Source organism: Passer domesticus, chromosome 3, assembly GCF_036417665.1.
Source record: "Passer domesticus isolate bPasDom1 chromosome 3, bPasDom1.hap1, whole genome shotgun sequence".
NCBI classification, from domain to species: Eukaryota; Metazoa; Chordata; class Aves; order Passeriformes; family Passeridae; genus Passer; species Passer domesticus.
Genome location: NC_087476.1, coordinates 43,607,712 through 43,738,599, shown reverse-complemented (window position 1 = coordinate 43,738,599; position 130,888 = coordinate 43,607,712). Strand labels below are relative to the sequence as shown.

Sequence of the window (130,888 nt, the reverse complement as noted above, 5' to 3'; positions counted from 1 at the left end):
TGATTTCAATTTCAGTTTTTCTTGGACAAAGATTTAAACTTAATGCTACCTTTTCAACCTTAACTTTTTCTTCTTTAGGCAACTGTATTATACTGAGCTTCACAATTTTCATTAGCCTAATCCATGGACTGACTGAACTGTTCTGAATTAACCTTCCCCCAAAGAGGCACAGAAATGAAACTTGGTATAGGAAATTCTGTTTAAACCCCAAAACTGGGTAGCTGCAAGTTTAGTAAAGCCCAGTCTCATAAATGGAGGCATTGGGAAGCTTTTATAGGAGGTGCTTGTAGCAGTCCTGCCTGTGATATGTGGAGATGTGGAAATGGTAGCTGTACTACTTAGCTTTGACACCTCTTGAAAATCATGAAGCAAATAGTATATTTTAACTAAATATAACAAAAAATAGCTTCTACTCCTTTTATTGAATTGCACAAAACTGATACATAGAATAATAGATGCTTGTTGTCAACTCTCTAGCAATTAGAAGTGTCATAGTCTGGGGTTTTTTTGTTTGTATAATTCCATATTATTTCTAAAATTTATCCTGAAAGAGCTTCTTTGAATAAGCCTGCATTCAAGTTCTACAGCCCACTTCTTCCCTCCTTAAAATCTCATGCAATATCAAGATACATGTTAAGGGATTGGAAGTTTGACCTGTGTTGTCAGCATTCCTGCTTCTGGGAATTTAAATCTAGTGTGTAAGATTACATCATTGTGTCTCATGCTTCTGACAGTTTTGCATTATTATAAATGACACACAGAGCTGAGACATACACAAATAGATGCAAAATATCTTCAGACCACACACATGCAAAAGGCAGCACAGTGACTCCTGGAGGAGAGCATCGTTAGGTCAATGTCTCAGGGACAGTGGCCATCACTCCAAGGTTGCCCCTTGGCTACTGGGAGAGTAAGAGAGGAACTGGGAACTGTTTTACTTTTGACATTACACATTACAAAGTGTAACGTCCTTGCCCTCATGTCATTTCCCAAACTTCTGCTAGAGTTCCAACTCTTTTAAAGAGGAAAACTAAGCTGGTGGAGTAGAACTCATGCAGTTTAGCAATAGCAAGAAGATGCAGAGGGTGTAAAGTAAAAATAGCAGCTCCTACATCTCCTTCTCCACCTGAACAATTTCTTGTGTTTAGTTACCAAATCAATCAATATGGAGTGCCTGGAGAGACTGCACCTCCTGAATTATCATAGAATTTGTCTTAATAATCAGGGAGCTGAGCTGCTGTGCACCCTGGCTCAGGTCTGTTAACCCTTGTCTGGTGCCTGGGAGCATGAACCAAGTTAACACCAAAGCTAAGGATGCTACAGCAGTAACACTGCAAATAATGATAAATAACTATGTCAGTTTACCAAAAGTGGTGCCTTTTATTACCTGAAAATTCTTACCTGAAAATGTTTAAATTCCTGATAAATGGGTAAAATTAATAGGAAATAAGATTACTTGATAAATACAACTTGTAGAGGGTGTTTGCTTCTGTCCGTCTGTTTCAAATAGAGTTGTTCTCAGACAACAGAAGTTAGGACAGACCGTAAACTGATTTTCCATATTGAATGAGGTACCTCCTTTGCTGTTGCAGAAGGTAGGGAAAAGCATCATGTAATCATTCAGAGTTAAAGGAGGGCTTGTGTAGAGGAGTAGATGTGCTGTAAACACGTGTCACTCATTTCAAGGCAAAACTAATTTCAATTAGTAAATCAAACATAAAACAACATATATTTTAAAATCAGAACACCATGTTCTGTTGGTCATAACTGTAACTAAGTACAGTGAACTATATGTGAACTATAGTAGGAGATTGTTGGCTTTGCTAACCAGAATGCCTGTGGGGAACAAATGAAATGTACTTCACCAATTTTTTGCTTCATTTTTTTTAAATTTTTTTTGAGAATTCTGTGATTTCAATGAATTTGTATATATCAAAATGCATCTTGAGTACTGCATGTGTCAGGGAAACTGAACTATAAGATATCAATTAGCTCTATCAAGGATTGTCTTAGTTAAGGCTCTGTTCCATTCTCATAGCAAAGCACCGTTTGTCTCAATCTTCAAGTTTGTGGAATGAACTTCATGTGGAGCTGACTGAGCTATAGCTCTCATGCTCTCAGGTAGGAGCCCGTGTGCTCCTACCCCAGGAGGTAAATCTGTTTTGAAGGAACTGGCCAAAGCTGGAAAAAATTAATTTGAGCTTTTAGAGAGGATTCAGAAAATCAGCTGTAGCTTAGCATTTGGGAAGTGGTACAGCTGGCAAACCACTACACCTTAATGTAAAGAAACATGGTAGCCATGATCCACATGATGTTTCTACAGCTAAAAAACTGCTCTCTAGTTCTAGTGCATGGTGGACATTTCAGTAAATGGCAAGTTTAGAAAAGGTTAGGTCAACAACCAAAACTCTTTCAATAATATGAATGTGTTTTAGATAACCCTTGTTTTGAATCAGTCATTTTATAAACAAGTCAAATGTATTTAAAAATTTTTAAAAATCATGTGTTGAACTGGTACGCAAATACTAATTGTCTTCTTTTTTTCCTATATATTTCCCTTTAAGAAATTAGGACAACAGAATTATAATCTCCTAATGGAAAATAGGCTACTTTACTTGATACCTGCATTAGTAAGCAAAATAAAGATCTATCAAAAGAAGTGATTTGGTTTTAAAAAACAATTAAAAGGCAAGGGCTTTGTTCTTCAGCAAATTTTTGGCACCTAGGTAGAGCCTAATTGCAAAAGTACAGACTTGGAAAGTAGCTCTGCAGATGGAAGGCAGCAATTTTTAAAGCAACATTGTGCATGACAAGCTATTACATACACATTCACAAATCATTTGGATGGAGTTTTGGGAAGTCAAATTGTAAAGACCTTTAATTCTAACCTTATTACTGGAATTACGACAACAGTTACTTTAATTAGTTTCTCAGAAATGTTGTAGTAAGTGCTTCTGAGTAAAATGCTGGCTTTGCATCTCTGATGCCATGTTGGTCACAGCTGCTCCTGCTCAAAGGGGAATGGGTTTTCAGTACTTAGGGGATTAATAAGGGAAGACAAACCATCCTAGTTAATTAGCCCTGACATGTAAACTTCCTGAGAGTATGCTGATGATAATATGAAAGTCATTAGAGGGTGCAGAGATGCAATGCAAAGCAAAAGTTGTGGGATCACTCGGTATTGATTGCAATATGGTCTCTGTACTGTTTTTTTCAGTAAGGAGAGCAACATGGAGGGGCACAGCAACACTGCAAAAGTTGATTTTTGGGCCACTTAACAGAACAAAATACTTTCAGTTGATAAAGTTATTATGACTACAGGTAGAACAAAGCATTTTCAGTGAGCTTAAATATTAGCTGGATTTTAGTTCACAAGAATATTTACTTAGCATTTCATGCACATAAGTTTCAAACCTAAGTTACAGTGGTGCCATGTCATGCCTGTATTTGCTAAATACCTCTACAAGCCTTGAGAGCCTTTTTTTTTTCTCAGAGAACTCTTTAAGACCCCTAAGTCAGAGATAAAATAGATATTAGTACCCCTTTGCACAGGGGTGAGTGCAAGTATTACTAAAACCTCCAGTATTACACCTACTGTAGCTGAATACTGTTCAGTCACTGCAATTTACCGTGCTTGAATTACTCCTTAGCTTTTTCCTGGGGGATTAATATCTGTTACAGCCACATCCTGATTTCCTGTGCAAAGTGCTTTTGGGATAACAACTCCCTGTCATCCTTCATAGCAAAGAACAGATCAAAGGCAGTGCCTCTTGACATGCATCCACTTGTATGCTATTCCATCAACACTCTTGTGTTCGCTGTCACTCAGTGCTCCATCCTGTTCCAGAAGCTAAGGAACTTAATAATAGTATAGACATTGTCTGCCAAAATACTGTGAAGAAATATGAATTTTCTAAGCTTTTAAATGCCTGTTCTTCTGCAGTTTTTTTCAAAATAATTCCCCTGATCACACCATGCTCTGCAGTTTTACTTGATAATTTTTTTTTTATTTTTCAGTGTCCTTGGGCTTCTCTCCAAATCTTTATTAAAAGCTTTCTCTATAAAAACTTTTTGTGGCCAAAAATTTCCAGGGTTTCATGACTCATGTCTACATGCACTAAACAAGTGCTTTGTTAGGCTTTCAGGGACACTTTAGGAGGACTACAACTTACTTAGAAAACCAAACAGAATGTTTTTCTCTGCATTTCCTCATTGTTTAATTTTTCAAAAGCTGCCATAGGTCCACAAAGAGACAAGAGAGGAAGGAATCCTTTTCAAAAGGGTGCAAATTTCACCTTCCAGTCAAGTCCACAACCTGGTTCATTAGGCTACTTCTCTATGCAGATGTGCTCAGGAAAGCTGGCAGTGACACTGTTCTGTGGCTGGGTTGCTGGCTTAAGTCTTAGAAAGGGCAGGTGACATACCTGCTGCTGGCTAAACTGGACTTGTCCTGACCTCTAAGGGCTTTGGGATGAGTGTGGGGCATGAGGCATACAGTCACTTTCAGGGGAGAGAGAAAGAAACCTTACCAGAGGCAGGACTTCAGAGGCATCTTTTTAAATATAAATAAATGTTAAGATTTACACTATTTGTGGACATCACACCTCCAGTATTTCCCTTTCCTGGAGCACATTGTTGGCCTGTGCCAAAGCACAGTGAGGACTGAGCTCTGAGGTGGACTGGGGAAACAGGCTTGTATCTCAGCATTGGGATTGTACGAGGACCAGTGGCAACTGGGAAATCAGGTGGAGATGGCTCGCTCATTTGGCTGGGTGTGCGAAAAGAGGAGTGAGAGTCAGCAGGATAAAATCAGCATACAGGTGTGTAAGAGGCAATTTCTGCTTTCTTGGAGCTGAGTGAGATCGTTCTCTGGGGTCGGGAAAATCCACTGAGATGCATTTCTGGGATGTGCTTAAGCAGCTGCAGTGGTGCATGTGGTTGTCATCTGCCAGCTGAGGAGAGCTAAGAGGTCTTGAGTGCAGGACAAAGAGTCTGCAGGCTCCCTGCACCTTATACCTCCACAGGGATTTGTTGTTGTGAGAATTAGGGCAGGTTTAGTCTCATGTTCCAGCTGGTATTTCATCTTTGTAAGCATATGGAGGAATGACACAATTTTGTCCAAAATACAAAGGTGCTTGTGGTGAGGATGCAAAATTGGAATTGCTTTTCTGGAAATCCCATAGAGAAATGAAGAACATACAAGCATTGTGGGGATTACGTGACTCCCTGTGTCTTTCCTGCTGCCTTCCTTATTTCTTTCTTTGAACACATCTGGCAATAGAGACAGTTATCAAAGGAAATGTCATTATGTTCATTTGTAGCTTTTATGCGTTCACCATTAAACTATACAATTAGCAATGGGGAAAAAAAGACTTGTACTGACATAAATTATCATTCTATTTGGAGGACTAAGTGCCTAACAGATTACTGCTTCTTTGACTTAGAGTGCATTGAATAGAAAATGGTTTTTTATGTGCATGGGGTATGTTGTAAAACGTTCTACAAATTGTGAAAGTTTAAATACAAATCCTTACTTGAATGTCAAAGGAGAAATCATAGTACTTATATGGAAAACAAAAGTAGAGTTTGTTAAAAAGTTGTGAGTTTATTCTGGGAGAAAAAATTCTCCTCCCCTGGTATGTCTTGGACATCCTTTAATTGCTTAAACCTACTACTGTGAGCTGTAACACTCTTTGAAGAGGGTGGGACAAGTAAAAGGCCAAGAAAATACACTTCTAACATGTGATTCCTAGAGAAATTTGGATTCTTAACACTGCAGCAAATGTTTGCTCCCTCTGATGCCTTTTCCTAGAAAAGGTGATCTGAAATTTTGCAGGTGAACAAACAACAAACAAATAAAAGCCCCTAAAATAACCTTTGCTAGCAAATCAGTAACAAAATGAGTGGGGTTTGTTTTCATGTTTTGTTTTAGTGGGCTGGGAACTGTAGTTTTCTTTGTACAACAATCAGCATTTTGGGTTCAGCGTATTTAGTTTGTACCCTAAATGACACATGAACACACAGGTAGTATCTCTCTGTGAGTTATTACCGCAGAATTTTTCTGTGACATTCATCCATCAGGCAGTTGGAGCTAATCCAACTGCGTTGGAGTGGAGTTTGTCCACAAGTTGTTTTCACTGCATTCAGCTCCAACCAGCTTCTTTTTACATTGACTATCTTAATGGATGGAGCCTGCTTTTAAATCATATCTCCATTAATCACAAACCTCTCAGAAAACTAATTGCTTTCTGAATGTTGCCTTAAAAATGGAAGGAGCAAAGAGAACTGGATTGCTGCCTTTTCTCTGCTGCAGCTACCCCGTCAGGGTCAGGGAAGGTGAAGGTGGGAGGCTGTATTGTGGCCAAGCCTGTCCCTGAACTGCTTCTGGAGTGCACTCAGTCAGCACAAGTGCTTCTTCCAGCACTGCCCGATGGCACGAATGCAGATGAGCTCTGATTGACTGTCAGTCGGGGTAGCAGAAATGAGCTGTGTGCTAGAGCACCCTGGAATTGGTGCTGTTTTGCTTATCAGAGGAGAAATCTTAAAAATCGCTCATGTTGGAAGACAAGAATGCAGACAAACAGCAGCCTCTGCTGGGGAGAAACTTCCTGTGCTTTTTGAAAGTGCTGTCAATATCAGTGGGGAAGGCAAAATGGAAAAAAACCCACCCAAAACAAAACAAAAACCCACTTAATTGAAAAGACATGGATTTGGCAGAGGCTATGGTAGTGTATGCAAGCATCAGGCTTGGGGATGAGCCAGCTGAGCTTAGAGTATGTCTTCTGGTGCCAAAGTAAGCAATGGAGGCAACATTGCTCTAGGCTGGGGTGCTTAATTATAGTTGTGATCACAGACTCTTGGGGGAAACTATTAAGGTGAGTACAATTGTGCTGATACGTGGCAGATCTGCACAGCTTTCCCAGACAGATGGTCCTATTCTGATTCTTGTCTTCCTCTTGGAGATGCTTTCTCTGCCTCTCTGAGATAGGTGCAGTAGAACCTACTGAGGAAAGAAAAGGAGAAAAAAATCAATTGTGCACTAGCATAATCATGTCATGGAGAGAATGATCACTCTGCTGTTTGTGTCTTGAAGCAGCTGATCTGAGTTCTGCTCTTGTCCAGCCCTATATTTATCATGCTATACAGTGCATTTATAAGCACTAAAAAGTGCTGACTGCTGAAATTAATGGAAATCCCCAATAGAGCCAATCTGAATGAAAGGGAGATGCTGTATATAAATATTATGGGAAATATTTTAATGGCTCCTGCAGTGAGGAAGAAATTATTCTTCTTCTCCACAGGAGAAATGTTTTGGGAGGATTTCCACAGTCATTTGGCACTTCCAAGGACTTCAGTTTGGAAAATCAAAGCCTCTTATATGCTTTCTTAGCCTACTTCTGTTCTGCTTACCAGCTCTGTTGGCTGAATGATATGTACATCAGCTGTAATGCATAATATCCAAGCCCAGCTCTGGGCTTTACTATGAAAAGAAAATGATAACACCTACTGAGCTGTTATTACAGAAAATTTTGGCATCTGCAGTATGGCTCTTGCAGAGTGAGATCTTACCTGTACATTTCATATTACAGCTAGTACTTGACATGTGCAGAGCTAAGAGCCCCTCAACAAACAGCAAAATTACATACTAAATTAAAAATAAAGATACAAGCAAGGCAGCTGAGCAGATCTGAAACTTCACAAGGCAAGTATCTTGCTATGTAATCTGGAGAAATAAAACAGTGCACTATAAAGAGACTTGGGGTGTATTAATGTTGTCCTGAGACCCTGAGCAAACCAAGTGATGACCAGAGAATGAAGTGCAGGAGCAGGGATTTCCAGACCCATGGTCTCCTCACCATGTCACTGCAGGTGTGGTTCACCAAGCCCACTTTTTCAGAAGGGATTGGCACATTCTGGAAGCTGCTGAAGCTGTACTTAAAACATTTCAATCCTTTTCAGGGAAGCAGAGGCTTGTCCTCCGTGCTGACCTGTGACCTGGCTGCCAAGGCCTTGCTGAGAGCCAGTGAATAGCAGACAGGGATGAGATGGAGTAATTACAGTGGGTGAATGGGGAAAATAAAGATGGACCCCTTTCTTCTTTTATCTCAAACAGAGGAGCTAATTTAGGGAACCTTTCCAACAAAAGCTCACAGTGCCCCAAATCCTTCCCCCTTTGACTCAGTGGGGACAAAGCCAGGCTCAGAAGCAATAGGTTAGATGGACACTTAAGAGGCAGCGGGTGAGGAGTGCGGCTGGACCCTGGCAGCGCCGGCACGGGCCTGGGAAGCTCAGCTGGGGGCTCCGGGTGACCCCAGGAGCCCCTGTGGCTCTTGGGACCTGCCAGAGTCTCTCTGCAGCGAGAGGAAACCAATTGAAAGAGACTCTTGACCTTCTTTATTCTTCTACCAGCCCTTTCTTCTTGTATCCTGTCACTTCACTTAGGCTTTGTGCTGGTAGTGTTCCAGGAAATGGATGATTTTGTTTTGATTTTGAGTGAGTATAGCATGTCCCTGTGTGACTCATGAGGGTGACAAGGTTCTTCTGGTAACTGCTTGTAGCTCTTAGCTGCAAGCTAATAAATACCTTGTGCTGCCAAGGGGCTCAAGATCTCTGCTGATTGGTGTATTTTCTTCCATTACCTTCCCTGCTCCTGTGGTGTTTATGTCTTGCTGCAGTGCTTCAAATCCATGTAAAAAGAGGCACGTGGGCTGTTTTCACTGAAAAAATTCACCTGAAAATCAGTCCTAATCCCTGCAGTGGAAAACACTGTCAGTGCTGTTGATTTGAAAAATTTCTTGTTTGTAGAGAAAAATACCTGTTTTAAGCCTCAGAAATAGATCAGCACATTGTCATTCGCAGTCCCAAAAACCTACCAGTTGCCAGAGTGCTCAGAAAATGTTCATCTTGCAGAAAAATTGTGAAGAACCCTAGGCCTACCTTTGCCACTTTGTAAAGGTGAAGAGCAGGAAATCTTGAGCCACAAGGAGGCTCATGTAAAACCACAAGGGAGGTTTTACACCACTACCTGTAGAGATGATGCTGTCTGGTCAAACAGCTGGAACTTCAGCTCCTTCCTTGCAGTTTCTGGGAAGCTATGTGAGGTTTCTAGGAATGAGCTTTTACCTTCCTTTTTGTGGTTCGTGGCCTTCACCCAGCAGGACTGTGGTGACTCTTCAGCACAGTGCAGCACCCAGAGGATGTTCTGCAGAGGTGGCTGTTTCTCACTAGTACTGGCTCAAGGTGAAATACTCCCAGCTTCTCTTGACTTTGGGCAGTGTGGTGTGTTGACCCAGCTAGATATCAGATGCCCCAAAGCTGCTCTATTACTCCCTCTTCAGCTGGACAGGGGAGGGAAAATGTAATGAAAGATTAATTCAGGTCGAGATAAGGACAGGGAGAGATTAATCTCCAGTTGCTGTCATGGGCAAAAGAGACTTGACTTGGGTAAATTAGCATAATTTATTACACCAATCAAATCAGAATAGGGTAATGAGAAATAAAATCTAAAAACAACTTCCCCACTTCATCTCCCCCATCCCTTCTTTGTGGGATTAGTTTTATTCCCAAAATCTTTCTCTTTCCTGCCAGCAGTTCAGGGGAATGGACATTGTGGGTTGTGGTAGGCTCATCACAGGTTGTCTCTGCTCCTCTTTCTTCTCAGGGAAAAGACTCCTCATACTCTTCCCTTGCTCCAGAGTGGTGTGCCTCTGTGGAAGACAGTCCTTCATAAATTTCTCCAGTGAAGTGAGTCTTTCCCATGGGCTGCAGTTGTTCATGAACTGCTCCAGTGCAGGTCCTTTCCATGGGGGGCAGACCTTCAGGAACAGAGTGGTCCAGTGTGGGTCCTTCATGGGGCCCTGCCAGAAGCCTGCTCCAGTGTGGGCTTCTCATGGGGTCACAGCATCCTCTGGGCATCCCCCTGCTCCCCCATGGACTTCCATGGGCTGGAGGGGCACAGCTGCTTCACCATGGTCTTCACCAAGGGCTGCAGGAGAATCTCTGGAGAACCTGGAGAACCTCCCCGTCCTTGTACATTGACCCTGGTGTCTGCAGAGCTCCTTCTCTCACATGTTCTCACTCCTTTCTCCAGCTGCAGGTGTGAAAAGTATTTTTCCCATTCTCAGATCTGTTACACCAGCACTGCTCAGCCTTGGCCAGCAGCAGGTCTGCCTTGGAGCCGGCTGGCATTGGCTCTGTCAGACGAGGGGGAAGGTTACAGCAGCCCCTCACAGAAGACACCCCTGTAACCCCCGTGCCCCCACACCCCCAAACCTTGCCAGCAAACCCAAGATGGGCAGGGGAACAAGGCTGTAGCTTTTAGTATTCAGGTCAGTTCAGGGCCACCACTTCATGAGCCATCAGGAGAAACAACCCCAATCCCTGATCTGAAAATGGAGCATTACTGAAACAGATGGAAGGGCACCTGAGCCTCTTGCTGCTCTTTGAAGCCCCCTGATTCGCTGTCCCCAAACTCCAGGAGCTGCCACTAATCCTATTTTTTCCAGATTCTTCGGTCAGAGCGGCTAGCAAACCTTGTCCTCTTTTTTCCCTTTCTTTTCTTTTTTTTCTTTTTTTTCTTTTTTTTTTAATCACCTGGTGCTGAAACCATATGTCTGTTCCTGCAGTTCTTTTGCTTTAATTCCCCTTGGCTTTTGCTGACAGACAAACAGATCTTAGGGCTCAGAGACTGCTGGCATGGTGCTTGTGCCTGTCCCCTTCACCCTCCCACACTGCAGCAGCCGACCAGAGGGTCTCTGTGGGGGCAGCCTCTGCTCCTCTCTGTGCAGCTTTGTGCAAGACAGCTGCTTTTCAGAAACTCTCAGGCTTGAAACTCCAGAGAAGTTACGGTTCAGCAGGCTTGACTGTGACTTTTTGTCACAGCTGTCAGTGTAGGTCAAGGAGAGATGAAAGAAATGGTGCCTGAATGGGAGAGAAACTTGCTGCGCCTCAAGCCCCCACCCTTGCTGAGCTGCCTTGGGGGAGAAATGGCATTGCTGCTTTCTTTCATAGGCAACTCCCAAAATACTTCCAAATTTAACTTATACTTTAACTTATTCTAGTAACTGTCAGCCAGTATTTCCCAAAACGTCTGATTAGTGTTATTGCCTCAAAAATTTTGGATGTGCCAGCTGAAGTGGGTTTGGTTGTTCATTGCTCTTTTTTAAATTATTATTTTGTTTGATTTGGTTTTGGTGGGGCAGTTTTACCTAATTGCTTTAAAGAACCCAGTGCATGATAATCCAGCGCATTTCTAAAAGAGAAAGAAGACAAAAGAACCAGTTTTCTAGGACACTGAAGACCAACACTGGCAGTTCAATAAGGCTGATTTTAAAGCCAGAGCTGATACGCTAATCCAGCATAGAAATTAAAGAATTATGAATGAGGCAAGTAGCAGGTTTCTCAAAATCACAATAAAGGAGGAGGCAATTCTACATTAAAAAAAAAAAAAAATATATATATATATATATACCGGGTCTTGTCTATCATTTAAAAGCTAAAGAAAGAGGGTTGAACTTCCTTATTGGTGCACATAGGACTTTTCACTACACTGGACAAAGAGCTGGAAGTTGAAGCCAGTGAAACTGGAAATGAGGCACTACTTGTTAGCAGCAGGTGATTAAAACAAGCTGTCATGGAGCACAGCATCTCTTTTTTTTTCTCAAAAGCATTCAGGACTGATCTGAAGTCCTATCAGAAAATATGCTTAAAGCACCCAAGCAAACATGGCTCCAGTTAAAGCTGAGTGCTAAAATTCAATGCCCTAGTAACTGCCTTAAATTTAATAGCCTGGGAGGTCCAGCAGGTCAAACTACATAAACAACTGGTACTTCCTGGCCTGGAATCCTGGATTATTTGGAAGTAAATGGGTTGTAAGCATCTAAACCTGGATGGATACCTAAGCTCAGGTCTTGTCATTCTTTCTGCCTAGTTTGCCTTCTCCTGGCTGGCCCAACATTAGAAACACCACCAGACCATCTTTGTTGGTTTATGAACTGTTTGGCTGCTCCAGCCCTGAATATCTAGGCTAAGAGCTGTGCAGCAAGTAATGCCCGGGGCCAAATATTGAACAGCCAGCAAACAAAAATCGACCAGCTGCACGTTAACTGAGCATCAGCAGCCTGAAAACGTGCCTGGGGCTTGATGGCAGCTACTCAGCAATCATGCAGTGGCCAATGACTGCAAAAAATAATAACTGGTGCAGAGTAACATGCTCTTGAGGGGACTGCTCATCCTAGAGGTCAACAACATTGCAGGCAGCAGACAACACTGGAAACAGCAGAGCACTTTGCCAAAATTGTGTTTACATTAATTAATCGGGACATCACCTGAATTATACTAGTATCAGGAGAATTCATGTCACATGTTCATCTACAGAATGAATTCCCTTCTGTCCACCAAAGAGTGTCTTCCTGTGCAAGTATACAGGAAGTGTGAGGGCTAATTATGTAAACAACTTGAAAGTATGTGAAATTATTTGCATCTGGGGTATTTTTGTTGTTGGGAAAGAGTCAACTGGTGTTGAGGGAAGGCGATAGGTATGCTGAGTCTATCATAAATTAGGAGTAGTTTTGAAATGAATGGCTTGTGTAAATGTAATAGCTTGTGGGAACTTTTGCTCCGAACGGATTGCAGGAAAAACGCAATTCTTTCAAAAATGGCTACGTTTGTTTTGGCACTTAGGGTTACAGAAAGGCTGGAGATGGCTAGGAAGCATGTATCCCAGGACCCACAGAACAGGGAAAAAAAAACATGCTACTTTTATTGTTATTTCAAAGGGCCTCTGTGATTTTGATGTTACTCTATTAACTAAATTAGAAGTTTCAACACAAAGATTTCTTCTTGTTGGCACAGAGCAATGTTGTCAATGCTGTGTGGCAGTGACCACTTCTCTGCAAGGTTAGGAAGGGGAACCTTGGCTGCCAGCAGTGGATTTAGGTACTGCTGATGATCTGCCTTTGCCTAATGCACAAGACAAGGCTGCCTGTCTATAACATGAAAAGAATAGCTATACACTGTCCTGGGGCAGCTGCTGAAAGGATAAAGATGCTGACTTGTAGTGGCTCTGGGAAGGAAGGCTGCTCATTTGGGAGATGAGGTGGGAAAAATTAGGTGCTGCTATTCTTCCAGGTGCTGTGGTCTCAGTCAACATTAGACACTGCTGGAGAGGAGGTTTTTCTTCATTTCACTTGTTCCAAGGGTTTCCCACATCTGTGCATGGCCAGAGCTGCTCAGTGCTCCCTGAGGTGTCTTCCTCCTGCTTATGTCACCTTGCAGGGTATTCCAGGAGTTATGTGGTGCCATACCCAAGGTGTCCACTCCCATTCCCTGAAACACTGGGGTAAGGCTGGCCAGGAGCTCATGTAAGCACATGGTGTGAGCCATGCTCTTCACAGAACACTCATCAGACAGATGTTTAAGAGAAAGCCTCACTTGTAACTGACACCAGCAGTGGGACACGTGCAGGATCTCAGCCAAGGGGATTTTTTGTCACCTCTTCCACATTTCAGGAAAGTAATGAAGCCATGTGGCTACAGATGACTGGATGTGACTGGACATGTGATTGGGACACATTTTCATAGCTCACTGTTTTTTGAGGACATGTATTAGAGGGGTGAGGTAAGGGAAAATAAATGGAAGTTTTCTGTGACGAGATAGTCACCCTTTCATGCAGGTGTTTGTACAATTTTAAAAAAAGTTTTCTGCCTTGTATTAGCAGAGGTTGTTAAATTTTGCTATTAATCACTGCATACAGAGTCCTATGTTAAAACAGAGCCACTGGAGCTGGCATATACACGTCCTCAAATATTTTAGTACAGAATGATAAGCTAATGTTATCCAAGTCACTAATAACACTTTATGTAATTTAGAAAAGGAATTTCTAGGTAATGAAAAATGACAGCACTTTCCTTTCTAAAAAGAAACCCCTCTTCAATTCAGTTTAAATTACCATGAAATAGATATATACAAGCCTACAGATTATGGAAGTAGTAAAAAAGATGGGATGAGGCTTAAATACCAAAAGCTTTTCAGGCGAGATAATAACCTAAATGTCTAAATGTCTGATAGCTTTAATGTCCAGTGTATTCTCACAGAGAATAAGTACCAAAAGCTATAATCCTGCAGTTTAATTTCAATAGCTGAATAGGTTTTGGGGTACAATTTCTGTAGCACTGAAAGTATGATTCACGTATGAATTAATAATTTATTTCTTCCTCCCCCCCCCCCAATGACTAACATAACTAAAATTATTTTTTTCTGAAGGTAATATCCCAAAACTGAGCATAGGTGCAAAAGAAAACTCCCCAATGACATGCAGTGTGTTTTTACCATGCAAATAAAGCAAATCTCAAAGGCTCACTGTAAATGCCAATGTTATATGTTTTATTTTTAATCAAGTAATTCTTTTAAACCTCACAATATCCATGACTGACAGGAAAAAAAACCACATTAGGCATGAAATGAGGGTATAAAATACATGATATGTAGAAAGGCAATCAGTGCTTTAGTCCCTCAAGACAGTAAACAGGTGAAATGACCTTCAAAACTTCAACTCAAGGCTTTTTTCTTACAACATAAAATTCAAGTGATTTTTCTTTTATTTCACCTTGTAAACAACATACAAGTCAAAATGGACAATGAGGTAATCTATACTACAGAAGATAATTTAAAAACACTAGATAAGACACAGTATTAAAGACATATAGAAATCAGTGTTCACTTTGGTCTCTAGTATGGTTATTGTTATTATTATCACAAGCAACACATACTAGTTAAAGCCAGTCTGGTGATGTTTGCCAGACAGTTGTTGCTTAACTTAGTAATCCAAGAGGTAGTCAAAACCATTGCCATTTGTAAAGATATTCATACATTTGGTTCAACAACAATGGTAGCAAATACCTTGCTTTCAACATTCTCAGAAAAATACTGCCACAGCTGCTGATACACAGCTCTGGTTTATACAAAAAAGAAAGAAGTGTGTGTTCATAGATCAACCTCTTGTTATCAGTCAACAGTTGTAACAGGGGTAACACAACCACTGGATCTTAAAGAGGCTGTTGATAAAACTAAGCAAAATAAGATCGATGCATTTAACAAGGCTCTTCTTGTTTCTAAAACAATACTCAAATCTCATTAAGACTTCTAGGAAATTAAAATCAGTGCATCTGCACATGTACACATCTTCCCAATTACTTTTATATCTAGCACAGGGGAATACATATATATTTTAATGATAAACATTTCTTACAGATAAATTAATTAAATTAAATTTAAGACTCCATGCGATTTCCCATGTTCTTTTATAATTCTTCTTACAAAGAATGGTACAAGATCTATAAGCACTTTTTTTAAATGGGGTTCTATTAACAAAACTAAGTTAGCAGGAACTCCAGGATAACACTGGTGCAGAATAAAATGGCTGAAAAAGGTGGCCTGCAACAGGAAGAGGTAGGATCCAAATGTGGTGTTTGGCACTCCCTGAAAGCTGGCTAAAGGCAAAATACTGCAAATGGTATTACAATGCCAGATTCACCATTAACTGCAGCAAAACGTTATTTGGCTCTTCCTCCAAATACAAGTCTTCCTCATGGCCTATCTTTTGTAGCGTGTAATTAAATATCGTGACCTCTCCTTGGGGAAGAGTAAAAAATATCTCACAATGTCCCTTACAATTAAATCATATTGAGCATTTTGGGGCAGAGGAAGGGGAGGGAGGGAGATTCTTGCTTCAGGTTTAACCTTATCTCTACTATTGTTAGGAGAAAAATACATCTGTCTGAGCAGATATTTGAACTCTTTCTACTCAAACGAGTTTTATTGTGGAGCGCTCTGGCAAGGACAGGCTGGTGAATAGGGGGAAATCTAGCCTGAGCGAATGCTGCCGAATATTAATTTTGTCCTTAGGCATAAAGGAAGAATCCCAAACTCAGTCTGTGCCTCCTCCTTTAAAAGGTTCTTTGCTTATTTGGAGCAGCCAACTGAAGGAGTATAACTAGATTTTTTTCCTACTTCAGCCCAGTGCTAAGTAGTTACCTGCTGCAGCTTATGCTGCTATATGTTTAACTTAGGCGTGTAAGGTTTTGTCTCTTCTGGAGCTGTATTTATTCCCGTGAACAATGCCCATAATCCTTTGGACAGAAAAATAAAAACTTTCAAAGAAATGTTTGGAAAGGTCTCATAATTTCAAATGGATGCTTCATCTTAAACAAGTATTTACCATAATATCTGCAGTGGTGAACTAACAGTCACATATTTAGTACAGATAAAAAGTATGTACCATAGATCAACAGCCACCTTTAAGGCCACAGCAGCACAAAGGTGTGTTCATGCAGTAGATATGAGGTAGCCTTTTGCTGTAAACAGAATAATAATTTTATTGTCACCTATGTAAACAAAGTGGGCTTGATGCTTTTGTGTTTTTATTCTTCCCCCTCAACCCCCATCCCCCATCCCTCCCCTCCTAGAAAAGCCAAGCACCACTAACTCCGACTGGAAGTCAGTGGGAGCTGTGGTTGCCCAGCATCTCTGAAAACTCAGACCCTGTGAATGTAAAGACACAAATGCTCACATAAGCAACCAGTACATAATACCACTTCATCATTTCACAGGAACTTATAATACAAAACGCTGAGATCTGATTATCAGAAACGTAGGTCTATGTCAACTCAGAGGTAGTTACTAATATCAGTACATAATACTTATACAGAGACAAAAAGGTCTAAGACTATTTGGTTTGTTCTGAGTAAGCAGGTCTGTAGACTATTCTGTAAAGAAAAAACATTACATGGTATATTCCCTGAGCAAAGTTCTTTGTCCTGAGTATGTTATGTAACAGTGATAACATTCTAATATATAAAAATAAAACCTTAAGCTTTCAACAATAAGATAGGGTTTGGTATGTGCTCTTAGCAGTTCAGTCTGACTTTGGTGCGCGCAGTGATTTCAAACAGCACCAATACAAATCCACGTGTTGAAAACATTTCCTTATCTCAGCTCTGAACTTCTTACATATAAACAGGGAATGACCAGTTTTCAAATCCACAGTTGCCTATTTCTATAAGGAACTTTGGTTTAAATTTTCAAAGTGACCTAAGTTTTGCATCTTTGCTGTTTAACCTGGTTTTTACACCGGCTAGAAGGTTAAGCATGCCACTTTGATTTGTCTACATAATTTAAATAAGTTTACTATCCTTACGTAAGGCAAGGACGTTCTCTATAGATATATCACATTCAATATCGTCAAAGGTAAGCTTTGCATTAGCATTACTGAGAACTTCAGTACAAACCTTGAGATTCTTGCAAACACTGGCAAGGAATTCACACAAAATAATTCTCTCGAAATTGTGCCCTTCACTGAGGGGTTTGATGACTACCTGTTCACTGAAGCAGCAGCAGCACCAGTAAAAGTCTCATCTGGCAGGACGAGTGGGAAGGGGAAAGGCCACGCACTGAGCCAGCTGCATACCTGTTGTAACCATCAGCTGCAGAGGAGTTACCACGGTAAGGCTTTGGCTCGCTGTAGCCTTTCATGCAGGCTGTTTCTTTAGTTTGATTATCCGAGCTTAAACCTACCCGACACTTTCAAGCTTTAACAGCCTGTGTTTATTGCCAATGTTAAGGATTATACAGGTTTCTCTAATTAACTTACATCCACAATGGGATTTGTCAGAGTACGTTATCTTACGTATGACTTGGTAATTCAAAAGTTACAAATGGAAAGCGACTTGAAGTTTTGATAGGCTCCGACTCCATTAACCCCGAGCAAGGCCTGCAGCCCAGGGAGTCTCACTCTGAGGCCACCAATCTTCCTCCTCTTCCACACTGAAGTGTGTGGTCCTAGGGCACTTCTGGACCAAGGCTGGTCAGCTGCAGCCCCCAGTTCACAAGAAGCAGACGATGCCCAGGGCTTCTGGCAAATCTGCAGGTCCCTTCACTCAGGCTGGTCTGCACCCACGCTGTATCATCGTCTAGGGAGGCCAGCTGAGCAACCCCAAGTGCCCATCAACCTTCAGTCTCAGGAAACTATTCAGCCCAGGATCTCGTTAGCTTTGCATTTTGTTTTCTTTAAAACCCAAACAGACAACAACAACAAAAATCCCTAGGGAGTTCTCTCAACAGGAAATTTCAACAGGAAATAAGGAGGAAGACCCTTCAAATTGAGGGATACTACTTGGGACCAAGAGAAATTGCTGCTGCTGCGGCTACTACTGCCACCAAGGTACCCTAAATGTTCACAGTATACAAATGGCTGTCAGGATGGCATCCTGACACCACTCAAAAGGGTCTGTTTGGTTACAACTTACATACACATTCTCCCCTACACAACAGACATCTACATTACAGTTACAATCATATTAATTTAACAAAACGTTTTGAGAAACCATCACAGAAACTACACATTCATTGTCTTTTCTGGAGCTTTAAACTCCTCACCAACAAAGGGTGGTGGCAATGAGAGTCGTCTAGAGTCATGAAACTGCCCTGCACTGGCATGGGGAGGGGTTTTGATACTTTGTGGAGATGAAAAAGGAACTAATTCAAATGGATGGTACGGGGGATGTCTTAGTATCTTTAGTACCATATGGCAGCTTTAAAATATGAAAGTATCCTTTGGTTCACAAGAGACGTAACAGTCTTGATCTCAGTTCTTTGTGTGGTTTATCAGGTTTGGTTTGTTTCTGAGTGAAATTGCAGAAAATTGGGTTTTCTTGTTTGCTTTCTGAACACGTTTGGAAACAGGTTCTAGGAATGAGTTCAGGAACATTGGGTACTGTGACTTTTGCTCCACAGTAATGTCTGGTGGGATCTGGAGAATGGTCTGATGGAAAAATATATATTTATAGATATGTACACATACACACACACGCATGCACACTCACACATACACACAGAAAGTAAAACATAATGCACCCTGCTCAAATGTATTTTGTTTGGAGTGATTTGTCTATCAAAGAAAAAAAAAAAACAAACAAAAAAAAACCCCACAAAACAACAAAACATTCACAGTTCCTCAACAGTAGTTAAAATTCCAGGTCAGCTACTGATAATGAATTATTTCCCCTGTACTTGCATGAGGTAGACATCCCAAGAGGGTAAAGAAAACGGAACGTTATGAAAAATGCATTAAGTTTTTTTCCTTTTCTGAACGGAAGGCCCCTTTCTGTTTGGTTCTTCAGGCGACACAGACAACTTACTCGACGACACTTCCTGCGGTGACCTGCCCGAGCGCTCCGACATCTCCGACCTGCCTTCCTGAGAGTACGACGGAGACGAGAAGCCGTGCGTTCCTCCCCCTTCTCTCAGGAAGGCAGAAGTGGAAGGCTGCGGTTCGGCTTCGTGTCTTCCCTGAGAACTAGTGGGCTGCTGCGAGACAGTTTTATGGGGGCAGTTTGCCACCATGTGCATGATGCTCTGACAGTAATGGCACTTCTTTGGCTGCGGAGGTAGACTACATTCTTTAGCGTGGTGGTCGAGGCCGCCACAGTTGTAGCATCTGAAACCAAACAGAGACAGAGATGGAGTTATGCAAGGCAGCGTCCAGCGGGAAGGTTTCTCGCGGGCCCGGGCCCGGCCCCACTAGAGGGCACCCGATCTCCAGCCATCGCCTTCCCGGTGTCCCTGCGAGCCCCGGCACCCGCGTCCCGCTGTCCCGAGCGGGGATGCTCCGGCTCGGCCTCTCCCGGAACCAGGGCCCGAGGGACGCGGTGCTCGCAGCCAGGGAAACGCAAGCCCGAGGAGGGGCGCGGTGCCCGCCACCAGCCAGGACCGGCTCCATCCCAGGGCCCGGCTCTGAACAGGGCGCGGCTCTGTCCAGGGCCCGGCTGTGCCCTGGATACGGCTCTGTCCAGGGCCCGGCTCTGTCCCAGGGCCCGGCTCTGCCCAGGGCCCGGCTCTGCCCTGGATACGGCTCTGTCCCAGGGTCCGGCTCTGTCCCAGGGCCCGGCTCTGCCCTGGATACGGCTCTGTCCCAGGGTCCGGCTCTGTCCAGGGCCCGGCTGTGCCCTGGATACGGCTCTGTCCAGGGCCCGGCTCTGTCCAGGGCCCGGCTCTGCCCAGGGCCCGGCTCTGCCCTGGATACGGCTCTGTCCCAGGGTCCGGCTCTGTCCAGGGCCCGGCTGTGCCCTGGATACGGCTCTGTCCAGGGCCCGGCTCTGTCCCAGGCTCTGGCACTGCCCAGGCCCCGGCACCTTCGCTCCTGTGGCTCAGCCCAGGCACGGCGGGCCAAGGCTCCAGGCCAGTGGGGACAGAGGGTCTGTAATGGCACTTAAGAGGTTGATTCAAAATAAACTCTGCAAAGGCCCGGCAAGAGTCGTGAATCTGTGTTTGTGCGTTTCCTCTCCAAACTCCCAGCCCTGCACGTGGCTGTGGCGGCGGGGCGGGAGCCGAGGGGTGCAGAGAGGCCCCTCCAGCCGCACGGACACGGCTTCTCCCACATTCTCAGAAATGGCTGCAGCCCACAAAACCTCTTCTATTTAACCTTGTTAGCCAGGGGAGTCCTGAAGAACTCTCCAGCAATTCCTTACTGAATCCTTTGTAACACATACCAGGAACACCAGTTATTGGATTACATTATTCTAGCATACGATACAAAGAAATAATTACACGCCTTTGGCATGGTGACCTTATGTGCACCACGGAGTTTTCAACTTCGGCTTCTTTTGTATGGTTTCTGTTTCTTTGTTTTATAAAACTTGTGATGAATGCATAGACATTTCATTTCTAATAATCAAACATTACTGGAAAGAACTAAACCTCTATATTTTGTTTTGTTGTGTTTCCCTTAGCCACCAACTAATTAAAAGCAATTATTTCACAAATACTTAGTCTGTGGAGTCAACTTAAGGATTAAAAAAAAGACTATAACTATAACTATGAACAAAATGCTGCAATGTGCTCTGGATCAAGCCCACATAAAGATATGTTACATTTTCAGATTCCTGAAAAGTAACAAAGCATCGTTTGACTATTTCACCTAGTAATTAGTAGTCCCTACTAGTTTATACAGTATCAAGAAGTTTAATCCAAGCACATACAGCCAGAGTCTCACCAAATGAATTTGCTTTGCCTTGCAAAGAAATGCTATTGATAAAACCTGTGGAATTTAAAAAAAACCTGCAAATATCAACATTCGTAATTCCACTCCAAGAAACAATCCCTGGCACCTCCCACTACTCATCTCTTCATCACTAGTAGCAAGATACCAACCATATCTTCATTTCCACAGACAAATGAAGAAACAGCACAAGTTGTTCATGGCATGCTGCATGCCATCATGTACTACAAGACTGACCAATAACTTAAAGAAGTTAAATAATGAACAGAACTTCATTGTCCTTTCAGAAATTATTGTGATTTATTGTTGTATCTTCCCTAAAAATGAGTAAGAAGAAGCCAAGCCCAGTACAATGAACTCTGCACTTCTACAACAACTGCAATAACATATTTTAGGTTCCATTTTGATCTCACCAGTGCACTGATGTTTGATGTGATTTTTCAGTGGAATTTGAAGACTATGCTTACACTACTCTGTCTGCATATACTACAGACTAACTAATGAAGACAAACACAGTCTAACAAAGCTTCCCTTGAATCACAAAGAAAATAACATGTACCAGCCCCATTATCACTTAGTATTGATTTCCCTAGCACAGGAAGGGAAATGACATACTAAGTACTTTGCAAAATCCAAACATCCTGATCTAAGACCAAAGCATCAAGTTTTTTCTCCTATGGTTAAAAAAAATAATTTTCAAGTTATTAAACATTATCCCTCTGACTACTTTTTGCCAAATCATTGTAGGTATTTTCAAATTAGTGACTCTCACTTGGCAGTGTGTTCAGCATTCAGTCTTCTTAACTGAATAGCTGTGTTTCCACCACAAGCTTTCTAAACACCTTCTGAAAAAAGTAGTAAGGAAATAAGCTTTGCAATTAGAGAAATGAAATGACAGCAGCAAGCAAAAATCTTTTAGTGTTTTACTTTCTCTCCTTCCAATAAATACATCTAAGGACTCACAGATATGGTACTGATTGTAATTTAGGTTATATTAGAGAATGATTTTTATTATTACCTTTTCCATCAGTTTCTAGCAGTGTACTTGTTCCTGGGATAAATGCATTGTAACATAGTATAGGATAGGAGTGTGCAGACATTCTGGAAATGGTGTTTTTTATCTCAATTCAGAATGGAATTTTAAGGCTGTGAATGCATCAGCACATTTATTTTCTCCCTTAATATCACACCTGTTTAGAACAGTCCAAGAAAAAGAAAAAAAGTTTGAAAGTAGGCTAAAGGGCCGCAGTAGCCATGGACAAATCAATTTAATCAGTCACTGTGGTATGCTCTGTGTTATCCAATTCAGTGGACCATTTCACCTCACCAGTCGGCCAAGAACCTGCTGTCAGGGCCACTGCTTCCACTCAAGCAGCCTCTCTCACCCTTTGCACATATACTCAATCAATACATCCTATTTGCAAAATGTTGTAATTCCTTGCATCTATTTAAATTTTCACTGAAATGTCACTGTAAAAGAAAAACTCTATCAGAAGCAGTTATGATTAAACTCTGATTTGGTTTTTTTGGGGATGTTTTTTGTTACCAATCAATTCAAGCATTTAGATAAAGTGTCACATTAGAGTATATATGTGCCAGCCAGGGTGTGCCTGGAATTACAGAGGAGGGTGATATTTATTCAGTTCTTTTAACTATTAATTCATTCCTTGTCAATCACTCTTACCAGGAGAACAGATCACACCTTGCTCTGAAAATGCCTTCCCTTTTCAAGGGATTTATCCCAAAATGGAAGTGGTCAGCCACCTCAGAGCTCACAATGACAGCATGGCATCATCCCCAGGCATTAAGGTATGGCATTAACCCTTTGTTCCCGAGCGTTTCAGCCCTCTGCTCCTCTCTGTGGCGTGTACTCATGTTACAACATCATGAAAGCCGAGAGCACGGATGTGCACATGGGAGCTCACACATTCACATCTCCACCTACATACATATACAGAACAATACACAAGCTGACTCCTGCCATGAAAACTGACCAATTCTCCTTCCACTCTGCTCTCAGAAACTCCAGATTAGTGCAACCATAGCACGTATCTCTTCTCTTCCTAAGCACCACGGAAAGAATGTATGTTAGCTTAAACACAAGTTTATATGTAAATTCTACCGTGAGATGAATAAAACACAAAAAGCCCTTAAATGTGCAATTATAATAGAATCAGCACTTACAAAGAACAAAAGTAAGAAGGATTTGTTAAAATAGGATTGTCTTTCTCACAGTAGGCTTCCATGATTTGCTAGCTAGCTTCAGGCTCAAAAATATAAAGAGATGGCAATTATCCTAACGGGAAATCCTTTCTTCTCTACAGCACTGACAGGAAGGTGAATCAGGGTGATTTTTTTATATAAAAAAGATGAACATCTTAATAGAGGAACACCTTGAGGAACTTGTCTAGCATTATCTTTCAATACTCTCACAAAAACTGTAACAATAATACATACTAATGAAGAAAGAGGAGCATATAGCAAGGTTAAGAAAACCTCCTAAATTCTCCTTCACTATGGATTTGTGATTGCATAAAACTATACATACTAAAGGAAACATGAAGAAGCAGAAGTGTACAGATTCCAACATAAAATATGCTGTATTAATTGCAAAAAGCTGATGACTGAAATTGATTAGAAGCCCTCAATTTCACAACCAAATAATACCACCTAGTCTTTAGCCTTTTTTCCTTGTTCCAGCAATCAGATACTCCTACTCAGGAAGCACACCCCAGCCCTAAACTTTTTAAAACAACAACACCCTTGCATTGCAAATACGTTTTCCACAGTAACAACTCAGATGGGTTAAGCAGCAACTAGGTAGAGCAAACACAACTGCTTGCTTCTTAGAGCTGTTTTATAATATAATTTAGATGATAATCCAATACATATGACAAGTGGAGAAAAATATGTGTAACCCCAGACTATTATCTGTTGAGAGAAAAAACTGTAAAATTACCCTAGTGGCTGACTTGGGGGAGGGGAGGCAGGGTATAAGGGGTTAACATCTAACAGGGATAGGAAAGGGAGGGAAGGGGATATAGTCGGAGGAAGACTAAAATAATTCACCAGGACATACCCCACACCAATTCCTCTTTTGTTATTCCTTTCTGAATGCTATCAGACTAAAAAAAAAATGATTCTTGGCTGACAATACTCCATCTTGCAACATTAATGCCTTGAAAAATGGCACGGAATTCTAGCAGCGTGTGCACATGAGATGCAGTTACAGCACACAGAATGCAACTGTGCAGTTAAAGCACAAAGGAAATGTTTAAAATCACTAAATGTGCTGTTCTTTTCAGCCATTACTTTCACAACATACCTAAAGAAAGGCAGATGGAAGGCAGCAGATCACTTCAATTATTCTATTTTGTAAATGGCTGTAAAGGGAATTTAAACTATCCATGATCTAACAGAAAAATGGGTCTTAGACATAACTAAGATTTCCTCTGTTTAAGGCTTCAGTGACTTGTCTTGAAAATATGGCCACGAAATACTGCAAAGGGATTCTTCTTTCTGCCTGGATGTGACACTTAAAAAAGCTCAAGGTGCTTGCTCAGGCACCACCTGGGACAAGTGAGAAAGACCTCCAACACCTCAGCAGGTGTTGGAGGATCATCAGAAAGGATCTTCTGGACTATTGAGGATCTGCTAATTTCAAGTTGTCTTTGTTGCACCTTGAAAAGCCAAGTTGGATGGGGCTCTGAGCAACCTGGTCTAGTGGAAGATGTCCCTGCCCATGGCAGGGGAGGTTGGAACTAGACGGTCTTTAAGGCTCCTTTCAACCCAAAGCATTTTGAGGAGCTAATGAGACACAAAGAAGATGAGTGGAATGTACACTCTACTTGTGCCCTCTGACAGGGAAATGGATGGGATGTTTCTGCTCACACGTGCATTGCTGGGGTTGACACCATTCTGGTTATCAACCTTTAATTCTTAAGCTGTAGCTGAATGCAGGAGAGAATACAGCTAACTTTGAAAACACTCTAAACAGGTATTTGAATTAAATGTAGTGAATATTGAAATACTACTGAAATAATAATTACGGTCAAGTGAAATTACCTTGTTAAATAAACTAGAGAAAAGAATATTTACAATCTTCATCAGAGCATTTATGGCTTGTCCATCAAGCAGGCTTACAATGAGGGAGAAAACCTCACTAGCACCCTCATCTAACAATCCATGGGGAAAAAAGCCAGTTTAATTTTAAAGCTGTAAGTATTTTTAATCAAGAATGTTGTAAAACAGCATATTATCAATGCAAAAATGGCACACATTTAGGTTTGTGCTGGTCCTGTGAGTATTTGCTACCCTGAACTTCTCGTTCATGCAAAACATTGTGCAGAGGCAACATGCTGGGAAAGTTAATTGCAGGCTGGCATTCTTCAGTGAAATTCAGTTAGAAAATTTCCTGTGCTTTACTAGCTTTTTGAGATATTCAACTGAAATATAATTAAAAAAAATATAACCTCTTGAAGAAAAAAAAAAGATGAAATACAATAAAGGTGCTCACCCATCTATTTGTCCTGTGAATCCTACAACTCATGATAATGTACCAGAGATCCAAGATTTTCAATTTTGTGAGAAAAACAAGGCCCCTCCATTTTTTTAAGCTTGCCTTCTTTCATTTTACAGATAGCCCTATCACGCTGACACAAACCGGCACTGTCTGCAAGGCTTCCAATAACACAGGGTGGAATATTGATGATGTTTACTCTTGTTACAAATAAATAAATAAAAATGCTCTGTTGTAAACTCATCAGATCGACTAGTATTCCGTGGTTAGTTCTAAATCAATCTATTTCCCCCAGTGTATCACAGAAGTAATATCAATAGGTTACGGTCTTTTGTTGCTCGGGTTTCCCCTCCCCCTTCCCCCCAACAAAGAAGCTGACAAACAACGTGGGGCATTTGCCTGATAAATCAAGCCTGTCAGGATACAATTTAACTTAAGTTCATGAGGAAATAAAATTGTTTACAATTTTACTGGAAGGTGATGGGGTTTGTTTTGGTTTTTTTTTACAAGCAAGAGCAACAATGAAACAGAAAGGTGGTTCAAAAAGCACAAAATGCAGCTTTTTCTCCACAAAAATGGAAAGGACTACGGAGACAGCAGATCTTAAAAAAATAACTTCAACTACCTTGTTTCCATTCTTCCTTTCCAGGAACCCTTATCTCTGCTATCCACTCAGCTCCCTTTATAGGCATGGAGGAAAGTTATTTTTCACACGATCACACAAAAATCCTTAAGAAATGCATCCTCATGGAGGAATGATTTGGATGCATTTTCATTTATTACAACAAAAGGGTTTTCTGTATATTGAGAGCTAAAAAGTCCTGAAATAATAATTTACAAAGTGAAGTTTCGTCTCTAAATAACATGAAAGATGGTTTTGCTCCTATAGTATCAATATAGCATGGAAAAAATGTGTATATTTTAATGGCTTTAATCCATCCAGATAAAGCAGATACAAAATCAGTGATGGTTTAAGGAAGTTATGTTTTAAACAGTCATATATCATGCATTTCAAACATTAAATGATTTCAAGTAAGTCTACTACTGTTAATCTTTTTGCACTATGAAACCACACACACAAATACTCCCAACCACAAATTTCCCTTGTAAGCTTTAATTTCTGTGTGAATAAGAAAAGAAACCAGTTTTTCAACAAGAACAGCTGTGTATTCAGTAATTTGTTTAAAAGCAAGTATTTTCCACAGTTCCTGCTGGTGGAAAGGCTGCCTGGGCTCTCCTGTGCGTGTACCCACGTCTGCAGCGCTGTGCCAGAGCCAGCTGGGGTGCCGCACTGGGGTGGCCAGAGCTGAGCAGACCTCGGCTGCCTGTGCCTGAAAGCACTGCTCCGTGCCCCTGTTTACAGAAGCCTAGCTCGGTAACACTAGAAGCCTTTCAGAGAGGTGGCTTGAGCCTCCTGGCCATGTGGATAAGGATGCACGCTGCATAAAACCGGCTCAACTCTTTCTGGGTCAGTGAGGTGCTGGTCATGAGCTAAGAGGCATGCCTGACCTTATCTGCCTCTCAGCAGAGCTGGTTCCAGGGTTTCCACACCCACTGATCAGTTAATCCACAGATGAGATAAAAAGGCAGCAGGTAACTGGGAATCAGTTGTTAAAAATTGCTTTTTCAGTTTTGTTCCTTATTTCATCAGTAACATTAGCAGCAAATACAACAAATACAGCAAATGCAAGTGACGCCAACTCACAACAGCAGGAAACAGCAAATGGCATCCTGGGCAGTAGGCTGGAGCACTGAAGCAAGCCGCAGTAGAGAAAGAGGAGGAAAAAGGTTGTTCTGGAAGTTCATAACCTATTCTTTCTTCCCAAATACCAGTTTAGAGTGGTATGACTTTAGGTACCTCATAAAAATCTGGTTTACACACAGTTTCAGAAATATCTGGTGACAGGAGTATGGACTGACTTAGATGCTAGCCTTGAAATGGCTTCTCCTATTACATACACCGAGTTAGATGGCTTGCATGAATACAGGCTTCACAAGTGCTCAGGATTGCAGGATTTAACCAGCAGATCACGTTTTCATTTTATTCTTCAGAAGCAAAGGGTGCTTACTGTCTCTATGACACACTCTCTATGAGGAGACCATGCCAGCTATCTCTGTAGGGGTTCTTTCCAGAGCTCATGGCACTGATAAAGTCATGTCATATGAATCACATGGAGGGTTTCCAATCCCAAAAGTGGAACAAAAGGGCATCAAACATGGTGCTTGGTTTTGCTTGAAATAGCACCTGTAAGTTCACACATTCAATAGCCACCAGAACAATTAAATAATTCAGATGCTCTATAGCCACACTTTAATGGTAAGGAAAATCTGCATCATTCTGATTTCACTGACTGAGAAAGGAAGCACTCCCCTTATTCACTTTTCTGAACTTGCATCTTAAGGTGTCTAAAATGGAATAGCTTCATATATTGACATTATTATTAAATGGCTGGGCAGAGCATTTTCTGTAACACATTTTAAGAGGCTTTCAGTATCTTGAAGAAAAAAAAATTATTTTGCAACTTTCACATTAAAGTGCGGAAGCAACAGTAAAGCGTGAAAAGAGGATTTCGGCTACAACAGGATTAAGCCATATATGTTAAAGCTTTTAATTCCCACCTGAGGCAGGTATTCTTGTTGTCTCACACTGCCTGATCCCTGAGCTTTAAAAGAGAAATTATGCCATTTTCTACTGTTCTGCCCTATATCACCACTGGATTTATCCTCATTGTTAATTCTCACCATTAATTGTGTACATAAGAATATAAAGCAATTTATGCATGTAAAAATTATTGTTAATTTAGAATTTGGTGTTTTCTTTTTCCTTGTTTTGCCTCAGGATGGCAAATCTCATGCACATGTTTAATACTTATATCTCTGAATTTTGTTAATTCTGTGTACAGTTAAATATAATGGAACATAAATAGTTTCCCTATATGTGGTAAACTAGATCACTTTATCCTCTTGGTTGGGATTATGTAGATTAAGTGATATCACTGCAGTAAAATTATAACAATGAAGTTAATAAAAGTTTTTTTAAATATTGCTAGTTCCCAGAAACAGAGCATCTTAATGGTTTTAGTTCTGACCTCAGTCAAAATGGTGTAGATCCAGAGCAATTCTGATGACTTATTTTCTGTTATCTTTAATAATGTAACACAGAAAATTTCCCATTGTGTATGAATTCTGAAAAGTCACACAGCAGCAGCCAAGGCTGGTTGCAGAGGTCAGACTGGTACAAGCTGTGAGGCCACGGAGCAATGCTGGCTGAAGCTCCTTCGTTCCACCTGTAAATCTGTGTTGGCTGGTTGATGTAACATTTGAAAGCAGAACACAGCATAAATCACAAAGAACACCAAAGAATTGTGGCAAGAGTAGAGGAGTGATGTGTCTTCTGCCCATTTTTGCTCAGCCTTTCAGCCTAAGAAAGAATGAATTATCTCAAAATTAAGGACGTTTAAAGGCAAAGGATCAGCTTTTCTGGCAAGACTGATGAACTCTGAATTAGGAGATAAAATAGGAACCCTACACTTAAATAAAATGTTTGAAAGCAAAGAACAATTCAGATAAGAGCACCCCAGTTGTGATCATGGCAGGGGAAGAACAGATTACAAACTGGACATCGAGTAAAGCTGCCACAGGAAAACACAGTGGATATACTCACTGAACACAGCACAACCAACTTCTTGTAGTTTTGATCAGAAATTCACACCCAAGCCACAACTTCAACTATGAAAGCCTTGAATTTACAATTTTGAAAGCAGTCACAAACCAGAGGAGTGATTAATGCCAGCATCATGTCTGTGTTTTAACAATTCATTTATACTGTGAAACAGCCCCCCAGTTATCCAGTAGCACTCACTGTGCAAGGCAGGAACACTGTACATTAAGAGTGGAAGTGCATGGAGGCAGACAGGATAACATATTGTAATGCAAGCCCAAAAGTTGCTAGTGATAAATCAAGACCACTGGTTGGGGTGGAAGAAGGCATGCATGTGTGTCTCTGCAATCACTTAGTGAAGTGTGCAAAGGCCAGAGGAAAGAATTGGGGAATGGTTACAAAGGCATTGGATACAAGTTCTTCCAATTTGGAAGGAAAATCTTGACCTCCAGTAAAATAGGAGATTACTCAGTTATGCTGGCAGCCTGTCTGCTCTCCTCAGATCCCAGGCTCTGGGGCACGTTAAGAAGACACAGAAAGGTGACCGTGACATACTGCAGGGGCTAGGAATGGAACATATAATGTGTCAAATCCACAGGACTTCATTAGTCCTGACTGAAACTCAGTTTCTTCCCGCTTTAATGATTATTTACCATACTACTACAAGGTTATGGAGACAATTCTTACTATTCATTGAGCAGTTAATTATTCTACTGATAGATCTACTGCAGGAAAAATTGAGAGTATCCTTCTGCCACAAGACCTTAAAATATCATAGTTGAGGCAGCAGATTTGAACTCACAGCTAGACAGCAAACCAAATTAATTCTTTTTTTCATTCTTGATAAGCACGCAGTGCTTGAGGAAGGAGGGAGCTCACTGGCAGTGTGAGGGAGCACAGCTTCTCAGCATCAAGCTGAGCAGGGCCCGTCCCATCCCATCAGGGTCCTCCAGTGGCAGTGTCCTTTCTCACAGCTGCTCCTGAGGGGTGGCACGTGGGTGCCACCGTCCTTAGTGAGCACAGTAACAAATTGGGCGTCAGTGTTGGATAGCTGTATCACCGCACCATTGGAAAAACCAAACTACCAATCTTAGGAGCTGCTTTGTAGCTGAACTCTTCCCCTTCTGCACCTGATGGAATCCCAGAGCCTCCATCACTGCCTGTCCTTGTCAGGTACAGGTATCTTGTGCTGTTTCCACTGCTGGGTGTAATGCTCTTGCAGCTGGTCACTGACCCTAGCTCCCCAGAGAGTGAAGATGAGAAACCCAGGTGTCTTACCCACAAGCTACTAATCCTCCTCCAAAAGGCTGAACAACCACCTGAAGATTACAGCAACCTCCCGATGGGGCGAAGATTTGCATCCAAACTTGTCTTTCATACTGGGGGAGGTATGTGCTGAACTGGGGACCTTTTGAGTAGGTTAGAAGTGTGCTTACTGGCTTGGGCCATACAAGTGAAGAGCAGAACTCAGAAGCCAACGTGGTAATTCCTGAGGGACTCAGATGTAAAAACTAGAGCACAGAGTTGCTGCTGTCCAGTAAAAAACCCAGCTGACACAAGACACAGACAGCAAGTTAAATTTGGCATTTGAGTCTCTTGGCAGCACCTAAACATCAAATCTAGGAACCAAATGCCTTTTGTGAGGTTGAAAATAGTCACATCTGAACAGTGTTAGCCATAGAAGGGACCAGACCTTTAGAAATCTGTCACTTCCTACATTATTCCTGGATACTTCCAGGAACAAATAAATTGTTTATGAAACCAACCTCACTCTTGAAAACCTAAAAGGACTTTTCTCCTAATGAAGATTCCTTTGGCTCTCCTTCTTACAAACATTTTGTTCAAAATATCCAAAATTCCTGGAATACACAATCCCACATAACCACAAAATGAAGGGAAACTATGTCTGCCACCCATGACTCTGGATTTCAAGCACAGCTCACAAACTTCCCTTATGAAAAGTCTCATCCTTCCTAGGCTGGTGATAGAAGCTTCTCTGTCACAGGCATCCTGTGTGACACAGGTATGATCAAACGTTTACAGGTATTTAAATGCCTAAGTCCCACTGACTTCAGAGGTAAGCAAGGTCCTCATAGTTTAGAAGATCTGAGTCTGTGCCCCTCAGGATTATATCTAGTACACCAAGGAAAGTTATGGTACAACAAAGTACAACCACATGGTGGTCATGCCACAAACTGCCATTCACTGAACTAGTGCAGGAATTAAGCACATCCTGAAAAATGCACAAAATACCTGATTTTGAAGCTGTTCTCTTTGCTACAGCAGCTATTTCACCACTGTCCAACTATTATCATGAAAAGTCATAGACAAGTTGTGAAAAGTAATTTCAATTACATCAGAAACATTACACAGAAAATGAGGGCTATCATGAGCTTAATTGGACTTCACATAAATGCTGAAATGCCCTCCACAAGTCTTTTACATTCCTTGTTGGCAGGCAGCACAAATGTGAGAATTAGATTAAGAAAGCACACACTTTCTAAATGATGAAAAAATCTAAACTAGAATGTCCTCAATAAATTACTGTGCTTAGATTTCATTCCAGTTTCCTGCAAAGCTCTGCACAGTGAGTGCCACCACTGCTTCCTGTCTTGGCAGCATCAGGAGCAGTTCCCAGGGTGCCCTTCTGTTTTCATACTCTGTACTGCAAAACAAGCCAGCAACAGTGTGCTGTGCCAGGCAGAATGCAGGGAGTGTCAGGGACCCTGCTCCAATGCTGCAAGTCATCCAGAACCATCAGCAAGTGACCAGGGCTCCAGCTCAACTATTTTGTATTGCATTCACAGCTTTTCCTTGGGTAACGTAAAAATAAGTGGAAGATAATTACTGAGTAAACAGCCCCCTTTCCAAGAAGAATGCTTCCAAAGGCATAAGAGCTGCTTTCAAAAACTGCTAAGGATGATCCCTGTGATGATCCATGCAGTCACTAAAATGCTAGCCAATTCTCTAAGGAAAAAAATTCAGTTAATTCACTTACTTTTTTTTCCTCCCCGCTTTGTAGCATTTATTTAGCTTGCTTCATATCACACCTCCAGTTTTGAGACAAAATCATAAATCATTGCATTGGCACAACTGTGGGTGTGATAAACACTGTCAGGAGGTGGGAGGGAATAGATTAAGCAAAGCAATTCCCATTGTCCTCAAACACTCTTGCAGAGGAACTACAATGTGGAACGGGCACACTGTCTGGAATTTACCTCTGGTCACAGCACACACATGGTTTTCACACAAATCTATACTGGATTTCTGTCTGGATTAATGAATTTGTCAATATCATAATATTCGATCTGATCCCCAGCAGTAGGTGTGTGTATGTGAAGAGCAGAGGAAAGAATCACACACTCCAAGTCCAGGCAGAAGATGCAGATGTTCAACTTAGTTTTGTGTGGCTGTGGTTGAATTTCCTTTCAGTTAGAGACAATGAGCTGGAAAAGAACTTAACTGACAAAAAGTAGCTGAGCTGTGTGCTTTGAGTTAAATACGCTCTAAATATAGTGCACAGAGATGTTTGACATCCCTCCTCTAAGGAAATAGGTTTTTAGACCATTCTTTTACATATTCCCCATAAATCAACCAGCCCCATTTCAGGCTAACTAATGTTTTTTTTATGAACTGTCCCTTCCACTCATGCAGAGCATAGCTGGGGCATTTCCCACTTCATGCTCCTGCAAGTTGCAGCTGCACATATGCTTTTACTTGCAGCCTGACTATTTTCCTTCTACTCCTTCACAGGTTCTGCCTTGCTGTGTTATTCTTTCTTCATTTTCCTACCACTGCAATGCTTCTTGTGGAAGCACGGCACCTGTCACAGCTCAACAAGAATAGTTCTCTATTTTCCTTTTGATGCTATTGTTAAGGTAGGGCTTGAGTCAAAAGCTGCTGCTCATGGGCAGACCAACAGCTAAAAAGGGATGGGAGAAGGGAATGTCAATGGTTTGTGACCAATTACATGAGATGACTTCTCAGCTCAATTTATTTTGCCTGTAGTTGCTTCAAATTCAGTGGGCAGGAAACCTTTGAGAGGAGGTTGGCAACTTTGACATGCCTCTCAAATGTACAGTATTGTAAATTTATAAAATTACTGCATGTTATAATAATCATGGCTATGATTACAGGACTGGTGCATATAGTCAGAAACTCGAGTGTCATGTTCAAGGCTATTCCTGTCTTTGCAAGAGATGAAAAAGCAGCAGAGAGGGGCCATAAGGGTGGGTCAGAAAGTTGAACAACTGAGTAAGAAGAGGGATAAACAAGAAGTGGGTCATCCACACCAAGCCCCTTATTAAAGGCAAGGGAGGCCATCATCAATGGCACTGTCTCACCTGCTGGAAAAGCCTGGAAGGCACAAAGCAACTGTTCAGCCCTGGTGAGGCTGATGCCAACCCTTCTGCAGCATGCTCAGGAGGAAGTGTGTCCCATCACAGCAGTACTGCACAGCTCAGCAAGGAGGAAGCTCAGAAGGGCATGAGTTAAAGGCCTTCCCACCTGAGCCTACTGACACTGCCAAGATAACTGCGAATCAACGAGGTCTGCTGGTCTTATGGTATGCACATTTAATTGTTTAACTTCAGGAGCAGTATTAACTTCTGTTCCACTACTGAATTCACAATTAATGGTCAAAGACGGCCAAGATGGCCAGGTCATCCAGGGCAACACTCACTCCATTCTGAGGAATGCCTTGAACACCTCTGCAGCAACAATAGTTTATCCTTACTCTGTAAATTACCTTAGCTCTTTACCATGGATTTAACTGCTCAAATGCTTGTCTTACAGATAAAACAGCTTTGAGATTCAATTATAAACTTTGATACTCATTCAATAACAATTGATTTTTATTCAAGAATGGGACACCATAGAGAATGCTTGGGTTCCCTTAAATGTGTCAAAGCTGAGACAAAGAGCCTGATTTCTGCAAAATGCTGGGATAATTCCCATGCCTTATTAACACTCAATGGCATAGAATACCTGTTGACATACCACTGCCTCTCTAGAGCAAAAGTTTTTTAAAGGTTATTATCTGCTATAGTTAACTATGCTATTATCTAAGTACCTTAGTGGCTCTGAAAGCAGAATGCTTTACAACAGAATACACTCATATTTATCAATATCCCTTTTAGCTTCAAGGTGTAGTTTGAAGTTTTGAGGTTTTCATACCAAAAATGCTGGTGTTAACATTTCTAGGGCCTCTACTAATTTCTGCTGTTACTGAATGCAGTCTCTAATATTACCATGCCTGTAAATTACTTGGAGTAAACAATATTTGACTGCAATTCTAGTTTGTTGACAGGATTTTAAAAAATTATTTAGGAAAAAAAAATCTGCACTTGTAAATAGTATTTTAAAATTGCTACCACTCTATATCTTTGAAAGAGCATCAATACCAAATGTGCTTACCACACATCTTAGGCGACTCTTGCCGTGTGCGTTTAGAGTGGTGCTCCCTTCAGTCTGGCTCCAAAGTTAAAGCATCTGAAGTGTAAATTGTGTGTGACACAGCCAAGGAAACCCACTTTACTTTAACCTTGTTAATGGCGAGCCAGATGGAGGCTGAGGCCACCCATTGTTCGGGTTTGCATTTTTTTGTAATGCCATGGTGTAGGTCCATAGGGCCTCATGAATTCCCCTCCTCTGAATATATACTGTGCTGTTAAAGGCACTGAAAGGATCAAGCTCTGCTCTGAGAGCAGCTGGCTTTGTATTTTTTTAATGGTTGTTAGCAGCAGCAGCAGGTCCATTCTACTCCCCTATTCTTCCTCTGCCCTTCTTAAAATCCTGATCTGTTGGTTCTTGAGGGAAACCAAACCCTAACTCCGACCTATATAGCACATCATACATTACCTCAGGGTCATTACCCCAAATATTCATCAAAAGCCTCAGATTCTCCCTCCCTTGCAGCCTCAGATCCTGCCCCAGCAGTTCTTAATCACACAAGCAATCATCACTGACTTCATCAACAGTCAGGTTGTAATTTCTTTCCTATCAAACCCAGGTAACCTGTGAGCGCATCATTTTTGTTAATGACCATTGCCTTCTGAAAATTTGATCAAATTTCCCTGTCTTGACCCCTTTTGTGCCTTTAAGATGAAAAAGGAAGTAAGAGGAGTTTGAGCAAAGACAGCCCACAGCAGACGACTCAGCCTGAGAAATAAGGGGGTGCTTGCAAATCGTTACATGCCAAGCCCGTTTGTACAGCATTGGTGATGTAGAAGATGATACCTCGCAGTGCCTGTGCAATGATGCAGAATTGTCAAACATTTGCTGATGAAAAGCTGCAACACATGACTTAACAGAGGTAATAGAAAACCCACGGGACTACAGCTGGCTGCCTAGCAGGTTTCCAGTTGCTGTGCAAGATAACATAATTTTGGGAGAGGGGAGTACTGTTCTCCCAGTCTACTCCAGCTGTGCTGCACAGGATGAGAAAAACACAAAGCCATCACTCCAGCCCTTCCTGCCCAATGGGCCTGCCATCAGGAAAGCAAACTGCATTTCAGGAAAAGGAGGCAGCAGCCAGGAGTTACTGAATTGCACCACTGAGCATCAGACAATGTGCCCCCCTCTCTGCAGAGGACTTGACAGTGCAGTTAGCACAACCTGTGAATGGCACTAGAGGGATGCTGCAAACAATTATCTGTTCTTACAGAAACTGCACAAAGGCTTTGGGCAACACTGAGGCTGATCAGGCTATTAAAAGAGCTGAGAAACCATAATCAATACTTTAGAGCAAATTCTCTGATCTGTTTAAAATGGTTTGTTTTGCACTACACTGGCACAGCAAGGAAGGGAAGGAAATCCTACTACCTGATTCCCGCTTAGTCTGTGTGCCTTTAGGAAGGGGAGTCGGGAGGCACCTGAAGCTCAGCAGAGCTTAGCCTGCTGTAGGCATGAACTGGAGTAAAGAACCTGATCATTTATCTTCTTTCCCCAAACTGCTCTACATGCTGTCAAAGAGCTGCTTCCACTGTTCTACGGGCTCCCCAAAACCAGCAAAATTCCTGCCAAACTCTTTCCTGTAACCTGACACAAAAACTTGGGGCCAACCATGGCTGGCAGGCAAAGGGGAAGACCAATTTACCCCAATGTTCCCCAGTGACCAAGACCAACTGCAGGAGACACACCAGCAGGAAAGGCAGGGTGTGATAACTTCTGCTTTCCCCCACAAATGTCAAGTTTAAATTCTGTCCCTTACCCCTTTGTCTTTTACATAAATAGTAGGGTGCAACTTAGGAGAGGTATTTTTACTTGAATATTTCTTTACTATTGTTGTGCTTAAAGGCTGCCTGTGTGGTGGTGCTGGTATAAGTGGGAGAGGCACAAAACTTTTATATTTGAGATGTTGTTAAAACCATTTCTATTTCTAAATAATAAATTACAGGGGAGGGTTCAAAACCAAGTAAAGCTCAGTAAACTATTTTTCACCTATTTCATAGTCCAATACATGAACTTTCTTTTAACTAATAATTTTCCTTTGCACATTGTAACAGTTCATTTTTGAAAGCCAGACTACCTTTAGTACATTTCCACCATCAAAGAAAATGATCTAGTTAACAGAATACAAATACTAGATAAAATAAATAATAAAAAATAAGGCACAATTTGGAACTGATAAACTAACATTGTACTTCATCCACTTTTTCTAACTTTCTTATGTCTTCTCTACTAGCAGGATGCAAAGCTGTCATAAATATTTTGAGATTGGACAGGATGGATTGTCATTGCCTGCAGTTCCTATATCCTTTTTTCATGAACATTTTTTAGTCCTAAGTCCATATCTCAAAGCAAAAGCTGTTAATAAGCCTGGACTGATGTGACACTCAGTACTTTAGCACCCTAGGATGGAGATTATGTGCCCCCCTTGATTTCAGCATGTTAAGCTTCCTTGAAGCTTTGTTTCTTTCAGAGGCAGCTGTCTGCATTTCCATACCTTACCCTGCCTCTTGCCTCCAGAGCTTAAATCACATGTGTATCAGTTAGAAAAAAATAGCTGCAAAATTATTTTTCCTATGTAGTCTTGCAGAATTAATTAGTTCAGCTGGTAACTTTCCTCTGCTGCTGATGATGACAAGAAGAAAACCATAAGCTGTCTTATAGAAAGGGAAGTCATCAATAAATCAGGACTTTAGTTGCCAGTACCACATTCTTTGTACAAAAGGAACTCTGAATAACATTAGTATCACTCTGGAGCTTTACCATAATTTTTTTTTTTTTTAATGAACTGGTTGTTTGTTTGAAATTTTTTAAGATACCTGTTCAATTTTCTTAGTAACTGCGGGTGATTGAAAGATTCACAATAATGCCAGTTTACTATCTCAACATTGCAAAGTAGCATTTTATAACTTACTTTTATACTTGAGCAGCACTTATAAAAATAATCACTATTTTTATAGCAATGATTCCTAGCAATGACTAGGAAAATACACATAACTGGAAATACCAGGGAATATATAATCCTGTTTTTTGGAAGCCTGGAAAACACAGTTTCACAAAGTTACTGACACTTAGGGCTGCCTTCCAGCATTACCATACTACTAACTTCAAGTGAGGATTAGATATAATCCTTCCCATTTGGTGGGAAAACTTCCTTTGAAGATGTGTCATTAAGAAACCTGAAATATTGACTTCTTCTGTAAGACATACAAATGCTCTGTAATTGGTGCATGTGGTAAAATCAGGTGGAAAGAATATGGTTTTCTGTTACTGTATGTGAAACTTATGTTAATTTTTCCCTTGTCATGAAGAATGCAGGCTATAATTTTAGTACATTTAAGTGCCCAAGTGAACCTCTGAAACTGTAACACCCTTCAGATAATATGACTGATGTGAAATAGCAGAACACTACAACGGGAAATGCTAGTTTTAGTATGTATCTCCAATCGTCTTCACATCGTTCACAGCACTTCAAACTGATGCAACAGAAGCAGAAAAAAATGAAAGAGATTGTTTAGCGGAAGCTGGCAGGGAAGGAAGAGCTGTGATGACACCACACGCTGACTCCTCCAACCCTACTGCTTGCAGTTTGCAAGTTTTGAGGAGCAGCTGCTGAAAGGCAGGAAGGGAACTGAGAAATGACCACTGCAGACATACTGGAACTCCAGACTGGAAGTTAACAGCGAGTTAAGCCTGAGCACTGCAGCTTTTAAAGGCTGCTCTCCAGCCCCACAGGGATGCAGGCACAGAGCTGAGGAATGCCGCTTACCTTCCCAGTCAGCTGCCAACTTCCCGGTACTGTACAGTTTCAGAGACAAGTTAATGGTGTGGTGGCACCAAAGCATCTAAAATAGGTAGGATTGCTTTTTGCATCATGTTTTCATTCCCTGGCCAGGGAAACCACAAGCTGGAGCCCTGCAAAAAAGCAGGGACCGTCGCTCTTGTGGGGAGCCGTGTGCAGCGGGATCTACTGGCAGTCTGACAGAGGAGGCTCAAATAGAAAAGACCTCGCCTGGGACACTCCCCAAACCCTCTGCGAGGTCTTGCTGATGCCTAATTATACCTCTGGCCTTTTGGAGGCCAAACCCAACTCCCTGCTGGGTTTTGTGTTCCTGACACTTTCCTCCCATGAACCCCGCTGGCTCTTAAATCACCACCTGCCACCAGTGAGGGCAGACTTCCTATCGCTCCTACTGCAGAGGCCAAAAAGCTGCCGCCAGCAGGGAATGTCCCCGCCACGTTGAGCAGAGAGCACAACATGTTTCACGCCGAGCTGCCCGTAGGGTTTCTCACTCCACACAAACCCACCAGGCATGGAGCTGTTACCGAGAGGCGTCCCCCGCTCTGTCACCTCTCTATCCGTTTGCTGCTCGGTACCTTTTGTTTCTGCAGGATTAGTTTGTTCTCAGTTACGCTCCCCAAAGTGGGTCTCTGAGGAATTAGATCGGCACCGGCGACCCTGCAGGCAGAGGACCACAAGGCTGGCTGTGGGTGCAGGGGGGCCCGGCAGCTGCCCAGCCACTGTAATTTGAAACTGCACCCTGGCAGAGACCTGGCTTCAGAGTCAGGGGCAGCATCCCTTTCTTTTCAAGTAACAGTTCCCCTTCAGGAAAAAATAATAAATAGGGATTCAATCTACTAACGCAGTCCAGAACCTTGGAGATTCCCATTACTTCGGCTTGTGCAGAGCAGTGCAGACAAATCAACAACAGCTAAAAAACCTTGTATGTTTTATACATAAAGAAGCATTGCTTTCTGAAATTTACATTACTTTCAGCCTCTCTAGCAGTTCTGGCTGAAGAATTTTGCTGCAATTGTTGGGGAGAGTTTTGGCAAACTTAGATCAGACATAATTAAACACCAGCTATGTGTCCCCAAGGAATGTCAACACGGGATGACGAGAGTCCGAAAACCCAACTAGGTATTAATGGATACAGGCATGAGATACAGAAGCAGTGGGTGAAAGTTTACACTCTACATATTCCATATATATATACATGATACATATATGATTTACAAGTACATATAAAGAAAAAAAAAATCTCAGGATGTTCAGTGCCTACATTGACAATAGATCTACTCAATTTACTGCACATTTAAGAACTCTTACTGATGCAAGCAGTTTCACGTTAACTCTAAAATCTGAAAGAATCTGTCTTGAATACCTCTGAGAAAGTGTATGGCCTAGGGTTGGGCCAAGGCCACCTGTATACCTTCCCCATTTTTGTCTTTCTTTCAGGGTGGCTCTTTTCCCTTGTGGAAAGAGACTGTGGCATGTGCAGAATTGTATTACTGGCACATTCTGCCAAACTGGTCTCCAGGGCTGTGTCTATTGCAGCATCCTCAGGAGAATTCTCCTGGCCACATTGCTTGACCATCTCAGCAGTCTCAGCCTGTGTTTGCCATTGTCATGAGTGCTGCCTGTCTGAAAACCAAGAGGGGAAATTTTTCAAGTGCTGTCTTGTCACAGAGAGCCCAGTGCAGCCCATCCCCTCCCAGGAGGGAGCACCCTGCGACTCCAGTCACAGCACACCTACAGAGAACCTCGTTCTCAGCACCAAACCATTGCCTCACCAGACTTCAGTGCAGCCACAGCTGTGCCACGCACGCTTTCATTCGTGCTGGCTTTCACAGACACTGTACATCCCCAAGCACAGAGTGTCTGGGGCTCCTGGGTGGCTACAAGGGGGTGAGCCCCCAGCCTGTCCCAACACAGAGCTGTACCCCAGCCAAGCAGAGCCTTGGCCAGCCATGCACCCTGGACCAGGAGTGCAAAGCACTCAGCTACAGCCTGTGCTGTTTGCTCTCTTGGTCAGCTTGCAGCCAACCCATGTTTGGTACTCCCTCTGCATCATGCGAAATATTCACTTTAAAGAAGCTTCTCTAGCTTTCTGTGGGGGAAATGGAGGTAAAAGGAAGGTGAGCACTACAGACGGCCTGCTTTGGGGCAGAAGCATGCTGCAGACCTGCCTACAAGCACTGGAAGTCATCAGTCCACAGAAAGCATCAGATCAGAAGCAGCACTGCCTCCATCTGTCATGAAGGGGTGAACATTGCCCACCCACCACTTCTCTTTATTCAGTCAGCCCCAGTCCCACAAACTATCTCGTTCACATCCAGTAATACCTGTTACCAGATTTCCTTCCCATCTCCAGTTCTTCACACCCCCACCTTCACTTCCATCCTGATTCTGCTCCTAATTTAGCTTTTACGTACTGATTTAGCCTTTACACACTGATTGGAATGAACCATTTCAGAGGTCACAGCTGGCTGCTTCAAGGAAATAAGGATTTTTAAACTGACAAACTTGAACTATCATTTAACAAAGAGGTGCTCTTTTTAAGAAACAGATTTGTTTTAATTCATTAATAATAGTAATAATAGTAATAATAATAAACATAAACCTGTTTCTGTGGAATCTTTTTTTCTTTGACTAAATGAGAATCTGCTTCAAGAAAATATTTCCAAGCTAAATGAAAACAGATTTATATGCCACACACAAACTGTAGTACTCTACAATGTAACAAAATATGCAAGCTTAAGCAAATTTACCACCTGCTACCATAGCAAGGGAACACGGTGGAATCCTGCTTACAACACAGCATCTCCTTATTGCAGCCGGATGTTTCACTACAGTGATTAGTGTGCATACGGTGTCACATATGAATTAATTTCCAGTACTAACACCACCTTCATACAGTTTTTCACTTACAGTCTCAACCAGAATCTGTAATTTAATAATTTTTTGCAGGTTTTTGGAAACTCTCTACTGACCTTCTTACACAGGCAAAACTGCAGGTGATAAAAGGGCATGTGACTTTTCTGTTGTTACCTGGCCTAATGAGAGCAAGCTAAAATAGCTACATTTTTGTAGCTTCATTTTGGCTGATACCTTAAAACTTACTAAGTCATCTTTCTTTTGGCACTCACTTTCTTCAAAGCATGAGGCAACCTTTCCTAAATCTGTTGTATATACCACATATACGTATACAACACGTGTATACAACAGATTTATACTTAGTTTTTCCTCTTGACAATTAAAGTCAATTTTCTATAAAATGCATCTTGACTTTACACTGGTGTAAAGACTTATTCTGACAATTTCAAAAGCTTTCAGATTTGACTAATTTGTATTTTATCCAAGAATTAAGCAAGAAATTTGGGTCATGAAGAAAATTTATACATGACATCTTAGATTTATTACCATATACTTCCAAAGATTTTATGGATAGCTATCACCTGAAGTATCTCTTAGACATTCATGTTCTCCTGGCAGTAGGAAACACTTCAACCACTACTTAGAAACAAAACCAACATGCTTTTTTGCTGGCTTCTTACTCAAATCAGCAGCTAGAAACAGATGAGGAACACAAACCTCAACGGTCCCTTAAAAAAAAAGCCACCAATAATCCAGTTTTCTGAAATCCTCTGAACTCAACTTTCTACAAAAAGTGTTTTCTGATGAGTTCTTATTTTGAAAAGGAGGGGGGCAGTGCAGGCTAAACCCTAGAAAGCAAAGCAGAAGTAATAATCTCTTTATGGCAGTTCATGGTAAGGAAGTGACTCAGCTGAGGAAAATTACAGAGTCCATTTGGAGACACTGATTCCAAGAGCACCAGGGTCTGCAGCCAGGAACCTGCACAGCTGCACTGCCAGAAATTTCAACCTTCACAAACACATAAGCCTGAAAAACACTATTTGCAGTAATTCTAAACAGTTTTGTCTACCTCTACTGCATTTTTTTGTTGCGAAAAGAAGATGTGAGGGAACCAAGGATATACCCTCTAGCTATTTCTCAAAAAAGACCAAACAAAAACAAAGCAGGGTTTCATCATAAGTAAATCAAATGAATTTTTAAGTAATTCAAAAATTTCATTATAACTTTCTTGAGTTTTGAGTTACCCTTCCACAAACTCAGCAAGCAGTCCACTCTGCCCCGCCAGCTATTGCACACAAAACTTGGAGGCAGTACTTAGCACATTTAGAACTAATGCCACAATTGCTAAGGGGTGAAAAACCTCCAGCACCTTGAGAGTATACACTAGAGTAGTTTTCGATCTGATTTACAGATTACTTTTAAAGAGTGGGCAAAAGATATTAAGAAAAGCAGGCTTGTGGACAGAATGCTTGAATCACCAAACATCGTGAAACAAGAGGCTAGACACATCCAATAAAAATCCTGGGGAGCAGAACTTCCAGATCAAAAAATGTGTGTGCATCACTGCTCGCTAATAATTCTCAAATAGCCAAGAATCACAATTACTATTGTAATAAAAAACTACAGTGACTTAAAGTATTATATGGCTAAGAAGGATTGCATTGAAGATTTTACTGGCAAACATAGAGAACAAAAGGAAGGTGTAGAAATGGCTCAGGCAAACAAGAAAATTATCTTAAGTCATGTCAGGCACACTATCTTTGTAGTTAACATTTTTTCTTTACTAATTAACAAGTCTTCTGTTCCTTCACTAGGATTCACGAGGTCTCACAAGTGGGTAACCAAAACCATTCTGTAAAACAGAATTGGCTCTCCAACCATGGATTATTTAACCACAGAGAGTGCTGACAAGGAAGAAGCCCAAAATGGCTGATCATACTCTACCCCATTTTATCCCAAGAATTCAAACAGGGAACAGGTCTCCAAGATGCAATAACCTTCAGGGTTGATTCTGCCCCTTCAAATGCTCTCTGATTCCCAGTGCCTGTGGCACTCCTAGGGATGCAGGCCACAGCCATTGTGGCAGCACCAGTGAAGATGCAGGACACATCCAGGACCGGCAGTGCCTCTGGGATGGTGGAGCACAGCCACCCCTGCAGCTGGCAGAGCTTCTCCAGCAGCCCAGTGAAATGGCAGGAAGGAAACAAAGCAGTGCCTGCACCCCTGGGAGCAGCCCATGGGCTGCTGCAGCCACAGCAGCTCCTCCTGCTTTCCCTTCTCTTCCCTCCATGAAAGAACACGAAATTATGGTGATAAATTGTTCAATTTCCCCTCAGGTGCAAATCAGAGCTAAAGGCTGCAAAAAGATTTTCACAGTTAGATGAAGAGTTTGTAAAGTTATAAGCTTGCAAAGGGGCTTAAATCTCATATCCTCCACTATTCAAAGAACAAAAAAACATGTGAAGGTTGCACTGAGGTTTACAGATGGCTGTCGTCTTGAGTTTAACTGTATTACAGTACTTTAATTTAGTACTTGAGTTTAACTGTATTACAGTACTTTAATTTAATTAGCATCCATATCTATAGGAGCAGTACCATAATCCACATGCTGTGAGTCAAAGCCTGGGCTGAGAGGTACCTGGAACTTTTGGTTTTGTTTTTTTTTCCTGCTAGGTGAGTTTGCATGCTGAAACAATACTCTGGCTTTTGCCTATGATACTGAAACCACTTTCATTTGCACTTTAAACAACCAAGAAGAAAATGTGATTGCTTACACAAATCCTTAAACTTGCATAATTGTTCAGATGTGGGAAGGTGTCTTCTTCTAGATAATAACATTTTTGAAATCAATGCACAGATGAAAGATGAAGTTGTCACTCTTCTAAAAACACACACTAATGAATTTTGAACTATGTCAGACTAGAACAAAGAGACAATGGTGTCTTTTCTTGTAAGTCAATTTATAATCTATAAAAGAACATGTCTTGGTCACAAATTTGTATGGGAAAGGAATTCACTTTTCAAAAACTGAAACAAGGAGAGATGCTTACAAATGAGTTTAAACATTGGAGTTAGAAAATTTTAATTTGGGAGTAATTTTTCCCTTGCACTGAGAGCACCTGCATTCTCCAACAACAGCAAGGGGTCTTCAGCAGACAACAGGCAAGTTTCAGGTTCCACAGCACTTACTATGGCTGTTTGTAAGCACTACAGCTAATTAAATGCACACAGACTGTATGAGCAGATCCTGAATTATTATCTAAAAATGTTGCACAAAAGCATTTAGAATACAAAATATGTAGTGCATTTATGCTGCAAAGGCATTATGTTTCTCCAGTAAAAAAAAAATTCTTCAGTGTTAATGTTCTCAAATAATATAAATTGCTTGCGTCAACAAACACAGTACAATTAGCTTGTTACCCTTAAACTGAGTTTAAAATAAGCAAATTGTTTGATGACTTTGATGTTTTCCACCCAAAATGTGCTGGCTAATTTTTCCATTCCAGTTCCCATTCCAATCTTTTAACTGCCTTAATCTCCTGCCCTCAGATGTTGACCTCCTAAGAACAGAGGTCATAGGTTAGCACAGACAGACCTCAAAAGATCTGGACTATCAATTCATGCCTGAAAGATTTCTCTTCCACAAAAGAACTACTAAAAAAGCAAATTCCAAAATCCAGCTCCACAGGCTGCATAAAATGTAAACTTGTTGATAAATTGCATTCATAAATATTCTAAAAAGACCGGATCTAAACAATCTGAATTAATTTCTGTAGGATACAAAAATAAACCAAAGGCATAGACATGGAATAATGACAGAACTCCAAAGATAAAAAAGGAAAGCTCTAGACAGGGGAGAATTAAGAGTCGGCATCTTTAACCACAGATATGTAAGTTTTAAATGTTTCTAATCTCTACATTTGAAAGTACCATTTTTCCACACCAGGCATTTTTAAACACGATTTGTTTTCCTGTAAGGGTGAAACTATGAGATTAGCTGACTCATGCTGCTGTAAATGAAACAGCACCAGTTAATACAAATTTTAGTGATTATTAGTGAGACAACTACCTCATTTTCTTGCAATAATCAACCACACAACAGATTCCTTGCAGCTTGTTTGGTCAATGAGCGAACAGCACTCATTAAAAAAAATGCCAGATGTTTCTTTTCTATGTATAAGACAAATGTATAAAATTGGAAAGGAGAAAGATAACTTCAGGAGGCTCCACGGAGGTAGAAACACAGAGATAATAAGAAAGAACGATTTGATAAATTATTTCTGGGACCCAAATAAAATCTGTATGTTACAATGAATGTAAAGACAAAAATTCTAGAATTTCTCACTAGTGAAGTGAGTAATGATATTCCCACATTTAATAACATAAAATCACATTGAATTATTTACCAAGTAAATTAAATCCACTCTAAGGATTATTTTTTTACTTAAAAAATTAAAGTACTTACACATTTTATGTAATTATTAAATGGAGGTATAGGCACATATTTCTAACAATTATTATTTGATGGCTAACCATTGTTCTTCAAAAAAATATATCAAAACATAAGAACTTAAAAAATTAGTCTGATAAACAGGAAAGGTGAGATTTTTCATTTACTTACTAAAAAGAAGTGATTTTTAAAAACTAGGGAGAAAGAACTTAAACACAACAAAACCTTTAAAAAGGTAAATTAATAGGCTTACATCTGAGCTACATACAACTTCTAATCCTATTGCAACTATTGATGGCTCCTTCTCATTGATGGAAGAAGTAACTCTGCATAATTCTGTAGTACAACTCATCTCAGGCAGACACACACTCACAATCGTTTTGTTTTACCTTATTAGTCTAGCATAACAAAAACGCAAAGATACTAATTTTAAACACTAGCAAATCAGAAATTGAACTTGAAACACTGAACTATTTCAGCCTTTTAGACTGGTGAGAATATATTCATTTATCATTAAAAGAAATCAAAGCATTCTGGTTAAACTTTGATGCAAAGGCCATTGCAACATTAATTGAGCAGTCTGTAGTTAGCTGTTGTTTGCAGAGCTGTCTAAAATAAATTAAATGTTTAGCATTTGAACTATCCAGCAGCTAAAAGGGTGAAGCTCCAAGTGACTTCTGTAACAGAGGCAGCCATTCAACTCAAGACCAGTAGATTTTAAATCAATTTTTGTACTTTCAGCTATTCATTGTAAAAGCTCTAGTGCCAGGAGACTCAACATCTCAAGATTATAAATTAATGGAGATCAAAGACAAGAAATTGTTTAGCTCACTCCCATATTTCATAGTGAACTTTCACAACTCTTTCCTCCTTAACTATTCCACTGCTACTGAGCAAACCCAGCTCCCTCTTCCCAATCAATAATGCCATGCTTGGTTCGCTATTCCTCCAGCCTGGCCACGGCACCTCTGCTCCCTTGTGCAGTGTTCCACTTCCTCCCTGGAACTCTCTTCATCCTCGCCCTACAGTGCAAACAAAAACTAGTCCAAATCCCCAAACTAGTGAGAGCAGTATGCAGGCTAATTTCTACAAATCCTATTATCTACCAATTCAGTATTTGAAAGAGATGGAAATAATTTACACTGCAATAACAGCCTGTGAACCCACATGTGAGTTCTCCTATACCGCCTTTTCTCATCTGCTGCATGAAATACAAATTATTGTATCCTTTTTCCTTAGCCTACTGAATTTAATGCTTGAACTCACCACTAAATCCAGCTAAATCATGAACACAAAAAATACTGATTTTGGGGCTCTCACTAAGATCTCTTTGTGCACTACAAACATTAATTACTTTGCAATGTCTCTACAAAATTGTGTGGTTTGTTTGGTCTCAGAGAGAAATGCACAGGATTCTGGAGCACAAGAAAAAAAAGCCAAAATGATTTTCCGGAGGAGCATTATTCTAAGAGCCCCATTTGAAATACCAGTGTCCTTGGAGCACATATTGTTTTATAGCACCTTTATATGCATTTAAGGCTAAGCTCAAACTGAGCAACTGTGAGGGCTGCATTTGGTGGTTCTGCAAAACAAACTCCAGATGTGTTATGTTTGTCACCTGGTAAACAAGGAACACACAGTAAGTAGAATATTACAGAAAGTGCTATTTCAGATCAACTCTCCCAGATCCACTGGAATCACCATAGCTGTGCAAGGCTGCAGAGTAGGAGTTCACATACCACCTGTGCTTCAGCTCTTGACTTGCAGTGATTTTTCAAAATGCAGGAAAATTCAGTTGAATCCCTGACTGTGTGTGTAGGGAGATTCAGGATTTTCTGTAGTCCCTGAAGAGCAGCAGAACTACCAGCATTGAAGCAACCATTTGGAGCCTGGAAAAGATCTGGGCTTCTCACATTGACACTCTTTTCAGTGGTTTGCTCTCCCTTCCTTAAATCCTTTCTCATGCACCTCCTTCCTCATCTTCCCTGTGTTTGTTTTCCTATTCCTGCTTCTTCCTAATCTTCACCCTACCTTTTATCCTTGAAATACCTTCCTATTACCCTGCCTGAGGGATTGTGGATACCACAGGAACATTTCTATTTGAGCTCCACTGTCTCTGCACTGAGCAGCTTGTCATAACCAGAAGAAGCAACTGCAAAGTCCCACTCATCTGGATGGAGGATGCCACATTGCTGTGCAGGGGTGGCTTCCACTGGTATGTTTTTCCTGAAATAAGAGTCCACGTCCTTGTGTAAATATGCCCTTACAGACTCATGACTTCTTTTAGGACACAGCCTGTGTGTCATTACCTGCTTGACAAGTGCTCCAGCACAGGTGCACTTTTGGGGGTGGGGGCTGCACAGTGGGAAGAGCAGCATCGTGCCTGCACCACCACTATGGAGATGACTACCTCCGTGACACATTCCTCTTATATAATGAGCTGCTGAGCTTCTTGGCAAAATAAGATATTGAAGTAAATTCACATTTTAAATTATTCATATTTAAGTAGGTTTGATCTTTAAGTGTCAAGGACAGAAACATGAAGCCACAGCTAATAAAAGAAACAGCTGTAGTGATTTGGAATTACATTACCACATAATCTTTATTAATTTGAAGTTAAAGGGCTCCAGAACTTTTATTCCTTCTAAAAAGCGTCAGATTCATCCACAGTGGTAAATCAGAGGCAATATTTCGGGGATATCTGATTTAGCAGTTATGCTATAATTAATTTTTCTCCAGCTTTCAAGTTTTGGCATCTTTTTCAACAGGCCAAAATACATGACAATTATTTCCATCAACAGGAATCACCATTACAATCTGTCCTCAGTGTTGTATATTTATTACATGTTTTGAGTATGTTTGCTAAGTGATGCTGGAGTGCAACATATATTAGGAAAAAAAAAAGCAAGGAAATGCAATTGTTTTCCTAAAATAGAAGATCTGGGGTTTAATTGTTTAATTATGCTGAATATTTCTGTCATAAAATACAGCACAGGCAGTCTGCACCTTTTGAAAAGGTAGCTTATCCCATGAGCAGGTCTGCTCCCAGTTCATTGACAGCTACAGCATGTCACATGAGCTGAAAGCAGCACAGTCTGTAGCCAGGATCAGTATCAACTTAAAAACCGAATTTTCACAGTCGGGAAAGTATCTTCAAATAATGCTCTCTTCCCTACTATTTTCAAAGCACAAGATTAAGTATTTACTGATTTTGCCCCTGAAAATGTATGCACTTTGTTGTTTATTTTTGCCTACTTGAATATAGTATAGTAGTAAGAAATTAAACACTGAGAAACAAATTTGAATTAAAGAAGATGCCAGTTATATCAGGAAGATTTTTTAGAAACAAAATGATTTTTGAAAATTATGTACTGAGATACTTTTAACATATACTCTACTGGATTTATGCATAATGTCTGTTAAATTGAGCAAAGTTCTCAAATCTTTTTTGCTTCTGAACTCCTTCTGGTATGTGCAATCATTAGTACAGGTAAGAATGCAGTGGGATCATTAGGTGTATCAGTGCAGGCAAAGGCCTGAATATACACTGAGAGTTTACTGTGAGAGAGAGCTCACCCCTTGATGAAAGAGAGTGGAATAGTCAGAAAACATGAGGCCTAGAGAAGACATCCGATTAAAGAAAAATATTCTGCATTCCAAAAACAGTGTATGTACTTAAGAAACCCATCTGCTGTGCAGGGACAGCTTTACTCTACATGAGGCTGCATAGAAATGACACCTTCCTACTCACTTCATCTGTTCCTGGTATGTTTTCAGAATTGAATCTACTTACTTTAGCATCAAATTTGGATTTCTTATTATAAACACTGTGAAAAATTTGGGGCCTCTCTCTTCTCAACTGCACATGCATACAAACAGATACCAAAAAACTTTTTCAGGTTCTACTCTGTTCTTAAATCAAGCTTGCAAAGATGAAAATCACACTTGGATATTGCCTGGCAGTATCATGGCTACCAGGTTCCAGGCTCTTCCCTTGGCACAGATATTTGCAGTTACTTGAAGCACATGAAAAGCCCCACCAGAAGACACATGATGGAAAGGCAGCACATATTTTTGCAAGTTTTGATGATTTGTAGGCCTAAGTGCAAAGCCCAATTCCTGCTTGCACCCAGGTGTGCAGGCTGAAACACGGCATGGTCATGCAAGCACACCAGCAATGGAGGATCTGAAAAGAGATTTTACTTTAAGTGGCCTTGTGATTAATTTGGTAGTTGCACCCAGGTGTGCAGGCTGAAACACGGCATGGTCATGCAAGCACACCAGCAATGGAGGATCTGAAAAGAGATTTTACTTTAAGTGGCCTTGTGATTAATTTGGTAGTTAAATTGTCTGAAATCAGAAAATGGACTTTCAAATGAATGAGGAACTGCTTGTATAAGCACCCAGCACATTACAGTGTGCCAGGGTACCCCAAAATATCTAACCAACCTTGGATCAAATTAAGCTTTGTAGCCTGCATCTAACTATGGCCACTTGGCTTTGCAAATCTAACCATGATTTAAAATTTTGAATGGGATTTCTTCCATGTCTTCTGAAAAACAGAACCTTATATTCAAATATTCTACATGTTGTTATTCACAACTGTAATCATTTCTACAGTTTGCTTCAACACGCAAGCACTGATCTTTCAGCTCTGCATCCTGGCTCCTGACTGTTTGAGCTACAGAATTATGGAAGAGAAATCCAGCATCTTTTGAGAAAGGCAGCTCCCAGTGCTGTACGCTGGTAGAAGCTAGCCTAGTTGTGGCCTGATGTCTTCCAAAAGATCAGATGAAATCCTGCTTCTGCTCTCACTCTGGAACACTTTCCCATAGCTCTACACCAGGCATTTCAGGAAGACTGGTTTAGTTACACCCTGTACCAGAGAAGAAATCATGACACATAGGGTGTGGTCCATAGGTTTTGAGAGCTATACACACCAAACAGTGGCAGCTGTTTTCTATTTTCTCCCTTAAGTCACTTACTTTTCTTTTTTTTTTCTTTTCATGCAAAAAATACTTGTTCTTGAAGATCTGATTCTGTTCTTAGACTGGACAGACCAAGTCCTGGAAGCACACTGTGTGTTTGTTAAGCAGGAGGGCTGGGACTGCTGAGCTCCCTTTAAACACAGACGGATGATGTAGATTTTAACAAGGGCTGTCTAATGAATATATGCAGTAACACTTTTCAGAGGCTTCTGACTTAAGACTTGGATGGGTCTGCACAAAGACGAGCAAAGATTAACCTCCTGCCCTAGAGATCCATCTCCAAGCCAGCTTTCAAGCCTCCAATCCACAGCACCAAGTGGTAGCTATTTTATAAAGTTACCTACTTTTTAACCCTACCAACAAAACCCTCTGATGTTCTGGTTTTATCTCACTCTTGGAAAACCGAAAATGTTGCTAAAACTTCCAAAGTGTTGCCAACCTGAGGGGAAAAAAAAAAGGATGAAAAACTTTGTCCCCAAGGTTTGTAGCCCTGTGAAGATAAAACCTTCTTAAAGTACCTGGAGTGTACAAAGCTCTCAAGGTGTTTTTTTGTCTTCTTTTTAATTTTTTTAAATTCAGAATTCTGCAGTTTCTGTTACAAGCACTTCATGTCAGTTTAGTGGCTTATTATGGCACAGTCAGCAAATATCAATCCTAAAACTATGTAAGGATGCATAACTCAGAGTGGTTTATCCCCATTCTAGCCCATTGTCTAAACATGCAAATTGTTAACTCTATAAAACTGCACAAATAATACCAAGCTTTGTTTGAGGATCCAAAAGGAAGTTGCATCCAGCACATTCAGTTTTAACACTTCATCTACTTGTCTTTTGCAGATTGGTTGTTGATACTGAAAGAATGCTTAAACCACTATTGCCAGAGATAGAATGCTATACCTCCCTATTTTTCACAGTCTCTCCTTAAATATGTGCCTGTGTTGGAAAGATGATAGTAGGCCAGAGGGACCTCATTTCATATGGCAATTTTCACATAAGAGAACAAAGTGATGGCTGTCTTCCCATTCTAAGTTTAAAAGGTTGTCTCAGACGATATTGGAAAGAGCAACTAAACACCCAACAAAAACATTATGATGCAGGGAAAGAGCAAACAGTCAAGAAAATGCCCTATGCTTGAAAAATAGGAAAAGCAAGAATAAAAATTGGAATGAAGAGATTCTTGTCATCTGATACCAGGTGCAAGGGAGCCAAGGAGGAGGGGTTCATGTTCTAATTGCTGAAACACCACCCTTGAGTAAGGTCCTTATGCAAGGTTGTATTTCTAAGAAACTGGTGCAAACCATGCAATTTTTGCATTACTTGTGTGTCAGCCTCCTCTTTAGAAAATGGCAGAACTGTGAATGCAATCTGCATTGAAGAGGCTGTAACAGGCTGACACCATTTTGTGCCAACTCCCTGAACTTGTTGTCCATTTCCCTGTTTGGATGACTCAGTTTGCCCGTTCCCCACTTCACCCCAGTGCTGTTCAGGACCTGCCCAAAGTGGGTCCCTGGGGCTGGCCAAGTGGATTTATCCCTTTGTTGGAGCTGTGTGTGGTGACAACCAGCCTGGCCTTGCTTACTCTCAGCAGAGGGACTGACAGGCTTTCCCCACCCATCTGCTGAGCACGGGTTTTACGTGCTTCTCCCACATTGGTACTAGCTCAGGGTTCTCCTCCCCAGCCCATACCACTCCCATTATTCACATATCTCCTTCACAAAAACCTGCTTGGTTCAAGCCATAGGAGGCTTTTCTATGAAAATTAGATTATACACTTGAGTGTGATTCAATCAGTAGAGATGGAATTGAGATAATATCAAGTTTGAAGTAAATTTGTTGTCCTAAACTAGCTCTCCTAGTCCATTTAACTTTAATTTAAATGTCCTCCATGGCATACCACCATGTGTCATCCCTTCCTGCATCACACCAGCATAGTGGCTGTTTGTGCAGATCACAAGCTTTTAAAGAAGACCTTTAAGATTTTCTTAATATAGTCTGACTTCAGATCACCCACAAAATGTCTTCAGATATTAAAACCATTTTCTGTCTGACTCAGACACAAACTAGTTTTAAGTGACAGTTCACCCAGGGAGAATTATATTATTTAATTACAACCCCTCCTTCCCTAAGTGGCTGTATTTCCACCTTGTGGGTGGTTTAGAACCATGTTCTTCTTCATTTGAAAATTATGGGTTTGGTCACATTCAAGAGTTACTGGTGAACACCATTTATAACATCTTAACACAAACCTACTTCTTTTCTAATTGTTCCTCCTTCATATTTATCTGTATTGGAAAAAAAGTTTTCAAAGTGCTGTATCCATGCTGCAGCACTCATTACTGTTTAGCCAGCTGAGCTACAAATACATGGCTGTTTCACCAGTCTTATCCCAGGGTGTAATTCAGCATCACCATTTATCCACCGGCAATGGTTCTGTGAGCTCCATCTTTTTAAGCAGCTCCCAAATCCCTTCCTCACTGCTCACTTGCAGGGCTGCACTATAAACCAAGCCAGTGAAATGTTTCATGCCAATGTCCAATCTCACAATGCAGCACTTATTTATTACATGTTTAAATCTAAACCACTTACTGACACAGGTCACCTGTACTAGAAAGTTTCCCTGCCGCAAGAGTGATGTTAGCAGAAGGTATCAGAGGACTGAAATGGCATAAATTAGAACTGAGATGAAGTTATAATCTTAATTATTTCTTCCTTGTTCTTTTCTTCTTGCTTTATTTTATTACTTCCATTTGGTGTAAAGATTTCAAAACCAAAAAAGGAAAAAAAAAAGAAAGTTGTCAAGTTCCCTATCTCCCCCAAAACACTCCACATGAAGCAAGTGCCAAGCTAAGCAAATACAGCATAACAGACACTCTGCTGAAAAAGTATCCAAGTTTGAGCTCCTAGCAGAGATATTTACAGATATTACTGGGTAATTCCTCTAGGCCCCAAAGATAACTCTAGCGTCTAGTCCTGTGAGCATCATGCTCCTTTATTAATATTGTCCCAAAGGTCTGTGGGTCAAATTATTTAAATGTACACTGCACTAAATAATATTCTCCCATCTATATAAATAATTACAACTCATGAAACAGTCCTTTACCTGGTTTCATTTTAAGTGATATAGAAACACTGGGAGTGCTTGCTCAAAAAAAAAAAAATTAGCATGATTTTTTCCTTCTTCCCTTTTTTCTCTCAATTCTAATCTGAGATGTTGGGTTAGGTTCTGATTTAATTTGTTCTACTCTAAATCACAGATGTGTCTACAAGTTACTAAGTACTTGATTAAGTGTGGTTTCAGAGTACTTTATCTTTTCTGCATCAGATCCCCATGGTCACTCCTAGAGAGCAGCACACCACACTTTTGTGTTAGTCACTTCCAAAATTGAGCAAAGCACACTGCTTTGTGGAATTCCATTTGTATGGATTGTGTTAAAAGCTCCTGCAAAGCAAGCTGCAGCTGGCTACAATGCAACTCCTCACAAATATTATCACAGCAATGTCCCCACAGCAACAATACTGCAAATTACAGGGACCCTCAGTCTACCATGGAAGCCTCACAAAATCCACCAATACTGGAAGCCTCAGTGTCATGACTTTTTTTTCCTCCCTGTCATTGCTGCTTTTCCCTTTTTTCTCCCCCCATCTTTGCTATCTCTAACTCCTCTCAGTAATTAAGAGTAAGAGAATCCATTCCAATGGGATCCAGACAAAAGGATGCACTGAGGCTGGGCCCTCACACTCTTAACATTGCTAAGATAAAAAGAGATGAACACAAGAAGCTGGAATTAGCTTTCATAAATGGAGGCAGTCCTCAGTACAAGAGCAATCTTCAAGAAACTTTTTACTAGACATGTTGGAGGTGCACCTTTTTTATTGTCTAGGCATTCAAAACTAATTTTCCTTCAAGCAAAGACACTGCTTTTCACTGAGTGATAATGTCAATGCTACTTCAAACATTTCAAATTTCAGCCTTTTTTGGCGTCTTATGACTTAAGTGTAAGAATTCTGAGACAGAAGTGGGTAGATGTTTTTGCCCACATTTTCACATTCAAATTAATTCAAATTGATTTTAAATTTTCCCTTTTTTTAAAGGCAAGTGAACATTAGAGAGTACACTGTCTCATAGATCAGCCCCCCACACTGTTTTTCAGGGTATATCTGTTCAACTTTTTCTATGCTTCAGCTATGAAAAAACATGATTGAAAGCAGAATTCACCTCATTTCATTTTAGAGATTTGTAAGGGAAGCACCTACAGGATTGGAGCTAGGATCCCTTTGTAGTCCCTGAAGAGAAACAGCAGTAAGGTAAGATTCAACCCCAACATTTTATGTGCTTCCCTAGGATGAGATGAATTCCACCTGGAAAGTACAGCTTTCCCCTGCATTTACTACACTGTATACTATAGATTGTTCAAATCCCTGCCTCTTTCAATATGCAGTCTTTCTTGACTGCCTACAACCAGCCCATTTAAATGTCAAGGTTTTTGAAGCAAGGAAGCAAGGACTGTCTTCCTTCATATACATGTGCAACAAATAGGTAAACAGGATCACACCAGCATGACTGCGGCCTTTATTTGCTGCCAAAGTATGAAACATCAAGAACAGTGGTAATGATAATACTCTAAACAGATTAGCAATTAGAATTCATGGGAAAAACCAATGATTTAAATAAGAATAATACTGAAATCCTACGGTGAAATAAAAAAACCCAACAAAACAAAACAAAGCACAAAAAATCAGGCATTGCATGCAACATGACTCTATAATCAAAAAGAAAGCTTTGTCCAGCTTACAAAGTCTCTCCTTGTTGTGGTTATGGACTCTGATCTGTTACAGCAGCAATAAATTTTGTTTATGGCACTTAGCTTTTACAAAGAAGGTGAAAGAGGGACAAATATCATGTTGTCTCCAGTCCTTAATTTAAAAAAAAATTAAAAACAGGGTGGGGGGACAAAAAAAAAAAGAGCCTTTTAACAGAGGTGAGGACAAGTGGAGCTCATCTGTAGCTAGTAAAGGTTCCTGATCCCAAATTTCTCAAACATGGGCTACATTGCCTTTCCAGGTGACCCTATCTTTCCTAAGCTACTCTTTGCTTCAGAATGTGCAAAGAAAGAGAGCCATCACCTCTCAGTCATGCCATACATTAAATACTGCAGGCAGAACGTGGCTGTTTAGATGTTCTTAGTAGGATCCTCACAAAGTATGTATTCCCCTTGGCCTCAGTCATTACAGGTCTGAGCTGGGCAACAGCATGAGGAAAAAAGGGTGAATTCACCTAAACAAATAAATAAATAAGCTAGCTTTCGAGCAGAAAGGCTGTCCTTGGTGAACTAGGTGCAGGTGGCTTTGTAGTGAAGAGGATTCAGAATTTCTTGAAGCCATCAGAAGTAGAAAATCAAGGGTAGAGTGCAGTGCAAGTCAGACTGCTGCACATGTGTAGAGAGATGTGCAGCAATCAAAAGTAACCTGAAATTTGTAAAGCATTATTACAACAGCCCCTCAGACCACCAGGAATTAAAACCTTTGGAAACACCTTATACTCTGCTCACTCACTCTTACTGTAGCACCTACATTTTTTTCTATATAAAACTTAGTTTAATGATAATGATGCAGTTTAATGATAGTTTTGATAGTCTGTTTAGCATGCACAATTCTCACCTAAACATGACATTATTTCACCTGTATTCAGACTGACCTCTCCAGTCTAATAGCAATATCTTCAAAATAATATTATATTCTTCTGCAGGCTTCCTCTAATTGAATAAAACCTTCTCAAATAAAACTAATCAGTGGGTGATTGATGTAGTTGTATAGATACAGTTTTAATAAAATTACTAAGCTACATGTAAAAGCCAAATTTGCATAGAAGGGTTTCCTTTCACAAACAAATACTGAAAACATAATTTCAAGAAAAACTTGAAAGGAAAAAGGAAAAAAAGAGGGAATAGCAAACTAAGGTAATTACCTATCTCCCTTTGGTTTTCTTTTTTGTACTGTCTTCCCTTTGGGTCGTCGTTCGCTTCCTAAACAGGGGCTCCCACCAGGGCCTGTTACCCGTATTGATTCAAGGCCTTTGGAAGATTTCTTAAAAGTAAATTCCACAGGTTCTCCTTCTTTTAGGCTTCTAAATCCTTCCATGTAAAGCTTGCTCTGTAAATAGGAAAAATATTCTTGGTTACCATTGCCTTAAAAACAGTATTTACATTTATAATTGACAGGAAAAATTACCCCATCTACAACACATAAAAGTGGAGCAACAGTTTCCTCTGCATGAGCTGTAGCAGATGATAATACAAATTATAGTCCTGGATACACTGAAAACCCCATTCAACACTAAACAAGTAAAAAGAACCTATTTTCAGTATCAGCAAAACTGAAATAACATTTTCCTTTTCCGTGTTGAATGCTACAGATGAAGCAGAAGAAATGCTGTATTCTTAAAACCCTTGAAAATTCTTAATATGTCTCAGGAAGTGAAAAGGTCTGGAAAGAGAGCAAACTAATTTATGATCAAAGTTTTAATAATTTGCATTCTTTATATCTGAGACATGGGTCTACTACTCTGAAAATGAATCAAAGATACAGCAAGCATGAGAGACATGAGGAAGGCACTCTGAACAAAGTCTGCTGACATGGGCAATTCAAATATCCCTAGTGAGCTGCTGAATTTCTGTTGACTACACCAAAAATCTACCTACCATGATTTATGTATGGATTTATATTTTCATTCATAGAAAAGGAAATTTTTATCATCAGGGCAAGTGAAATAAATGCTGATAAATATTTTAATATTACACTGCAGTAGAAAAATCTTGGACAAGCTGACGTCAACAGGAGCTTACCAGTGATTCTAATAAAATGAAAATTTTCATCACAATTCCAAACAAATGATGTACAATAGTAAGCAAGCATTCCAGGAAATATCTGATTAATCAAACTCTTAAATAAAATGATAATCAAGTAAAATGACAGGGAAGTTTTTAGGGGTGGTGGAGATAAAGTGCTTGCAGTACACTTGTATTTTAGAAATTACACAGTACATGAATTAAATCAGTGGACTCACAGAGAATATTACAAAATACCTCAATTTCCATACATTCAGAAGTCTTTCAGGAGAGTTATAACACATAGTTGCTTCCTTTGCTCATGAATTCCTCAGAGGAAAAAATGTATCCTGACTGATTCTTAATCCATTTTCTAGCATTCACTTGGCTGAACCATGGAGTCAAGAAGGAAATCTTCACTGCAGGTGCCATCCCAAATCAGTCACATGCCAAAAAAAGCCAAGTGACACACAACTTGCATCTGTTACTTGACAAGTGCAAGTAGGAACATGTACAATCAGATGGCAATCCCTGACACGGGCTCCCTGTAAGCACTCATGGGAGGTCTGCAGCACCAAGACACTGTTTTAGCAGAGCACAAGAACTGACACCTACACAGTTCATAGCACACAAAGAGCAGCTGGTTTCTTCACAACGATGCACAAAGAACAGGACCAAGAGCAAGAGCAGTTCCCCCTGAGCTGCTACAGAGCAAACTAGCTTCAGACACAGGGAGAAATTTCTCACTATGAAAGGAATTAAGTAAAGAAGCCCAAAGTAATAGTTCCCTTTGCTGGAAATAGTTGACTCATCTTACCAGGGCACTGAATAACCCTATCCAAGGCCTTGATTTCAACAAGATATTCAACCAACCAGATGAAATGAAGAGGAGCCTTCCAACCTAAGCTTTCCTGTGATTCTGATATCTTAACCCAGTGCTGGTGAGGCTGGAGAACAGGATTACAGTTCCTGGTTCTGCAGCAGAGCTACCTTGGGGCACCTGTGTCACTTAACTTCTCCCTGTTTTTCTGGAGAGGAGTGCCACTGCAAAGTCTATTTTTCACAGCACTAATAGGCTAAATTATAAATTTTAAAATAATTTGGAATATTTATTTTAATGAAATCATGTGAAAGAACATATACCTCAGATTCCTGAAACCCTGAGCTCTCAAGTGCACCCAGCACAAGACACTACTACTGCTGGTGGTCTGACTGAATGGCTCAGGTGCTTTTAATTTTTCAGTAGCCAAAAGTAACCAAGAACTCCGCTTCACTCATTAGGAAAAAGGCTGGTTTTGCTTATCCAGTTGTGCAGTTCTAGTATGGCTCTCGCACACAAATGTAACAGTGTGAAACATAAGACAAATTGCTGATTTTATAGGCTAGAGGTTGAGCACTATTTAAAAGGTAGGGGGAATAGCATGGAAAGGGCTGTGGGACAGATGAAAGAAGAAATATATAGCTGTTCCCTGAATCATTAGCTTGGCTTTTTTGAAACATTAAAACTTAAGGCATGAAAAAATAAATATGCAAATGTTCTTACTAATGCAACTGGAGGACAGCAATTGTACACAAACCAATGAAACAAACCACCCAGGTGGGCAGCATTATGTCAAGCAAGCTCTCCACTTTGAAATGCCTGTATAGCAATAAGGGGATCTTTGCCACAATGAAGAAACATCCAAGTTCAGAATGTGCCGAGAGAAGACACCACCACACCTCAACTGAAAAACAGACACTGCCTGTGGCGTGAGCCCATCTTTAGGTCTGTCCACAACTATTCAGTCTTCTATGGCCAACAGGGAAGTCTTGAAGAAAGGAAAGAACTGAACAGTGTGTATTCTGTCCTAAAATAAGCACACAGTTGAATGTTCCAAAACGAGACAATCAATACAACACAGATGGGTGCTAATCACAAGGGAACCTCAAAGGCACGAGCCCTTATTTTCCTGCAATACTCAACACAGCATGGATGCTTGTCTACTTGTTTAATTACTGCTTAATGAAGATACAGTTAAGTCTCAGTAAGAGTTATGCATTTTTTTCCTGAGTTTCACCATTATTTAAAAATGTCAGAAGGTTAATATCTGACACACATAACATTGTCTTCTACTTTACCTCAAAATAAATACTTGCTTAAACTGCAACTTAAAGCAGGGCATTATTAGTATTCTAGAATGTTTGTTTCTCATTTCACTGTTAGCAACAGAAGTTAATTTCTAAACAAAGCACTTTATTTACAAGAGATTTTTAAACTTTTGAAAGCCTAAGTAAAGCAACAATCATGCTTTCATGAATCACATGTTATGCAGGTGTACAGTTTTTGCATGTGTTTATTTCAAGCACTTTTAACAACAAAAAATGTTGAAAAAACCCACTTCAAAATGACTTGCACAGTTCTCTCCTTGAGTAGATCTCAACAACTTTTCAATGTTGGACATGGATTTGGTTCTGTCTGACTTACTGTGCAAATGTATGGCTCATGGTGAGATTCTCTGAGGGTGCAGTAACAAACAATTCAAAGCCATTGTGAAAAAATGGCATTTGGAAACCAGCAGAACAAATCTAAAACCTGAATCCCTCTTAACTTGTCTAAAGAGTTGAACAAAAAATGTCTGTAAAGTTGATAATTTAATGTTGAGAGACCTAGCTCAGTATTTTCCTCACATTACTTAAACAAATAAAACCGACACAATTAAAAGCAGGCAGAGTTTCAAGTCAGTGAACCATTTCTAGAGCCCTGAATGGGATGTATGGGCACACCGCCAACAAACAAAGAGAAAAACTTAAAAGCAACATGCTTTTCCCTGTTTCTCTCTTTCAGCTGTCAGAGACTTTACTGTTATTTTTACCAACAGTCAATACAGTGGTTTCAGACTGGAGCTTTTTTTTCCTCTTTTTAAATTTGACAATTCAACAGGACCATTTATGGTGGGGTTTTTCTGATTTTTGTGTGTTTTTGGTTTTTGTTTTGTTTTTTTTTTTTTGGGGGGGGTTGTTGTGGGTTTTTTTTTTTGTTTGTTTGTTTGTTTTTTAAAGAGATACCCTAATGTAATATCTCACACACCTCTGTTACAAGCAATGGCTTGGTCCAAAATGCTGGCAATCTCGTAGTAGTATTGGTAATAACAAAGATGAATAAAAAACACCATGATCACAAGTTCATGGAAAGCATTGCCTACTATGAAACAAAAATCAAACCTTAACAAGTATAAACTGTATTAGCAAAATGGTCCTCAAAGAAACACACCAATTCCTGGGCAGTGTCAGGGAGTGCTTACAGCTTTCACCAGGCTCTACAAAAGAAAGGAAGTTTGGAATTAAGGATCATTACAGGGGCCCTGATTGCCTCAGATATGCGTGCATTACTTTTAATAAGTGTGGAAAGTAAGTGCCTCATCACAACTTTGCCATTTCTAGTCAGGGCTGTGAACAACTGCTGTTGCAGACATTAAATCCTTTAGAGGGATGAGGGGGAAAAGTTATTTGGTGGCATTCTGCTTACCTAGTTTATTTTCTGTATCTCTCATTTCTGACCCTTTTTATCTAGTGATTGATTGATTGCTTAGTACAATGACCAGATGCCACCAGTATGCTGAGTTTCCCAAAGTAAGAAAACTGTTTTCCCTCCAAAATTATCTACAATTAAATCCAGACATGAAGGAAAGCATATTCTAAAACTCAACAACAATAAAGATTGTAAGAAAATCTCTCCAAACAACCTCTTAAGAGTTCCATCAAGAGCCACCAACACTTGAGTAAAGCAAGGGTACACAGTGAGAGGACCCAGAAGCAAAACAATTTACGCTGGATACATACTAGTGTCGTCCCTTGCATTAGACCAAAACCCATGCAGAATAGTATCAGTTGCATGATACAAGTCCTGCTATGAGGACTTTTGCTGTTGACCAAAAGTTCATTGTAGGAGGTTTGTGAAGACCATGCATTTTCGCAGGCAGAATGCTAAAGCCAACACAAAATTCACTACCCTGAACAACAGCCCCTCCAAGGGCAATGTGCAGCTCTGTGCACTAACACAGGATTTGAAGACTGGGAACTTGCAAAACACCTCAACACTGCTCCTGCTGACCCTCAAGGGCTTGTTCCTGCTCCTAGAGGCTTATCTTGCACCAAATCTGGCACTTCTTTTGGTCCTCCCCATAAGCCAATTTAACTCGCTAATCTCACAGGAAACAAACTCAGTTTAAAAAGAAGGGGGGAGGATAAGAGGAAGAGGAAACAGAGATAGATTTTTGTTTTTCCAGTGAGCTAAATCTATTCACAGAGAAGTTCAACGAGCTCTGGGGCATACACAGTGGAAACAGCAATTTTTTGAGATGAGAATGTGCTCCTCAATATTCTATATAAAAAAGCAAATTCTACAGCATTACGCTTTTTTTTTCAAACCTTAACATAAAGTAACTTTCAAAAAGCTACAAAACACTACTCGTTTTGTAGCTTTTTGATTTGCACTTTAGCTCCAAGACAAGGAAGAGCCATGTACACTACATGTATAAAGTATTTATGAGAAAGGGTGAGCTACTGCAAGTAACTTTACAGTAGGGAAAGAGCTGGTATGTAGGCAGTAACCACATGCAGCTGGTACACTGCAATTTCACACCTTTATTTACTTGGAATTTGTTTCTGTCTTGAATTTCCACCATGACCGTAGTCATGTTCATAACCTTGTTTCCATTCATCATCCTGTCGCTGTCCCCACACTGTTATTTTTCTTACTGAGAAGTGTGCAAAGGTATTTATTTAACTTTTGAACAAAAGGCTCTGTCTAATTCAAAACCACCCTCCCTATACAACAGAAGGATTTCTTCTTTCTCAATTTATGTATCTAAGAAACTTCTATCAACTGCTTTAACTTTTAAGAATTTTAAATTAATTCTATCGCAGCTTAATACTTACAGTTCTTGTTCCATCACAACTTCCAAGAAGTGATTTATTTTGATAATCTATTCCTTTTTGGCATTACCTTTTCTCAACACACTATCCCTCCCAACAAAAGGGTCTCTGCTAGAACGATTAGGTAATTTGCCACAATTCTCCTTTTCCTTTACTTGTGTTTCAAGTTGAACCTTTTCTCTATTTAAGTCTTCAGTACTTCAGCTCACCTATGTTTACTAAACAGTTCTCTTAAATTTACCACATGTATCTTAAAATAATTACAACTTTCTGTTATCTCATTTAACTTACACCAAGTAAACACAGTTCATGTTTTACCTCCATTTTTTAAACAAACATATTTTCTGTAGGGTCAGCAATTCCTTTCAAGCCCAAAATAACACAACTTCTACTCAAGAAAGCTATTGATGGTTGCATACAAAAAACCCCACGTTATTATATTATAGTATTAGACATGTTGTCTGTATATAAATCTAAGCTAGAGATCTACAACAAGTCTCTCATAATTCCTTCACAAAGTGATTTTGGCCAAACAGATTCTACTGTGTCCATGCTACTCTTTGTTTCCAAGGTGCCAACTTCACCGATAAAACCTTACCAATTTTCTGCATAATTTTAAGTATTTGTGTTCAGGCCATGAACGCAATCTGGCCACGTTCTTGCTGTCTCTGTATCTGGTTACACATCCAGCAGTGGCTGCTCTGATTTTGTACACTAATAAAAAGAGCCTGGATGTTAAACATATCTTTTGCTTTTCCTCCTCACCTAACCCTCTTTTCCTGCTTTAGTAAGTGCATTTTTGTTAGTGTAGCACCTACACAACTAGCGTTCTGCTAGTAATTTTCACCCTTTTCTCCTTTTCATTGACCATTTATGTTACTGCATATGCAATTCTCATTTACCCAGTTTTCCTTGTTCTGTGCTTTAATACCAGGCATGAAAATCAAACCAGTCTCTTCTCTCGTTTCTTAGTTTAAGTATTTTCTCATCAGTCACACTAGGCACAAGAGAGAATTGACTCACTTCAGTCAGTTTCAAAAGGGAAGTTCCTCTTTTCCCACCAAAGCCTCGCGTTGACTCAGGAAGCAAACCGTTTAGCTCTCCTTGGCAGTGCCAGGTTTCTGCTTTGTTTCTGCTCCCTGAATCAGTTCTATGCAGTCAAAAAACCCACCAGCACATCTCAAAAGAAGCCTTGTGAATGGGCAGCCATGGCAGGTAAGGCTGTCCTGCGCAGCACCTTGCCAACACTTACATCGCTTCAGTGATCTCCAGAAACCACACTATTAATCTCAGATAGTTTAATCTCACACTATTAATCCCAGACCCTCGGAAGTTCCTCCACTGAGAAGCATCTTCTCTTGATGGTCTCCTGATGGTCTAATACCTCCAAGCTCCCTCCCCACAAGCATTCCCTTGCCACCAGCTGACTGAACTGCTTTTGGGAGCCCCACAGACACCCCAGGATGGGGGCCCTTTCCTTCCTTCACTCACCACTGAGCTATTCCACCCTGAGGCAAGTGCAGTCACCCCATGCAACTGAAACCACCTCTTTCTCTGTCCCAAATACTCATCTGCTGTAATGCAGAAACCCGAAGGCTCTTTTCTACAAAGATTAGGAACAAACAAACATGACCTCTCATGCAATCAATAAAGAGGGCAGATTATCTTCTTTCTATTTTCATTAGGATGAGGCTCTTTCTTCCCCACCCCCCAATTTTTATTCTTCCAGAATATGAGGCCCTGATGTCCAGCTGACCAGACTCTCCAAGACATCCTGGTATTCAATCCATTTTAGTGACAAGTGGAAAACTTCCCAAGAGGGAAGAACACCATCATCAAGACTCTTTGGTGCACCTCTTCCCCTGACAATGTGCAATAAACTGAAAAAAAAGCTGCATACTTGTGTAGTGTCCACCTAGGCATAGTATTTTTCAAACCTCCTCTCTGTTAAAAAACCACAAACTTCCAACACAAAGGTCAAAACAAGCCACTCCTGCAGCTCATCTATTACACGAAGAAAGGAGGTATCATACAGAATCCTAGACATTTTCTCTTTCTCTTCTGAGAGGAAGAAAAATAAAAAAAGGAAGGAAGAAAACCAGAGTGGGCCACCAGAAAATCCATTAATACCACCAAGTCCACTGCTCTAATTTCTTCCAGAATGGATAGAAATACAGTGAAACCTGCAAGATGGATTTGGCTAAGAGGTCTCCCATCAGGTATGTCTCCTGCTAGTAGTGAGGACAGAACACAGCATGGCTATACTTGACTCATTTTATAAACCACGCTGAATATACTGAAACACAATTCTCTTCTAGCAGATCTAAAAATTAGCCAAGTTCAGTGTACATCATTCCACAGAGGTGGAAATCAAAAGCACAGGAAGGCGCAATGTACAAGTCACAGTCTGCTGCATTTTTCAAGTACTGAAAATGTACTGTGGTAGAAAGCAGAGAGTCAATGGTAGAGTTATGTCACCTAAACCACAGTTTCCTGCAGATATACTACACCTTTCTGGTGTCATTAACCATGTTTCCAGAAACAACTACAGCACCTCTATTTTCCATGCCTGCCCTATGATGTCTGTGACCTTAATTTCTGGGCTCTTCTACATACCCCCACGCACAAGAATGACAACCCCCATCTCAAGAGATGTTTAAGCTATATAAAGGTTTTTTATCTACCTCCCTCACCACCTCCCACCACCCCAAGACACTGCATATAATTAAAAATAAATTAGGCCCAGATTGTGATCTGCTAATTCAGATGTAGCAGGATGTCTCTCTGCACATGCACCTTTCCCTTCCTCTCCATAAAAGTGGCCTGAGAGAGATGTTTTCTTTCTGTAGACCCTTAACATCCATCTCTGAGGAAGCTGTTCTTAACTTTTAATTTGTATGCTAGCCGCAAAATGGTACCAGGAAAATTCTGAGAAAGCAGTTCATCCACGGTTTTGTAACCCCACACATGAGAAAATTAAGTGGTTCACACTTCACTGGTAAACAGAAGAATGGCTAACACTGTGGTCAGCTACAGGAGCCACAGGCTGACACTAAAACCCCCTTGCATTTTAAACAAATGAATCAGCAAATCAGCATACATATGGAGTCCTGAACCTCCTATTCTCATGGCAAAACCTCCATCTCCCCCTATTCTCATGGCAAAACACATCCCAGTTATCCTGACCCGCCTCTTTCCTCCTGAAGCGTTGTGTAACACGTAGCTACCAACAATTCTACAGCCCAAAAGGGAAACAGAAAATTAAGGCAAGGGTAGCAGGGTTATGTTTGCAGATACAGGCTAATAACCAGGACAAAAAGAATCTTACTTGTGAGCAGTAAATTGAGGTAGGACTCTGGGGTGGTAAGGATGGAGGTAAGAGTGGATGGTTGTGGGATCCTGATGGAATGTAGCCAAAGCCCCAGACAAGCCAGCTGCTCCCTCTTCCCAGTCAAGTACTGGGAGCAGAACGAAGGTTTACAGGCAAATCCTGGCTTGGCTCATGCTGGCAGTCCACCCCTGCCCCTACCTCCTTTTTTCTCTTCCTTCCCAGCTACCTACGAGCTGGAGTCTGAAAAACTGTCCTCATATCACTTCCACCCTCTCCAGGCCCTGGGCAGAGAACAGGAGCCTGCCAGCCCAGCGCAGCACCGTGACTGCAACTTCACCTCAGAAACCCGAGACCAGGCTGCAGAGAATGTTTTCTGAAAACTACCATCAGCTGCTTTAGTGCAAAGCTCCTCCATGCTTCAATGGCCTCTTCTAATTCTTCAGAGAAAAACATTGTCTGCTTGAGAGCTCCTCTGAGCCAGGGAGTGAGGGAGTAAGTGAACATGCTTGGTATTTTAGCCAACTGAGAGTAACCATGCCCTAAGCAATTCAAAGATAAAAATCCATTATCTTGTAAACAGACACCTCTCTTGAACTATTCACCAGCTTTTGGGCAAACATAGTTTTCACTTTTATGGTACAGGTGTCCTTGCTTCCCACCAAGGACTCACGTTGCACTGTGCAAGGTCCTACACAAACGACAAAAGAAGCCATCCACAGGCAATACATTGATGCTGCTAAACCATTTGGAGGTCAGAAACTATATTTACCATCTATTTTAAAATTCTATTTACTTAATATGCCAATATACAAGCAAAAGACAAAAACAAAATACTGGTTAGAAAATTTGTTTACTAAAATCAAAGTCTCCATGCATACAAGAATAAAACAAGACTATCTGACAAAATTGGTGAGGTTCAAATATTGCCTATAAAACAAGCAATAAATAGGCTGAAATTTTTGTTGGGGATGATTACTTCTTTTCACAACATTATCTGTACTGTAAACAAAAACCCTTTTACCTTAACAATAAAAGAAAAATTAACAGAACATTTACACTATATTAACAATTCCTAACTTAGAATTCAAGGTCCTTAGTACTTCTGTGATTCCTTAATTATGGCTTCCTTAGCTATTCTTGTGCAGCAGGTTACACACATTTACTCAATTTTTTTTTTTGTTAGAATGAGATAATCTAGCATGACATCAGTTCTACCAACTTCTAGGCAGCTATATTTTATTTGATAAAATTTTATCAGAATTACAAGTATCTATTAGGTATTCAGATATCTGAACAAAAGAACCCATTTGGTTTGGATGAAGATCGAGCACAAGGTGATTTTATACTTTAAACATTAATCACTTTTTCTTTTTGAGAGGAGGGAGTGGCAGATGATCATGGCATGATAATCAAGGTGCTAGATACCAGTGAAACTAGTAATACAAGTCAGGAAATGAGTGGCTGACTTCAAATTAAACTATCTTTTAGAAATACACATCAGGGAGAGGAGATAGCATTGAGGATTCAAAAAGTAACTTGAACTTAGCAGCCCTTTTAACTTAGGATTTGGGAGAATACCTAATTTTTAACTTTACTGTGAACAAATTCCCTAAACAGCTGCATTTTAAAAACTGACAGAAATTGTTGGTTTGGAGCCACTTTTGTTATCAAACCTATATTCTGTTACAAAAGACACAACCTGTGTTTCAATGAAACACCTCTGCATTTACAGTGATAAAAATGAGAAAAGAGCATTTGAGGCAAAACCCTTCTCAAGTAAATGGAAGGCAAATTAAAGTGATTTTTATGGAAGAGAGCTAAGGATTTTAATTATAAATTATAAACTGTTTAATGTTAGCATAGGTATTGGAGAGGTACTAAGAAATCCTTGAAAAACTTTACTTTTAAAATACTGTTTTATTACTATGGTTATGAATATGTGTATTTAGGTAGGAAGTAATTGTGAAACTGGAATATCATACATGCAACTGCATCAATCAAATGACAATAACATTGGCTTCAATTCAGATTGCAGAAAATACAACACTACTTAAATATTGAGACTCCATTATTGAATCTGTCATTTTTATGTCCTAATTTTAGCATGCTCTGGCAAAGAATGTAAATGTTTTCTGAGGCCTCCTGGAAGAGGGTCAGACCAGCTGCAGCAGGAAGACACAAAGGGGTTCCTTAAGGACAAGTCCTGCCTCTTGCAGTGTGCTGACACAGCTCCCATCAACACTCGTGGGGGAGAGCAGACCCAGCAGCATCACCCTGCTAATTCTGAACGGGTTTGCTTTGTGGGCTGATTACACCTCAGACACGCCAGACACATCTCATTGTGAAACACAGGCAATGACAATCCACAGGAGAAATGCTTCCAAACACACATTTGTGGTTTATCTGCCTCACCTAGTAACATCTTTCCAATATCTGTCTTTCAATACTAGAAGCCTGCTGTTTCACAGGGCACTGGTGGCACTCAGGTTTTCCCTGTCTGTTAGGGGCACAGATCCTGCCTGACAAAGGAAGCACAAATTTGATTGATAATGTTCTCTTCCAGATACCCTTTCCAGCTCAAGGAATTACCAGACTTGGCTTTGCAGTATTTACATTTTCTTAATTTCCAATAAATTTATTTCTATTGTACCCATCTGTAGTAAGATTCAATCAGTCATAACCATATTATTCCTCCTAGTTCTGGCTGAAGACTTTTCTTCCTCATAACGTTACACTACATATTGGACAAAAAACTCAGAACTATACAAAATTGCATTTTTTTCACTACTGCATATTTACATTTCCATTTAGTCTTTTTGCTGCATTGGTGTAATAGTCTGTTCTCACAGACAACCATAACATCAGTGAAAGCTTCCACCCCTCCCCTTCCCTACCCACACCAACAGCTCAGTACCCCCAAAAACATGAAATCCATAATAAACAAAATGCAGCCTGAGATCTCTACCATCTGTATTATTCCTTTTCAGGTCCAATAAAAGTGGTCTGCTCCCTGCACTGTTTGCTTTTAATACCAGAAGTAAACAAATCCCAGGCTTTATTTTTATTGGACTGTTTGAAAGAAAAAGTTCCAAATACTAATATCAGAGCTACATCATATAGCAACTGTAATGTAAGAAACCCAGCTGAGTTGTGGGAAACAAAAAATTCTGTGCATTATTTCTTTTTCTAGACTCCTTTCAGTGACATATGACCATAAAACATTTATATTCTGGCTACTATGTAAGATGCAGCCATTTGTAGCTGAAAGCACAACACATTATGGAATGGAAGAGGGCAGGTAATAGGTGACCATAAAAATCAAGTGAGTACAAATTTAAGTGAGAGAAATAAAAAAGGGTTAGACTTGTTAGGTGTGTGACTTCAGCTTCAGTATCATCTATGTGCTCCTCCTTGACTGTACAAACTCAGTATTCCCTTATCACAGTTCACACACATGTGCATGAGCATGTGAAAACACACATGTCACTTAAAGGCAACTCCATAACCTAGCTTCATCAAATTGATCAATCCAACAGCAACCAAATTAAACACTAGGCCACACAAAGTGTCCATTGCAAAGCATAATAGAGGTTAGCCGGGAAGCTCTTGCTGGCAGAAAACGTGACTTGTCAGTAACTGGAGTTTGGCAGATGTCTCTTGTCCATACTACACTACGGCAGAACAGGTATGCTGCAGTATTGAACCACACAGGCTTTTTTAAATCCAGGCAGAACCTATACCAGATGCATGTGCCCAGCAGTTCTTGCAGAAACAGCTCCCACTGGGAGAGGAAGAGAGGAGGATCAGGAAGAAAGATACAGGAGAAGGAAGACTTCTGACCAAGTGCTCAAGCACTCGTTAAATAAACTCTAATGATTATCAGTAGATTCACCTGAGCATGGGCCAACACCCATTTGTGCAGTCTTTGACTCAGTTATAGCTATAAATAGCTGTGAAGATGCAGGGAAGTAAATCAGGAACAATCACCTATGTGTGGGAATGACTCAGGCTTTGGTAAAAGATGGTAGGTGAAACTATTATATGAAATAGCTGTGCTCTATTTCCACCAGGTCTGGACAGCTGGTAAAATACAGCTTTTAATCCAAGTCAGATTTTGCACACTCAGGCAAAAGCCATCTCCACCTTCAGGTGGGGACTCAACGCTGCTACAGGTAAGAACGGGGATGATCAGGATCTAACAGTTGTTGGTTCATCCAGGCTCCATGCAATAGGAGGGAGGAAATACAGATTCTGACTGTAGGTGCCCCTCCTGCCATGCAAGAGGAGGCCTGAGAGCCATGGGGTTGTACAGAGGGTGCACAGGGATAAGCTGGTGAGCAGACCTGCCTGCCTTAGCCCATAGGAACGTGAACAATGGAGAGTCTCACTTGCTCTCATAGAACATATCAAGGACAAAAGGCATAAACAAATAAGCAGGTAAGAATTTTTCACCAACCAAAACCAACAAAGGTGTCAGTGTGATGCTATGATCTCCTCTGGAAAAATGTTTCAGCAATTTTGGATAATACAATAAGTAGGTCTAATTAGACAGGCACAGTCTAAGAAAATATTTTGTGGTAGAGCTCTTGCAAAAAATAACAATGTATTAGTAAATGCTAACATACTGTAATTCTGTTCACTATGCTGACAAATTGAACCTGATAAATCTGCTTTTTAGGTGTTTTGAAGGCTAAAAATACATTACTAATGTATCCACAAAGAAGTAGTGCATTCCAGAAGCTGACAACCACCTTATGGAGCAGGAAGAAGATGACAAAGCTTTGTACTACCTCTTCCATGTCAGAGGACAGAATGATTCTCCAAGAGTGGCTTTGAGGCTGCATGAAGAGCTGGCAGGTTGTGCAGCAATGCACTCACAGGCACTGTGACACAGCACAGCTGGGCAGGAGAGTGGACACCATGGGCAAGAAATGTACCTGGAATATGTTTCCATACCCTGGCAGAAAACTGGCACAGAAAAAGAGCCACAGACAAACAACCACCTCCTCCAAGAACAGTAAGTATCATGGGCTAGAGGACTGTGTAGACTTGGTAAACACTCCACTCACGAGCAAAATGTGCTCATGGACAGAGACACAGGAGAAAAAACCAAACGAAACAACACAAAACTTAGGATAGTGACTGATTTTGAGACCAATCTGATATAATTTATCTCACTTTCCTAAACAGGTCAATTCAACAGATCTTAAGGACAAACTAGCAAACCAGTTTTAATCCCTTATAGCTACATGATACTTTTGCACATCCACACTTAGGTGTGACCACTAGATCATGCAAATAATTATTTTAAGAAAGCAAGAAAATAATAAGATTATATTTATGATTAGTCACCTGTCAGGTTTCTGCAGTTCATATAGCACGTGGGATTTCTTATGGCTGGCTTTGTTCTGTAAACATGGGAATATTTTTCAGAGTATCCAGGTGCATAAACATCTGTTATATAGGCAGGCAAGATATTTTTGAGATAAGAAATTGTAAAAAATGTTTACAAGAAAACAAAGTCAAGACTACAAAAAATTAAAGCCTTGATTTTTGTGGTTTTTTTTACTGTTAACACATATTAACTTGATTAATCACAATCAAGTATTTTCAAAGAAATAAGCCCCTGAAGTTAACAACAAACATGGGAAACTTAAAAGTGAGAGAGGGGCAGTGCTTGGCTGTTAGGACATTCAAATACATAGAGAAGAGACACCATAAAAATGGATGCAGAGCTGGAAGATACATGATTTTCACAGACTCAAGACCTCAGGTTTCCCTCCTGTAAGCAACTAAAGTTAAGACTACCAGAAGATGCAAGAATTAGTCCCATATCAGTAAAATATTTCTATTTTCAATTCAGCTGTTTAGAAGAGAGCTAAAGAAGTAAAAATCATCAGTGATATCAAAGCACAGCTTTAAGACCTGGTATTTTTTCTCAAATGACATAACCTAATGTGAATGAGAAACTTTTCTAGAGAGTAACAATGGGGATTGACTGCTTTCCCATGCAGCTTATAAAAACTAAAAATCTTGCTGTCCTGTCTTCCAAAGGGCACAGAAGAAAAATGGGCATCTAAAAACTTTTCTTTCTCATAAAAAAAAACATACTGTGAATGTACTCACAGATAGTTAAGTCACAGGTGTCTCTCCTGGGAAATAACACTCTTATCCAATCCATTTCTCATTGCCTGATATGATAAAAATGAAGGCTTATCACATATAAAATCAAAACCAGTAGCAAAGCTATTTGTTGTCTGGTGAAAAGGACACAGAACTGGCTATGTATGATCAGTCAAGCAAGCACATGGCCAGGACAGTGACAGAGAGCTCTCCAGCAGTGCTCTCATAAGAACAGCCCAGCTAAGCCACATGCAACAACTGGGTCAAATCCTAGGATCCTGGATAAAGCAACATGGATCTTCTAGTTGGAAAAAACTACCTCTGAAGAATGAGAAAAGTCATTCTCAAAGGAAAGGGCAGGGTCCCTGCTCAGAAACTAGAAAGATGGACCAGCCCAAAGAGACTCCATCACAGCCACCTGGAGAAAATGGGTGTTACTTAGCCCATTAAATTACATAGCACTGCTCTTCAGTCACATGTTCTGTGGCTTGTGATTTTAAGATGCTTTTCCCTCCGTTGCTTTTAGTTCTATAAAAATTATACGTCTGTTTGAAGGTCATTTCTGGTCACTGATTAACACATCATTGCTGTTAAGGGAAAAAATGGCAGTTATGAGCCCAGTTGCACTTGCTGAGCAGGAACATCACAGGATCCTTTTACAAGAGACAGGATGACTCAGAGCCAGGAAGCAGCTGGGTCATGGATTCAGCCTGGGAGAGGCTGGACAGGTTACCAGTGCAGCCTGCCTCAGTGCTTGCTAACACATGACACTTCCCTGTTTAGGGAGCACCAATTTTGCTGAAGGGAGAAGATTTTAAAGTGTTGTTAAAAGTTTCTGATAAATACAGAGACCAGAGCTTGCCTGCTGAAGGTCTGGATTGCTTGCACTTCAAATGTCACAAGAGTCCCTTTCCTTGCACTGGTGCCTTTGGTTTTCTGCCTTCATGCCCCAGTTGGACATAAAGGCAAAAACACTCGTCTTGTTTATACAAAGACTCACACAGGGCTTGGTATCAATTACAGTTAATGGTGTTTGAACAACTATCCAAGCCCTTAAAATTCATAGAAAAAGGTATCTTTCTTGGTTGGTCAAAATGGCTCCATGCTTCAAACCAAGATAAAACTCAGAGCAGCCAACAGGAGCTTCACTCACCAAGTCTCATGGTGTAGACTATCACTACTAGATAAATGGCCATCAGTGGTGTTTTTCTGAAATATGAAGAACTGTCACCCATCAGAATGCATTATTAATCACCTCATATAAAAAAACACTTGCTGCACCTGTTTTGTGTTTTTCTACATCAAATAGCATTACTACATCATTTCTGATACAGCCTACTCCCAAGTCTGGATATTCTTCTGACTGAATCATCTAAACATCAAGACTATTTTTAGCTTCCTTAACATGCTTCAACTTCAGGGTTAACTGGAATTTCTAATAAAGAAATAGTAATATGCTTAATAATGTGCTTAGATTTGTAAGATATACGAACTGTATTTTATGCTGTAACAACCTGTAATCACAGCTGTATAGAATATTGTGGGCTTGTTCCTGATATTTTTCTGCTCCATTACAGTTAATATAAGAAGTTATCCATGCAAGGTTTTTGGCCAAATATGACATTTTTGTTCTTAAAAACAAACAAACCAACCCATTGCAAATGAACTGATCATAAAATAAAAGTAGTTGGCTCTTTAAACAGCAGCCTGAATCTCTAATATCTTACATCATTACATCAAAATTCCATCAGTACTTGTAGACAAAGAGAAGGATATGAATATCTGTGTGTAGATACATACAGAATATTCTATTTTCAGAATATCCTGTTTTCAGAAACTGTTCCTGAAAAGCCAACACAACTAAAATTATATAAAGTCATTAACATAATTTTTTAATTTACACAATGGCCTTGTCAGGAAAAAGGAGAAGCTCCCTTCTGCTCTTTTCTGCTGGAAATGCAGATTCTTTCCTTCACCCACTGTACCAGGTTTGGCAATCATCTGAATCATCACCAATTGAGGTAGCAGTGTCCACACAAATGTAATTTTAAAAAAAAAAGAAAAAAGGTGGGGTTGTGTGTGTTTTGTTTTTAAAACAAGTTTAACTTGCTAAACTGCTTGATGCTGGAGCCTGGGCCAGCACAGAAAGAGCAAAGAAAGTAAGGCTGCTCCTTCTGATGCAGTGAACCTAAATGTGCTAAACTATGTCAAATCAGACCCTAAGAGCATCAGTTAAATTTAACTCTAAAAGATAAATCAAGTTTAGTAATTAAAAGCAATTTCAAAATATTTTTCTTTGTGGGATGTTTCACTCAGGTATTCACACACTGTGGTCAGAACCCAGAGGGACACAGATGAACCCTTCATGGAAAATTTTGAATATATCACAAAGCCTTTCTATCAGTAATGACAAAGACCAGTTCAGGACCTCTAAAAAAAAAAAAATCAAAGTTTACTTTGCACTTCACTGGGAAGTAAATTCGTTTGTATTAACATAATATACCAAATCTATACAATTAAGATCTGATAAACTTAGTAACTGATGAGCCAGTCAAGAGGCAAGCTTTTTTCAACCCCTTTCTCAAAGGATCTTCCACTTCTAGTGCCTATAAAATCATGAATTAGTAAGTGCTAACATACTGAACTAGAGATGGCAAGTACTGTTGGATTAAGTCTGAGTAAATAGTTGAGCTTCTTAGCATCTAGGAACTAATATAAAGCGGAAATGAAGAACATTTCTGAGAAAAGATTGAGTTTGTGGAGCAGCGGACCACGGGGCTTTAAAAATTATTGCCATGAGATCCTCCCAAAAGCAACTGAGTGACAAGAAAAGACATTCTACTTCAGTATCAGAACCCAGCCTACACAGCAGCTGACAAATAAAGTGGTGCTGAGTACACTGTGCTGATTCCTCCTGCTCTGCAAAAGGTGTAAGATCGATAGCTCACAGAGTATTTGGAAAATACATGCAAGAAAACACAAAGTACCATCCTAAGTTCCACTCAGACTGTGGATGGGGCTAAAGTTAAGCACATTCTTCAGCCACTGTATTATGAAGAAAAATTTCAACCTCCAGCAAGAAATAGCAAACCTGACAATCAAATATGTACTCACATTTTAGACTGTAACTGTGGGCTCATCTTCACTACTGTTAAATCAATTGTACTTAACTCAATTACAGTGAGGTAATTACATTAACATGAGTCAGTGCATCCACACATGGCATTTGCACGTGTGCTGAGTGAATTGCTGTTACCTCCCACATGGCACAAGTACTTTGCTCAATCACATTAAACAGGACACAGCTCAGGACACTTTCACCTGCAGTTCAAGCCACCACACTACTGTCAAATGCCTCTATTCCACCTGTGCACTGGGAGACCTATTGCACAGCTGCCCTTAACCAGGTACAGACTAAACCTGGTGTGGATTTACCCACTGTAGCACCTTTCATCTTCTAAAATTTACTGTGTCCTGCTCCTTTTGGAAAGGGAACAAAATTCCCCTCTTTGCAATCTGTTATTATTAAACTTAAAGGTGGTGATAACATTAACAGTGATAAATAAATTTTTAACAAATCAACGAACCAGTGTGAATTACAGGGATGTTACCATTACCACAAACATGGTGCTTCACTGGTTCCTGCCAACATCTGCTGGCAAACACATGTGCACCCAGCTCAAGTCTCTGCGGTCTCAGGCAACACACATGCCTCTAATCAACAGCTTGGGCATCTTTCCCTGGTTCTGAAGCAAGGTAGCACAATATAATTTAACATTCATCTGGCAACATTCTTTCCTTCCCCACTTCTGCCCCATTCCCAAAAATCAGGGTGGCTGTGTTCTGACTGCTGATGGGAGCAGGGCCCTCCTCTGCGTGCCAAATGCAGTATAAAGGTTGCTGTGGGGAGGGCAAAAAACCAACACAGGGAATAACCTGCAACCTCTCACACGATGGGAGATCACCACTGCCTCAGCCTGCCCTGAGCCAAGGTTATTTATCACTAGATGCAGTCTTAAAGCCCACAGAGTGAGCAATACTGGTTTGTTAACTGGGAGAGTTTCTGTTCCTGGTCAGGCAGGTGCTTGCAGAAGTTACATACAGCTAGCCCATGCCCTGGTTCAAGCAAGAACAGGTACCCTGGTATCTGTGAGCACAGCTCAGCAGTGCTCCTTGCTCAGCTCTGCATCCTGAGAGAAATCTCTGTGCTACTTTTTAATATAACAGACAATCAGTTGCCAAGAAACTGAATCCGTAGTCAGACATGTAAAAATCAAACAGGTACAGCAAAATAAAGTAATGCAGCATGTCCTTTCTCTTAGAAAACTTGCCCAAAGCCGCTGAACACAGTATTAAGGAGACGCTGCTATCAGATATTCACAAAACTTGTGAATGCCTCTCCCCACCGAGAACCACGACTGATAAACATGAAAATGAAATACCAAGTGCAGAACACGTTCCCTGGTGTCCAGGTGTATGACAAGGTTAACAAATGGTAGTGTTCAAACCCTATCAAAGGGAAGATGAAAATCAAACTCAAGGTGGGTATGACTTTGGAGACATAAAGGACAAGAGGAATGAAAGTTTCTTATGCTTGTCTCCAGAAGCACTTTCTATAACACTTTTGAACAGTTTCATCATATACTCACTAGGCAGGAACAAGCACACTTTATCACAAAAGTACAAGTACCTTCTGTTTACATTCTGTATTTGGACACACTATTTTACAAAACATGCAACCTGGAATACTAATGCAAAGAAATAGGTTAAATATATTAATAAAAGGTTCTAAAATATCATTATTATAAAACACTAAGTTAAGGTCAACTTCTGAATAAAAAAGCATATTTATACACATCAGAGATGTAATATCTTAGAAATAAATAAAAGCCGTTATTTTGCAGGGACAAATTAATATTTAAATTATGTCACATGGTTTTCAAAGGTTTATTTTGGGGAAACTTGTTTGCCATGAAAAAAATAGAAAGAAAATAATCCTTCTATTTGGTGCTTGTTTGTCTTTTCAGACTGAGAGTGCTTATTCTTATTTCTCTAGTCTTATTTTTTCTGAATTGTAATAACAAATCACAAGAGAAAAAACAGATCTTAACGAAATCTATTTAGGGATTTTTCACAAATAGCTGTGCTATCTTTCAAAATTACATGTCAAACAATCTGTACAAAACTCAAGCCCTGTTTTAAGATTACTGCATTATTTTACAGAAAAAATCTGCAGACCTCCTCTTTCCTTCTGCTGCCTTTGCAAGCTCTTTCCTGACTTGTGTGCTCTTGCTTTAATCCAACAGCAGTGCTTTCTGCTCTTGCCAGTGTCCTGTGTGGCTACAAGCTCACACAGTGAGGTCAAGAGAGAGCACAACCAGAAAACTTGTGAAAAAGGAAAACAAAATGGAGGAGGGGCACCCGCAGGAGATGAAGGAAACAAGGAAAGCCAGCAGAAATGCCTACAGTGTAAAACAGTGTTTTTCTCAGCCCTCGTGAAATAGCATGTCCTTATCACTACCTGAGAACTTAAAAAGAAAAAGAAAAGGTATTAAAGAAAAGCTCTTCCTTGGCCAACCTCCACAAATTTCCAGCGACAATTTGGAAATTATTTATTTACTGTGGATTATATCCTACTTGTAAAAAAATCTAGAGTTTATTGTAAAATGCTGGTTCACAAATGCTAAGTTGATGGGACAGAAAAGAAATTTATACAGCTTCCTCTTGCAAAGAGTGATTTATATATATTTGCTCAGAAAGGTTAAACATTGTTTCATTTTGTTAAATAAAAAAACTCTGTGCTATGCAAATACCTTTAAAAGGAAATTAAATATACATTTCATAGTAGATTTTCAAATATTACTTTCACAACTGATATTCCTTTTTAAAATGTTTTCTTACACACAGCTAATTCTTTCTTACATTAAATTTTCCATTTGTTTGCAACATACCCTCCCCCAATCCCTGGGGGAAAAAATGGCTTACTTTTCATGTCAGTGTTGCAACCTGTTATAACTATCTAAATTTGAAAATCAATAATGATTGAAGAACAACTTACAAATAAAGATAAATGCTATTTTGTTCACTCAAGTCACTCTTTGCTAGAATCATTTGCCAAATAATTTAATTTGTTACAATATGCCTAATATTGATATTCTCCTGATTCTTATTTGTGTACCAGAAATATCCATAAGTACTTTGGTCAGCCTTATGTTAAGGCAACTTGTGATCAGCCTAGACTGTGCATGTAATATCAGTGCACAAGGCACACAGATTATTGTCGGCAAAAGAAAATTACTTTAATCAATTACCATTAATCCGCTCAATAAATCAAAGTTACTGAGAAGTCTAATGATATTCTCAGTTACATGTTGCACTTGAACAGAATTTTTTTAGTTTATCAGTTTTTCTTTCTAAAATAAACACATAGGTGCATTTATAAGAAAAGTAGCTACAAATTCAAACCATCTGAAATTTTACAGATGAAAGACAACCTCATTGTGAGGATCCTGATCAAATGCGATTACACAGAGATTTGCTACTGGACAGGCACCATTCATCAGTGGCAATCTCTCTCTGTAGAAGAGAAATATTTCCTAAAATGTCAGGACATACATTTTGCTCAATTAAAAACAGCTCCTACATTGCCCGTCCCAGCTGGTTGAGGACACTCACTTTGATAGAAATTACATATGTATGTATATATATGTATATGTATTTGTATGTGTATATGTATAAAACACACACATACATATATATGTATATAAATAAAGGCTCTCTTAATTTATTTACATCTGTATCACCTCCTCACCAGTCTCCTTGGGGACAGGGTGAACACTAACATACAGTAAGTAGAACTGCTCTCTATCTGTAGTACAGCACACCTTAGCCTTTTATTAAATACAACATCCTTCTGACTTCATGTTAAATCAGCAAGAAGCAGAACTCAATGTTTTAATGTATCTACTAAGTTTGCCCACATTACACGTATGCAGCACCTGGCATAATTTCACTGTCCCTGTACAGACACGACTCAGTCCCGCTTGCTCTCACACAAATTGAGGACCCCTTCAGCCACTTGTCACTCAAAGGAGTCTTGAACAGAGCTCACTTCCAGACTTCACTCATCAGCAGCCAAAGGCAATGAAATCCAAGTGACTTTGTAAGTGTGGCACAGTGCTTTGCAGCACTGCACTTACACCATGAATGACAAACACGTGCATGAACATGAGAAGTATTTCTTTAAGAACAACTTTTATGCCATTCAGGACAATTCAAAGGTTTATTTCAGTGAAAATATTTTTCAAATGTCCTTACATGAAAAATTTAAATTACTGCTACAGCTTGCTTTGAAGCAGTTTGCACAACAGGAGAGAAGTTGTTCATGGCTGAACCTTAGTTGAAGCAGCCACTGAGATCAGTTGATAAACATTACATTGAGTTTACTAAGAAAGTTCAAATCGTGGAGACACTGCCAGGGAACTTAACATGATCCTCCTGTACTATTAAGGAAAAGGTGTGCCCAGCAAAGCAAACAGCTCTGTTATACCTGCTAGTTACACACCAGACAGGCAGTCACAAATTAAATGTTGCAAACAGGAAACCCACTCTATTTTTTAAAAAGTTACAGAAACAAGACACATCCACTATTTGCAGGACTGGATCCTTAATATCTCTTTCTGAGGAAATTAATGCCAGACCAAGACTGGCACTGATACAATATGCAGTCTGGCTCTGCCACTTTTCTCCTAGCTTGCATGTTAAATCAATGAGAGCAACAAGAAGTTTGGGGAACAAGACCTCCCATTTAATTTTGGCTCAGTTCCTCAAAAATTGCACTCCACCACTGCACTGATACCAAATGGAATGGTTTATTCTGCATTTCCTCAGGCTGCACACCTCTACTGCTTTCCTCAAGTTAGCTCAATTTTTCATGCAGCAAAGCCAAAGCCTATGAGTTTCATTATACAAAGGAAACCCAAACACGGAAAATAAATTATTTAGTTTGCAGCTTAAGGAGCAAAGTATTTTAACTCCTGCAGCTACAAAGCAGTGGAATTGACATGGGAGTCTGGGTGGGAACATGAGGCCAGGATGGAGGAAGGAGTGGGAAGGATTGCCTCTTCTAGCAGAAGTCTTCAGTTGCGTGGCTTAAGGCAGTAATGAAACTGCAGGGTTGTAACAAGTAAGAATTTCATCCAAGAGAAGAAAAAACAAAAAACCAAAGCCCAAACCAAACAAGCGAGCACAAAAACAACAACAAAAAAAGAAACTTACCCAAACCAAACAATCGCAAAAGGCTAGCATGGATCATATCTTCAGCAAACAGTTTTTCCTTCAAGATTAATAGAGATGTTTGCTTAATTTAAAAATAACCATGCAGAATAATTCAAGCGCTCACAGCAACAGCAATGAAAAGTTTGACGTCTATCAACCAAATGCAATTATGCACTGGTGTATGGAATGACAATTACTGGGCTCTCCAAGATTTGAGATTTTTGAAAAGCAATTCTCCCATTTCGCATTGCAAAAGCAATATGTAACATTAACATTAAAATCAGACAAATAATTTTACATAGAAAGGTTAAAATAAGTAGCTAACTTCATACAAAACATCATTTAAATATTCCAATTATCTAATGTATATATTAAAAACACTGTACATTTGGTAAAACAAACCTATGTCTAGCTGAAAATATGTAAATATAAGGCACACATGGATTAATTAAAACTACAGAAAACCAACATACTTTATACTGGAAACATTAAATACTTCTGCTTGAAAAACACTTTCTAAAAGCACGCGCCACCTATTTGAAGACAGCAATAAAAGTAAAGCAGCCTTTAATACCTGTACTATTTTGAAACAACCAAAGAAAACTTAGGCTTGTCTGTAAAAAATCCTTTCATATGATATGCTTCTAAAAAAATCGTTTGCAAGTAAAAAATGTTATCAGAAAAAGCCATGAGATTCCACCAAGCAGGATGCTGATGGGGGAGGAAGGAACAACTGACACAAATGTATCGCAGTCAATGGCATCACACCAAACTCATCCCATAGGAGAGACTGTCCCAGAGGGGTGAATCATTAAACACTGCTGACAGCCTGGAAATACATTTTATATTTAGGAATGTAAAAAATACCGGATTTAATTATGCTGTTACAAACTGCAGTCAGAAAACTTCTAAAAGCTTTGCACAACTCACCCACAGAGACCGAAAAGCCAGCATAATATGACCTATGTTGGGAAAGATTGCTTGACTTTATTTCCATTAGAGCAAAACTGTTGTTGTGAAGAAATATATATAGTTCATCTATAGTATATAAAGTATGTATATGCACTACTTTTTTATTTTTTTTATAAAGAAAAAATTGTATACACTATCAATTATTTTTTTCAAAAAAGTGTTTTTAAGTAGTAAAGCTGTAGTCATAACATAAGGAAAAAACATCCCATCAACTCCATGTGGAACTTCACCCAAGGACAGACTAAAGCAGAAGACCATTTAGTTATTCAGCTGCATATTTAAGGTCCTAATCTTGAAACCTTTATTTACATGAACAGGTCTTACTTTTAAAGAACAAGTGTTTGCAAGATTGGAATCCAGCAATCATTAATCTTGTTGAAAGACTTTTTATCATGAAGGACTTTGCTGTCCTTCCAAATAAACAAAAGCAGATAATTCTGCTGAATATTTTTCAAAAGTTATGTCTTGTCACATTATAGAGCTCAAAAGTTAAAAAGAAATGGTAAGATATGAGGTAAAACATTACTGAAAAGTTCTAACAATTAAAGAAGAATAATTTGTTATTAAAAACGTATTCCATTTCAAATATTTCAGTAAATATGACTGCTTCAAAGTGGTGTGTTACTTAGTAGTATGATTTGCTTGATCATTAGGAGGGCAAGCCCGAGAGGTCACAGAAAACTGTGATGTGCCCAATTTTTTATCATCTTTGCTGAGTTGCTCAGAGCAGGGTGATGATAAGACCAAAGGTTGCGGGCTTGATCCCCATATGGGCCGTTCACTTTAGAGCTGGACTTGATGTCATTTGTGGGTTCCTTCTGACTCAGAATACTCTGTGATTCTGTGACTACCCAAGTTTAATTCTTCCTCCAAGCATCAATGAAGCAAATAAATGGCTCCTGAAAGGGAGACTGCACTTCTTTTCAAAGTTGTCCTCAATGTCACCCCTGCTGCCATCTTGGTGTGCAGCAGCTCCTGTGGGCCAGGCAGAGAAGCACAGGGTGCAGGGCTCAGTAAACCCCAGCGTGGCTTCTTCCATACCCCAGTATGGACAGCGCTGCCACAAACCGTGGCAAAGCTCCAGGGAAAAGTGGTGGCAAAGCTCCAGGGAAAAGCGTTTGCTGCACAGTGCTTTTATTCGCATTGCCTGTGTATCAATGTGCACTGCAGCTGATGGCAGACTGGCCATGGCTGATGGAATACCCATCCCTGATCCAGAGATCAGGGGCACCAACCTTTTCTCTCTGGAAACTGGGACAGGACCTGATGGAATGGCCTGAAGTTGTGCCAGGGGAGGTTTCAGTTAGATATTAGAAAAAGGTTCTTCCCCCAGAGGGTGGTGGGGCACTGGAACAGGCTCCCCATGGAAGCGGTCGTGGCACCAAGCCTGAGAGAGTTCAAGTGTTTGAACAAGGCTCTTGGGCACATGGCATGACTCTTGGGGATGTCCTGTGCAAGGCTAAAAGCTGACACAATCCTTGTGGTTCACTTCCAAACTATTCTGTGATTCTGTGATGCTGGTCCTTCAGCGCGGGGAGCTGTGACCATCCCTGCGTGGCCCAGGCCAGCGGAGGGCACGGCTGTGTGTCACTGCAGGGAATGGGGCACACGCAGCACTAAACCCATTAGCTCCAGCAGTGCTGCCCTTCACAAGTTTTCATCTATCATTATTTTGATCCTCAAAGATATTAATCAGCATTTCCAGTTCTGCACAATGTGCCGAATTAGCTTTTTTTATTTTTTAATTTTTTTAAATAAAACAAGCAAATCGAACATTTAATCCGTATTTAGAGAGTAATGAAAATCTTTGAATCTCTCATATCAATCACTTCCTTGGACCACAGTCAGCTGCCCGGGGAGGACCAGTTTATAAATGGCCCGAGGAAGCGATAGGCAATGAATAGCCCTGACCCTCGCTTCCCCGCTTCGGTCGGGGCTTGCAACCTGAGCCGGGAGGGGGCAAATTCCTGCGGCTCCCGCTGCAGCCGGGCCGGGCAGGGGAGCGGAGGGCGCCGCAAAGGAGGCCCCGGCCCCTCCTCGGCGCCGCCGCGGCACCCGCGGCCCCAGCAGCCCCTGCCCACCCAAAGTCGGCCCCATCCACCCCCTGCCCACCCAAACTCGGCCCCATCCCCGCAGCAGGCACAGGCAGCTGCTGCTGCTGCAGAAGCGACCTGCCCCGCTTGCAGCATCACCGACTGATCGCACCATTGCTACAACATCCGTGCCGGAGGAAAAAGCAGCTTCGTCCCTCCGTCACCCGCGCCAGCTGCAGCGCAGCAGAGAAGCCAACAGCTGAGTGGCAAATCTGGCCAGCGAGAAGAAAGATTAAGGCCCAGAATCTTTTCCTCTGCCCCTTCCAGATCTGCGCTGATCAAGAAGGGAACTGGCGAGTATAAAAACCGCGGTTAAAGTCTGCATCGCCCTCTGCCATTTCTCCGCCCAGCAGAATCCAAAGTGACCTACATTGTTAAACCTGTTTCCTGAAACACGCAGGAATGCTGTAGAAGATGAAAACAAGGCTTGTATGCAGATATCTCAGGGATCTTGTATTTCCTGTATTAGCATCTATTCATAATGAATATTTCATTGTGGGTTTTTTGCATAATTTCTAAATAAATTCTTCTGATTTGATTATTTCATGTCTGAATGTAGCTTTCCAATAGTAACATTTTAATACCAACATTGCTACCAGAAAGCTTTTGATAAAATTTGTCAAATTAATGAAAACTTCACATTTCAAAATCTTAACAGCTGCTTTTGACACAAAAGTATTGTAATATTTACACATTATTTAGTAAATGCGTAAAAATGTTACAATAATGTAATCAGTATTTTTCAACAAACCAATTATTAAAGGAAGTAAGTATTAATGTCCTTCTTCCATATCAAGCATGTCCCTTATTGTTTGATAATTTAGTTCCATACAGATTTAATAAAAGGAAGTGATTTGCTCTTTTGTCCATCGTATTTAAAAATTTGGCAGTGAGATGTTAGTGTGCCCAGAACAATGTGCTCATGAAACATACAAATTCAGATTAACTTAATTAAATCACTGGAGTTAAACAGTAACAAAAAAACCCCTGTACTAAATTTTCTACATGTTCACTTAAGTGGAGAAAATTGTAGATCAGTACACATTTTTATCTGCCAAGTCCTCTTTCAGACCTGAAATGCCAGGAATTTCAAACTTGTCCACAAAGTGGCACAGCTACACTTAAATTAATGAAGATTCTGCTGAATGTGCTGCAAGAAACTCAGATGAATATTTGTGTGTGATAAATTCATACAAATAATACTGTTATATAATTAGTTTTGGGGGCATTTTAAAGATTACAAAGCTGCCACAAAGATAAAAACCAAGTCCACTGAATGATCATTTATACACACAAATCCCCCTTTCATTTATTTAAATCAAACTTTTCTGATTTAAGTATCTGATTTAAGCTCCCAAATGAAACTATCAGATAATAAATCCTTGAGACAAACTCTGCATATGCACTGAAATTCCTTGACAACTATTTCCCTGACTTCACATGGCTCAACATTTCATCTCTTAGTAACATTTGGTCCTTGCAATGTAGATAAAACATCCTGTACTTTCAAAATGCACATCAGATGGAGGAAGAAAACAGAAACTAAGCTAAGGTTTACCAATTTCTAATTTTAACAAATAAATTACATTTATCATCCTGAAACCAGAAATGCTGCAACGAAATCAAGCATGTTATGCCATTAACTCACTCAAGAGAACATGACACTATAGGTGCATTTCATGACACCTATTGCCATCAGTGCTGGCTTAGATCCCTTGTAATGGACATTCAGATAAAAGGAAATCAAATTATAACTATAAAAACATTTTAGTGTTTTATATATAATTTTTAATATACCGATTCCCATTAAAAAGATATTAATATGTGGATCACAGAAAATCTTAAACATTGATTATACTGTCTAATAATGAACACTAAAAATAATTCATCTTTCGCCAAATGCTTCAACTGTAGCTGCTTCAGCAGTCTAATCTTAGTCCATTTACAGCTGTCACCAGTTAAAGAATGATCATCCAAAGAAGAAGTATTGTGTGAAGATTAACAATAAACCCACACAAGCATGGAATGGGCTATCATTTTCCAATAAGCTACTTATCATTATTCTCAGTAAAAAAGAAACTATACTACAAGAATAAATTAATCTGCCATTTGAAGAAAATATGTAATTGCTCAATTAAAATTAATTAATGAAGATTAATGTGAAAATTCTTCAGGGAATCTGGATCTACCAATTACATTATCAAACATAAAGAGATGATTGCTCAAAGCAGACTGCAGATTAATTTAAAAAGCATCCGCGTTCTTGAAAAATTTAGTTACTAAATGTAAATACATATAAAATGGAATATGCATTTTTATTTTTTATAGAAGTCTTTTAATAATTTCTACTGAAGACAATGTAGGCACTGATCAAATTTAAATGATCCTTCCCAATCAGTGTCCTGAATTTATATAATTTTATACATTTTCGAATCAAATGGATTGTATTTTGGTATATTGTAAACTTTTTTTAATTCTTGAGAGAGGGAAGGCATTGCTAAGAGGAGAATCTGATAACCTACTTTCTTAGTGCAGATAATAGACTATAGTCCAGGATAATTAAGTACTCCTTAGTGAAAGATGTGGTAATTACTGCTCCATTTAGTGTTTGCAAAAGCAGGAACTAACACTAACAAAATCCTATTCCTGCAAGTCTAAGCAAAAATTTTACCTTCAAATAAAATTATCTGTCTTTTATCTACTATATTTCTGCCTAAAAATATTGAATATTTTTTTCATCTTAACAACGCATCTTTAAAATTTTTTGCTCTCTCATCCTCTACAGATCAATCCCACAGTCCTCTCTTTGTGACTAGTGCTGTAAAGTCAATGGTGACATGTAAAGTTCTCCACAGTATGAGAAATAAAGAGTTTCTTGGTTTATTAATGCATCTGCTTCACCTCCAGATCCATCCCCCTCAAAAAATGTCTGTTTTGAACAATTATCATTTATTTCTGAAGCCAATTAAACACACTTGTAGAAATTATTTGATCGTTTTTTCTTCCCCAGGTTGCAGTAGCTTCTAAACCAGAATCACACACAACAAACAGGATGTCCTTAGACCAGCCTGCATGTTAGAGCCACCCAGATCCCTACCCAAGAAACCATGCATTACTCACAGGGTTCACTTCCACCCTACATTTTCCACCCAATAAAAAGTTTCTGCAAAACATGCTACAAGAAAACATTGAACAAATGTGATTTTGACTCATGTAAAACAGCTATTACAAATGTAATGTGGTTTCTGTAATTAACACACACACCAGGCACACAAACCTCAAAACCAAACAACGAAGCAGGCAAACAAATCAGATTTGGCACAGCCAAATGCGAATGTATTCACTGCAGTAGAGACCCGTTGAGGACTGTGGTGAAATGGAAACTTTTTGACTAACTGCATTTACAAATATTTGAGGATTATACAATGCCTCCAAATCTGTGAACTGTCCATCTCATCTGAGCAAAAGGTTCAGCCACTTCTTCCTCCCCACCAGCCAGTGCTCTCTCTCCCTTGTCTCTGAGTAGTATCTCTGCATCCCTAACACCAGGGTCTGGGAAGAAGACAGATCCTAAAGGATCCAGTCAGGAGGACTCCCATCCTCCCCCTTGTCAACACAGACATGCAATGCTGCAAGTTACGAGGTTTTTAAAAAACTTCCCAATACCCACTGCATCCCATCAGCCCTGCACGGGACTCAGTGACTGTTCAACATCCACTTTCACTGCAAGGGTGAACTGCATTCACCTCCAACAGAACCTGCCTGTTCCCACAGCGAGGGTTCTTTCCCACACTGGGAGTATTTCACATACTCCTCCCACTTTCTCCTACTGTGAGGAACTTATTTGGGACTGAGCAATTTTTCAAGAGGAAGATGGAAAAAAACCCACATTATCAACCTGATACACCTTAGCATCAGAGCAGACTGGTAGATGAGTGGCCAGGTGAATTTAGGTAGGACATCAAATATTACACATTCACAGAAGGAAAAAAGTAGCATACTGTAAAAAGTATATACAAATTACATACATAACATAGTATGGATGCATGAACTTGACAAGTTGTATCACTTTTAGTCAACTTTTAATTAAGTAACAGTAACCCAAATCCTGTTTACTACCCTACATTTTAGGTGCTGTACAGGGAACAGATCAGATCATTTTATGAGCACAAAATGCACACTTACAGCCTTATGAAAACAAAAGCCTCTGAACCACAGAGTTTCAGTAAAAACATTCATGTAGGAGTCTTAACATGCACTTCTAAATATCACAGGTCAGTAAGACTACTTCACAAGAGAATACTGAGCACAATTTGGCCTGCTAGGTCTGTAATTAACAAGAAGGGAAGAGATGTCATAATTTCATTGCATTGAGGAAGAGGTTTTGTTCATTATTGAAACAATTCTCAAATTTCCCCTCACTTGATGTACTATTGTGTTTAATATCTGGGTAAGAGGGCAGCAAACAAGTTTGTGAATAATTCTTAGCTCTTATTCCACTTTAGTGTCAAAAATGGCTGATTCTCAGGATGTATAATCTGCATGTCTTAGACCAGGCAATTAAACTGGGTGAGATAAAAATATATATTTCAAATAAGGGATATAGTTGGGGGTCTAATCCAACATCTATAGAAGTCACCTTGGGTCTATAAGGTATGTGTGATACTACTACATTTATATATTTCTAGTATTTCCAGTACAGTGAGTCTAAGAATATTCAGAAATTATTACACATGGTCAGCAGAGGCTTTTTAAACCCCCTTATTTCCCCTAAGATTGTATTATTACAAATGGCTCATAAAACTAACCAAGATTTTGATTACTACCTTGCAAAACACAGTTGTAAAATGAAATAAAATATTTTTTAAATTATAGCACATGTGCACAATTAAGGGATTTTAAAGACACCTGTACTTTGAAAAAAATAAGAAATTATACTTATTCTGGTCTTGTTAAATCACACAATGGCTATCACTTTTACTCTCAATTTCAGACCAGGGTTTATTTCGGGCCATGTATTTATATGGCCATAAACAGAGAGCTGTAACACAAATGTTAAAGTAGCCTCACGTGGCACTATAATAAAAACAATCAAGAAAAATAAATTTGCTCACACTGCATACCTATAAATTAGCATGCCTAATTAAAAGAAGGCCTCTCTGGGAACAGATTATCTTTGATGAGAAAGCCACTATCAGCTAAATTGATGAGAATTACACATTTATGCATGTAATAACAATGTTAGCATTTTCTGACAGTGCACAAGAGCTGCTGTAGTCATTAAATAATACTTTGATTTTGTAGATAAATTCATACACTCCAAATATTGACTATATATGCCTTTAGTCAGATTTTATGTATTAAACAATTTTAACCTGTGAAAATATTAACTTATGATGCTAAAAAATTAATCCAAGCTTTTCAGCCTTCTTCCTTCCAAAAAAACGCAATTCAACCACCAGATCAGAATTTTGGAATAGAAACTGGGATTTTCTTAGCTCCTGCACTGATAATAGAACAAGAATATTCTACAAACTCAGACAAATAATATCAAATGCTTTGATGTATTTAATTTTCAAAGTTGAAATTCCATACATATGGAATAATAAAGGAGCTGTAGTTTCCAGATTATCAATTAATTTCACTAAGACCTCACGTATCTGCTAAAAAGATCTATCCAAATTATCATGTATATGACCTGTAAATATGCTTATTTCTGTTCTGCAGAAGAAAAAACCCACATATTATTTACATGTATCAAAGTTTCCCTGATTTTTTTTTGTCTGCCTTATAAATAGTGCTTTTTAAAAATTGCAATCAATATATTTCAGTGCCACCACTGAACTGTAATCACTAAACAAGAAAAAGAGAAACTGGAAGACTGAAGTGTGACACAAAGATTCCTGAAACATTTCACTTCCAAAGAGAGCTCAGATGCTTGCACTCATGCCAATACCCTCAAATGCCCTTTTCCTTGAAAAGTCATTATCACTTTCGCTGTCTCTCCATCCTCAGCTGAAGATGGCAACACAAGAACTCTGGCTATTTTGCACCAGGAGGCTGCAGCTCCATTCATCACATTCCTGTGACAGTAGCTTCCAGCTCTTTCCTCCAATACCTCCACCTCACCCTGGCTGCTGCTTGCTTGCACCCTTGGCCACCTTTCCATGGTGCCAACACTGCCCACCCTTCATTGTGGGGATCATGGGCATCCTCTGCTATGAAAAATGATACAAAAGTCAGATACAAACCCAAACACTTCCCCAGCTGAGTTTGCAATGCAGCCCCACAAGCACTTATCTAGTCCAACACGAAGAGTGATATAAAAGCTCTTGAAACTCACTGAGGCAGCGGCACTGCTGCCCAATGGAAAATTCAAGTCAGCTCCACAGGATTCCCACTGAGAAGGGCGGCTGTAGGAGTTTAAGCCTCCACCTATTCACCCCACACTGCTACTGCAAAGCCTTGTTCAGCTGCTTGCAGAGCAGCTGGTGAACCTGCTGCAAGATACAGCTTTGCATGTTCAGAAAAAACCAAATTCAGTGCCAGCTTTCTGCAATACAGCAGACTGTGATGCTTGCAGCAAGGTCCACAGCTGCTCCACAAGCAGCCAAGCCATCTCTGGAGTGAGATGTGGAATTCCCTTTCGCCAAGCAGTTAACCCTCCTCCATTTTAAGTCAGAACCAGACAGATTAACCTGAGGAAAAGCATGGCCACCAGTTTCTTCTGAATAAGCTTAAGCAATTAGATGCACTCCCCCACCTTCCATGCAGGGTTGTTTAGTGATACTCTGCTGATGTAAAAGCAATTTAAGGATTCTCTGCTTTCACCAGTGATATCCATCAGGCAAAACCCAGTCCAAATCTGTTCTGAAGAACTGTCCTTTAAAAAGATCCAAGCATCACACAATACCTCTCCAACAGCCCTGGTTACTTTCAGTTGATTTTAAAAAAGGCAAAAAAGCACTCCTACATACAGGGAATTAAAAATTTAAATGGTATGAACTTATTTATTTGAATTGGTTTTAAAAAGCATCATAAATGGTCTTTACCATCTAGTTTCTAGTTCCTAGGATCATTCTTAAATGATGTTTTCACAGCCACTTTTAAACAACTTTGTAGGAACTGGTGAGCCTAATTTTGCTTCTGTTAATAATTAGTGGGGAAATATGGCAGGCCTTTACTGCAATGGGTTACTTAAGGAAAATGAATCAAACAGTATTTACATGAGAGTGTGAAACAAAGCTCTAAATGGTTCTAAATGTACCTACTACCTTGGTAATGTAGTTGGAAACCAGAACAAGCAACAATAACAACATTTTTCCCAATTTGACAATTCATTTCCTTTTAGCTTTGGTTCATATATCGGCTTTGATATCTTATGTTTGTGCCCCAGACAAAATATCCTCTTCCTCCCAGTATCCCAACCCCTGCGCACAACTTCCTCAGTCTTGGAGAAAAGGATAGCCTGCTCTGGAAGGGGTGCATTTACTGCTCTGCCAAAGAGGGAAATACCTCTTAAAACAAAGTTGTCCCACTGCAACCCTCTGTCTTTGGGCCACTTGTGATTTCTACTTGTCAACATGCAAGATTTAAAACTCTTCTGATCTGATTCAACACCACTTAGGTTTAATGGTGTTGCCATTCACTTAAACACTATATAGGTTTACTAACAACAATTTACTACAGTGTTGGGGTTAGAAGTAAATAGATGAAATATGGAAGGTTAAGAAGATGGCAGCTCCGTAACTCAAATAATCAAATTACATGTTTCTTCAGGCAACCATCAAGCTGTCAATAAAGTCTTTTGCCATCTATGTGTCCATACACTAAGCTAACTCACACAACAATTAGTAGCCAAAACGAATTTTTCAAAATTAAAAAAAAAATAATCCCAAAATGCTGCAGCAATCCACAGCACAATCAGTGGTCCCCATCACTTCTCTGCATACTGCAGCACAGCTGGTGAGTTCCAAAGCTTGGCTCCTGGTCTCAGCAGCTTCATCCCGTTTGGACACTACACGAGCTGAGGCTCCTGAGCTGACTCTGACACCCGTGGCTGATCCCTGCCGGATCTTCCACACACATGCTCGCTGCAGACATACTTCCTTCCTCAGCCTCCCTCCCTAAATCCTGCTAGCCACTTTTGTTTTGATTAGGATGGGCTTGCCTGGTCCCCAGCAGAAGTCAAAGACGACAAGTCTGTAACAGCATATTCTGCGCGAGGACTTCTACCCTCCAAACAGGAGTACCTATGTCATATTAAACATAAGGAGCAACGAAATACTGATCCCACTTGCTTGCCCAGGACTTCCAGTTATCCTGAGCAATTAAGTAGTTTTTAAAGGCTCCCAATAAAACAAAAATGAAAAAGGTATGCTAGATGAAAGAATTAATGCATCCTTGAAAAAGCACAGGATCACGTGCCCACAATATAAGAAAGTCAGCATTGAGTGCATAATGTCATGCCTTACTCTGTCATAGAAAAAGTAGCTCAGCTGTGCGTAAAAACTAGGAATTCAAGGAATAGCATCTGATTCATCATTGAAAAGGATAGTTGGTTGCATTAAGGGAAAAGACTGTTCAGATGCTGCTTGTATCTCATTTTCCATTTATTCTTCTGTTTACAATCAAAATAGTCTCAATAATTTTTCCTCCTTCTTTTGTTATAGGTAGTTGAAACAGTAAGAGCAATCTTTATAATACACAAATTATAGTACAGTGCAGAAGGACTCAATGCAAGAAAAAAGGGTGCAAAATCAAATTTTGCAGTAGTAGTAAGAAAGTTCAGATGAAAGTGAAAAATTTCAAGCCAACTATGTTCCTTTCAATGAGAAGACAAAATACACCAGCTCCTACATGCTGCTCCTCCCTTCCTTCCTCTCCTCATCTCATAAAAGAGGATCCCAAAGACTGATTGTGTTTAAGGTCCCAGTTCAGAAATACTGTATCAATCCCTTAATGTGGTAAGAATTTTGGACTACAGAGCCAGGTCCCAAGAAACTCCGTCTAAACTGAACAATCTATTCCATCCTGAAAAACACATTACTGAGAAACAGACATAAATTCTTAACCCTCGATACTCACAAACATGCATTTAATTGCATCTGTTTACATTCAGCACCCTACAGCTCATGATCATCTTTACCATCTGCACTTCACACTAAGCAAAGGAAAAAAGACTTGTTTCTAACTCAGCCTCTACAAAATGTGTGTGAAAAAGAATATACAGCATTTTTGCCTTACTGCCAGCATCCAAAAGATGTAGTATATATATAAGTTGTCTAATTTTGAATGTGCAAAAAAAATATAACAAACATCATCATTTTCTGAGAACTTTTTCTGAGAACATTTTCATTTCTATGAGAACTTCAGCTCTTCTGAGTTCTTTGCACTGAAGACCTTTATTCACATGCACCACAAAAGGCTTCCCTCACTTCACCTCTCCAGTCTGCTTTACCTTTTGACAAATAGATCTTCTTCTAAAATTTAATAAGAGCCACTCACACATAACTAGGTCCAGAATTCACATCACAAAAGAGAAACAAGCTGTATTATTCATGCCATGGTAACTTATAAAGAGAACATATGACAATATCGAACCAAATTCAGTAAGGTGCACAGTCCTTGCATTTAAAAATGTTACAATGGACTATCATTGCTACTCTTCCTTTTTTTTCTTCAGAAGAAACAGAGTTGGCTTGACACATTGCTGCACTGAGCATGGCTTCTGCTCAAAAAATAAAATCGTTTTTAGGACTCATAATTTTTATATGACCCTGAATGACTCAACCACAAGACTTAAAGATGTAAGCTGTATTAGAATAGAGCTACAAAGGAAAAGACTGTAGATTTGTGTAAGTGTACCAAATTACAGTGTAGACACATAGATGCACATATATAATGACTGGTGTGTTTCTACCTTAAATAATGCATCCAGCTCTAGGTACTTCATTACCAGAAGGGTAACAACAGTCTGAAGGTAGTTCAGAGGAGATCAATCGAAATGATTAACACTAAAGGAAGGACTTAAAAGGCAGGGTTAAAAACTCAATACTGCAGCTGTTTTGTGAACAGGACTTTCATTGGGTGAAGGGAAAGAGAAGTCCAAACAAAAGCATGGTCCTCTAAAAATATATCAATATATAAAATTAGCAAAGCACTGACTTTAGAAAAATGTGACTATAATGCACACATAGCTAAGGGGGAACTCCAAGAAGAAAGCAAAATTATTTATTGCAAGCTCAAAAGTCTAGGTATAATGAGCTTAAACTATTACAGGAATTTTGACTTGACATACTGTAAGTTTTTGCTCATAGCAAGATCTCATAAACTGGGCATAACCTCACCAAAAAAGGGTAAGACAAGAAAGTAAAAATACTGTTGCAGGGTTCAAGATAGCTTTGACAGGACTTAGACTATGTAAACTAGAAGCTTCTCTCCCCTGCTCAGACTGCTTAATTCTATAAAATTATACTATTAGCTACAAACTGCAGAATGAGCAAATGAATACATGCAACACTCCCTGCACACACTTAAAAGATGAAGTGTTTTCAAAGCAGTTGGAACAGTAGTGTTTTGTTTTAACAGATTAATAAACTAACATCTTTGCCTTGACAAGGACCCTTCACATGACAGATTTTTTCAAATTAAACTAATAGGAATAGGGTGCAATCACTGCTCAGGCAACAGGCTGTCGTACAAGCAGCAGCATTAAATAACATCACAGAATTAAAGACATTTTTATGCTCTGGCTGTTACTGCTAGAACTGGTCAGCTAGTTAGCTAACAAAGCATTCTATGCAGCAATATCAATTATCTAAAATGTACTCTGAAACACAACAGATAGTAGCTCTCCCTGTTACATTACACAGAAAACTGATGGAAAGAAGATTCATGTCACTGTGAAGTTTGTGTGTATATATATACACTTTAGAGTTCATAAAAATGAAAATTATAGGAAACATACTTTCTTTTGCTGCAAGAGCAATTAATTGCAAAATACTAATAATAACTTCACTCAGTAAGACGTATCTCTAAGTAAACTCAAAATGACCGAGGCACACAGTTAACATGCAATGAAACATGGTATTTTTCACTGCATTTTACACTGTGATTGTCTTAGAAACCCAAGGGTATGGATAAACTGTAGATTATTAAACTGTCATAAACAAACTTGTCTAACATTTCCATCTCTTCCCATCCTTTAGGGAACACAACTCAATAGACTTCCAAATTTACTACTACTTTATTATTTTCTATGACTACTTTCCATTATGAAACCGAAAACCTTGTCTAGTATTACTTAAATGTATCAGGTTATCACGCAGTTCAATACTTCTCTATTTCCACAGCTCTAAGAATATCTTTGTTTCCAAATGTGTTTTTTATTAACAGTACTGCTATGTTTTAAATATTTATCTTCTACTATTCAATAAGCAAAAAAATTACATACATTAACACAAAGTTACATTAAGAAGGAGGGTGATTTATCTTTAAAGTAATTTACAGAACTATAAAGAGCAACTTCGTGACTTAAGATACAAAGAAGGGAAGAAAAGGGGAAAAGGAGGAAGACTGCTCCTTCTTTGATAAGTGTTTCATTCATTCAGTTCTAAAGAGAAAAAGCAGCAGCAAAGAGGGGGCAGCTTATATGCCAGTACAAAGCAGGAAGTGTAGGAATGTAGTGAGTTCACTACTGGATTCTACGCTTTGTACATAATTTCAAATGCAAGCAGCAGTATTGCAGTGCAGGCCCTTAGGTGCAAGGGCACGTGTGTGTGAGGCACCAAGCCCAGAAATCCACCTCACCCTGCACTGCAAGGCAACAGGCCACAGCAGCACTTTCTTCAGAAGTTTCAGCCACCTTTTTACTAACCTAATCAAAGATGTATGACTTAAAAAAGCCTGATAAAGTTACTGCAGAATAAAGCCGGGCCACCAAACGCAACATTAAAAGGGAGTCACTCTATAATCATGGAACACCCCCTTCACCGTCATTGCAAACGTCATAGAAAACGGACAGCCACGTAAAAAGATGCATTTTGCCTCCCTAACATGGCCCTAGCCAACCCCAAAATGGTCTCTTTACCTGATATCTCTCTTCTCTTCCCTGATCACAGGGGAGATGGGTGAAATTAAAAAAGAGCTTTGTTGTAACTGGGCACTTACAGAAGGACCAGGGAACGTCTTCTTCACAAACCACAGTACAGGTCTCAAAAAAGTTCCCTTATTATTTCATATTTTGAAATTGAAAATTTCAAAATTTTGCATCTGTAACTCGTTTAACATGAAGGCATTCATACCAGTTTCCACGTTCAAAACACCAAACCAACCATGCTGCTTAAAATTAAAACCATGGACCATACACCCCTTGTCTCCCCAACAGCCTTACAGAGACACTGCGTTTGGTCTGAATACTTAATAATTACTCTTTTTTTTTTAATTCCCTAGAAAGGAATAATTAAAAATCAACCAACCAAACCACATACACACTTCAGAGTATCACCACAGGGACACTCTCAGGTCTGAATTACTGCAAAATAACACCATAATTATGTCTTAATTTCACTAACTAATCTCAGATGAGCTTTTAAAAAGTAATTCGAGGTTTACAAGTAAACCGTTTAAAACTGTACTCAAATGTTATCTGAATGAAACCCGACATTTATTTATCCTTTTCCCAGCTTAATTTTAAACAGTTTCCAAGGAAAGGCATATCTGCTCCTGATCAGTCTGGTGACAAATGATAAACCTTGTTAAAAAGTGTGACATTTGAAAATAAATAAAAACCACAGGAGACTTTTCCAACCAAGGAGGAAGATATGAAGAAACATTATACCCTTGCACAAATCACCAGCCACAGAGACTAAGCACAATCTAACGACCTTATTTACTCCAATTGTACACTGCCAACAAAACCACTACCTAAGGCAACTCTTTAACTACAGATGTACTTAAATACCTAGAAAAAATAGGTTACTTCTCTTCACATAAAACCGGAGTCCCACTGCGCTCAACCAAATGTGGCAGGCTGAGATGGAAGACAAAAACGGGTCTTACTTGGTGTACAAAGACATCAACTGGAGACTCCAAGGGGCTTCCCTCTCGGTTGCTCATGGAGATGAACCCGAATCCCATTCTCACATTGAACCATTTGCAATGGCCGGTTCCGTGCAAAACCTGGGATTCCTCTTCTTCCTCCTGCTCCGGCAACTTCCCGGGTTCGTCTCCACCTTTACTCGCCCCTGCTGAGGTAGAGGGAAAGGCGGGGGGTGTGGGGGTGTGGGGGGGACAGGGGGGAGAAAAAGAAGGAAGAAAGGGACAAGATGCAAAGCAAAGAGTTAAATTCTGGTAACATCCTTTTGCCGCTGTATAAAGGAATTAATACCAACAGAACGGGGTTAAAAAATTTTAAAAAAAAGGGGGCGAACAAAACAAAATGAAAAAGCAAACGGTGAAAAGTGCGTATTTTTTCTAAATCCTACAATAAACAACCTTCTCCCCAAAATACGTAAAAAAATTAAATCACCGGAGGTTACAGAGAGGAAACACTGCGCACGGAGGCTCCCCCTCTCTCCGAGCCCAGGGCAGCCCACGTTTCTGTACATACGTGTATTTTTCCATTTAACTCCATCTTTCAGCCACATTACAGCACGGAACGCGATACTTTACTTGAATATTGCTGGTTTAAGACCGATCCCATTTCTCAACAGAAATTCTCAGCCCAATTAGTCTCTCCTCGCAAGGCGCAGGACCGGGGGGGCGAGGGGGGAGGCCGGCCGAGGAGGGGTGGAGGAGAGAGAATGAGCAAAATTGGGTAGATTGCACAACTGGTTATTGCACATGCAGCGCCGAAACCACTGTTTTCCACCGTGTATCCATCCCTCCTTGGAATAAACTTTCGATTAAAGTTGGGACAGGTGTACGGCCGTTTTCTCATCCCACCACTGCAACTGTGCTTAATCAAACAGGAACAATTCAAACAATAGCCCCCTGAAAGCTTTTCAAGTTGTGAATCGGTGTGGGCGGTACGGAACAGTTTCTGAGCTGGGTAACAATGGGTTTGGAGAAAGCCCCCTTGCGCGAGCTGCTAAAAAAGGGTAATGCATAGTTGGGTTAAAAAAGGGTGGGGGGAGGGGGGGAGAGGGGGAGAGAGCGAGCGAGCGAGCGAAAATCATAGTAAAACAATAGAAAAAGAAAATTAACCTTCGGCCATGTTGCCCCACGGGCCCTCTGCTCCAAACTCGTGAGATGAAAACTTTCCCTGTGGATCGAAGTGGTCTTCTGCATTAATCTAACATCCTGATTTTGAACGATCGCAAATTTAGCTCGCATGGTCTAATGTGCTTTCCCTCTTTTGATTTTTCCCCGTCTCTCTCGCTCCGTTTCTGGCCCCCTGCGCACACGTGACTCGGTCAATTACATGCTTTCTTGCTACTAATTTCGCATCGGATCCTTAAGGGGTTGGCAGCAGGCAGGAGCAGCCAATCGCCATTTCAAGTAGCCTGACACACCAAAATAATTTATGAATGAACAAGAAATTTCCAACGCGGCGCTTTTTTTTTTTTCCCCTTCCTTTTCGGACAGCTAATCTGCACGCTTCTTTACGGGAAATCGAGATGACGTATTATTCTGGGGTTTCTGCCCTCCCGTGCATGCAGAAATCCGTAGGAAGATCCGTGTGTTTCTAGATACAGCCCACTGAACAACAGCTGCACCAGGGGCGGCCGTGCCGAGGAGATGATGGGGGTATCTGTGCCCACCGCAGCGGGCTCCGCGTACGCGCACGAAGGCGGGATGCTCCCGGAGGAGGGACACACGTGTGTGCGGACATGGATGGGGACACACGTGTGTGCACACACGGATGGGGACACACGTGTGTGCGGACATGGATGGGGACACACGTGTGTGTACACACGGACGGGGACACACGTGTGTGCACACACGGATAGGGACACACGTGCGTGTACACACGGATAAGGACACGCGTGTGTGCACACACGGATAGGGACACACGTGTGTGCGGACACGGACGGGGACACACGTGTGTGTACACACGGATAGGGACACACGTGTGTGAGGACATGGATGGGGACACGCGTGTGTGCACACACGGATAAGGACACGCGTGTGTGCACACACGGACGGGGACACACGTGAGTGCACACACGGACGGGGACACACGTGTGTGTACACACGGATGGGGACACGCGTGTGTGCACACACGCACGGCGAGCGCCGGCAGGCATCCGTGGCACCCTGTGCGCACAGCGCGGGCAGATGCGCAACTGGATCGTTACTAATTTCGCATTCAAATTAGAAAGGCGCCGGAAACGCGGTATCACCTTAATATGCCCCAGAATGTGCGGAGATCCAGCGTTTCACAACATTTCTGGAGGGGGGATGGGGCGAGGAATTGTACTTCACAGGTTTCTCCGCCATCTCTTTCCGGGGGAGGGGATGTGATTAATGACTTCCTAAATAAGAGCCCAGTTTTCAAGCCGAGAATTGGAGTGAACCTCAATCAGCAGTTGGGAGAGGACTGACAGAGAGAGATATTTACTGGAGAAGAGGGAGGAAAAAAAAAAAAAGCCTCGGGGGAAGAGGACAAAGAGGGGAGAAATAACGGTGACCGGGGACTGCTGTTTTAAGTCTTCACTGCCAGCGGGAGGGGGGATCCAATTCGGAGAAGAAATGTGTGATATGTAACGGGCTTGGTAACAGCCCCTTTGCAAAGGCACTCCCCTTCCGCGCTCACAGGTACACAGCTATGGATGGCCCTGCCCTCCAGCCCTTCCTGCTGCTCTACGCACGGCCAAACGCTTCTAAAATAATATTTTAGAAACGTGAAAAACAAACAGGGGAGAATTAGTTTTATTCTTCCACCTGCCCATCTCCTTTACTGTAAAGTTATAGATGAAAGTATTCTGTCCTCGTCACCACCTACTCGCATTAACCTGTCTTTCCATGCGGTATTTATACATATATATATAAATATATATACATGTATGTGCTTTAAACGTTGCCCATACCTTGTAAAAACCTGGAGTCCGACTTTCTTTTTAACCTCCCCCCTCCTCCCCCCAGCATCCTCTCTTATCCCAAGGACGCACAAACAAAAGCCAAGGCAACAAACTGATCCGTGCAGAACCTGAATGCGAGGGGCTTATGCATTTGCAAAGCACTTGCTGTTGTTTGGGAAGTGGCGTCGATCAGTCTGCCCAATTAAGGGGAACGCCTTTGCCCCCATGGGCCTGTTTACTCCTTTTGTTGCCTTTCAGGAAAGCGTCAATTCCCCTGCTAGCGCCTCATTTCTGTGTGAAACACCAAGGTGGAGGCTCCGTGTGATCGTTTGCAAGAAAGAGGCGAGGGTGGGCAAGAGTGTACAAATACAAGCACCCTGACAAGTGGAGCAGAAGCTTTAAATCCTGAAATTCCTTTGCAGTCTTCAACCGTAAATTTCCTATAGGTTATTTCAACAGTCAGGTCGACTTCCTACACTGACCTGCCTTTCGCAGTCGTGCTACATAGCTCTGCTTTTGGCTCATAACCTCCTTTTCCCCCTTACAATAGATTATTTTGCAATATTAAATCTCCAGTAATTTTATATGCTTGGATCTTATGACCGGGACGATATCTAAAATGTAATGAATGTACGCGATTTTAATATACGTGAAACCTCAGTTATGAACGAGAAATTAAGGTTACCGGAAGAAAACAATCCTTACACCTCTTACTTGAACTGCCCAAGACTACATATGTTGTGGCAGAATAGCATATTTATAAAAGACAAGATCCCTCTGCCCCTGAAAAAACAGAAAATAACCGTTTAATAAAGTTTTTAGAGTCTTTATTTTAAAAGATCGATTTATTTTACCGGTATTCGGTATTAAAAAAAAAAATCCTTAGCGGCTAGAATATTGGTTAAACAGACACAAACGAGTTGATTGAGTTCATTAAATGGACAAAATGTCATCTTAGCAAGTTTCAGTGAAAATAAATTTTCACTATATGTTCTTTTATGAATAAATGAACGACTACAAAACCACGTAAATAAATGAAGGTAAATATCTTGGTTGCAAAGTTTTTCTTAGGTTGCAAAATAAGTGCAGATTTTGTAAAATGGAGGGGGATGGGATTTGCAATGTGTCTTTACTGAGATTTTCAGGCCTCCAGTATTAGTGGAATTAAGGTTGGGGTCACTGGACTGGTCACTGGTGTCAGATGTTATCGACTCATTCATTTCCTGCAAGGGACATCAGCCTTTCAAGTTTTGTGGAAGGTAGAGAGCTGTTGCCAGCTGGGAACTCTCCGGGTAAAAGAACAAAAAAATTTAAAAAGAAAAAAAAGAACCCCAACCAACACCCTTCCAAAATTCATTCTGAAAGGAGGGAGGAAGAGGTAAGAAAACCCTACGGAACAAGCCAGTTCGTGAAAAAAAACCAAACTAGTTTAATGGTAATAGTTTACATTTAAAAAAAATCCATTTCTATCCTTACATTTCGCTAAACAGATGCTAATTTTGGAAAAGACAATTATAGGAAGCTGGAATCATTGTCTTTCTACTTGCACAGCAAGAGCTCCCTTGAAACTATGTAACCAAAACCAGTGGTGTTGGATTTCCTATTTGTCACCTTCCTAAAGCTTTTAAAGTCCTAACTTCGGTTTCTTCTATTCCCCTAAACAAAACCAAAACAAGGCAAAAAACCGTACAACCCCCCCTCCCCGAAAAAAAAAAAGGGGGGGAAAAAGACCCCAAAAAAGAAAGGGAAAAAAAAGGAAAAAAAGAGAAAACCCCAAACTCAAAAGAAAACAGGGAAACAAAACCAAACCACAAAAATCCAAACAAACGACGGAGCCGCGTGCATGTGTGCATTTGAAACAAAACGCGTGTTTTACACTTGAAAGCAGAGCTCGGGGTGCTGCCACAACTTCCCATTTCAAAGCGCAGCCGGCGCTGCTGGCCGACGGGCGGCAGGCGGGGCAGCGCCGGCGCCGCGGCGCCCCGGGCCCCTCTCTCCGCGGCCCGCGCTGGGCTCCCGGCGCCGCCCCGCCGATGTCGGACCCAACGAGATGCCCGTCGTGTTTTCTCTACACGGTCTCTGCCGAATGTGTGGCCGGAGGTGGGGGCTTTCCCGCCGCTCCTACGGCCGGGAGGCTGTGCCGGTGCGGAGCTGTTCCCGCCAAAACCCTCTCACCTACATTTTGGGCGCCAAAGCCGCTTTCCCCTTCCGCCGCCGCGCAGCGCCCGGCTCGAGGGCGGCGGTGGCCACGGGCGCGGCGGGCCCCGCTCCCGGCGGGCCGTGCCGCTCCTGGGGAGCAGAGCCCGATCCCGGCGCTGCGCCGCCGCCGGCCACGGCCAGAGTCGGGCGCCCGCCGGGCGCGGAGCCTCGGGCGTGCAGCGGCCGCGCTCCGTCAGGGCCCGGGGGGCGGCGGGTCTGTCCCCGCAACCCTGCCCTACAGCCGGGCTTTGCCCCCGGGCTTTTGTTTAACACTTCCCACAAAATGCGGCTCCTTCCCAGCGGGGACGTGGCGGGGCGCCTTCCCGCGCCTTTGGGAGAGCAGGGTCGGATGCGCTCGGGACTCCGCCAGTTCCCCATGTCGGGCTTATTACCCTCGCTTTAAATCGCGAGCATTGATAGTAGAAAATATGCAATTTGTTTTTTTTTTTAACAAAACAGCGCCCGTCCCGGTTGCGCGCTGCCACGGCTCGGATCGAGCAGCGACGGGATTTGCCCGACGTGCGACCGCGGGTATGAAGTTACAGGCTTTATGCACCGCGCCTGTCCCGAACCGCGGCTCTTTTCGGGAAATGCAGTTTCGGGGCTCAGAAAGCGCCTCTCTCCCCTCACTCCCGGCCGCCGCAGCAGCTCGTTTTTTTGGCTTCCCCGGCGCTCCTCAGCCGTCACACCCAAGGCGGACGCTCCCGGAGCCCGCCCCTGCTCCCTCACGGGGACGGGGCAGCCCCCGCCGAGGTTCGCAAGCGCCGCTGCTCGGACTGGGGTCGGAGCGCGGTCTCAAGCATGAGCTTTGCGAGCACGTTCAGTTTGAAGGAGGAGCGGCGGCCGAGGGTGCGGCGCGGGCCCGCCCTGCCGTCCGTGCACCTCTGCTGGGCGTGCCGGCGGTTTGCGGGGCGCTCCTGAAAGTACTTCAATTACTGTGATCCCGCGTGGGATCCGCGGGCAGGAGGGCGCGGGGGGCGCTCGCTCGGAGAGCCCGGGGCAGGATGTGGTCTCACGTACATCAACCGTCTCCCAGCTGCGCACTTGCAGCTGATAGCGGCCGCTTCCCCGGGGGATTTAAGGAGGCTCTGGAAGTCGTCGCGGGAGACCGTCTGACAGGGCTAACGCCCCGCAGGGAACACCGGCCACCGCGGAGGGACCGGCCACACGGCCCGGTGTCACCGCTTCGCCTCCCGCTCGGCAGGCGCGGGACGATGAGCGGACGGGTCCGCGCCTCGGGCGCTTTCGCTCCAGCCCTTCTCCTCAGGCGGGACACTCCCCGACGGGCAAGTGCCCGGCGGTGACACGGACAGCTCCTCCCGCCCCAGCACACAGACAACCCCCGGCGCCTGCCATCCCAGCGCTGCAGGGAGCGCGTCCCGCGGTGCGGGATCACCGGTGTCCCCGGGACGGGCCTCCCTCCCTCAGGGGCGCAGCGCCGCTCCGCGGGGAGCTCCGCGCCCCGGCCCGCGCATGCGCCCGCCCGGGCGGGCACGGAGGGCGCCGGGGCAGGGGGATAGACGGACGGACGGGCAGGGGGACGGACGGACGGACAGGGGACGGACGGAGGGGCAGGGGACGGAGGGCGGGCAGGGGACAGACGGAGGGGCAGGGGACGGAGGGGCGAGCAGGGGGATGGAGGGGCGGGCAGGAGGATGGACGGGGGCCAGGGGATGGACGGGCGGCACTGCTGAGGCGTCGCGATCGGGGGAGGTGCGTGGCGCTAGTGTGGCAGTGGCACGGAATTAACTCCACGAGTTTAAATTTTTAGTCCGAGATTGAGGTGTGTGCGCCCACCGGCTGTCTGCCGCGATGGTGGTCCCGCAGCGCTCGTACAAACCCGTGGGCTCCCACCATTTGCGACAGGTATGTGACATGGGGTTATTGTAAATAAACTTTCCTCATGTAATTGTTTATTTTTCTTACAGAAGCCGAACACTCAAGACTGCATCCAACAAGAACTCTGAAGCCTGTGCACAAAATTAGCGGTTCTTCCCCATCCCACACAGTGATTACGTTCATGAGAGTCAGCGGGACAGAAGTGCTGAAGCACCTCAGTTTCACAGACACACAGTCAGCCACGTTAGACGCTGGAGAGAAGACTGACCTGAGCCTGAGGAGACCTTCTTGAATGACCTCATCGTCTTCTGAGGAACCTAAAATCAGAGAGCGGGAGTCAGTACCGCGTTCACTGTCCCGGAGTACCGTATTTAATTACCTCATCTGCAGTTTAACGGCTCATTAGGAGGCCATAAAATGCCAGGGCATTGCCTCTATGAAGTGACCTGTAAACCTACTGTTTGAGACTTACCTAGCTCATCAGAACCACAGTGAGATAACCAAGGCGGAAGAGAAAAAAATCAAGTGCTGCTTTTCCCCCCACCACCCAGCATCAGTAAAAGCATTGCCCCTTTCATTAGTCTCTTATGAAAGCTACACAATTGATGACAAAAGGGAAAAGACACAGATTTGCAGAATATTGGAAGGTGTTGTTTTCCTTTATCAATATTTAATTGCAGTAGGTAACCTAAGAACTAGTATGTTGTCTTTACTATGCTTAAATTGTACATATTAAACAATCAAGTCATATCTTGTATATGATTTAAGAAAAGCCAAGAAAAATAATTCTCCAGGATTCTTTCATGGTCAAAATAGTAACTCAATGCCCACTTATGAGTATCAACAGAAAAATGCTTTTAGTTATGACTTACAAAACTGCAGAGCATAGTATGTAATAATATGAAATTCTAGGTCTCAATCTAAACAAAATCAATCAGTCATACAAATACAGACGTGTGACTTGACCGAAACTTCATAAAAGGTGTACTTTTGCTCTAGTTGAAAAAGGCCTGGCTTATTTTGTATAATGTCAACAAAAATATCACACAGAAAAAACCTGCTGCAGATGGCATGAAGCATTAAGGAAAATACCTTGGTTTTGGAGTATTCCTGTTACTTAGGTTGTCCAGTTTGCTTAACAAATGAAGGATGAATAGATAGGAGCATGCACAAACTCACCTGCCACAAGCCTGTCCTCCTGTCACCCTCTACTGTCTTTTTGAATAATCTATGTTAACTGAAACCCCTTCAAAAAGAAACAAGGAATTCTAGTATCAACCTGTTTAGATATAAACCCGTTTCTCTTCTGTTTTAGAGAAATCTGAGTTCTGTCTTTTTTCCAATTTAAGAGGACATCGGGACAGCTATCCTGCTCTCTTAATAAAAACCAAAAAATAAAATTTGATATCCTACTAGGAGTGAGCAAAGTCAGTAGAAGAATGAACAAAAACAAATTAGAACCAATTTTCGCTAACTTTTCCCTTACAGTCAAATATCCTGAATCCTTTCCAATGTCAGAAATTGGAAAAGGGGATGGTACAATCTTTCTTTACAGTGCAACAACACTGGCAAGCTGACTCAGTTCCTCTTCTTTTGTAGTATCTAAGTTTTCCAATGGAATCGTGAGGACTTTTGTCTAGTACTAAACCTAACTCTGCTTTTACACCTTCAAGCACTGAAGCCCAATCTCTTGTATCTGCTTCTTTGTTCTGCCAACCTGTGGCTATGTGGCTTTTGTGTCTTTCAGATTTACTTGCATTATTTATGCAACATAATGAAATATGCAAGCATAGAGCAAAGGATCCGTCCCTGGCTTTGGAACATAGCCTGCTTCAGTTTATGAAGGGATTAAAAATAAGTATTTGGGGGAGTGGTGCTGGGATTCAAAGGAGGAAAGTACGGTTCTTAAAAAACTGTGGCAGAAAACAGGACAAGTTCAAGTAATTATTGTTTCTAGTACTGTAATTTTGTAACACATTTTAAAGGCATCACATATTCCAGAGAGTCACAGATTATTAAGCAGAAAAATGTATATATATATATATTTTATAGTTATTACAAAAAGCTTCCTGATACAATACTTAAAGCTTGACATAAAATGTATTCGTGTAGAAGAGCCTGGACATTTGAATTCTATGAACTCATTTAAATAGATAGTTTAAATGAGAAACTATTCTGGCATGTATTTTACCGTAGCCTACTGAAAGACATACAAAATCAGCCTCTGATTTAAATGGAAGCAGCTTTGGGCTATGAAATGGGTCATGCTGAACTCTCCTGTGCCTGCTTATGCTGTACAAGCAAATAATTATTTTGGCATTTTACTTCTGAAACTATCTTGGCATTTACATGAACTTTGTAACTGCAAGTAAGTAAATAAATGCTGCTGAGGAATTGTGTACTAGACAGCAAGATGTTTCCAGCGAAAAAGTCACTAGCTTTGAAAGCAATCCCTATTTTAACTAGGCGTTCACAGCATGTGGAAGGATACTGTAAAAGTAAGCATGAAAAATAATGCAGGAGAACACCATATGGAATTATTGCTGGATAGGAAATACAATGAAAAGTGCAGTATAGTTAAAGGCACACTGACAAACACCCAAAAAAGGTAATCCACTTTCCCTTACAAGTAGCACATTCTGTAATTCAACTAAATTTACAGCTTATGTAATCTATTTTTGACAACTTATTGATCAGTAAAAAATAACAGCAAGTTTGTATCTATTTAAAATTAATTCTCTGAGATATGGATTGTTTTGAATTCATTACCTTAAGCAGGTTTGCTGCCAAAGGAGTTAGAAACATTGTTTGGAAGAAAGTAAAGCAGACATAAATAGTTACTCCACTTAAGTAAGATATATGCTTTCCTCCAAAAGTAAGTTGAAAAGAAAAATTAATCTTAAACTTGTTTTTTTCACAGTAGTAGCCAAGGGACTGTTTTCTTCCAGAGTAAAGACAGCAGTATTTTTTTTAAGAATGCTGAGTACTGTAAGTATGATTAGAGAGTAGAAGAACTAGAAAACAAAACCCACCAATCCTTTATTTTATAACAAACAAGGAATATAGTGATGCAAAGGAATAGGGGAAAACATTCCAGTGTTGAAAGGATCTTCTTTCAGTTAACTCATCAGGAGTGAAGACTTAATGGATGAATGCTGCAGAGTATACAAAAAAAATTTAAAACTTAGGTGAACAGAACCTAAGCATAGTAAGAGCATAAAACATGAGCTTTTAAAATGTATCTATATACACATACACACCAGTCAGATATATTAACAAACTCTGGTGTCACTTGAACCAATCAGTAAAAATTAACCTTATTTACTGTTCTTGACTGTGGATAGAAACATTATGCACACAGTATTTTGATTTCAAACCTCACAAATGAGTGTTGTCTGGCACTCTGAATTTACATGTTTTACACAGATTCCTCAATGTGCAATTCTAAATATTGGATTTCCTCCTCAGATGTTTTCATTGTTTAAACTCTTTTTTCCCCTTTTAATTTAATTCAGTTCAATGTAGTTACTTTGAAATGCATATATAACAAAAATTAAGATTTCCTGAAAAAGTACACTCAAGTGTTAATGTCCTTATGCAATGACAGGGTGGATAAAGTTGAAAGCTCTCATAATTTTATTCTTTGTTTAGCCATCATTTTATTTGCTTTTCTTCCCTACTTCTGTTTATACACAATTACAGTATTTTTCTAGCATATGAAGGTGAAAGCAAGCATGTGTCAGATATTTACAAATACTTTCACAATGCTGATTTAAGAAAATTATTGAAAACTAGCAAATGAAAACTTAGCTTTCTTTTCTACTTTCACTCACTTTTGTCACTGATCTGAAGGAGGGTAACTACAGCTTCAGGTAAATAACACAGCTAGGCAATAGCCCAGATATGGGTTTCTTTCTGATATGGAAGAGGCTAAGCATATCTTAGTTTTTAGGAAATGAACAAACAAACAAACATTCAGTTATACACCTTTTAATTATGTGTAAGAATGTCATTTGACTACAGTGAGAACTGGAATAAAGAAAGGCAGAATGTGCTTCCACCATTGTTCAGAATCTGATTCTTTTGGGCAATAAAAAGGATGAAGAACTCCACACAATATCAGAATGAAAGACTGACAATTCTAGGATCAGAGTTTCTCCTCAAAATTAAATGCTACTACTATACTGACAATTGTTTAAGCAATAAAAACTATTAACCATTTATTTAGTTTAAAATGTTAATAATACATAACAAAAGAATATGCTAAACAAGGTTATTTTTGTTTAAAGGATTGAAATTAATTATATACAATTTTCATATTTATTGTATTTGATTTAGTAAAATATGCAATTTCTTATGGTCTGTATTTGAATATACATATAATGATCATAATTATTTAATAAAAAGCAATGTAAACCAGGTAAGTTTCAAACAATATTTTGTGATTCAAAGATGAATTTTTTTAACACACAATGTAAAAAGGAATCGCTACTGTTCTATTTCTTACATATTTAAAGTATTTAGTTTCCAGTTTACTGTTAGCAAGAGCATTTGAAATTGCTACACATTGATTTGCTATACAGCAAATGAAACAATGAGAAAACTACCTTGTGATCTTATTATATGTTTTCTGATGGATTTTTCTTTGTACTTCTTAAATTACTTAATATCAGTATTTTCTAAGGAAAAGAACTTTAAAAGCCCTAATTCTCAAATCATAACCAGGTAACATTTTTCAGAGCTTGATCACTGATTTATTTTGTTATTTATTTCTGTGAGAAACTACATATAGAGAGTAAGATTTTATTTCCCCACTTGCTAACTATTTGCAAACAAAACAACACCAAATGAAGTACTGAGGAAAAAAACAAACCTGCTAAAGGTCAAATTAAGAACGAATCTTATGACAAGTTAAATTCAGTATTTGTATAACGTACAACTTTCACCTAGGTTATAAAAATACTGCAGCCAAATAGGATTTTAATATCATCCTGTCAAAAGTGATGGCACTATAAGTTTTATTTTAAAAATGAGTAATTTTTATTTACTTTTATAAGAATTTTAGCATGGTTTGTTCAGACCTTCTTTCTGAGATGTTTTACATGAATACTTGTTTCGATGGAATTTACACACCTTCACATATCTTTTCCTTTGCACAGAACTTTTGTTTTATTTGCATGTGCTATTTACCTACAAACCACAGACTATTTTCTTCATTTTTACTGGGTTTTTTAATCACTTAATTATTACTTGAGAGCACTACTAATGATGGATTTTATCATGATTTGTATTTTGTAATACGCTTAATCAAGTACTGATATGGATATTGTTCATTAAAATAATCAAACATTGTAAAGAGCAGATGAGTGTCTGTATTTCAAACACCAATATTCACTTTCCTAGAAAAGTGGACAGTTCAGGGCACATCTTTCCTATTTCAAATGGAGTGGACATCAGTCCCGTATGTCAATGGCTTCTAACTGAGTCATTGTTTAAAACAACCAAACAAATAAAGTAATGCAATAGTCATTTTTTATAAACTTTAGTGGAGATAGGTTATTAATTCAAACCAGAAAAAAAAGTAAACAAGAACATCAGTGATATATAACTAAAATTCACAATCTCTAAAAGAAAATATGAAAACTTTAGAAACAATGTATACATCAGTAGCTGAAGTAGGTACAGGATATAAAGTACCTGAAAAAAAGGCAAAAACCCAATATGTCATACAAAATTATTAGTGTGTACACATTTTAACAGTCAAATTTCTAGTAGTTATTCTTAGGTATTTCATTACTGCATATGGTCAGCCTATAAAATATTTGTTGAATACCTTCAGAATATTTATGAAAGTTTGGTTCAGTCTAAATGTGATATGACTGATAGAAACACTGAACAAATACCTTCAAATTGTTAGAACACTGAATCTTAGTGCATATAACAAAATAATAATTTTAGTTACAGTCGGGTATTAGATCTGTCTAATTACTTCATATGGACATACAGAATGCTGCAGACTGGAAGTAGGATTATGGGAAAGTGGTTCACTGGAAATGATAAGTATGTGCATGAATGCCAAAATGAATGGACCTGCAATCTAACTTTATTGAAACAATAGCACAAGCAGAATTTATTTTTTTGGCTATAATCACTGAAAAATCAGAAAATGGCTACACAGCCCTCTCATCTCTGAAGCAGTAATATTAAATACAGATGGTGGATTATTACATGTTAACTTAAGAAATATATTTAAATATTTTAAAATAAGACAGACACATTTTTGCATCAGTAACAGCACAAATAATTCCCTAACAGAACTACATTCAATAAAATAGGGAATTGTGTAAAATTGTGTACTTCTATTTCTCAGCTAGAACTGACTAGTTAAATACTACAGTCCTTGGTCTTCTATATAATTAAGCTATTGTTCAACTATGAAAAAAACTAGAAACTGATTGCTTGAAAATGAGCTGCATGACCTTTGTCCTGGTTTGTCACCTCTGACCTTTAATTTGAAGGTCAATTCATTCTGCATATCAATTCATTCTATTTTTAGAAGCAGAATGTATATTTTTAAAAGTGTTATCCTCCCATATGAAACACACCATGTTGGTTTTGTCTTCTTTTTTTGTCAGCCTCTACACATCACACCAGAGGAGCATATTTGCTTTTTATTGTGCAACTGTATTTGAAACATCCAGTGTGCAATTACAGAAAATGAATGCTTGTCTCTGAGATGAAAAAAAGCTTTTAATTTTTTTTTCATGTAGTGGAGATGTTGCAGCACATTAAAGTGAATTTGGAAAAAAGATCTAGACAGCACACCTTTCTAAATTTGTCTTTTTCAAACAGAGGAAAAAAGGAGAAAACCCTATGCCTGTGTTTGCCTTGCTGCTAATGGATACCTGCTTTCTCCTGAAGCTTCCCTGTGCCATGAGTGGTTATTTCGTTCCCAGTGATGACACGCTGTTTTGATATTCACTTTCAGAACGTCCTTTCATAAACTGAACCCGTGGTTAAAAATAGCGAATACCAAGTTCTTGTCTAGTTGCTGGATTCATCCGCACACTTCCATTTCACATAGGTAACGTTAAGCTTCCCAAGTTGGCTACAAAAAAATCTGCGCTGCTGGGAGAGCTCGTGTTCGGAAGGAGAAAGCGCTGTAGTATTTGCCATCGATTTTGCTGTCAGCATCCGACACCGGTGCGATACAGCGTGCTACATAAAGGCCCTGCGTGAGAGCGCTCCCGTGCCGCGGCCCGAGAGCCGCGGGGGCAGCGGGCCCGGCGGGAACATGGCCGCGGGCTTCAGCACCGCGGACAGCGCCGCGCCCGCGGAGAACGGGCCGGCACGGCCACACCTCGGGCCCCTCGATCCCCACGGGCCCCACGGCCACACCTCGGGCCCCTCGATCCCCACGGGCCCCACGGCCACACCTCGGGCCCCTCGATCCCCTCGGGCCGGCACGGCCACCGCTCGGGCCCCTCGATCCCCACGGGCCGGCACGGCCGCCCCTCGGGCCCCTCGATCCCCACGGGCCGGCACGGCCACACCTCGGGCTCCGCGGGGGATGCGCGGCTGCCCGCCCAGGGAAAAGCGCTCCTTTGGAAGCTGCCCAGGGAAAAGCGCTCCTTTGGAAGCCGCCCCCCGGCCCAGCGCCCTGCTCGGAGCGACGCGCGGCGCTCCCGCCTCTCCGCCCGAGGGTCGCGCTGGCGCCGCGGGCTTCAGCTGCCGCCCAAACAAAACGCTGCCACGGGGTTACAAAGCACAAAAAGAGGAGGAACAAATGGCTTAACCGCTTGGGCTTTAAAATTCACTTCTGTGCTCGGCGATGCAATATGAAACACTGCGTGTGACCTGCCACTGCATCCTGCAAATGGCCTAGACTGCAGCTGTTCAGGCCTAGGAGGGACAGCATGTGGGGTTTCCTTCTTCCTTCTGTATGCCCTCTCATGAAATTCTCAGTACATGCCACCTAATAAATTTTCAGATTAATTATTTTTTAAAGTTTTGATAAAAGTGAGACAGCAGCACATGTCCTTTACAGAATGTATTTTAAAATGATCAGAGTAGAATTTTGTAATACACACATATGCAGAGTTTTCAGTACAGCTGCATTTTTGTAACTACTGCAAGGGACAAACATCAGACATAATCACTACCTTTGCCATTACATACATGATTCATTTGACTACAGCAAAGGAAGCTTGACTTCCTGGTGTATTAATAATTTAGGTCATAATTTAATTCAACATTAATCCTTACTACTCTTATACCAAAGGGGAAAAGAAATCATCATCCTTTGAAGAATTATGGCTTAGCTGCATATATTACAAATAATTTTTCAAACAAGTTTGTCAGTATTACCTCCTCTGAAGTCTTAAGGGGTTTTTTGTTTGTTTGTTTGTTTGAGTTTCGGTTTTTCTTTTCAGTAGTGTGTTTAAAAAAAAAAGTGAAGCATACGGGTATCAGTCAAAGAGTAAACATGCACTATTGCACTTCACTACAATGTTATATACAGATATCACTAAAAGTATACACAACTACATTTAACTTAACTGTGACCAAATTCAGCTGTAATTATTTTCTTAGTATCCGATGACTTGTCCATGACAGGACACTTCTCCATACTTGCAATTTCTATGCAAGATGGGAAATTCCAAAACAGGTGGGAAAAAAACCCACAGCCCTGTGAACGGCCTATTTAAAAAGAACAGCAAGACCAGTTACATAAGGAAAAGGAGTCAAGTCTGTAAACAAATCTGTATAGCATGCACTACTGTTTTGTCCCATCACTGCAAGATCATCGTACATCATTTACTCGCCATCACTAACAAGCTAACCGGCTGCTAAGAGAGAACCAAGTAAATGACACAAATCTCTTTAGGTAATATGTTTATCAGATTAAAATGGGTAATTCCCTCATGATAAAGCTAAAAAGATACTTAAAATTAACTTAGACTTGTCAAATTTATTTAGATACACCAATTGCATATTTTATACAGCTTGGACAAAATGCGTGCATTGCTGCTGTTCACTTATTTTTAGACTGACGTTCTCATTCGATCCTGGTTATCTGACCCGCTGTGTGGTGTACTACAGTGACACAACAGCCGAGCGGAGCTGCCGGCGCTCAGACACGGAGGTACCGCGGCCGTACCCTCACCGCGGAGCCAGCGGAACCGCGGCCGCGCGACCACGCACGGAGGAGCACGGCGTGTTGGAGGCATTTCGGCACTTTATTTGTTCTCCCCCGCACCGCACCGCGTCCCGCACCGTGACGGCCGGCAGCTCAGAGCCAGCCGCGGCGCTACGTGTCACGGTGCCCCGGAGAGCCCGCCCGCCCGCGGGACGCGGCCCCGGTCCCGGCGCTGTCCCCGCAGCCCCGCCGGGGGCGGGCAGCGCCCGGCCGCGACCCCGCGCTCCGCGGCGGGAGCATCCAAGATGGCGGCCCGGCCGCCACTCGCGTTAAACGCCCCGCACCGCGCACACGGCGCCGCGCGTGACACGCGGCCCCCGCCCGCCCCGCCGGTGGTTACCGCAGGGCGGTCGAGCCCCGCACCCTTCGGGGCGCGCCGCCTCCGCCCCATCCTCCGCTCCCCAGCCGCCTCGGAGCGGACGCGTCGCCCGGCGGGTCCCGTCCCGCCGTCAGCGCGCTCTCCTTCCCCGGCCTTCCCTTCCGCCGGGCCGCGGGCGCCCCACGCCGGTCCCTGCCCGCCCCTCCCGGCCGCGGCCGCTCGCCGGGCGGTCACCGCCATCCGGCGGCGGCTGTCGGCGGGGCGCGGGCCGCCCCCTGGCGTCGGGCTGCCGCACCGTCCCCGCGGCCGGTCCCTCGGCCCCGGCCGCCACCGGCTCTCGGCGGGGCGCTGCGCTCCGCGCCCCGCTCGGTGCGAGGGGCGGCTTCGTCCCTTCACCCTTTCCTCTGCCGCGGCTGCCGTCGTCGCTCGCGTTTGACAGGCGGCGCGGCCCGGCGCCCCCTTCCCCCGTGCCGGCGGCTCGGGCGCGCACAGCCGGGGCCGGAGCGGGCGGGCTCGGGGCAGCGGCGGCCGGCGGAGGAGTGGGCGCGGCGGCGGCGGCGAAGGGAGAAAGGTGCGAACCCGGAAGTACACCCGCCCCGCCGCCGCCCGCAGGGCGCACCCGCGCCCGCACACACAACAATGCGGCGCCGCTCCGCCTCCGCCCAGCGCAACTTTTCCGCCGGCACTGGAGAAACCCGCCGGCCGTCCCCTCCCCGCGGCCGCCCACCAGCGCCCCGGCAGGTGCGGCGCCGGCGGGAGGGCGAGACCCGCGAAGGGAGAGGTGAAGGGAGCTCGCTTACCTCCCGCACGCCATGGTGGCCGGGCTGAGCGGGGCTGTGCCGGCGGCTGCCGCGGTGGCGAGGCGAGCGCGGGGGCTGGGGGGCACGCACCCACCGACGGGCGCGCCCGGCGGGGGTCTTTGCCTTCCCGAGCCACTGGGAGGACGGAACGGAGGAGGAGGAGGAGAAAGCGAGCTGCGGCGGCAGAGGGAACCGCTGCTCCCGGCGGGAAGGCGGCGGCAGCGGCAGCCAGCGAGGAGGGGCGGCGGCGGCGGGCGGACACGGCCCCGGCGCTGGCTCACGCCGCCGCAGCCGCCGCGCACCTGCCCCGCCGCCCTCCCCGCGGGCGGGCGGGCGGCACCGGCGGCTGCGCGCGGGGGCGCTCCAGGGCAGCGGGAGCCGGCGGGCGGGGCGGGGCTGGCCGCGCCCCCGGGAGCCGCCCGACGGCCCCGCCGGAGCCGGCGCCCGCCGAGGGTCGCCGCATCCCGCCAGCGACGTCCTCCCCCGGGCGCCTCCTTGGCCGCGCGTCATGGAGGCCATTCGGCACCGGTGGCTGCCTCCGGCTCCGCCGCCCCGAGGATTCTCCAGCTGCGGTGTCCTCTTGCGCTGCTGCTCGCCCCCAAATCCGCCGCTGGCAGGTGGGGGGACATCGCTCCTGTGTGCACGATCTTGCGCGTTTTAGCAACACTTTAACCAGCTGCAGCCACGACCTGCAGGTGCGGGGTGTGCTGGTGTGCAGTCCACATCCACAAAGCAGGCAGCATTCCCACTGTACAACTGGGTTGTCCAGAATTTGTCTGTTCCCCGTAGTCTTGCAGCATGATTGCTTTCCTTTACTGGCATATGAGACTTTAAAAATGCCAAAGTTTTATTTTTCTAGCTTGTCCTGACTTAACTGGAGTGTCCCAGTCATAGTTTACATACTGTCATAAACCAGCATCAATTTCACCCAAGGGTATATTGTTCATTGCTCTAAAAATAGAAGGGTTACTAAAGTTTGGCTACCTATCACCCATGTTCCACATCTTTTTCCTACCAATCCACTCTACACAGGTTCCAGTAGTCACCGCTTTCTTCATGCACTAGCAAAAGGGAGATGTTTCTCAGCAGTGTGGTTCCTCACATGTGCTGAGGATCAGCCAACTGGTCAAACAGAAGGCAACTGGTGAAGTCACACCATCTTCCATCCTGAGAGGACACTGATTAGCAGCCTCACTTTCCTGACTGCTGGTTTTCATCATGACACATAGTATTTCTGGGTCCTTTATATTGAATTGGGCTGAAACTGTGAAAAGGGTTCAAAATTAGCCTGAGAGCAAAGAGGTGGACAGCAAATGCAATTCTGTTTCCTTAAGAGAGCAAGATAAAAACGCAGTCTGTAGTGAGCCCAGCTCACATGTATTTTCTATCATTAGGCATTAGTATGCTTGCCTTGATTTCCCACTCTTGGGCTTTCCTTTGTAGATTTAATTTTTGAGGGTACAGTAAGGCTTTCAAGAATTCATTAGCATTTTTTGGTGTAAGTAAGCGCAAAGTCAGCGCTAAAATTCTTATCATACATAGCTTTATAACTTCCTTTCAACAGAAAAAGCTTTACACAGAATTTTGCTCTGTGATCTTAGCCTACCAAGATTAAAGCAGCTGCGGAATGTTTCTAGCCTTCAAATACTGTGCCTTACTTAGCTCAGAAAGGTTTTGTGTGGAACAGAAATGTTTCCAAGGCTCGGGAGGGAGTCTTCCAGAGACCAAATGACCAAACTGTTTCACTTCAACTTATCTAGGCACAGCCATGGAAAGCTGCGTCATGTTTCACAGATGAGATTTTAAGTACCCACATTTATCTAGAATGCTAATATTTGACTGTTTCCTAGAATTTGGTGCATACTCTGTGTGTATATATATAAATCTAGCCTAGCACAGAGCTATATTACCTTAACACAACTTTGGGTGTATTTGGCTAATAGTTTGAGACTACACCATCTTTTCTGAAAAAACAAACAAGCAAAACCAAATCATGCTCAGAAGTTGTTTTTTCACTTAATTTTTATTTATTTCTTATAGAAGGGAAAGAGTTCCTTCCTGGTACCCGCTATTTCTGCTGAGGTATTTATTTTTGCAGAAAAAGAAACTTCCCCACATGCTTTGTTTCACTGTGCCCTTAGAATACGATGTAACCTAATTTTATAGCAAGTTTGTATTAAAAAAATTATATATGGAGCATAAGCAGAATTGAACTCCTTCAATAAATCACAGCAAACAGGCTGTGAAAATGCTGCATTTTTTTCCTATTGCTTTCTCTTTTTTCACCTTTTTTCCACTGACCTTGTTCATAGGATTTTCCCCTGAGAACTTGCTGAAAATTTTGTTTCTTCCTATGCAGATTAAACAATAGTAGGCATTTTCATGAGCCATGGCATTTCTTTCTAATGTGACCTGTTAAAGTGGCCTGCCATCCCAATCCACATTTTGCAGATGTGCTTCTAAATATTCTTTTTCCTCCTCTACTGCATTCCCAGACCCTTTTCCTTCTTTTAGCCTATCCTATTTGCCCACTAACTTCCCATACTTTCCTCATGGTTTTCTAATCAGCCTCCTCTGTCCTTGCCCTTCACAATTAAGAGGAGAGATGCTGCTGCTTCCTGAAGATATCTATGACAGCTCTTCCAGCCAACAGTAATGCTAATCTTCATAAACTCATTTTCACATATTGTGGACTAGGCTATGCTGGCCAATGGATACACTGATATGACTGAGATGCTCTTGGCAGCGAGTCTTTGCCTCTGCTCTCCAGTTTTCAGGCTTAGCTTTTTGCCCCTTGGACTAGCTCTGATCTCAGGAGACTGTTCCTCTTAATCTATGGGATTTTTCTCATTCTGATCTTGAATTTGCATTTTTTTTTCCATTTGGCTAACATATTTTTTTCTTTTAAAACCACATCAAGTCTACAATAAAACTCAAACAAAATAAATTACTGCAGTTTTAAAGCTAAATGTTCTCTGTATGCTGGCAACAAAAGTGATGTGAAATGTGCTATAGAAGGATGCTGGTGAGGGTCTTGTTTTCTTTCCCCCAGAAATGCTCATGGTCCAAACTGTTTCTTAGCTGCCAATGGCTGTGTGCAGTTACATAACTATCTCTGTCCTCTTTTTAGCCATTAGTCTCCTTCTTTGCCTTTGGGTTTCTTTTACTTTTTTAATGATCCCATGAAAATGTTAGTAACAGAGGAGTTTCCTATTTTCCATGTGTCTTCCTCCTATTTTATTTGCCAGTGGGGCCAAAGAAATGAAGTGATTTCTTTAGAAGTTTGTTTGAAAAAGCTGTGCCAAAATATGCTGTTCTGCTTTATTTTGTGTCCTTATGAAAATTATGCAGCATTTTATGAAGATTTAAATTTTAATGTGAGATTCTCAAGAATGTTCCGTTTGCAAACCTAGGCAGATATCTAAGCACATGAACATTCAATATGGTAATCAGAGAAAATTATTTTATCAAAAATGACTATTTAGGCATTTATTTAGTTGCTGCAAAGTCAGTTTATTATGCAGGCACACCCAGAGTGCTCTGCCAAGCCAAGCCTTTCTCCACACCTTTTCTAAGCCATTATTTACCAACCTTTACAAGCGTGCACTTAATTCCAAGCCAGTAAATACCTTCTTCAAATGCTCAGTCATTTCTGTCCTTGTTCAGGGGCTCAGATACACTAATTTGAAAGCTGACGTTATACTCCTTGTTTAAAGTGGTGCAGAAATTGAGCTGTGTCCCTCCAAAATCTTGCCATGAGATCAGCTGGAGACAGATTCATCAGGAAGATCAAACCACAATTGGAAGATGTGAACCCCCACAGTGAAAGATTGTGCTTTCTGCTTTTTAAGGCAAGGCCACACATGTAGCTCCAAAAAAAGTGTTGGCTTAAGCTTTCCTATTAATGGGAAGGAGCATGTCATGTATGTGTCACATAGGTATTGGTTTTACATCAAGGAAGAAGACAAGTATTTTGCCCCTGCCAAACCAAGTATAAGGTACTACTGTTCTCAGTTTATCTGTTCCCACTATCATGTTGTGTTTCATGGATGGAAAATCCTGTGCACAGGTCCTCACTGCTGGCTTGCTTGCTCAGGGATATGGAAACTCTCTGGCCACATCTGAATTAGCAAAATGAACAGGACCAAAATGAAATGCCAGAGCACTGGTTGCGCATAGTCCATGAAGTGGTTTAGTGCCAACCAGGCTTCACCAAAACAATAGGTGCCAGGCTGTGGCTGAGGAGCTAGCATAGGAGAAACTCAAGCCCTAATGAGCAGATTCCTATTGGTCTGGTTTTAGGAACAACTGGCTAATACTCTTATATGGTTGTGAGATGTGCCAGGCTAGTTAGCCACAGAGTAGCAGGAAATGAGCCCTGGACTTTTTTGTTCACTGGTAGAGACATGGCCTTGACTCCACAATGAGTTTGGTGAGAGGAGGGGAAGCGGAGAAGGAGGGGAGCAGGGGACTGTCCACTATGAGGGCTCCCTTTTTAAGAGCCAGCTTTAAAAATGAGACTCATAACTGAGTGGTCTCTGCTCTGGATTTCTTCTGTATTTTACATCATACCACCATCAAAGAAACAATTAGTAGGGAAATAAAGACTCAGGTCTCCTTGTGTCTAGCTGATTACCCAAAGTGGTAGTTTTGACTGAGTTTTTAAATGTTTGTTCTATTTCTGATTTCAGGATTCAGGATCAGTTCAAATAGAAAGGTTTCAGAATGCTTCTCTTCGGAATAATTAGAGAGTGGAGGTCATAGCACTTTTTAAAGAGGAGAAGTAATATGGAGCTTTTCATATAATGGTCATCAACAACAATAGCAAAGAGTCTGAGGCAGGATAAAGGATTTATGGTGAAGCTGAATTAGTGCACAAGATCTTCACACATAAACAATTACTTCAAAAATGACAACAGTCATGTTCAAATATTATTTTAGGAATTCAGGGACATGGACTTGGTTAACCATTACTATTTAATGCTTTTTAAATCAATATGTGTAGCCTTTAAGAGTAATGACCATAAGAAAATGTTAACATTAGGAATAAATTTTATGTTATGGCTGAGACTGGTCTGTGGGCTTTATTGCATTACACTGGATGTGGTTTTCATCAGCTGAAACTGTATGGCTCCTTAGAGCAGCTTGATTTAAGGAGTTTGAACTAGTTTTCTTTTGGGAACTGCAGGCTCAAAAAATTGAATTGTTAGCTGGTAGAAAAAAATTACAGAACATTTTTGAAAGTGTACAGTGGTGAAGAAAGGAAATGATTACTTGGAGTTGGAGGCTTAGAGTGAGAAAGTGCCTGCCTCATGCATCTGTGGGTGGAAAGGCACAGTTGGCATATACATTTACTTTGTTTCTTCATCTACCATTGCTCCAATCACAAGAACTAATTACAGTCAGTTAGGTCAGCATTTCCCTATTCTATTGAATATTGAAAAACCAAGCAGAGAAGTTAACATGATTTAGAAAGAGCTTCTCTGCATTTCCACTGGACTAGAGCAATATGCAACTAGAATAATAATGTCCAAGCCTTCATTTGCAGCATTACTCTTATTGTTACTCATGAATTTTCAGAATGAAACATTAATTGATAAGCAAGGCTTAAACTACTTAAAAATATTGTCTCAAAAGATTTTGTTTCACTCCTGGCTTACCTCTGCCACTTCAGTTTCAGTCAATCAGAATTCACCCATAGGTTAATTGCAGAAATAAACCACATTGCTAAAGGGTGAACTGATTGAAAGTGACACTGATTCAAATGGAGACTGCTTTGATACAGGAGAGTCTTTCTTCATATTTCCCATACCCTTTAAAATACATAAATAAATAAATAAATAAGACAATGGAAATAAAAGCATAGCTTTTTAATAAATTTTGAAATTTTTTTCTGACTAAAAGTCAGTATAGTTTAAGTCCCATTGTACTTGCTATCAGAAGAAATTTGGAAAATTAGGCAGATTCCAAGTTAAAATGTGAGTGGGGAAGTAAGCATTGAAGGGAGATCCTCACAAATCCTACTTATTTATTCTTATAAAAAAAAACAAGAAATGAAAAAAAAAAGTGTGACAGATAACAGACAGAAATAAAAATTTCAGAGAAAAAGAAGGGCTCTTTGGCCAAAGCAAAAGATGAGCTAGGAAGTGGAGAATCAGCTTTCTGTGGAAACAACTTTTTCCAACAAATTCTGCAGTATAAATAACAAAGGCATGTCTGAGGCTCAAAATCAAGGGAACAAATTGGTTAGCTACAGAGTGGTGGCAGAGGCAAAGATTCTCCAAGCAATCAAGGAAGAAATACTGATGATGAAAAGGAGGGCAGAGAAACTGGAGCGTCAAAAATTTGACAGTCACTGAAGGAGCAGCTATGTGAGTAATATTTGCCTGGTTAATGAAGCCACTGAAGAGAAGACTCCATGCCAGAGCTAGGTGGACACGGAGGAAGAAGGAAGGCAGGACTGACACTCAGCAGCTGAAAAGTTCAGTGATGAATTGTGAATATATTAAAGACATCTAGGTTCTGACATTTTTCTCTCTCAGGAACAGAACACCGGCATCAACTGACTGAGACTCTGAAGTTATTAGGCTTAGTGATTTTGGCTAAATTAGTTGGCAGAAAAACTCCACTGCATGCACTGGAGGTATCAAAGAAATTATTCTGGACCTCCAGTGCTACAATTTATATAGACCAATATGTAATTAAGTAACCAAGCATGTACCTTCTAGTTTTAAATATTGTCCTTTTCCCAAGCAGTTTATTTGCACTTCAGCAACATATCCTTAGTGTAGGGAGCTGAAAGTTGCCATTTTTGTGTGTTTCTTTAAGTACCATGCTTCAGTTTTCATGTGATAAAGTATCCCTTTCCTAATCCTAGCTCATTATTTTTTTCAAAACACATGGACCCAAGTGTGCCATTCCTCTCTTATTACCAAGAGATGAAAATGGAAGTGAAACCAGTCAATGGGGAGAATTTTCCACCCTTATATATAAGACTAATTTTTCATACTGGGCAATTTTACCCAATGAGTAAATGTGGAAGAATCAAAATGTGAGTAATTTTGATGCAAGAACACTCATATATAATTTTCAGGTTATTTGTTAGCAGTGTCTTCTTGTGACCCTAAAGTAAGAGTTGCAGGTGACCCAACAGAAACAGAAGAATGATCATTTCCTATGGCCCAGTATAATGCATGCATTATCTTTAAACCTAGATTTCTGCATTGGGAACAATAACATACCAATGCTGTCTAATGAAATCAGCCTCAATTGTCATGACCTTTCGTTTACTTAACCTTTTGCTTCCATCGTTAATTATATGTGTTTTATAGTTAGTGTAGAGGGCATGATCATTAGCAAAACCTATCAAGCTTGCTTTCTTCAGAAGAAAGAGGAAAAGCTAACAAACAAGCCTGGAAAGAAGTAAAGGGATAAAGCATTCATGAGAGAGGTGAAAATTGGACTGATAAACTCTCCAGTGGCAACGTACAAAGCAAGTAGTGGGTAAGACATTCTTGGAAAAAGCAGAAGATATTTGCTGCCATTAGCATGGTTTGTACTTGTTTTGGTTCTTGCCTCTCATAGTCAAGGGTTACACTAATAAAAGATTATAAACTGACAATCCTCTGAAATTAAGTGACACGCATCTGGACTAACTGCATATTTAAAATATATGACCTGGTTTAGAGCTTGCAGTACCCTTCTTACCCTTTCAAACATACCGATATGCTTCATTGTTTCAGAACCTGCCATATATAGAAATCAAGGGTTTTGCCTTTCCCAGCTTCTCTTCAAATACTGTTTCTAGAAAAAACTAAAAACCACTGCAAATACCTCTTCCAAAATGTTGGTCTCTACCAAGTTCCTTTGAACCTGTAGGACTCTATTTAAAGATTCAATTTTACTTTTGAAAGGGGATTTACTAAGACAAAGATTTTATTTCCTTGCATTGCTTAGCTTTCCTGGGCAATGGAAGACCCTTGAAGGCATTTTATGCTTGCAACAATCTTGTTTGAAGAACAGTCGTTTTAGGAGCGTATCCCAGGATTGACAGGAGTTGTAAACTTGAGGTGAATTCTACAAAAAGGGACAGACATGAAGAAAATACCACAAAAATACCCCTTGTCTCTTTAAAATTCATGGTAGCTTTGATGTGGATATTTGCAGAGAGAGAGTTGAGTTGCTTTACACTTTCAATGAGACAAAACCCAGAAAGAACTGCACAAAGACTAACAACTGTCTTAGAGAAATGAGAGGCTTTTTAAAGATGAATTTCATAAATGAGTTATAAAAGCATTTTCCCCGCTCAAGTGCAAAACTGCAAGGAGTGATTGATAGATCAGATAGTCGCAGTGCTGTTCAGTGGGACCTGGATGGGCTGGAGCAATGGGTTGAGAGGCATCCCCTAAGTTCAACCAGAAGAAGAAACAAGTTTTACATTTAGGAAAGAGCCATTCCATGCGCCAGCAAATGTTGGAGGCTGCCTAGCTGGAAAGCATCATGGCAGTAAATGAGATGGACGTTCTGGCTGATATCAAACTGAGCAGGAAAGCAGGAAAGATAAGCTGGAGTGAGTCCTGCAATGGGCCACATAGATGATTCAGAGATTAGAGCATCTGCCGTGTGAGAAGAGGCTGAGAGAGCTGGAACTGTTTAGCCTGAAGAACAGAAGGCTCAGGGGGAACCTGATCAATGAATATAACAAATGGCAGAAGGAAAGAAGACAGAGCAAGTTCTTCTCAGTGATGCTCAGTGAAAACAAAAGAAGCAATGGACACAAGAAGAAATATTGGAAATTCCATTTAAAAACACTTTGAAGATGATCAAATGCTGACATAGGTTGTCCAGAGAGGTTGTGGAATCTCCATCCTTAAAGATAATTAAATTTTGACTGGACCCCGCCCTGAACACCCTGCTGTAAGCAACATTACATTGAGCAGAGAAGGATTGGATGATCTCCAGAGGTTCCTTTCTCAATGACTCCTTGATTCTGTGACCTGTGAAATAAGGCAAGCCATGTAAAAGATATCACATTAGTTATGGTAAAAAATGCTAACCTAGGTCAAACCTATATCTGCAATTCAGCTGGAGCTGTACAGAGCTGCATGGGCTCACTTGGGTGGAACAGCTTGCAAGATCAGCGCTCATGTAAGGCCATGTCAAAATGAAGGACATTGAAAAAACTGTAGCTCTTAACTTAGGACATGAACTCACCTGGTCAAATACCTGGGTAATTCCAAGTAGAATTTGTTACAGTTGAATATGGTATAAGAAGTGCATTGTGTAAATTGGAGGTGGTCAACTAAGAAATAAATTGCCTGCTGAATCCAGACAATGGCTTTAGACAGGTCTATAAAATGTATTTTTGGGAGCAGAAGTAACCACTGCAGCATCTCGTTCTCTGTCTCTCAGTTAAAAAAATAAAGGAAAATTGGAAAATCCTTTGTTTTCTGAGCATCTGCAATGTGCAGATCAGAGAATTTTCCAAAAAGTGATTATTATGGAATGGGAAATGTTTCCTTCCTCAAATCTGCTCACATAAAACAGTAATGCACTGTATAGTGTGGCATGCAGATCTAATTTTATCACCAGGAAACACACACATCAGCTATGGGCACAGAGAAAGCGTTTCTAAGGACTAATTGGCTCCATGTCTTTCTCTGCCTCTTGGCCAGTTGACTTGGGGTAGCCAAGGTCTGTATTATTAAACTCTCTAAATTTCAAATAGTGGCTAGGTACAACTCCATGACTGGAAATGGTGCCTCCTCTTTCTAACTTGTGAGGCATGCCCTACATTCCTGAGGAAAAAAACCCTAATTGGTTCAGTGTTTATGCAGATGAGTAAGTTCCTGTGTTCAGACCCATCTTCTGTCACTGTTTAGTTTACTACTGTATGTGCATCTGTATGTTTTTCATCCCAGTATCTGAAAGCCTCATAGCCATTAATGAATTTTATTTCTTTTGACAACCATGAAAGAAATAGAAGTGTCCTCCTAATTTTACAGATAGGAAAAACAAACTGAAATAATTTATTTTCTTGTTATTGCTGATGGCTATGTGATTGAGTTGAAAAGCGAGCTGCTATAACTTCAATTTCAGCTTAGTAGCCTATTCATTAGACTATTTTTCTTATAAAGTAAAACCTTAAAAATTTAAGCAAATCAAATTTGATTATACAAACACAGAGGTTAATTAGGACATTAGCAAAGCTGAAACAACTGAACTTTTAAAGATTTACTATAGATCATAGAGACCTGAATAAATAAAACATCAACTTTGAAGGCTTCTCTGAGAAAACATCTGAGAATGCCATGTGTAGCATTTTATATTTAAGGAAGTGTTCAGCTTTGCATTAAGTCAAAGGGAATCACAGATCTGATCTGATAAAATAAGCACAAGTTTCCATAGCTTTCATCACCTTTCAGTTAACAAAAAAAGTGTGTATGTATGTTTACATATTTTGTTGTAACTTCTACACCACTGATTTACTAAGTCAACATACAGTAGCTATTTGAGATACTCTCAGATTATGATTTGATTTGAGGTAAATCCTTCTAACCATACAATATGAATTTAAAAGAATTGTAAAATTTACAATGCACTAAACACAAGCATAGCAAACACAATATGTATTACTAGAACAGGAATGAACACCACTGTAATTACATGAAATAAATATTCTACATCAAGGAAATTGGGGCAAAAGTTCAACCAGTTTTGAAATAAAATGTAATTTTGAAAAAAGGAAGGTATTCCAAAGTTATAGATTAGGTGTAATATAATGGATACATATACATTACACTTACTAAAAGTAAGTAAATTCATTACCCAAAGTTCATCTCAAATAATTGTTCATTTGGAGTGTTTCATGACAGTAATTCAAGAGTCTTTGAATGACTGAAGAATTGTTTTGATGGCTTAAGAAATTATTTCCTATTAATTGGTTACTGGTTGAATATTATAATCAGGTAAGGTCAGCGCTCTCCTAATTGTACATGTTATGCCGTGTATGAGTGTTACTTGTCACTTAGCATACTTCCAGTGAGTTATTTTTGGTACTTACAAAAATATTAACCTCACTCTAAGGATATAGAAATTAAGGCTAATTTGTACAATGGAATTTGGGAAATCTAATCTGCCTGCTAAAAATTCTTTCTCTGATGGGAATAAGATTCCCTCATTTTCCATTTTTACAGCACAAGAATGAAAACATCTCTTAATGAAAGACTTTAGAGAAAAGAATTTTCCACAAAATTTGTTAACCGCAACTCTCATTGCCTTTCTAAAAAAATAACTACCAATCTGAGGAAGAGTCAGAAAGCCCAGACAACTGTCTCCCTCAGCATGCCCTTTCCTTAATATGAGTGACAAACGGGATTCATGCACTTCGGCTTGCTGGCATGCTACATATGCTACTTAAAAGTTAGTAGTTGAACCCTTAGAGGAAAATTAAATGGAAACCAAACCACAACAAGGAATTTTCTGTAACTCTTTATTATAGATATATATAGATATAGTTACAGAACACTTCCTTATAACATTCATAGCCTTTTCTGGGTTTTGATAACTAATTCTCCTTAAAAATCCCTGTGCCATTCAACTATAAACTGACACTTAATAAGGGGAGACAAGCCTCATTCAGCTCTGTAGAACCATCCTATTGTGCTTAGCCAGACCTGGGAACATGTAAATAAACAGATACGCTAACACAGCTGGAAGTCTGAAGTAAAAAAGGATTACTTTTTTTCTTTATTTTTTTTTTGTTTTTATGTTTGAATAATCAGTCAGCAACTTTGAGGGGGTAAATAGCAAGAATGAAGAAAGGAGCAGATAAGGCATCTGCCCCTTCATTATCTCTATGGTCAGAAAAAAAAAGAGACTGCTAAAAACAGAACGGAATTTCAACTGAACCTGCATCATCCTGCACTGATTCACCCTCCAGGCTCTGTCTGTGAAAGCTGAACTGTAGCCATGCAAGTATAAACTTTCGTTTACTGAAAGGCACCTAGAGTTTAAAAAGTGAGTGAAACAAGCAGAGAATAGGTGAATTAGGTTTTGTGGGGTGAATTCTTGCTTGCTTTTTTCTTATCTGACATGTCTTTTTTAAGGATTCATGCAAATAGAGAGGAAAAAAAAATCTTCAGTAAATAGCTTGCAATTCAAAATAAGAATGAAGATTGATAATAAGGTATCAGAAGTCAATGAGTTAACAGTAGTTACAGCATATCAGTAATCCAACTGTTGTCATATTTTCTGCAGGCGTTATGGAAGAAATATAAAGAACCTACTTGAAAAAGGATAATGGAATAGCTGGGCAGTGAGAGCTTTTGATAAGTGCAAGGAACAGTACAGGAAGGATCACAAAGTTTTGGTTTTGTTTGGTTTTAATCATTTTAACAAATAGACTGATTGGAGACAGGAACTGACATCTTGCTAACAAATGCCTTCATCACCACAAATTGAGTTCAGTGGGAAGCGGTATGTGGAATGTCGTTGGAGATGTGGCAGCACTGCCCCCTCCCAGATCTGGCTGTCCCGTCACCTGCACTCTCCTGCATGAATGCTCCTGCTGAATCCCTGTTGACACAGAAGAAAGTAGACTGGGAGCAAATAAAAATCCTATAAATGAAGCTGCTCTTTCGTTTCTCTTTGCTCCCCTATTCCAAGGCACTCCTGACATAGTCCGTATTTTGTGTAAAGCTCATTGTCCCTTCTCTTGAGAGACTCCATTGAACAATGCTGCTATTCTCTCCACCTTCCAAAATGTCTACCCCAGGACTCGGCATCCTTCAATATACTCGAATAAATTAAATAATCTTTTATCCCTTTCCTACTTATATTTTGTTTTAAATTAACTTGGACACTCCTTCTACCAACTTGCACTGGTACTAAGGAAATAAGTCTGTCCTTTGAAAAATCTGCAGGACACTATGTAAGTGATATGCAAACAACATAGAGGCTGCTAATAAATTAATTTTGTCCAAAGAATTTTATCTAACCAGGAGAGATCTAGCAGCAGACCAGTTCTCCTGTCCTTTTGGAGCCTCAAACAAAATCATAGTAGAGCATGAAATAAATGAAACTTTATGTTTAATTTCATACACATATGTAAATGTTTCATTTACTATGTGTATGAAACTTTCATACACATAGTAAATGAAATATTTACTGTGTGTATGAAAGACAACAAAGTAGTTAGAGGCAAACTTTCATGGAGCAAATACCATTGTTCTGCTGACTTCATGTGGCAAATGTGACCTACATTGCAGATTATGTCCTGACCTTTAGAGTACCACCACATCTGAACCCTTGGACAATTCAGTGCTCAGCTGAAGTGACTAAGGAAGGGCTGGGGGCTCTACTTTCTCTGTAAAAGAAAGACAGAGATAGAGCAAGCTTCCAGAGAAGAGGATGATCTGGAGTAAAAAATGTGATCAGCCCTTCTCCCTGAAGACAACGTTCCATTTATTACACTGACCAAAGTGAACTTAAATTACTTTTATTTCAAAGAATTTTTGTCCTGCTGTTCCCTAATAACTGTTTCACCTATCCATAAAATACTACAGGAATTAGGCTTTCCAACTACCAAATTGTCAATGCCAACACAAGAAGAATTGATTGTGATTGTGACCAACAATCTATGTCATAACTGTGAAATTGCTTTCTTGTCCTTTTTACATTACATTTTTGCATACTCTGGAACTGCTCATATGCTCCCCTTCATAAAAAAAACAAACAAACAAAAGCCCTTCTCAACAATTTTTTGAACTTCAAAAGAGACGTTTGGAGATTTGTTGAAATTTACTGATTTTTTTTTTTAATTTGGTGTGGAATGTCACTTTCAAATTCACACCAATAAAACTCCCAAGCTTGCATCTTCCCCTGCATTACACTAGAAACTAGGCTTGTGCAGTTGGTCAGTTAAACTTTTGTTACTGCAACTGGATGAAAAGCAAGTTTAAAAAGATCAGACAGAAAAGGAAAAAAAATCAACTCATGTTATTATCTCTGAACTTAAACTATAATTTAGCTGGACTTAAGTGGGAAAGTGTTGAAAAACCTGTCTTATATACTAAGAGTAGTATGAGTTTTCTTCCTCATCTGAATTGTGTCTCACTTCAATCCCCTTCCAAGAAACTCATATATCTACAAGGCACCTTGGAAGGCTTCTTACCTTGGACTTTGAGGTACAAAAAGGACATGAATAACTATCCACAGACAGCTCTTTCCTGACTGTGTGTTTGGGAGGATTCAGCTGTGCTGTTGAGTTCATCACAAGCCTGTAGTGATGGCTACTGATTTATGCATCGTGGACCACGAATGGAGGAGGAAACAGCATGTGCTCAAGGGAGATGTAAAGGAATTGGAAATTCAAGGCCTTTAGGATGTCAAGACAATATGCTCAAAAGTCTGCACATTTGCAAGACAGTGCTTGTCTTGCTGCCTTTTTGTATCTCTGTTAGTTTTCCTCTCAGGCAGTGATGCCAGTTGCACTGTTTTCCACTGATCTCTGAATCAGCCAGCATTTCCACCTCACTGATGGTAAATTGCATTGTCCTCAGCACCAGTGGGCACATAATTTGGCACACACATACATTTCTAATATGATTATATAAGGTATTAATATATAAATGAGCTCGAGGATGGAATAAATGCTTCCAGCATTCTAAGGACAGGTTTAATGTGATATTTGTAAATCAAGATTTCATAGGAGTATATTTAAGATGCTCTTTTTGCCTTTAACAAGATTATTTTTTCCATCAAGGTATCTTCTACTAACATATATCATACTGCAGTATTCCAGGATGCTCCATTGTGGGCTGAGGCATCAGAAATTTTTCAAAAGAAAGTTGAGGCCATAAATCCTAGCTGACCAAGTGCTGGTCTAGACCTTTAACATGGTTGTGCTGGCAGCAATATTAATTTAAACTTATATCTTACAGAGACAAAAATACGTAAAAAATACAGATCTGCACAAGCTCATTTGGCAAATTCTTAGGCAGTTAGGAAGCTAAAACTGATGTTTTTCTCCTGTATGGCTTTTCATAGTGTCGTGTTTTCTTGTCAGGCTCAAAAACATATCTATTTTGCCAGAGTTTGAAGGAAGGAAGGAATAATATAAAGAAAAAAGAAGATGATGAACACATGGAGAAAAACAGGGCAATTTTTTTTTTCTCACAGCTCAGCTTAAAGATCTGTCAGGATATTAAGTAAAATTTGCGTGACTTTGTGTACTAGAACTTGCTATATTGGTTCTCATTTTCCCATAATTCACTAATTAATGGTCTCATTTAGCAGAAATTTGGTCGAGAGCTACATAATGTCAGCTTTTTTCAGTGTTGTTACTGAAGAGAATCATGAGCTTAGTCGGCCTGACTTCATTAATTTCTGAGACATGGTTGTGAGTAGGGACTTTGTTAAAGTATCTCTACTTCCTCTGAGACACTAATCTCCAGAGTCAAAACTCACCTGGCACAGCTGCTGAAGCTATTTTTGTATATCCAAAGTTAATCCAGCTCTGAGCTACAGTGATGATAATGTATCTGTTTAACAACAGGCATGGAGACATTGTTCTTTTAAAACTATCCCTAGCACGTGTTCAACTGCACAACTTGGATATCTGGCAGACCAGTGTCTGAGGAGTTGCTGCTATCATTCTTCCTCAAAGTTATTTCACTTCAAATAGGCCAAAGATCCAAAGAAAAAGTTTTTCATATAAGACCAGTTTGGGTTTTCATTAATGCTTAAACTCAAATTAATGGACATTAATTAATTAGGATGATTATATTATAGACTGGACAAAAAATAAGAAAATTTTAGTAATTTGAATGCAAAGCCCAGCATCCCAGTCTCAAGCAATGATCAATGTGTTTTGCTAAAGTGATTGTAAAATACATAGTGATGCTTGGTATATTCTCCTGGTCTACTGGCATTTTAGAGACAAAGTTGTATCCAGGACTTGGTGTTTAATAGCCTTTAGTAACCTTTCTTTTCTAGGAACTTGTTTAGGTGCTCTTCTAACTCATTTATACTTTGGATTACTGCCGTGTCCTGTGTCAATGAGTTCTGGTTTCCTTTGTGCTATCTGCAGTAATCCTTCCTTTTGTTTATATTGAAAATGCTGCTTGGAAATTTCACTCATGTTCATAATCATTTGGTATGCACCTTTTCTGTGCTATTCCAGACTTTACAGAGATCTATTATACATTCTTCCTCAGCCCCAACTCTGTCTTTGGGTGTTTAGAAACTCCTCAGATAAGAGCAGTTTCATAACTTTGACTGTCCCTGACATACTTTTTCACTCTTTCTGAGCTGGGTGAGGAGGCAGAACTGCCTACAGTGTTCAGTGGTACAATGACATTTTCTACTTGTTCTTTCTTCTCCATTGATTTACCAAAGAAGATGGATCATGCTTCCATGTGAATACCATGAAAGAGATGATGCCTGCGTGGAGGTAACGGCAGGGAGGCTTGATGTTCCTTCTACCATACTTAGCGTGGAACATCTGCTCTTCAAAATAAAATGAACTCACATTTAATCCATGAAGGAATTGGCTTATGAGTCAATTAATTAACAATTAACTGATAATTAACTGATTAATTAACAAATTAACTGATACAGCAGCCAATAATGGCCCTTATTTCTAAATGAGTGTGGCCATATGCATGCCCTATTGGAAATGGTTCCTGGCCTTGGACAGCTCCTTAGCTATGACTGGGAATTGCTTGGGAGAGGTGTGCCTGGGTGAGATTTTTCCAGGGGCTCCTTTAACAATTTAGCAGTACAGACACTTCAGTTCCAATGACCAGCAACAGTCCTAAGTACAGATTTGCTGGTGAGAGAGAAGCATGGGGTGGATAAGATCGGCACTCTGGTGTACGTGTTGAGTGGGTGCGAGTCCTCTCAAATCTCTGACGTTGCTTCCCTGTACATTTGTGCTGTGTTTGGAGCAGGAGAAAAGTGTTCAAAAATTAGATGAGTCCAGCTCTTTTCTTCTACAGTATACGTAGAATACCTAGGAGATAAAATAACATAAGAGAGTGATGCTTAGGAGTGAGCAGTGCTGAGGTCCTATTTATGTAGAATATATATTTGTAAAAGGAGATGATTAATGTTAATAAGCCATTAAGTATCTATAAGGTAATCCAGGAATCAAGATCAGGTGTTGCAGAGGGGAGTAGAGGATTTTCTCTGATTTA

At 40.7% G+C, this 130,888-nt stretch overlaps 1 protein-coding gene across 3 annotated transcripts; it reads right to left on the bottom strand.

Moving 5' to 3' along the window:
* Window positions 1-14,361: 14,361 nt before the first annotated feature.
* LIN28B (lin-28 homolog B) lies at window positions 14,362-114,017 on the bottom strand. 3 transcript variants are annotated; one of them, XM_064412806.1, is made up of 5 exons: window positions 113,691-114,017; window positions 103,641-103,689; window positions 96,372-96,556; window positions 56,741-56,925; window positions 14,362-19,492 (listed from the first exon to the last, which is right to left on the bottom strand). In XM_064412806.1, the coding sequence occupies exons 2-5, from the start codon at window positions 103,672-103,674 to the stop codon at window positions 19,123-19,125; spliced, it is 774 nt and encodes a 257-aa protein (XP_064268876.1). In that variant the 5' UTR covers window positions 103,675-103,689; window positions 113,691-114,017; the 3' UTR covers window positions 14,362-19,122. The 3 variants fall into 3 exon arrangements, with proteins under 3 accessions (XP_064268876.1, XP_064268877.1, XP_064268878.1); XM_064412807.1 differs by lacking the exon at window positions 113,691-114,017 and adding an exon at window positions 110,809-112,879 and having other exon boundaries at window positions 103,641-110,732; XM_064412808.1 differs by lacking the exons at window positions 103,641-103,689; window positions 113,691-114,017 and adding an exon at window positions 97,518-97,715.
* Between the last annotated feature and the right edge of the window lie 16,871 nt (window positions 114,018-130,888).

What these genes read in the sequence shown, in the direction of transcription:
- LIN28B (XM_064412806.1), bottom strand. Translation starts at nt 103,674, where the DNA reads ATGAGGTCATTCAAGAAGGTCTCCTCAGGCTCAG. An exon ending in GAAGGTCTCCTCAGGCTCAG is followed by an intron (nt 96,557 to 103,640) that starts GTCAGTCTTCTC and finishes CTACCTCAGCAG; the next exon opens with GGGCGAGTAAAGGTGGAGAC. An exon ending in TTGATGTCTTTGTACACCAA is followed by an intron (nt 56,926 to 96,371) that starts GTAAGACCCGTT and finishes TCCTATTTACAG; the next exon opens with AGCAAGCTTTACATGGAAGG.